Below are 144,179 nucleotides of genomic sequence, written 5' to 3' on the forward strand. Positions count from 1 at the left end.
TCTTGTCAAAGTAGGAAATAGCTTTCCCATTCCCACTTTGCTTTGATGGTCACAGGGGAACTTAATGCTTCATTTTGATGCCAAATGCTTTGGAACATAAAACATTAAAAGAGAGAACGGGATGTAAATGTCTTGAAAATTGTATCCCATACTGATGTTATAGCCAATGTATTAACCATTACCTTTCGAATCTCTCTAATTATATATTGATACAGAAATGGAGCATCTCTACGCGTTCATCTGTATCTCGTTTGAGAAGTCTAATCACATTCCAGCCCCACTTCCTCTGATTTTTTCCCCCCCTTGCTGTCACTCTGATGCTATAATAGCTCTTTACTCTCTGGTAGCTCAACTGATATCTCTGAGCTTCGGCTCACACTGTCCAAGGCCAGTCCAGACTCTCAGAATTGTGACCTTATGATCCTTCGGGCCAAACTTAATGGGACACCAGAATCCCAACCCGCCCCAACCAGTCCACTGGATTAGTGCTACTCCTATCCCATCACATCCAGGCACATCACCAAGGGCCTTCAGACCGCAGAACTGCAAATATGAAGCGGCACCTCTGAGCTCAAGACCTGCCTGAGTTTACCCATAGCCCCAGGGTCATGTGGCTTTGCGAACCTGCTTTCATGGCCTGGGGAAACAGAAACAGCATCAGCGGAGAGGAACTGAGCAAGGCTGACTGACCCAGAAAGACCAGCATGCTCGGATACAGGATAGTTGGTCACAACTGCTTTCTTCAGTGGAAAGGCATAAAATAAAGAACATGTGAGAGGCATCTCTCCAATTAAGGGCCCAGTTTACAGTTGATGTAGGATTAGGAAGACCAAGGACAAAAAAGTGATGGAGAAAAGACAGAGGAAGTATGGAAAGGGTCTGCTTCTAAAATGTGACATTTTTATGTATGGTTAAATGAAGACTGTAACTTAGTTTCCTTGTAAAGGTTAACATGTTGGAACATTAAGATCATTTGAACTCACTTTGTAAATCATGATCTTCTGAAAATAGGAAAGGGCCAGATAATCCAATCCATCATTCCATCCTTCCTGTCTGATCGCCTGCATGGGCCAACTGGGCCCTATTTAACTCAGATCTTCAACAAGTCTCTGGAGCTATCTGATGTTTGGGAGTCCCTCTCTGTTAAAAAATGACATGAGAAGGGTGGCAAAGAGCTAAATAAACATTAAAAAAAATACTACACCGATCTGTCCGTCCTGAGCAGCTATTGTGTAGAATTTATTTGGCTTATCTGGCAAAGAACAACCCAGAGCAGGACAGGCAAGTGTCATACATGTGGAGGCACAAATCTGTTTACAAATCCAGGCAATGGGCAAGGCTTGGAGGATGGGGCACAGAAAAAGAATGGTTGTCCACAGATCAGGAACTTGGTAGAGACCAGGGAATGGGCAAGACGAGACAGGGAAATCCAGGGCACAGAAACAAGCATGTAAGTTGGAGAACAGGCAAGGTCATGGAAGAAAAGCTGGACCTCTACTAGCAGGAGCTTTTGATAAATAGAGCAGAGCACAGGTGCGAGGCACGAGGCTGATTGCAGCGGGAACAGGTGGGCATGGCGAGAAGCAGAAAGCAAACAAGCACTAATCATGAGCAGGGGCTGAGTGGCAACGGTGACACAGTACAACATCAAACTGGGTCAGTCTGATATTATGCATATCAAGGGGAGGAACAAATGGCCGTTCCCAATTTGAAAAAAGAAAAGAAAAGCAGGAAAGAAACTGGAACGGGTTAAATTAACAAAGATACTGGGGAAAAAAGGGGAAAGAAATGGGAGGAGTAGTGAAACAGTCTTTTTTAGGAAAGGCCAAAATCAGCATAACTAGAGTCAGTCAGGCTAGTGACGATGCCGGACCAAGCAGCATGGCTGCTGCAGGTTAGCAAGCACTCTCTACATGGCCCTATCATCCCATCCCAGAGCAGAAAAAGGAAGACATTTCAGGAGAGAATCTGTGTTTAAAGGGAAAAAAAACATTTTTAATTATAGATCCTGTTTACCTGTTGTGTTTCTACATTATTATCCAACTATTTTACCAACTGAAGACAATACAAGTAAGCTGAGAGCGCTCACTAACTGTAGTTTGTGTGTTTAGCGCCTTCCTTAAGTTGTTTTTTTACATTGTATTTGTGTTCTAACACTGTGAATAATTTATTGTTCATTATTGCCGCTGCTGTTATTAGTAGCTGAAGAGGCCAGTATCGGTTGAGGTTGTGAAGTTGATGCAGTTTGAGAAGATAATGCCAGTCAAAGGAGTGAGGAGGAGGAGACCGATGAGGAAGGACAAGAGAAAGAGGAGGAGAGGAAGCAGGAAAGTGGAGCCGGAACCACATAAAAAACATTTCCAGGGCTGGGTTGGCAGTAGGTGTTTGCATAGGCAAAAAATGAGCTGATTGATTAGTAAACTTTTATAAACTGAAAATCGTTTTAATTTAATTTCTATCATGAAATACATAAACACGTTGAAATACATAAACACGTAGGTTTAATTATTAAAAAGCGTTTTATACTGAAAATAAATAATTAATATTGAAATTATGGTTCCACTTTCATCAGTTGAGGGATCAGATAAAAGGCTTCTCCAACTCCAGCCCACCATTGATCATGACTAATGCATACTTTTTGGAATGTCCCAGAGATGTCGTGGTATTGGTGTGAAATGTGTTAATCGAACCCAGAACAAAAGCCAAAGTTCTGCAAAGACACTGGGAGAAACAATGAATTGAAGCAACACAGGAAGTTGACGCTTTGTCATAAATCAGTCTTCCAAATTACAATGATACAGATTATGCGGTCGAAGTATTTATAAATTGACTTTTGAACAACAAAGTCCTCAAGTTTGGTCTTCACAAAGATCTCAGTGCCACAGGAGTTTATGTCCACAGCTGAAAAGGTGTGTGTGACCCAGTTACACCAGTTGTATAGAGAGGATTATGCCAAAAAGTCTAGTTATTGCTTATAAAAGGAAACCAAAAATTTGGTCAAACAGTTTAAAGGTGCATAGCCATGTAATCTGAGTTTTTTAGTTTTTTTATACGTCAGTAGCTCACTCTGGTTGCATGCAAAGTTTTTATAAAAGATTATCACGTCCTGCTTGCACATTAGTTGTTGTTTTGGACTTTTATGTTTTCTTTTTGCTCAATTTGTTAGTAAATAAAGCCTTTTATGTTTATTTTATAATAACAATGGAAGTACATACTGTGCATGCATGGATAAAACAAGAAAGCGGATAACAGCTATTAGCATCTCCCAGCAAAACAATGAAGAATGGGCCAAGATCAAGTGAGGAAAAAAGTGCAAAAAATATGATTCCAACAGGGAAAAGACTTGAATGTCGCTGGGAATACAGTATGAATGTTGGTGTTCAGTGAAGCAGAAGCTAAAGCTGTTGATTGCTCAGATGTGACCGCAGAGTTCATTGATGTAAGTGTCCTGATATGAGGCTCTTAAAGTTGCTGCCGGTTTACTGCGAGGCATTGGAGAGGGTCAGGCTTGGTCTGGCATTATTTAATACTGTTTTAGTAATTAAGCAAACAGGCATTATGGTAGTTCTGTGATACTGCCGATAGATGGCGCCACGTCTGTTTATAGCTGCCCATCGCACCCGGTCCTGGGTTCTATTTATCCTCAAAACTACCATCAAAAACACTATCAGGATTTTATCATGAGCAAATGGTTTTCAGTCTTTTTGTAATAAGTATATAACGTGGCTATATACCCTCAAACAAAATTCTGTCAAATACTAAGGAAATGTATTCTATACAGATTTCAGACTTTGGAGAAAAAAATTCTCTCTAATTTTTCTTGCATTTAGCAACAAGAAATCTGATGACAAACAGTGAAAATGGGCTGAAGTTAAGCGGAAGAATAGATGCGTCTTTGTCCACAGAGAAAATCCTATGACTGTCGCTGTAGGCAGGTTTAGGTGAGTAGCCATTTCACTGGTACCATTTCCCGGCGTTTGAAAATCAACACAGATCTGAGTGAGAGTGGCTGCTTTTGTGTCACCTCATTATTATACCTCAGGGAAAAAGCAATTCACTGATTTATGATCAAAAGTTCCAAGGGAACTTGGGAAGGTAAAACACATATTACAAAAATTCTCAATTTAGATTGATTTTAAAGCAAACTGTAGGTAAGTCTAATAATCGGTCCACAGCGTCTCAGCTCAGAGTGCTGAGTGGAAAAGCGCTGAGAGAACATTGGCGATTTTATGTTTGCAACATTGTATTTACAATCCAGAGCATGGAGCTGATGGATAAATGCAGGGTCAGGGACTTACATAATAGACGATTCCACACTTTGTTTCCCTTTTATCAGCGCAGAGGATCGACGGCCATAGCTTTAATTTCTGAACCAGGATTCATTAAGAGCAATAGACAACTGAAGAGTAAAAGAAATTAAAATGAACTGATACAAATAATTAGAAGCTTGTAAATGTGCCACCTAAAACTGTACTCCCTGTTTTATTCCGAAAAGTGATTCTTCTGCTTGTACATTTAATCATGTATATGCACACCTGTGAGATACACACACACACACACTAAAAAACAGATCAGCACACATGTTATTTTGGACCATTCTTTTACCTTTCAGCAGATACAGGTTTTCTGTTTAGAGACCCGTCTCTCCATTCATCAGCTTTTCTATTATGTGGCTGTGTTTTCAATTAGTTACTCGCTGTTTACAGGTATTGTGCTCACAGAGGCCAGTGTGGCCTGGCCTCCAGGCTTTTGTAGCCGTCCACAAAAGATAATTAACCATCCACCTACATGCAGCCCGCAGAGGATGGACACACAGTATGGTTTTACTAAGACAAGGATACAAACATGCAGCCGGTGCTTTCATATGTTGCATTGGTCGATTTATTCCGCTTGTTTTTTAGTTGTTTTTTTTTTTGTTTTTTTTTTTTGTCCCTCAGGGGATTATTTGACCTGTGAAACTTTTCCCCTGGAATTTTCTATTTTGGGGTTCAGGATATTACAGAAGGCATTCAGCACAATGTCAAGAGTCTGATCAGGTGCACAACGCATAATTCCACTCTGAGGTATAGCATAATGACCCCAGGCTGCTGGTTTATAAATTGTCCTTGAGGAATTTTCCACACAGGCCAGACACCCATGTTGCAAAACATAAAAGGCTTTATTTCTGGCGACATTTGGTGAACTTGTTTATTCACTCTCAAGTGCCATCGGCTCAAGCTTTAGCTAATAATTAATTTCATTTTCTCCTCATGAATAAAAGACAAAGTAACAATGCCAATTCAGAGAAACCTACCAAAGGAATCTGGACATAGATTACTAATCTGCATCCAGTGGTAGATCAGAACAAGGAGGAGGGTTTGATTTAGACAAAAAGCTAATGGATGCAGGCAATGCTGACCACCAGGACGGATCAAGAGTAGAGGTCGGATGCTGTATCTGTTGGACTGTTCAGAATCTGTAGGTAGAATACATTTCAGGCTAGAATTTTAAGATGAGAAATACTTTTACTGTCCCACAGTAGGGAAATTTGGGTGCGACAGTGGCAAAGACACACAGACGGAGTTACAGGCTAGATTATATAGGAATAACAAGCTAATCTAAACCTAAATTCTAAAGGAGGAATGAATGAATTTATCAGAAAGGCAAAAAGACTAAATACTATGCCATTATTGACAAAACTCATGTGGCATTTCGTTTTTCAGTCGGAACTCAGAAATCCGGGTTTCCGATCGGAAAAAAATCAACTTTAACGGCTGAAGTTGGACTCTCCCCTCGGAAAGTTGCCGACATTTTTTAAAGCCGATTGTCGAAACCAACATGACAGCTCCTCGCATCAACAACAGTCAGCTGTGATGAAAACACGTTTATTTTACAAGACACGGAGTATAAGAGTACGCCTTAAATCAATGTTACATTTAGCGACTGCCACTCTGAAACAAACTAATTAGAAGTGGTGCTTGCATGTGGAAAGTACAGCTTCAAAGGACGTTTATAAGAGGTATACGACCAAAACAACATCTTACCTGGCCGTCGCCATATTGAAATCCTGACCTTTTGTATTATTGTTTTTATTTTTGACTACCAACTTCTTCAACTGTATTAACTTCAGTGTACCCCATTCCAAACTCCTGTTTTTTTTTTTATATTTCCGAGGCAAATGGAGTGCGACATTTTACGTTGGATTAATACTCAAAGGCACAAATGTCAAATTATGTGTGGTCAGTAATTTATTTAAACATTCCTGTCTTGGCAGAGGAAATATAACAATACGCACAGTGGGAATAAGTTTTAAAAACAAAAAGTGGGAGCAAAAGTTTGAATTCATTGTTTGTTTGTTTTCTGAAATTCTGGTATGACCACAGCACCAAATTTGCTACAGTGGCTGAAAAACGACAGAATCTACATTTTGGAATCGCTCCAACGAACTCATGATCTCAGTCCTACAGTCAGAGTTAGAAAAAGTTGTGTGAGCAAAGCCCACTAATCTGAATCAGTCACACCAGCTCTGTCAGGAGGAATCAGCCCGAATTCCTGCAAAGTATTGTGAGGAGCTTGTGGACGGGTACCAAAAACATTTGATCCAAATCATACTGTTTAAAAGGGAGCTCTAGCAAACACTGAGGAAATATATAGAAAAGTCTCTATTTATGCAAAAGTTAAAGGAAGAATCTCTAAAAATTGGTTGCGATTCTGACAGACTTTCTGCCCGAGACCCCCTTGCAAATAAGAGCTAGATCTCAGTGGGGTTTTCACCTGGTTACAATAAAGGAAATGAAAATGAAATTTAGCAAGTAGAGATAATTTCAGTAATCCTAACTGATCTAAAAGAGGAAAGATTTAGTCTGATTTGGTGTCAGTGATTCCCTGCAAAAAAAAAAAAAAAAAAAAAAAAAAGCAATCTGTGTGCACACTATTTAAACTTCTGGTTCCAATTGTGGTTGTGTTCTCTTTGTAAAACTGATATGTCTATGATGTTGTCAGCATTGTGCGTGAACGATGAATATGCAGGCAGCGGGAGGCAGTTGGATAAAATTGGGTGCCGTATGAGAAGGGCTGTTTATCCTTTGTTGGACCAAAAAAATGTGGACCCTGAACATGAAAGGTGGTTTAGTTTGCTTACAAAATAAACTGGCTCTAAGCTGTGACTCCTTGCTGCCATTTAGACGCCTCTCTTTGTTCAAGCAGCCTCAGCGTCAGCTTGTCAGATCTTTGTGTTACTGTCAAAGTAAACTGCAATGTGATGAACTGATCAGGGAAAAAAAATATGAGCCTTTCTTGTTTTTTTTTTTTATTTATCCATCAGGTGGAAGGACTCAGGTGGACACTTTAGCAGCTAAGGAGATAACACAGCAGGCAGATTTACATGCCACAACTGATGCTGACCACATCAAAGAGGACCTGGTCATTAATAGGCAAGGGGAAACACTGGATTACCCTCACGCGCAGCTACAGCGGCACACGTTTTGTGCAGCGGGACGGGCACCATGAGCACACAAGCTGAGAGAGAGGAACTACTTTTTATACCCATAACAACCAGGAGCTGTCGTTGCCTCTCACAATTAATTAGGCAACTTATTGAGCTCAAGATGCAATATGCATGTTAATTTAATGGGCTATGTCTGGTTTCAGAGAGAAGGGGCAAGTGCTTTGATGTTGACAAAACTTGGCAGAAAATCACTGGCGGCGAACAATTACAGAATTAATGAAGATCAGAAGAACAATTGGAAAAGGCTATTCCTGCAAACGCATGCATGCTAATATCTGGAAACGCATGCATGTTGAATGCGACGTCGGCCAATCACGAGCCAGCGAGCGCATTCAGGCTGAACATCAATGCTCTCCTACCGGTCATGAGAGCATCGAGTGTGTTGGTGGGCTTACCTTTCTTTGTTAATGAGTGCTGTTTATTTTGGAACAGGTTCATGCTCACTGAGTATATAATACAGAATCACACACCAATCATATAACAGGCAAAGATGTTGGTATTTAGATAACACCTTGTGTTTTACGAGTTATAGTACTTCATAGTACTTATAGATTTAATCACCACACCAATCTGGACAGCCTTTCTTCTGCGGCATGTGGGTAGTTCTGTGCTGGGCCTGTTCAGAGTGTTCCCCCACCTCCTGACCAATGGCCGCTGGAGTCAGGCAGCGGCCCCCCCCAGCAACCCTGCAAGGATCAGCAGGTGCAGACAGCGGATGGATGGAAGTACTTTTTGATCTGTATGCACACATTGATACAAAGATCAACAGGCAACAAGGGGTTGAGTGTCCTGCCCAAGGGCACATCGCTATGTGACGAGGCAAGCCGGAAATGAACTCACTATCTCCTGATTCATAGAAAACCACTTCCCTCCTTGCTTTTGCAGCCCCTCCCAAAAAAAGGTTTTTATTTTCAAGCTTCCCTGTTCATTTACCTCCCTCCTTTCCCCCCATCAACTCTAACCGGTTTCCCAGTTTCTGCTGAAGAAAAGCTTCCTCGCTTCCCTGTACACCTCTGTAGCTCCTCCAGACTCACCATGGCCTCTTGGTGGCCTCTCTGATTAATGCTCTTCTTCATTTTGGTGGGTTTGCAGTTATGCCTTGTTCTCTTTTGCGACAAAAGATGGAGTCGTACCCCTTGACACAAACATGTTGATGCTGTTTTTTTCTTATCGTTGTTCTCTAACACACCTCTCAGGTCTTCACCGAGCAGCCGTACTAAAAAGTAAGAGAGAAATCCCACATAGACAACATTCACCCTCACAAAGGGGACTGAATACTCAACACTTTTCAACTTTTTGGTTTTAAACTGGTTTTGCCTACGATGCACCATTGTTTATCCATATAACATTTATCCATGTCTTTGTGCAGGTCTATCACATAGATCCTTACAACATGCATTAAAGTTTGTGGTTGTAAAGTGACAAAAAGTAAAAGCAGCTTAAGCGCTGCGTCCCTTTCAAGGGGGCTTGAGCTCTTAAGCAACAAAAGTATCTACCAAATATACAATATCATTCCACTGTCATGATTTAGGTTTTTTGTTTGTTTGTTTTGGAATTTTCCAGACACCTCTCAGCCACAGAAACCCTTCATTTAGCTCAGTCATCAGCCCAGACCACTTCCACCTGCTGCCACTAATCAGTACTTACTCTGCTCACCTGTTCCCCAGCCTTGTGTGCTCCACCTGCATCTGCTCAAGTCTGGTTCTGTCAGCAACTCCTGGTCTGTCTCTGCATTGAACATTTCCAATAAACCCTTTTTAACGTAACTCTGTGTTCGGCTGAATGTCGGGTTCACCAGCAGCATTCGTTACACCCACATTTTCAATTTCAAGAAAAAATTCCAAAATTCAATCTAAACATGTAAACCCTCTCCACTGCTTGTTGTGTGGACACCAAACTGGCTACAGATGTAACCAAGATGCTGTTACAATTTATTGTGTTTATTTCCTTCTTTACAGCAAAAGTAAGATGTTTTGTATTTTCTTTTAGGAGAAATTTATTTTTTGGGCATTTAAATCTCATTTACTCAGGCCCAGAAAAATGTACTGTCAAATATTCACATCCACATCATCCTCCAGGACCTCTACGTTAGTTGATAACAAGATTAGCAGTTTAGCCATTGAACAAGTTGTGTAATGCCTCATAAAGTATGAGTATGCATTTTTTGGAAAATAGACCCTTTTTGAGCAACACACTCTAATTGAGGTATAGTTTCCAAAAAAAAAAAAAAAAGTCTGAACATTACCCAAAAATGATCTACTTGGACATATTGGTGAATTAACAGGATGGTTTATAATGCTTATTTCACCTAACCTCCATTCACATGCATATTCATATAAAACATAATTTTTTTTTTAGAGCACAGTGGTGGAACATTTTTATTTATATATTTACCATTTTCCATTTTGAGGCTGACTGCATGTTGGAGCGATTTAGGTCACATGCAAATATCCTGCCTGTCGCATTTTTCCCATGTGGGGATCCATCTGGAGCATGCAGCAGGATGGTAGGCACTAGCCCGTCTACCATGTACACGGACTCAAAAGGCGGCAAAGACATGCTCAGCAGCTGAAGGCGTTGTTACGGCGAGACGCTTTCGACAAAAGGTTTCACGTTCATGTAGTTTTATTATTAAATAGGTTTCAACGTGCGTCCTTGTACTAAAGACCTGAAAGGCTGGGTCTACCACCTGTTGAATTTGATGTGACTCTACTAACAAACAATACAAAAAATACAAGAAAGTGTCCCATTTCAGTTTGATTTAGTTCCTTTTTTTTCCCTCCACCGTGATGAGAGCTGCAGGGACTGATGTCGGCACGCCGTGCGCTGCGAGAAAAATTAATTAAACACGACTCTGGGTCGTGATCGCACATGTCAGGTTGGATTCCAGCGGCAGAGTCTCGGCGCTGGGTGCAGGGCCACCTCTAATTATGGAAAAGTTGTCAAGGCGTCGGCGCTCCTGCTTGATATCCGCGCGTGGTACCCGCCTGAGAAACAACAGGCTGTCGGAAACCTGCGCCCACCGAAGCCTTTCAGGCTCAAACCTGCGCGACGTGAAGGCCCCGCGCTCCGTCTGCGAGACAGGGAACGTCTCCCTGAATTATCCCCGGGATAATTCACGGGGAAGGCTGAACAGTCGGAAGCTGCTGAGCAGAGGTGGTTTCCTGATAGCGGGTCCTCATTCAGTCTACCACCAGCCAGGCTGAGCCCCGGAAGTTTGCTGAGGGAATAAGGTCATGCCATCCAGCATCTACCCTATACTGAAACTAGGGCATTACATAAAGTCGTTGAATGTGCAGCACATACTGTGTAAAATTAGCCTTCTTGCTCCTGGAGGGGTTATTCCTTCATGCTCGTCAGGTTTTACAGGGGGATCAGAAAAAGCATGTTTAAGCTTATTATGAGCTGAACGGAGCCAGACAGGATGAGACTGAAAGTGCTGAGGGGAAGCCTTCAGTAAAATCACTCAAGGACTAACAGTAGGAACAAAAATAGATTATGTAAAGGAACAGGCAGTTGTTGGGATGGAGATCTGTAATGTGCAGGGTTGTTGTTTTTTTCCCCCCCCCAAACATCCGTGCCTCATTTTGTCACTTCATAACTACAAACGTCTGTCTAGCTTAGACACCAACGTGTTTACATGTTCGTCTTTACGTAATTCAGCAGAAGTCAGATAAGATGGAGAGAATCAGTAAAAAAATCTGTTTTTCATGTCTTGCCACGTATTTGCTGTTACATTTCGGCCCGTGCTTTGACTGGTCCACTCTAACGCTTGAATCTTGTTTGACATAAACTACTCCGTTGTAGCTTCGGCCGTATGTTTAATTTGGTCATGTTGGAATTTGAACGTCTGGCCGAGCTTCAAGTAGTCAGCGGCCTTTTAGAGGTTTTAGCCCAGGAACGTGTTGAATTTAGCTCCACCCATCTCCTCCTCAGTTCTGACCAGCTTCCAGCTCCCTGCTGAGGAAGGCAACCCCACAGCATGACACTGCCACCGCCAAGATACATAGTGGGGATTTTCCCATGACTGCTCTGTGAGGTATTTAAAGTTGGGAATGTTGGTTCATAACCTAGCCTTGCTTGTAATGTCACCATCAGTCTCTTCGTGATTGCTAGAAAATATCTGAGGCCTTCACAGAACAGCTAGATGAGACTAAATTACACATGAGGGAACTTTACTCACCAACTGGCTGTGTTGGATATTATTTAATGTTACCAGGGTAAAGGACACTTTTCAGTCTTGTATTTGTACAGGGCAGTTGTGTAATTCTCCTTCCCCTTTACAATTATACACAACTGTTTGTTGACTAATAGAATTCCAGTGAAAATATGATTTTTGCAATTGTAACATGACAAAATACGAAAAAGTTCAAAAGGTGTGGATACTTTTGCGAGACCCTGTACATATTAGGTCTGAAAGGAAAACTCGTCACATTGTTTCTCCTTTATACTCCCCTGCTGAACGGGTTTGTGTTAAAAAAGGTTTTGCTCTTTGTAGAGCAGAGGGCAGAAAAGTTGGTGAATAGAGCTTTTTTCTGAAACGTGGAGGCAAGGGGAACACTAGTTTATTTTTTTCTTGAGTTTTTGTCCTGCGATCCTTTAGTCAGTGAATACTGTTTTTTTTTTTAAAGAGCACTGGAAAGTTGCTTGCTGGCTGTGTTTCTTTTATGTTTACTGGTTGCACGCATCGAGCAAAATGTTTCAACGTTTTGGGCAGCAAACGTAAGCTTTCATCTATGCGGCTCTTTGTAGCAAAGAGAGCGCCGCACAGGTACTCAGAGAATCCTTGACTGTTGTCCGGCGGACAACTGGGAAAGCCTCACAATAACAACATCTGATGGTAGGTGGCTGAAACAAAGGACCTTCAAATAGTTTACTCTTTTGAATTCACTTATCAAGGCAGTGGTTGAGGTTGTGCCTCACGTTTTATGGGCTTGGACTCAATGTTACACCTTACAGGCTTGGGCTGGACCCCCCCTTTTTGCCTTAAATATCCAGGGCACAGATCCATTAAGGTGTCAGAAACATTTCTCAGAGATTTTGGTCGGCATTGGCATGATGGCATGATGCATTGATGCAGATTTGTTGGCTGGACATCCGTGATATGAACCTCCTTTGTCACCAAATCCCAAAGTTGCTCTATTGTTTTGCCGTCTGGTGCCTGGAGGACGGAGACGGTCAATAACAACGAATAGGAAGGCTGCGGTGTTTAAGAATAGCTCAGTTGGTACTGAGGGAATGAGGAAAATATTTCCCACACCATCACACCAGCCTGATCCACTGATATGAGGAAGAATAATCCATCCCTTCTTGTTGTTTAAACCGTATACCATCTGGGTGGCACAGCTGAAATTGACTCATTGGACAAGGCGACATTTGTCCAATAAGTTATTGTGTTGTGATTTTGGTAACCTGCGTAAAATGTAGCCTTAGTTTTTTGTTCTTAGCTTACAGGAATAGCATGCAGTGGGGCCATCTGCTGCTGTAGCCCATCTGCTTCCTGGTTTGGCGTGCCATGCGTGCAGCAATGGCATCCTGCATACCTCTAATCACTTTTTGAAGGACTGTTGTCTTTCCATCATCTCAACATCAACAAGGTACTTTTTCTCCACACAACCTTTTTGCATTTTTGGTCCAGCCTCAGTCAACCCCACGGAGGCTTGTGAGTGAAAATCCCGTAGATCTGCAGCCTTTGGTATTTGTGTTAACATGCAATTAAACCGATGTGCCTGACAAAGTACCCTGTGAATGTAACTGTTAGTGCTGGATAATAAATATTAGCAAAGAGTTTCCATTAGGTACGCCATGCATCTCTGCAAGATGCCAGCTAATTATTAAGAAAGGACATGTGTGTTTTACGTGGGTGAAGAGCAGAAATTAGTTACATTTTTCTATACTGCCATGTGTAACATTTAGGGAACCGTTACCTTCTACATAATCCAACAAGTCTTTGTGAGTCTAGAACTCTGAGTTCATGCAGTCACAAGTAAACCTGATTTGAACACACCATGTACTGTAATTATTGCATCGTCATAAAGCACTTATGTGGTGCTGATATCAGCTGCAGCAAAGGAAGTGAGGGAAGCTGACAGCAGCTGGCCTGATCTTTGCTCAAATAGCGTGTTAGGGCGCCCTCTGCTGGTCATCTCTAATGGTTCAGCGTGCACGTTCACTCAGCAACTTAAAATTACCAGGGTTTAATGACTCCTATACCATCATTAAAGTAAAAGGCTAAGCTTGATCAATAAGAACAAAGGAGGCGAACCGGAGGTGCTGTTAGGAATAAAAGTTATCCAGTTTTTAATCGCTTGGTGGAGCGGGAAATGTCAAGTGGAAGAGGACAGCGGGGATGGCTAGACAGAGTCACACAGGCAAATATCCCCTGAGGGGTTGTGGAGGGGCGGGTTACTGATTAGCACAAATCAAAATGTCCAAGTAAGGTGCCATTTAGTGTAACAGCAAACAAGGTCAATGGGGGTGTAAGGTTACAGATGCCAGTCACGCAGACTGACTGTGACCTCCAAGGTGCCAAAGGCCTGCAGGGAAGGGCCAAAATGTGCCCAGCAGATTGCTTAAAGTTAGTTTAAGCAGCATATGATCAGTGACGTGGTAGTTTTTTCAACATTATCCTCATAAAGAAAACTAGACAGGAATAAATAATAACAAAAACTCACTCTGAATGATTACAATTATGACAAACTAATCAAGCAAGATTAAAAGGAAGGACAGGAAATCTAATCTGGTTTAATTGCAGAGGTATGGAAAGGTGGAAGGAGTTGGAAATATGAGACGTTATCTTCCTTAGGGATATAGGAAGTAAATATCTGCAATATTTAGCTGCAATATTTAGCAGCAACATGGTACATGCACAGTCAGAATATTTCAGACATACATTTATACTTTTGTTCATTTCGGTGTGTGAAATGTTAAATGCTAATTTGAAATTTCAGATAGTTGCACCACTGGCCCCAATTTTAAATGTTTTATTTTAAAGATGAATGTGGAATTTTGATAAATTTACACCCTGTTTAGGATGCATGGTCTTTGAAACAGAAGAAAGGCAATGCAGAAGAATAAATAAAGATGGAAGAGTCCCTAATATAAAGCAAATTTCTATAACTTCATATTTTAGTAAGCTGAATTTATACGAGTTTCATCTAGTCAAAGTAGTAGGATTTTATCTTAAAAAAGGCTAAAACTAAGAGGAATACCAAAGACTAAACAATGAGTTAAGCAAAATAAAATGTAATGTCAAAGCTATGGAGGAGGAAATCAAACATATCTTGGTATATTTCACTCTATCTTTTCATCGTTGACATTCTGTTCAATTCAGCAGTGTGTTTAAAAAAACACCACTGAGAGAAATGGCCCAATCCTAAACTAGCAATAAATTAATAGTCAGTTTGACAACAGTACAAAAAATGTCACGGCAAAGTAAAAGTAATGAAGAAAATGGGTAAATGTATTGTATTGTATGATGGCATTGTGTAAAAAAGGAAAATTGAACTAAATGGTGATAGATGTGAGTGAAGTGACAATAAGAATTTCGGATATGCCTAAACTAAATCAGCCACTTGAAGTAGCAGTAAATGTCACCAAAGTTTAGCTAAAATTATAAGTCAAGGCAGAGTCACTTGGTGCAAACCAGCTAAATTAAAATTAATAATTTATTTCTAATGTTACACTCACAAAACTAGACATCATATTGTAACCAACAAAACTGCTGTAAAAATTTGCATCCATTTTAATTGGCTAGTTTTTAATCAGTATTAAGAGCATAAATTATCAGACAAATTGCCTAATAAACTGACATTTAAATCCTTTCTCTGACAACCACATCTAAGATGCCGTTCACTGGCAATTGCCCACCTCATGGTTAGGATAAGCTTGATGGCTAGTTTGACTTTAGCATTAGCGCTGTTGCTAAACTAGCTAAAGCTGGATACAAACTTCAGTTCCAACACATAAACGGTCTTAAACAAAATTGTCATATGATAATTTTTAACTCTTATAAAGGTTGATATATTCATCTTTTAAATAAAAAAAAGGCTAATATTCAATGTCATATGCAATTATTTCTATGGCATAATAAAGCTATCAACCAGTCAAGTAAGTGCTTCAACTGTTAGTTGAATAGCCTAGCTCTGATTGCTAGCACTAAGCAAATAGTAAAATAGCTAAATGTTACAGATTTTCAAAAATATAAGCAAAAAAAAAGTAGTAAAATGTGACAATATCTAAGATTTCCATATAAATGGATGAATAAGTTTAAAGTTGGTGACCGTATGTCTGACACATATTGCCAGAGGATCCAAACAGTCCTGGACCCTGCACACTTAAACTGGCCCCTGGATGGTGCTGACATTGAGACAAATCGATCATGAGGACAGAACGGGGCTTGCCTAAGGCTGATTGGGGGATTTAGCGGCTGAGTGAATGAAAGGAGTTGGTAGAAACAAACGCCTCTCTGAGAGCATTGCCTCGGGTGGGACGCTAAGCACTGGATGCTGGCTGGTCTGTTTGCTCACTGGATGCATTGGCTTCAGACAGGCTTGGGCAGTGGGCCAACCAAGGTCTCTGGTAGCCTACAGACTGTTTGACTAGTTATTGATTGATTAAAAAATGTCTCCTCCCCCCACAGCTTAATCCACGCAGCACCATATATGACTGGATCACGACAGTTCAGTTTACCTGCTGCTTCCATGTCTCCTTCATACAAGCCCAATTGTGTGTGTTTTGTGTACTGTTGGTGTTATTAACTTTATTACATCAAGCCTGAGAAGAGATTACCACTTTCTGAAAAATGACTAAACACACAGTTCAATCAGTCTAAATAGTCAATTATGAATGGATACCTTCCTTTTATGTTACAATGACTTTAACTAGCCTCTGGATGGCGCCATAACATCATCCCATGTTTGAGAACAACAGGCAAAAAGGGACTTTTTGCATGATTTTTTTTTAACAAGAATTGGACATCTAATGCTTGATTCCTTTTTTAGCCTCTACAATTACAGAAGCATTAAACCAGACAGAAAATATTTAATCAAAAGCTTTTTCTTTATTTGGCAAAGTGTCTTTGGATTTTAGCTGACACAATCATAAGATAACTGCCTATTACAGAACAATCAAAGGTAAACCACAAAGGACCCTCCTCATTTACTCTACCATAAAACAACTGCTGCAGTGTTTCGTGACGCAAACCAATAACGCCCGACCTGGCATCAGTTATTTTAAAGTGCAGTAATGTAAATCAAAGGGAAAGTCCTAGACACATCTCCTCAATCCCAACTCTTTGACTTTGGATAACATTGCATGTCAGTAGTAATATTCCCTTTTAAGGGCATTTTTTTTCTTTTAATGTGCAGAACATCAAAGTTTACATGACTGCACAGCCGTACAGTCCTCTGGCCACTGGTATGAGTCAACAGTGAAGTCATCATAGTCAGTGCTGTAGGAGATGGAGCGGACGTGTGCTTCTTTGTCGGCTGGCTCTGGACGGAGCGTGGCCATTTTGTGCTCGTAGGCATAATCCATGATCTGTAAATGCCGGATTTTGGATATTAGAGATCTGGCTGTAGCGGCGGGGTCAATGCAGACACGACAGGTTGGTTCTAATTACGTGCTGAGGATCTCACCTTAGCGGCCAGTTTAAGGGAAACCTCCCTGATGGAGCTGAGAGGAGGATAGAGTCTTCCCTCTTCAAGATCCTTCTCGGTCACCAGGTTAGCAAGAGCCTGTGAGCAAATATGTTCGCATAGAGAAGCAAATCAAGTAACTCAGAGGGATTTCTTTCACCTTCGATTATCCTGGATCTACTTAAGCATTTTGTGTAATTGCAGGATTTTGAGCAACGAGCAGGTAAGTGATATGACCCGTCTCATCATAGCCTAGCTTTAAATCCTTAGTTCAAGTTTTCATCATTAGCTCAGTTTGAAATAAAAAGTAAAACATAAAAGGTTGCGTATTTTACACCCATTCATGCGTCACCTCCGCCGCTGTGAGGAAGATATCCTCGGTAATATGTCGCAAGGCACAAGCAGTGACGGCCAGGCCTACTCCGGGGAAGATGTAGGCATTGTTGCCCTGACCGGGATAGAGCTTCCTCCCATCAGGCAACGTGACGGCGTCGAACGGACTGCCGCTGGCGAAGATGGCACGCCCCTGCAGCATAAAGGGTGTGGAATAAGATGCAGGTTAACCTCGCAGTGTCGTCATAGACATGCATAAAACAAATATCGATCCACTAAGGAATAAGCTGTGGGTACTTGAGCTTTTTATATATTTTTTGCTGGATAGCAGTGACTCGCTGTACTCTATCCTAAAAATCTAAACGTGCTACACTAAACTTTAACTGGCTGCACTCATCACAACACTTCAGTGTGAAAGTTGTCTCTCACAGTTGGTTATTTATGCTATTGACAGTAACAGTAGGGTGTTTTAAATGAAGTCAGGGGAAGGATTTAGGAAGCTAAATCCTTCCTATAATAGCAGGGCCATGTTTTCTAGAGACACAGCACAGTGTTGGCACCTATGCTCCTACTTTAAATGTTTAACGACCGCTCCTTACAGAAAAGCTAGAATATTATTTCAATTCTTATCTTTTAGTTCCTAAACAGAAATCAGTACTTGGCAAAATAAGTATCCACCGGTGAAGGTTTTACATATTTTGTGGATCGATATATCATTTTGGAAATTTGCAGCATCATCTGTATTGATATGTCTGTAATGCAGCTGTGCAGCACTGAGGACCTCGGTGAACGTGTAGCACTGCTCAGCAGTGCATTCAGCCTTGCTGGTTGGGTTGCTGAGGGCAAAGATGATTGGTCGCTTATTGAAGGAAGCCATGTCCCTGATGATCTTCTCAGAGAAAGCTCCGGCAACAGCTGCCACACCTGAGACACGACAACATTTAAGTTCGGTCAGATCGAGTATACTGAGCCGTGTGTCTGGAAGGTAAAAACTGTTTACCAATGATAGCTGTGGGTTTCAGTTCCCGGACTACATCCTCCAGGTGTTTCATCTGAGGATGCTCATGGGCGAACCTCTCCTTCTCATGGGTCAGGTGGTCTCGACCCTTAGGGAAGCAGAGTGATGGGGGTCAAGATTAAAAATATTTTAAAACCTGATGAAAACATTAATCATAGGAAAAACATGGTTGTGTGTAGTTTATCTACCCGCCATGCACTCAAGGCTGTCCTGAAAATTAATAGTCACAGTCCCACTGTGTTGGTTTAAAATGCACAATGTACCCAAAAGAAATCCCTGAAAACCTTTACCATCCTGGAAGACAACGTGTGTTCAAAGTGACCTTAATAGTTCCCATGGTGCCATCATGATGTATTCTTTACTCTATCAAGTACTTTTAATTATTGAACCCCTCCTGAGGAAAGTAGAAAGCACTCTAACGCTGACCCAGGACTGAGAATGGATAGACTATTTTATGATTCCTTGTGGGATTTTCTTACTAATGGTAAACAGGAGACTCAAAACGCGTTTTTTAAATCTACAGTTACTTCCTACACAGGCTGTGCTTCAGCTACTGCTGTGAGGGAATACATTGAACCGTGCAACTTAAGGGGAGGTTCGTATGCTCTGAAATGTGAAGGTAAGCGATTCTGCAGTGCAATGTAGACTGGGGGCCAAAAGGCTCCTAACAATTCATTAATGTGGTAGCATTTGGGCTAGAAACATGATTTCTACCTGCCTCTCTATTCACTTTTCTTCACATGACTGTCTGTGTGTGTCTGTGTATGTGACACCTTGACGATGAGTCCCTTTGAATCAACCATCCAGATTTTTTTCAAACTGTCTTCTTTAGTAAGTCCCTCCTTCTCCATGGCCATGGTGATCAGCTCAGCAATGCCCATCGCTGCCTGGGAGCAACAGAGAAGAGGGCGAGAGAAAAGCAGAAGGGAAGCTTTATTTTTACCCTAAAAGATAAAAATAAACCAGAAAACCGTCTAGTTTTCCGGTTTCATGAGGTCTCATGTCTCTGCTTAACTGTTGGAGCACTTGTTTGATGTTATAGATTAACAAAATTTCAAATAAGATATCAGTCGTGGTGTTTCACTTTTCAAGATTAACTAGAAAGAGCGCTGCGCTTACTTACCTCTCCAGCCCCTTGAAACACAATGGTGTGGTTGCTCATTTTGCTTTTGGTGATGCGGAGGGCGGCGAGCAGTCCTGCTACTGCCACTGCTGCCGTGCCTGAATACAGAGAGCTACATCAATGAAGACGTTTCTGACACTGGACACAGGTTATAACGCCGATATGGACTGTGCAACATTAAAGAACAAGCTTTAAATGGTGAACTGCAGTCACTTTTATTCTGTATACCATACATGTCTACTGTTAAAAAAAGATTTGTTTAACAGTGAATGCTCGGCTGTTCATTAAGTATAATAATAACATCAAGAAAAATGTAATTTTCCACACTTGGATATGTTATCGCGCCACTTTAAGCCGGACTGTTCTGCAGTGTCTCAGGCTTTCCATTCAGAGCCGACTGGACTGTTTGCCATAATCTGGATGGGCTCTTCATCTGTGGGTTTAGGGTTTACAGATTGTGATTGTCAATCCCTGAGTGGAAATATTGTTTTCCTCTCGACTAATCCACTCTTGTGACTCACAGGAACTTGTGGGTGTAAGTTTTACACAGTCTGCACAGCTTTGGTCTCTTATGTACCGATGTTGATCATTTCTGCTATCAAACAAAACTCCCACTTAACTTGCAAACCTCCCAAAGGGCCATTATCCATTTAGAAGACCAGTTACGCCCAGACGTTAACTTCCTGTCTTGAAACGGGGGCTTTTATTTTTCTGTTCTTTCCTATAATGCGACCATGTAGTTTGGGAAATGCATCAGTTCTGCCTACGGTAAAACACCCCCACGGTAAAACGCCCCACTGTGTTTCACAGTTAGGAGGAGGTTCTGGGGTTCACAAGCCTGAATCTCTTTTCTTCCTTGTGGTGATGATGAACGTGTAAATTTTTTTGTTTCAGCAAAGCACAGGATATATATGTCAACATAATGTAAGATCTTTGTCTTTATGCTTTTCCAAACTGTGGTCTGCTTTTTTATGTTGTTTTTGGAGCACTGGATTCCTCCTCTCTGACTGGCATTTTGGCTCATATTGGCATATAAATTGTTTTACTGTGTATAATCCCACCTTCTGATTTGCCATGTTTACACCAGTGTGAAATTGTCTGAAGAGCTGAACGTAGCAATCTCAGGGATCCTGGAATGGAACCAAGACTTGTGGAGGTGCACAATTCTCTTTCTAATATTTTAGCAATTTTTATTTTATTTCCCCATGGTGCCACACAAGAAAGCAGTAATGTTGGCGGTGTCCCTCAAACCCATCCATATGTGGGTCTTTGATTATCTTAGATGTAGCGAACAGGCTTACAAAGCCATGACATCATCATCATCATCATATGTTTTTTTCCCAAAATGATGAAAGGCATATTAACCTTGTTGTATACAAACTTTTCATTGTGAAGAAAGTGTCATTATTCTGGGATTTACTGATTAGTTATTATTTGGGTAATCTTGACTGACCCAAAACAAGAAGAGTCTAGTCTAATTTCATGTAGGAAAAAATTTGCCTTTTTTAAACTGCTTGTAAAATGTAATGGTGGGATTAAGAAAGCAACATTATCTTAGATGGACAGCATGTGTTATATATTTTTAACTGAACCATCATTCTCTAAAACGTACACCACACTACAGCCTCATGTATTGTATGTAAAGTCATATAACCTTTCATTGCCATCTGGAACCCAGATTTATGACAAATACCAGGAAATGTTGGTCCTTTAGTCTCTTTGGTTGTCTCATCCTCTTTAACGACATTTTCTGCCAGGTTAACGGTTCAGATGTCTCTGAAACTTCACCCTGCGTTGTGATGATGATCCACAACTCTGTGGATAATCTATTACTGCTGGGGCATGGGAATGACATTTCCGTTACCTTGGATGTCGTCGTTGAATGTGCAGTATTTGTTGCGGTACTTGTTCAGCAGACGGAAAGCGTTGGTGTTTGCAAAGTCCTCAAACTGAATCAGACAGTCCATTCCATACCTGCAAGCAGACGACAGGCATTTAAAAGGACCAAACCAGTACCGAGTAAGCACGCAGTGAGAGAAGACGTCTGCTTTCACAACTTATAAGTCAGTCCAGAGGGTGGTGCTCTCACTCAACACAGCACAGCATCATGAGCAAAGAGAGGAGAGGTTGACCTTTAACCTTTAATCTTTCATTGAACCTAGCTTTTTGGAAATGCAGAACGGCAACTCAGATTTGTCATTTGAAAAAATGGGCACCAGCCCCCCCACCCCCCAGCAATGTGACAACAGCCCTAAAGGAGTTTCAACGAGGGAGGTCAAACACCCAATAAAAAGCAGGGTAACCAACATCTAATTTTAAAGGGAAAGAGCCAAAGCAGTAAAGCAGCAGCGCTGGGATTTACAAGTTGCTGCAAAGACCACCTATCACACCTAGCCGACTCACCAACAAGGAAGCGGGTGCCTGTCCGCTTTTCCAAACCATCTCACAGCAAAAAGAAGCCCAGCATTACAAGTCTGTAACTTAGATTTAGAAGCAAGCAGAAGCATCCCCGGTTTCCAAGCCTTTCAACAGATTGCTGAGGAATTTACTGGATGTTGACACAAGCAGCTTCCGGATCGGTGACAAAGACGTTTTTCAGCTGCTAAAACGAAAAACAAAATCCTTCTGTTTCAGCCTTTGCTGAAATATTAAATATACAATATCATTTTCTAAATGCAGATAGCCAGCTCTGTGAACACCGACAGTATTACAGCCTTTGTACAGATGCTTTACCGTCTGATAACAGCAGACATCTATGTCTTTATCAGTAGCAGCAACAGCCTGTGACTTCTACAACAGAAACACTGCCACTTAATCCCCATCCATCCGTCATCTAGAGCCACTTAAATGTGCAGGGTCATGGGGGGGGGGGGGGGGGGGGTGGAGGTCTGGTCTCTATATCCATCAGTCATTGGGTGAGACTGCCATTTATTATTCAAAAGTAATTCTACAAACAAATAGAGGGATGTATAGAGACAGGATGATCCCATCAGATGAGACAAAGAACTGCTTTTAACAACAGCAGAAACGGTAGCTACTGTTCAGGTGATACACCGACGCAAAGTTGTGCATTATTGTGAAGGGGAAGGAAAAGGTTTTGTGTTTCTTATTTCCTATAAAAATCTGAAAGGGGGCATGCATTTGTATTTGTATTTAGCCCCCTTTACTCTGATACCCCTGAATAAAGTCCAGAGAAACCAACTGTCTTCTGAAGCCAACCAATTATTAAATAGAGCCCAGCTTGTTTGAAGTTTTAACAGGGTTAGACTATGAAATGCCAACCAAAGCTTTGAACATCGCACAGAGTACTGTTCAAGCCATCATGTGAAAATGGAAAGAGGACTACGCAACTGCAGACCCACAAAGACAGCCATCCACCTAAACAGACAGACCAGGCAAGGAAGCAGCCAAAAGGCACACTACTAACTCTGGAGAAGCTGCAAGGATCCATAGCTCAGGTGGGACTACTGTTACTTTTTATTTGCCTTTATGGGAGAATTGCAAAAAGACGCAATGTATGGGAGACAGCAAACATGAGGAAGAAGGTTCTCTATTCAGATGAGACAAGCAGTGTGTTGTTTTAGCTACATGTAAAATGCTACACAGTCATATTTAATAAATTAGAATATTACTGAAAAGTTCCTTTATTTCATTAGCCCAGTTCTCTAAGTTAAACATATTACATCGAATAATGACACATATATTGATGTTTTCCAGCCTTTCTTTCACCAAATAATTATGATTTTCTGCTCACTACTAATGCAAACATAACGTCTAAGATTAGAATATTACATTTGACAAATTGGAAAAAAATGAATACAGAAATATGAGCTTAAAGCTACCGAAGTTTGGTGCTTTCAAAAGCTGTTTTAAATCTGAAAAATGAGCCTCATTTAAACACACATTCTAATTTCTTAAACATGGAAAACATACGACTACGTGGCAGACAACGTCACCCTGAACACGCTGTCCCCACAGTGAAACATGGTTTTGGCTGGATTGGGCTGCGGGGATGCTTTTGTTAAGAAAAAGAAAAAGGCAGATGGAGGCTGGAAGAGGTTTAAGGGCTGTGAAATCTGCACACAATCAAATGATGGTCACCAAAAGTAAACGGAGCAAGGTTGTCTGAAACCTGAACATTTAAAACAACACAGCTCTCGCTTCAGTGACAGAGTGATGGAGGAAACTGGGGATAGGCTGTAGAAACGGTGGCATCCAGCCCCCAGACTCTCGCTGCTCACTGAATAACAGTAAGAGGTGCAGTGAGGACCCTCTTGTCACTTTCTGTTTCCATGTATTCGTTTCTACTTCATTAAACAGGATTTGACCTTTGAGTTTTTAAAATATTTTGCCACTTCTCCTTCATAAAAGCACACATTAATCATCAGAAGGAAAGCATTGGTGCTGAACAGCTCAGCAAAGCTGCTCCGAAGTTGTTACAGTGACAGCAAAGCTGCTTATGCGTGCAAGTAGGAAGGAAGTGAAGCAAAAAGAAAAAAGACAATTTCAGATGCAATAAAACTTTATGATGAGAGAATGCCATCTCTGGGTCAGGCCGGTGTTTATCTTGTGACTCACAGCATGACACGGATGGCCTGATAAAGACGCTGACAGCAGGGCGAACATCCTGCCAACGCCGAAATAGTGCTGAAAAGAGAAATGTGTTTTCTATCAGCAAGCGAGCAGACGCGCAGCGATGAGAGATGGCAACAAAGACGAGGAATTATGAGGCCAAAATGGGAGCTTTAAACATTTCATTGTGTTTTGGCTCCAGGAGACGGAGTCAGGCGACAAGCGGGGATGGATGGAGCCTTGCCCCATCGCCGAGCGGAGCAGCGGCCGCTGTAGCAGTTGGCGACACGAGAGGTCATCCTAGTTCACGGCCTGGCTCGAGATTATTATACAAAGTCTAAAAACGTGGACGTAGCTGTCTGCAGGATGAAAACTGTTCATTGCTGCTCCTCTCGTCACATGGTGAAAACTCTGTTCACTTGAAAAGATTAAACTATATTCTTTTTCGCTTCATCAGCTCCAAACCGATATTTTGGCAGACACAAAATGAACTCATATTTCTAACCTTTCAGTGTCCACAAACTGCAGGGTGACTATCTGTGATTGTGGTGCTAAACAAAGGAACATCTCCTCTCTCCTCTCTGCTCTTTGTTCTGAAGCATCAAGGATAAAGACGCAACTTTTAAACCGTGTGTGTGTGTGTGGGCTTCGCTGAGAACAAAGCTTCTGTTCAGGGTTTGCCGTCTTTATTTTGTGTCTGCTACCTTTCACTGAAAGACCCTGGGACATCAAAACGTCACAATGCGTCCCCCGGCCAACGAAATGAAAGAATATGACAAAGAGGCAAGACACTATTTGCTTTTGTGTCTTCGCTGAGGCATTAAGGGCAGGAACCTAAGCAGGCCAGGGCACACCCAGAGGATTTAAAAGTTTCAGTATTATTCCTGACCATGTTCTAAAAAAAAACAAACCAATCCCGGAGCAGCGGTGGAGGAGGGAGCAGAGATGGTCCCTGGTTACACGCAGCAGCAACTGCACGGAAAGAATAACGAGGAATTGTGAGCAAGAAGCGTCTATCTGCACCGTATTGTGTTTAAAAAAGAAATCGACTCAATATGCATTTTTTCCAGCTCTGCCCGGAAAACACTCCTCTGAATGAATCAGACCAAATGAGAGAGAAAAATAAGCTGTTTTAGGGAGATGAAGGTTGTTTTTTGATTTCCAGCTCATAAAAATAGTTGAAGTTGTCCATTTAGAAATGTTTTAGGTAGCAAATAACAAACTCACAGTTTGTGCCTGCCTCTTTTTAAAGGAAACACTGTTTTGGAACAAAGGTTGGCCTAGCTGGCTGTATAATGAACCGTCAACAACAGGCTGACAACTGGGACAGAAATAACAGCTAATTAACCAGCTAATGCCATTTCTCAGGCTCATGATTTAACTTTAGCAGGAGCAGGATGGGTGGAAACATTGTAATTCTGCAAGAGAACATGCAGGAGAGCTACTTCTGAATGCATTCACTGCAGATTTTTCAATAGTTTTTGAGTCTGTTGCCATTGTGGAGATAGGCACCAGCACCCATCGTGACCCCACAAGGGATAAACGTGTTAGAAAATGGATGGATGGATGTTGCCATTGTGTCTTTCTGCTTAACAAATCCCAATATCTCCTAAACTATTTAGTTGTGTGCAGTGCTAGAGATGCACTTGGGAATTCCTAGAGATCTCCAGCTCATTCAAAGGTGTTCCCTAGCCTAGTGAGTTCAAGGTCTGCCTCTGGGTCTCCTTCCAGTGGGGCATCCCTGAAAAACATCCATCAGGGGCCCGATGCACCACGTCTCTAAAGCTGAGCCCAGCCATGCTATGAAGGAAGCAAGTTTCAGCCATTTAGAGGTCCGGCCTCTAAACACCACACAGAGGAAATAATAAGGAGCAGCTCTAGCAGTCAGAAATTCACCGTCAGAACAACATAGGACCGGAGCCTTCTCTGGAGCCACGCGTGGACCAGACAAAAAAATGCAAAAGGTTGCATGCAATATCACTAAAACTACCACAGCAACATCATTTTCATTAATCATGTTATCAGCAGGCATCATATAGTCTTTTGTTAGTTTTCCGTTTAAAAAAAGCAATTGAGACATATATTTTTGCATTGTTTTGTCAAATGTTTCATTTAAGAGAGGTAAATGACTACATGTGACATTTAAAGTGAAAAAATGAAATAAAATGTGAAAAGAAAGTTTTTTTTTTATTCTCATCGAATCAAAACCACTTGAATCACTACAAAGAGCTGAGAAAGCTCCTTGTAGTGTTGCCGTGGGTTTCTGGCAGCAATAACCAGGCGTCTTTGGGTTGGATACAGTCTGTCATAGGGCAACCAGGCTGGGAAACAAACCCAGGACCCTTGGTGCAAGGCAGCAGTGTTGCCAGTGGCAATACCCTGCAGCTTTAACGCTACAAAGCTTTGCGGAACTTGACAACATTTGATAGAAAGTAGTTTCTAAAACTCTTCGTGGTCCTCTATAATCAAAACAACTAAAAGAAAAATAATTGTGACAGCGTTTAGATGGGAAATGTTTAATTATTTCCTCACAATATTTAGGTCAATTATAACAGCAAAGGTTTGAAACAATTACAGCAACAGGACTTTTTTTATTGCCCTATTGGTTTGCATATTTGTAGTCTGTCAAAGCAATCTGAGCCAAAACAACACAAGTTTGCCTTTTGCTGTCAACTTATACCTCACTGTGATTTATGATTCACCACAATAATATTTTTACAGAGCCAAAGGAAGAATCCATGCAGGAGTTGTGAAAGCTCAGATTCAGATTGCTGCAGTTCTTTGATGATTTCTTTTAGGCGACTGAGCAACTCATCAAGAGCTACTAGATATACATGCTGTTGCTTGATATAAAGATAAGAGATATGAAAAAGCTAATATTCCTCATTTCCGTGTGCTTATTTAGTCTATAGCACTGAAGACTTAACAAGTGACTCTTTCAAGAAACCCAATCTGGTGTTATTAAAGCTGAAATGTGCTGCTAAGGGGATGTGGGGGGGTGCGTGTTTCCTTCCAGTGCGGAGACTAGCAACTGACTCAGAGGTACGAACCAATTCATTTAGCCAGAGCGCCCGCATGAGGACCAGAGAGCCTGGGAGGACCAAAACAAAGGTCACAGACAAGGGCGCTCTGTCCAAACACAGCTGTTGAATATGTGTGTATGTGTGAGCGTTTGTGTACAGACACCGACACACTCACAGGCTGTGTGTTACCTCTGTCCCTAGGGGACTTTGTGGTGGGGGCCTTAATAAATCCCCAGCCCACTCCTGTTCTCCAGAGAGTCAGCATCTCTCAGCACACATTATTTCTCAAATCCCTGAGCCGTCATTAAAAAAAGAAAAGACACATTCTGCATTCTTTCTCCTCTCCTCCCTTCTGTTGCTCCGTCCATCAGCCTGTCTGCCTGGGCCTAACTTTTTTTTCAGGGCAAAGAGTTTTAAAATAGCTGATAACATTCCTGTCGTCGTTGCATGCCAACCGACTTTTTATGGGAAATGTCCCGAATCTCCAACCCATCCAAAATGTATTAAGCTATTTGTTTGGTTCTTTAAGACCTCGGGTCTCTGGATAAACTATAGCAACATAAAAACCGTTCAAAGTAGACAGAAAAACATAGAACCAAAGATTTACTACTAATTAGGAATAAATACACATTGTTAGGTGATCCGATTTGGGTACAAAAATGTGACTTAAGCAATTGCACTCATACTGGACATTTTCAAAGAATGGGCATTCAGTTGTTGATGATTCTGGGAGCTAGAAACAAAAACATTTACCCATGTGAGGTCTCATTTATAAAGCTTGCGTATGCACTAAACGGGGCACGAAACTTGCATACGGCACTTTCCACGCAAAAGGGAAATGTGCGGTTCTCACGGCAGCTCTGACCCGGCGTACGTTCAGTTTGGAGACGGCGACTAAGATAATAAAGTGGTGAATTGCAACCAAACTGCATCATGATTCCTCTCAGACGTTTAATTCCACTCCATATCAGACTTTAATCATAAGTCATCTTGATATTAAGCATTGAAAACTGCAGTGATATTCATTCTTGTGCTGGTGACACTTAAGTATACATATGGGACATTTCAAATAAATAAAAATAATGCCCATAAGCCATCTTAAATCTTAAATAAAAGTCTGCACAACATTTCATCAGGGTTTTCTGCCATCACATTCCTCTCTCCAATGATGATCCAGGGTGACGTGTTCCACAGATTAACAGATCATTGTCACAAGGTGTGCAGCAATCACTTTGATTGCTGTAAACAGTGAAATATACTGTGGATGCATTGGCACTGTTGGAAGACCGTGCACATGGGAGAATTGAGGAAACATGAAGACAGGCCAACATCCCGCTTCTGACTCTGAGCATTGCATTCTGCTATAACCTACAGGGACGGTGGCCAGAGCCATATGTCGGTGTATACACCTCCATCTGAGGTGCTGAAAGGCAGCTTTCCAAGCCCCAGAGCGCAAAGGAGGTGCGCTCACCGCTCACACCCAGGCAGCACTCAGCGCCCATCAGCTTACTAAAATGCTTTTTGCAGTTTTTCTGTTATTGTCTTTTAATCATGGGGAAAACCTCTCATCTGAATGTCGATCTGAACGCACAGCCACAGGGGAATTTCAACACGGAGCATGGTGTCGTTTACTTTTTACTTATTTTAACACTTTATTTACAACCATTAATGTGGGCATCACAATATGCTTTAATCTCTGATTTTCGCATGTAATCACCTTCTCTCTCAATTTCTCTCACAGTTTCTTTGCTTTTCTTCCGTGATTGGCACCTCAACCTTGATGAAAAAAACGATCAGCTGACCCATTTTTGACACACATCAACATTCATGAGGTGCTTTATGGTTGAATCTGGGCGTGTAGAGGGAAGAACCTGAGGCTGTACCAGATATGCAAACGGTCAGGTACAGCTGTGATCTATAAAGGAAAATGCGTGCTGGTGTGCATATGCATGGTTTTATAAATCTGAATATTTTTTGGCATACGGCATTTTCTCTCTCTTTGCGTCTGTAAACTTTTAGTATGGATTCCATCCAAAGTTTTAGAAATGAGACCCCTGGTCCCTATTTATTCATAGTTTCAATGACCATGCCCACAGAATCTGCAACTTCAGTGAAGAAAAGTTCAACTATAGTAAAAAATCAGCATCACAATATGCTAAAAGACACATGTAAAACACAAAACATAGTTTCTCTAACAAGTAATGACTCTTCGAATGTAGAATTTTTTTTTTATATAGTTTACTTGGCAAATGTAAGAATGAAAGTCAGATTTTTGGGTTGGATGAAGTCCTCTCTCCCACTGACAGCCTTCAGAGCAATCTCAGTTCAAAATGCTGCAGAGCACTGATTAAAACCCAACTGTCTAGTGCAACGCTGTGCAGAACCTGGCAGGTCGAGCCGTTTCTCAGTTGGGTCCAGCAGAGTTTCTCCAGCTGATCCCATCTCCCCCATCTGTACCCTATCGGAGCGCTTCACCACAGCCCGGTTTCAAACGCGTGCGCCTGATCACCCACTGAAATATCCAAAAACCCTAGTTTGTAGGGCACCAGCAATACCATGGCTTTGAAATGGTAGCTTCTTATAAATGTGTTTCGAAATTTTGGCATAGCTACACAATGACATGCATTACAAGACTAAATCAACTCAAAACATATGATTAGTCTGCATTTAAAAAAACAGTTTGATCCAGAAAACCCTTACATCCTGCACCCTATTAGGGAGGAGGCGTCTGGAATATGGCTGTCACCATTTTGCAGCATTTGATGTTCTCTGGAGATGGTGAATTAATCACACACAGTCCAGATTCATTTACAAACATTGTTTAAAGTAATAAAATGATTTCCAAATCCATCCTGCTATCATATTGTCAGAAAGTGAACATCAAGAAAATCTGTTTTTCAAGAGGTACCCAGGAAGAAGCACCAAGCACGGAAATGCCAAACACTTGGACTGGAGCATTAAAAAGATAAAACAAAAGTCTAATTGAGTTCACCTGTAAAGCTGACTGTCCATACGTTTTTGTGAGCAGTGGTCATTTGCAAAAGATTTAGAAATCAGCCCTTTGCAACTATTTATGCTGTGAGATTGTTCATGTAACCAGTTGGAATAAAGCAGTATTTAGAGTGTAATTCAAACAAACAATTTCAATTTCTCTATATCCTCATGCAGAGGGATTTTCCTTGAAAATTTCAAACACACCAACAGTGCATATATAAGGGATAGAAGAGTATCAAATCTTGACAAGAGAACCTTTCTTTGCTCAGAATACGTGCAGTAATGTTGCTGGGATTATTGTCAATACTCAGGATCTAAGTTGGACGGTCTCGAATCAAACACGAGACTGCGTCACTAATCAATCACCAAGAAAAAGGGATAGTTTTGACTTAAGGACTAAAACAATTTTTTTTTTTTTTAGACATCTGCGTATTGATGATGACTCATCGTGGAGTATTTTAGCCCATGTTTAGTTTCTTAGAAAACTAAACATGAATATTACTTTGGAGCTGTAATCATTCATTGAATCCCTGAGCCCATAATTATTCATTTTCCGCCAATCTGGCTCCGGTGGGGAGAAAAAAAAGGCATCTCTGTTCCCTGCATTTGGGAAGCTACCCGGTTATTAAAGTCATGGTTTCCTGTTGCCAGCTGGAGGGGACCCAGACCCAGACTTCCCTCTGTGGACTACAGTCTCTTTGGGTTGGGGATGAGGCTTAAACAGGCCAATGTGAGTGTTTGTGTGTATGGGAGTGTATGCATTGCTTCGTGGCACATGGGCACAGACATGACTGCACGCAAGGTAAGCAAGCGTATACAAAGCTTCTAATCAAAAACATGACTGCGGGAAACACGCAGGGTAACAATCAGACCAGGAGGCAATCTGTCTCGACTAATTTGAGCTCCTAAAGGAAAGTTACGGGTCAGATGGGAGTAAACCAAATAAGCAACTAGACTAAAAGGTGCAGTTTGTTAGCAAAGGCTTGGGCAGTCTAATTAAAGACGAAACCTTCCCCGATACAACAATGTTTGACACATTAACATGGCATCATAAACTTTTCTCATACCTTTCCTTTGAGTAGTATTTGATGAATACTTTTCCTGGGCCCAATTACCGGGATAAACAGAGAAAGCAACAAACTTAAGGTCTCCTTTCCGGCTGTACTCCAATGTTACCATCCTTAATTCACATCCCAAAACAAACAGTATGGTCGCGCTGACAACACACTTCATTAAAGAAGTTGTTGCTGACAGCGAAGACTCCAGGGTATCTATTTTCAGTACCAGTTAGGTGTTTCAACATGGGTCAGAGGAAGAACAGACGTGTATAAAGCTTGTTAAAAGACAAATACATCTACTTCAGGTAGAGAGAGACCAAGACTTTCAGCAGATAACAGGAAGGCTAGAGGGAGAACAGCAAAGTAGTGCTGTTTTAACCATTTGAGCATCAACATTTGTCTTTAACATAACATGCCGGCAGTCTTTTGGAGGTCACAGACTTAAGTAATAGGATCTATGTCCTAAAGGGGATACGCCGGGAAACTGCTTTTTAGTAATGCTAGCTGCTGCACCGACAAGGCTAATAACTAATATAAGATAGTAAAGCCAGTTTAAAACGTCAATGTTTTAATAATTTTGTCTTTTGTTTTGAAATACGACTAAATCTCTGAGGTCTGTACTCTTTTACATACTTCAACTCCAAATATATTAGAAATTATCAATGCTGTTGTTATATCCTCCTTACAGTTCTTAAAAGAGAAATTAAAAGGAGCTACAATCAACATCTGTGGGTGACAAATGGGAGATCTGAAATCTGCCACGAAATTCTGATCACCTCTACTACATTCATTCATGTAAATGTCTATGGATCAATGTTAATCAGGATCAATGAGGAAGAACTCTTCTACAAACATTACATTAACATCTGAGATGCAACAACAGAGTGATAAATAAAATCTCTTGGCCACCAAAATATCAAACTGCTTGAAAGGAGGTAAAACTGAATTAGTGTTGAGGTAAACTCCAGACCTCTGAACCCCGCAACATCTGAGTGTGCTAAACTGCTTAACATTTTTTCTTTTAAGGGCCCAGTGCGATTACTGTCCCAGAATGATAATAGCAGACAGAAGGAAGGAAATGGGCAAATGACGACTGGAAGGGTCAGCCTGATCATCGTACCTGTCTGAAACAGCTTTCATAAATTCCTCTATCAGGTCATCATAGGCCTGGCCTCGGACTCTCCTATGCTTCAACCCGATGTAGAGGGGGTCATTCAGCAGTGCCTGGAAATAAATAAATAAAAACATGAAGGAAGCGGTCAGTATAAGCAGACAATCCTTGTGACATTGATTGTTATAACATTGAAAGCTCCAAACGCTGAGAGGCCTTCTGCTACACCCCTTTCTGTGGGAGTAAAGAGAAGCACAGAAAATGCTCTGCAAATGCAGTTCACAGCAATCGGCTGCCTCAAAGACTCAGCAATTCCACGACTGACTGAGTGTATTCTTCCGGCTATAAAAGCTGAAAGAAAGAGCAGAAAAGCATCTCTGCACGAACCATGACTAGTACTTCTACACTTCTTGGACCTCTGTGATAATGTGAGCCATGTGTTATTGTGAGGTTCCTTCTGTGACACAATTCCTCACCAATCTGCGGACACTTCTCAGAACGAAGCAAATCCTTAGGTCGAACACTATGGTCATAACTCATAGGGAGCAGTTATTACTACTAAGCAGCACCAAAAAAGCTCTGTGATGTGTAACCACGCTTTAGCTGAAGGTTACAACATTTAGCTTGGGGAGAAGATAAACCGAGTGGGCGCGGCAAATGAGTGATTAACAAGATCGTTTGACCAGATCATCCCAAATTCATAAAGAGCGGAGGAACACTAAAGTGAACAAAAATTATGAGCCAGAGTTTATAAAGGGATGTATATCACTATGAACCACTTGTTCCCTCAAAGCAATTCTATGCAGCGCAGAAAGTAAAATCCAAGCTGAACTGTAAACAAAATAATAAACCAAGTTATGTTGTACCATTTTGCAATTCTTATGAGATGATGTTCCACAGTCCCACTCTGTGTGCCAGGTGTTGATCGGAGAGCGCCACTGATTGACGGATGGGGCAGACGCAGACGCCTTTCTAGTTGGGCAGGTGGTGGTGTGCGTCGTCTTTGTTACTCCTGCTGCATGTCAGCTGTTTGTGTGGCTGTGTTTTTGGGATCTGCTTATCTGAGATCGTAAGTGCTGTTTTTCAACCAATTTTTTTGTTTTTTGAGCGCTACACCTACTGTTTGTTTCTGGAGCGCTGGTGCTCTGCTGGTGTTATCCGCTGCAGATGGAGTCCTTTGCAGTGCAAGGTGTCTGCTGGTTTCTGACCGGCCTTCTTGTTCTACCTCCGTTTTTTAAAAGCAGCTCCACTTATACGTTTCTTATATTATGACCACATGCCTGAGGACTACAACAATATATATAAATGGCATGAACTTGTACAGAGCTTTATCAAGTCCGACGACCCCAAAGCACTTTACGCTGGTCAGTCATTCACCCATTCACTCACACATTCACAGCCTGGCGGTGGTGAGCTACATTGTAGCCACAGCTGCCCTGGAACAGACTGACAGAAGCAGGCTGCACAGTAACACATGCTTGTGCTAAATCTCACTGCACAAAACGTAAATAATTTAACTGCAATAAAATTTGAACTCTCAAAGATGTACATGTCTCTCAGTTCTTCAGGACCCCTACTCTGACATAAAACGTACAAGGCTGTACAGCTCATAAAAAAAATCCAGGATCTTTGTCTTTTTCATGCAATCAGGTTAAATCAGTTGTATATAAACTAAGTAATCTAAAAGAAATTATTGCTGTGGAACATTGCTGTGGACCATCCAGAAGAAAATGAAAAGTTGTCAAAGAAGCCTAGATGACCTTTCCATGCAAACATCCCCAGACCCTTTCCACATTCTTTCGAGCTACATTCACAAACTTATATTTTATTGTATCATAATGGTATGTGAATGTTATGTATAATTGCTTCTTAACAATACTGCTCCAGTTCAGCCAGATGGGATGCAATCCCATATGTGGCTTTCACTTGGATTTAGGTCTGGACTTTGACTGGGCTGCTCAAAATCAAGGTTATGTGTCAGATTAAACCATTCTATGGGGGTTCTGGCTGTATGTGTTGGGTAATTGACCTCTTAAAAAGAAAATCCCTGGCCCAGTCTCAGGTCTTCTCCATCTATCATGCTATCCATCAACTCTAACCAGCTTCCCTGTCCCTGCTCAATAAAAGCAGTCCAACAGAATGACGCCACCATCACTATTCATAACCTGGTAGACATCTGACCTCCATCAGTTTTCCCATTAGATCTGACCAGTATCCCCCTAGCATGATGCTGCCAACACCATGCTTCACCACGAGGTCGACATGTTTAGCGACATGTGCATTAGTTGATCTTTTAAACACACACACACAACATTTACGTGTCAGCCAACAATGCCCTTCTTTAATCTATTTGCTGGATCTTCTACATAGCTTTTGACAAAGTGTTAACTGGCTTTTTTATAGCTTTCTTTTAACAATGGCTTTCTTCTGGCTAGTCTTCTATAAAGCCCAGTGCCTATATTCACAAAGATTCTCAGAGTCCTCTCAGAGAGCTACTACCTTAGCCTAAAAAATCCTACCTTAGCTTAGGAGCGATTCAGATAGTTGTTAAGAGAAACTCTGAATGAAGAGAAGACAGAAATTCTTATCTTAGTGAGGAGGCGTGGTCGAACCTGTCGCTAGGTGACACTTTGTCTTTTAAGAGCTGTGATTGGTGGACAGTACAAGAAAAAACAAAATAAAAAACAAATACGGTCCTAATGATCAAAGGAGAGAAATTTGACTGGATTAAGAAATGTGTCCTGATGAAGAAAACTAGCAAAATTAATTAACTGTCACACAGCATCAAAATGTGAGTCACCTTATTTAGATCATCATGATAATTTTGATTTGCTTATTTTTATGTTCACTCACCAATCATTTTAAAACCGTATCTATTTGATATTAATGTGCTCTCACCTGTCAGCATTTTACTGGGATTGTCTGCTTGTATAAAGCATCATATTTGGCAAAATGACTGGTATTAAATGGAGAAAAAAAAGCTAAATAAATAAAAAATGAACTGCAACGCATATGACCAGTTATCGCTGGGAGCAGAAGGAGTGCTGAAAGTTAAATCGATCCCTGGATTACGGCGCAAATAGGCGGAGTTTGAATCGTATTGTGCAGATCAATGCGCCTTTTTCTCCGTACGTCTTGGTGCTTTTACGCACCAGCCTGGAAAGTGGAGCGCTGCGTACAGCGATCACAAGCAACGAGATCACATTACACAAGCAAACTTTAGTTTAGTAGCTGACCATTTAAGCTACTGACATTATCATGCAATACAGAAAATGCTTTCTCACCTCTTCTATATGTATTGTTTGTAAATTCTCCACTTTTTATTCATGACTATCCAACATTTCTCTTATTTATCTCTCTGTTTCCACCATCTTTCCTGCTTAAGACACTCTCAGGCTCACTAGAAGTCCTCCTCACTACTACTAACATTTTTCCACTTTAGGAGCTCTCTTAAAGGCCAAGATGCTTTGTGAATAACCTTGATTTTACCGAGGTAAAATTCTAAGACAAATCTTAGAATTCTGGAAATTCATAGATTTTTCCTAAAATGACGTCAGTAGGAGCTACTTTTAGTCTTAGGGATCTTTGTGAATACGGGCACAGGTCTTTGGATCACACACATAATAGACAACAGATGGTCCCACCTGAAATGTGGATCTCCCTTCAGCTCTTTCTGAATAGCGAAGGGTCAGAGGTTGCTTCACTGATCAATGATCTATTTACCCGGCCTGTTACTTTAGGTGAGGGCCGATCTCTTGATAGGTTTGCTGCTGTGCCATTCTTTCTCCATTTTTGGATGATTGACCTAAGTCCAAAGCTCAGGATCCCTCTGAGGCCATCACAGAGCAGCTACATTTGTACTGAAATTAAATATTGAATGATCTGGCAACTTCTGAAACAAGTTTGGTTCCAGTGGATTTTATTTAGGGGCAACAGAGTAAATGGGAAGGAATATAAATGCATGGCACAGTTTTCAGAAAACCCACACATTGTTTTGCTTCAACTACATATTTATGGACCAGTTTGTGTCAGTGTTACGCTCCTTACAGGCATTTCTAGACACAGCTCATCTTTTATCTCATCTTGGAGAAGTTACACCTGTGCTACACAAAAGAAAGTTTCTCAACACGCATAATATTCATTTAAGAAGTTAAAGTATGCCACGTTCTGTAAACAGCTTCCAAGATTTAGCTCGCATGAACATTTTGTCCCAAAGGTCAGCGAGCTGCTGCGCTACTGTATTATCCCTCACTGGCATGGACAGTTTTTACTTCTAGAGATGTCAAATTAAAGGGTGCCAGGGAGATGGGCATGGCTTCGGAAAGACAAAAAGCAACCTTTCCATGGCATGGTCTACAGTCAGCGCATCCAAGAACAGCTCAAAGAGCTTATTCTGGACATTTATTTAAAGATGACAACTCACTTCCTGGCAAGCCCTTAACAGATAGTTATAGGGAGGATTTGGCTCAGTTCATTGGTAACCAAAACAAGGAAAACCCTTTTTCTGGTATCTCACAAGAAAAGTGGTTCCATGTCATTGTGAGATTTTAATGCAAAATTTAAAACACAAAGATGCAGGAGAATGAAAAATAAAACTCCATGAAAGGCAGCGGGTTCTATGGGTTCATTTGGAAATGGTGACCAAACCCGTTTAATGGGTGAAAGAGAAGAAGCCCTGAGTGGTTTTAAAGCGGTCTGCTCTCATTGACTCTGATGAGCTGTTGACGTGAGTTGTCTCTCTGTCCTAGATTATCTTCTGTTAATTGACTGAGCTATCCTTTCCATTCTACAGGCCTCTCTTTCTCTTGGAGGCGATTACACCTCTCATGAGAGGCAAAGCCATCTTTGCTCAATAACTATTCTCAAAATGTCAGATTTAGGGATAGTGATAGGAATCATTAATATTAATATTAACTCCTTTCTTTCTTTGTGTTGCTAGACAAAGCTGCAGTAGTGAATGGGTCTTTGTTAAACATGGAGCTGCAGCCTTTATTAACTAAAATCTAACCCCAGGAAGGAGTTACAAGAAGGCCGGAGATCCATAACAGCCTAGAACTGTAGCTGTACTGACCCATCAGTGGCACACACAGACAGCACATTGTCAAGGATGGCATCGAGCCACTGTTTGCATTCACCTTGGTCCTAAAAACTTTAGATGCATTTCTGCCAGCTTCTATCTTAATTTCTATCTGAAATCATTAGCTAGGCACAAGGACGGTGGATGTTTTTCATTAACGTACTAAACGACTAAAGAAATATGAAATGTGAGCTTAAAATTTCATCTTAATTAGTGCTGACATGTTGACTTTGTCACTTTGGTCATAGCCAGCTCTCTGATTGTGACAAGAAACAAGTTATTTTTCATTTCAAATGTATTAAAATGTAGAGTGAAACAAAACTAGATTTCTCATCCAGATGATGACGTTTTTTTAGTCAGACAGAGGAGATCAAACAGCTCCTAGGAGAGAAGACGTGTCTGTCCCATGTCTGGATGCAAACCAGCAGGAGGAATTTCCAAAGAAATTAGTGTACGGTGAAGTACACGCCAGAAGCACGGCAGATGCTCCAAAGTGCATCTCGTGAATTAAAAATCGACTTAGTTTTTCTGTTGACTCTTTGCTGGTGTTCTTTCCCCTGTTTACCCATGGAAGCAGTAGGAAGATGTTATGTAGCAGCTGGTTGTCAGCTTTTGTAATTTTTCTCTGTGTATTTTGTTTGCGTCTCTGTCCTCTCTCTTTTTCTTTTACTCTGTCCCTCTTCCCCTCCCCCATATCATGTAATACCTTGATAGCAATAAATTGGATCATCAATGGTTGGGTGCCAAGGGAGGAATAAAGCCTCACTTGGTAAAGCAAATAGGTTTGGCATAACTACAATAGCCAGAGGAACATTCTGCTTTCCATGAAGCTGGGCATGACAAACAATTGGCATCTTTGTGCACTGAGACAGTAAAGATACTGCAGCTCAGCTGTGGATATAACCATCAACTCTTTCGAAAACATTACACCTGAAAAGGATCACTAGGCGCAGCACGTTGGAATGTCGGCTGCCTAACCAACGCTCCTTGTGTTGGTTTTTCTCAAATGCAACCAGTGCACATTGCCCTTAATTCCTTGGACAGCAATGCCTGTCTACCAGCATGCATTCTGTCAAAATGGTAAACAGCCACTGCACTAATGGACGATTAAGTAGATCCCCACTACTGCCATGATTACAGTAGGCTTCAGTTCAACAATGCACTAAAGATCCATCATTTTCAGGTTGTGCTCCAACCCCATTGCTTTGTTGCCTAAATGAAAGGAGGTTTGCTGCTAGCTTGCTAGTCTTTACACCAGGGTTTAGAGATGTTGCTGTGGAGTCAGTCTATTATACAAACCCAACAGTCCATCACTCGCAGGTCTGCATGGTACGTCGATGCTTACAGCTGTAATTAGTCTCTTTCGTAATCCAGGGAATGACGATAAACTTGGAACCTTTGTGGTGTAGTTGTTTCATTGGTGTTCAGCTTGAACCCTCGATAACGGCTCTCCTGCCCTACCTCGGCCTAAAAGCATGCCACACTCCGTGCAACCCTGGTCAGCTTGACCACCTCCTTAGCAGGTAGCTTCTAAGGAGGTGATAAAAAAGTTTTTTTTATCTTCCATGCATTATCAAAGGTTATGCTAATCTCCATTAATAGGCAGAAAACCCCTGTGCCATAGTGCCTAGAACCAATATATAAACGTACTACGCTCTGAAGCGAGAGAGGCTGCTGCGAACTTCTGGGCCACTATTCTCCAACTATTCATGTACATGCTGACCAGCTGCTGACTTTACAAAATCCTCCAAAAGAAAAAAAACAAGACAAAAAGAAAATAAGTCCTAAAGCCTTAAATTATTGGTCTGAAGATTAAAAAATAAATAAAAAAAATCAATGTTGAGGGATCTTTCTGTTTAAGTTTTTGGACGTAGTCCTGTCTCTCTATTTATCCCTACACCAACTCAAGGGCAAATATAATCCTGTAATAACAGTCATTTTAATAATTAGCCAAAGCTACCACTACCTCATATCCTCCCTCCCGCTTTTCTCCCATTATGCCTCCAGAGTTGAGGGTGCAGAGTGGAGCGGGTTACCAAGAGGCCGCAGCCTAGCCTGCCTTCTACATGGGTCCAGAAGAGCGGCACACATACACTCTCACAAAGCTGCTCCATTTATCCAATTACATCCTATTTAGCTTGTCATCTCTTCAGAATGGCAGAAATAAAGAAATGTCTACCAGGGCTTGGCTGAATACAGTAAAATATCAGTTCTAAGTGTTTATAAGCCACAGACCAGAAATATGTGTGTCTGTGTGTATGTGCGCATGGTACCTTGCAAAAGTTTTCATACCTCTTGTACCTTTTCCAATTTAGCTACATTACAACCAGAAAAAGAAACAGCATTTTATGTGAGAGGCAAACACAAGGCAGTGCATAAAAAATGTGAAGGAAAAGTGAGCTGTACTGAGGTGTTCAGGCTCTCCGCATAAATGGTAAATAGTAAATGGCTTGTACTTGTATAGCGCTTTAACTAGTCCGACGACCCCAAAGCGCTTTCCACTACACTCAATCATTCATCCATTCACACCCTGACGGTGGTGAGCTATGTTAGCAGTCACAGCTGCCCTGGAGCAGACTGACAGAAACAAGGCTGGGTGAGGTGAGGTGTCTTGCCCAAGGACGCAACAACTGAGAAAAACCTTGTAGAACCACCCTTTGCTGTAATTACATATGCAATTCTAAAGACTTATGTCTCGGCCAGCTTTACACATGTTGAGGCTGACAGTTTAGACCGGAAAGTGAAACAGTTTGAGATACAGTCTCAAATCTTTTGCAGCCTCTAACACAGGGGTCACCAACTTTTTAAGATCCCTGAACTTGGTCCTGAACCAAGGCAAGAGCTATATGTTCACGCACTGAACGAAATAAAATACAAAAACTAATTCCTTCCAACTCTGATGGTATAAGAGTTAACAGATAAGCTCATGAACACGCTTCATTTAGATAACTACGCCTAGTAGTGGTGCCACTCCAGATTTCCACCTTTACTCAGTGCTTGAGTTTGGTGGCATATATACATTTGTCTTTGACTAACATAAAAAAAAAATTCATCCTGTGTTTTTGACTTCTTTTGTGGGGCCTCGGTCATTTTAGCGGCCTGCTGCCTTGCAAAGCAGTGTCATGTGATTGATGTGAGTGACAGGGTGTAGGTGCACTCTACCACGCTTTTCAATTGGTGGCTATGGCTCTGGGAGGGGAGGGCACACAAGCTGTAAACAGATGGTGCATTCAATGTTCCAGTCATTTTTAGGATCTATGGGTAAAGTCTCTGATGAAGCCAATAGGACCACATCATTCGTGTGATCTACAGCTCTCACTAGAGCGGTTCGCAGCTGAGTGTGAAGCGGCCGGGATGAAAATCAGTGCCTCCAAATCTGAGATCATGGTCTTGAACCAGAAAAGGGTAGAGTGTACTGCCCTTAGTGGAGGAGTTCAAGTATCTTTGGGTCTTGTTCACGAATGAGGGGAAGATGGAGCGGGAGATCGACAGGCGGATTGGTGCGGCGTCTGCTGTGAAGCGGGCGCTGTACCGATCCGTTGTGGTCAAGAGAGAGCTGAGCCAAAAGGCGAAGCTCTCGATTTACCGGTCGATCTACTTTCCTACCCTCATCTATGGTCACGAGCTTTGGGTCGTGACCGAAAGAACGAGATCCCGGATACAAGCGGCCGAATTGAGTTTTCTCCGTAGTGTGTCTGGGCTCTCCCTTACAGATAGGGTGAGGAGCTCAGTTATCCGGGGATGACTCAGAGTAGAGCCGCTGCTCCTCCACGTCGAGAGGAGCCAGTTGAGGTGGCTCGGGCATCTGGTCAGGATGCCTCCTGGACGCCTCCCTGGTGATGTGTTCCAGGCACGTCCCACCGGGATGAGACCAAGGGGAAGACCCAGGACACGCTGGAGGGACTATGTCTCTCGGCTGGCCTGGAAACGCCTTGGGGTTCCTCCTGAGGAGCTGGCCCAAGTGGCTGGGGAGAGGGACGTCTGGGCCTCCCTACTGAAGCTGCTACCCCCACGACCCGACCCCGGATAAGAGGAAGAAGACGGACGGACGGACGGGTAAAGTCTCAAAGATCTACTGGTCAATCGTGATCGACTGGTTGATGACCCCTGCTCTTGCAGGTGATCTTACAGGAATGCTCAGTGATTAGGTCCATTCATCTTCCCATCAACTCTGACAAGCTTCCTTGTCACTCCTGAAGGTTGGCATCTCCCCCCCAATAGTTTTCCCATCAACTCTGACCAGCATCATGCTGTCAGCTTCATGTTTCGTGAGGATCGTGTGTTCAGGGTGATATGCAGGGGTGGTTTTAATCTGCATGGGGTGGTTTGAATGTATTCCAAGGTGTGAGGTTTTAATCCAAGTTTGGATAGACATTAGGTTTTGCCACTGGAATCTTTGCATAATGATCATCTCCAAACTTCTGATCTATAATGAGCATCCTCATCATTTAAAGAGGCGCGTATCTTTTATCCAGGTAGATGTTAAGAAGTCAATCTAAGTAGAACAAAGGCAAAGACTAAAAACTCACACAGACTGGTGACCTGATACAGCAAACGCGTGCTTCCATCTTCTATCCTAGCTGGGACACACATTATATAAACAATTTGCTGTGAATGACATAAATAATCCCTAAAGAAAAGCTGAATTTTTGCAATAAATACAAGTGTTTTCATTCTTAGAATATTTGTTTTGTTTTGTTTAAAAAAACAGATAGAGGTTTACATCATCATAGGTTAAAGCTGTACTGTATCTATGGGACAAAGAACGTAAGATAAAAGAAAACGAAACAAGGGGAGTGTTAGAAAAAAAAGGCCCATAAAGAACGAGGTCAAAAGGTGCAGTGGAGTTATTGGAAATGCTGTAATCCTATAAAGACTAAAAGCTGAAGTGGAGGATTTGGCAGAACCTTAAACAATTTTACTCTCAATTGGCTTTTAATGGCATTAAAATGACTGACTAATGTATCTTGTGAGTTTTTTTGGGGAGTATATTGGTATTTAAAAAAAAACATATTTTTTTCCAGCAAGCCAAAGGACAACCATGAAATGGTTATTGGGTAAATTGTCTCAGATTGGGACCTTGTGATTCCAAACAACACCTTTGACTTCATGGCGTGTTTTCGGTTAGGTTTTCCTCATTTGTCTTTCTGTTAGATACCGTGGTATGTTTAGGTTTGTAAAGCCTCCTAACCACTGCTTTATCTCTGGCCCTTAATCCACTGAGACGTCTGCTTGGAAGGAAAGCAGATTCAATGCATCATCTGAAAGTCCTCTTGGAAAATGGACAATGACTGAAAATTAGAGCTCAGCTGAGTTGGAAAAAAAGCACCTGAGGCTGATCCAGCTTTGGTCTCGCTGCTTTGTATATATGAAAGCTTGACAGTGATTTCTTAGGCTGCTCGAGCTTACAAATGTATCTCACCTCCTACCCAGAGTTTGGCTCATCACCCAAAGAGGGCGGCATTAAAAAATTACAATATTCACAGACACAACTACAGCTCTTTTGGCTGATTTTTGCACAGACTGGCAAAGAAGAAAGGTACTTTCCTCACTGGCATGTGCAGAGCCGCTTACCTCACTAAAGCACGGGGTGTTCCCTCGTCCTGTTTGTAAAGTCTGAAATGTGTCAGCTTCTCTTGGCCGACCACTGAAGCAAGTTCTGCATGGTTAGGCTGGAATAAAAACTTTTCACCAGGCCACTACAGATACAGATAAACTCGATATTTAGCTGCGGCTGCTCCTAAACACATCCTGCATTTAATAATATTGTGTATTTTTCAGACTTTGTTATATATGCGTAATTTTTTTTGTCCCTTTGATATTTTTGCTGTTTGCTGTGTTGTTCTTTATCTCTCTGCAGGTGTAGAAGCAGAATCCTAGATTGCTTTATCTTTCTGTCTCTCTATTCTTATATCCTTCTCTCCATTTTAACCTTTAGCCCCACCTCTCTCCCTTTTTTCTTCTTCTTTCCTCCGATTTCTTTTCCGTCTATGTGTCCATTGCTTTTGAAATAATCCCAAAATAATGTCTAACATAGTATTTCATATACATTTATATATCAAGCGGAGCATCATAGTAAAAGCAGTGAAGCTCCACATGTGAAAGTAAATCTGCTGGGCTTCCCCTTGCCATGAAGAAAACAATTCTGCCAGACAGAACAAATCAATAACAAAAAAAAATAAAAATAAATATTTATAGTGCTGTAAAAGATACACACCCCATCAAATAGATTTTAATACCAGAGAAATATAACCTGAAATTCAGATTTTATTTATTAAGGGAAAACGTGTCTAAAAAAATTTCTGTTATTTTTTATTTTTTATTTGCTCAGAATTTTCTACACCAGGTTTCATTTTCCCCACAGTCATGAGTTGTCTGTTGTTGGTCTATTACAAAACAGATCAAATAAAATACAACAGTTGGTTGGTTGGAATATAAGTTAGAAGTGCGTGAATAGTTTTGCAGGGCTGTGTAAGTCTATAAACTGTCAGTTATTGTGAGAAATCAGGACTTACCTCGTTGTCTGTGCCAACATCCAGCGTGACTGGCAGGCACTGCTGGGGAGGCATTCCTCCACAGGCTGTGTAGAGGGCCAGCTTGCCAACTGGGATGCCCATGCCGTGGCAACCCAGATCTCCCAGGCCCAGGATCCTCTCGCCGTCCGTCACACAAACAGCCTGTCAATCACAACCACTGTGAGTACAGAACACACTGAAAACCTGACCTATTCTTTTTATCAAAAAATCAAAGTTTACACGTTTGATAGAATAATACAGGAAAACACTCTAATGTACATATTTTTCCTATTTTTTTTTAAGAAATCACATTTTATTTAGACAACAAACTTAATAGTGGCCCTGATGTGCCTAAACTAAACCCTTTTTCCATTGTGTCAGTTCTGTTACCAATAAAAATGCGCGTTTCCTCCGCGAGAGCCAGGGACCCTTCAGGCTCTCGACTCACCGAACTTAACGAACAAAACTTTCCTTCACTGGATTAAAAATATCGGTTATGTAACACCTGACATTTGGAGAAGAACTGAACAAAAAGTATTGCTATAGGCTTAGGGCTTTCAGGGCCTTTTTGTCCAACAATCTCACACGTTCTGAGTGTGTTTGATTAGTTTTCCAAGCTGTGTTTTATGTCTTTATTTTTTTTTCTCTTCTCACCTCTTGCTAATATGTTCCAGTAGCTGATCTGGCTTATCAGAGAGTGGCAACCTTGGCTCCTTGGTGAAAAGTCGAAAGTAGGACATACTAAGGTTACGAGAAGACCACCTTGAGAAAAGCCAGCAGCATATCAGAGCTCTGGCGCAGTAAATGTCTTGCTGTTGACAGCTGGGAACAGGTGGCTGCGGCCGCAGGTAGGACTGACATGCGAGGAATGCCTGGTGGTGTCATCATACTGCCGAGACGCTGACTCGTTCATGTTTATGAAGTGCAAAAAAGGGGAAGGGACTGTTCAGCTTTACTCGGGGTAGAATAATTCAATCTGGGTATAACCGGATTTTCAGAGCTGTCTCAATTTAAGGTTGCCTTCTGTTCATCGTAGCATGTAGATCAAATATTACACATTACTTCAGAAACAGTGACCTAGCCCTTTATTTTAGTGCACAATAGAATAATCAAATGCTAACTTTTGTATCATAAGCAAAGTGAGGTACTGCCATATTTAGTGTAAGGCATTTACACTAATTCGCTGGTATCATAAAATGTTGGAAATAAGACTTATTTTCCCATGTCTTTGTTTCATCATTGGGGGTTATGGCTAAAAACTGATTTGACTTGGTTGCATTATTTTTTAACAGTGCACATCGCCATATATTAAATTGGGCAGCTGCCATTGAACAGGTCTGATCAAGGATTTTAGCAAATCAGGTTGCAAAATCTGATCAATGAATGAAGAAAAGTTAAAATGTTCCACTTTTATTAGTCTGTAAGCACATTCAAAAACAACATGTTCTGGGATGCACTCTGGATTATTTTTAGTAGTAAAGCATGTTGGGTAGAAAAAAAAAATAACTATCGCCTCAAAAAGATTATAAAATAGCTTATTAATAATTTACCTTGATGTCTTTTTCCGGCCAGTTTCGGAGGATTGAAGCGACGTGGCCACGGTCGTGAACAGTAATGAAAAGTCCCCTGGAAATGTACACAAAAACGCACAAACTTCAGCTGCCTTTCAGAGAAAGCCGTTTAGTTCTTTCTCACATTCTTAGTTTTGTGTTATAATAAAAAGAGCAAAAATATCCCATTAATATCAGAGCAAACACAAAAGCAACACACCCACACTTTAGACTTTTGAATGAAAAACAGCTTTAACCCCAGAGACTGATGTTAAGCTCGTGTTTTTTTCTCAGCTTTTCTTTCTTTGACCAGAACTTGATTGAATTCTATTGGCACCTCAGCGGGACTTAAATGTTGATCCTGGAGCTCAGGGCCCCTAAGAACTGCGCTTAGGAGCCAAGATGCTTCCAAATATTAATTTAGATTAGTATCACAACCTTTAAAAGAATCCTCCCTCTTCATTACTCTGCTCACTAGCATCAATGTCCTTTGATCCAAGGCAACGCCAAGAAAAACAGTTCTTCTCCAACGACTAGGAAAGAAACGGCAGCATTTTGCACATCTAATGCTTGCATTGCATTATATAACAGAGCAAAAGTACTGAAGTTTCAGATAATCTAATCGTAAAGTACATCTGAGCGTTAGGTCACTACTGCTTTGTCAAGCACAAGCATCATAAAACAAAACTGAACCTAGAAAGAAGATACGACGGGATAAGAAACAAGACATAAAAGTGTCACACAAAAACGCTGCTCAGAGCCAATGAGCAGAGGTTTCCACGTTAAAAGAAACACCCTCATGGAAAGGTTTCACATTGAACTAAAACCTGTGAACAAAAAGAACAGCTTTAAAATCTGAATAAAACTGGGAAGTTTCAGGCTTTGAAACTTGAAATGTTTCAGAAGGATTCGACTTCAGATGTTTAAAGTTTGTTAGTAAGCAGCATGGCTGAGGTATCAGCGGCATAATCATGTGACTGCAGCTAAACTTTGGGGTCACAGCATGTAAAGAACAACCAGGGCCTGCAGGCCTGGTATGTTTGCGTTGAAAGGGAAACCGTAATTCTTCTCTAATTGATTTTGCAGGGCAAACACACGCAGGCCATTTGGGAACTTTCTATAGGGACTATATACCTTTCTGAAGACTTCAGGTTAAAAACACTTTTAATTCAGTCTTCGTCTCTAAGACATTACAATAAAACTTAGAACCTCCTATGACTAATTGCTACTGTTGTCATTTACATTTTATTAACTAAAAAAAATTATAATTCTTTGGTCTAGTGATCTGTTTTTTTGTTACTGTTTAGGTTTTTTATTTTTATTTTGTTAGGTGTGCAAATGAAGCATTTAATACAAACTAACAACTGTTTCTTAAAAAGAAATACTGACAAGTGCTGCCCAGCATAAAGATTTGTTTTTGTTCCCATGTTAGCAATGTTCTGTCAAATTAAATTTCTACATGGAAAATGTAACTATCAGCATTAACAGTGTAACAGTAACTAAAAATCACGGTTTGGTACGTCCTTTGGTTTTAAAGTAACAAACATGCTATTTTACATAAATAGGGAGACGAAGGAAAGAAAAATAGAGGTTTAGTGAGCTGACTGGTTTAAATTAAGCATCCACTGCAAAGTTCACAGGAGGGTCACTAGGCCACAGAAATCTGGAATCTTGCTTTCTTTACATTTTGAACTTCGTCTCCACATCTTATATTTCTTCACAGCTGTCCAGAAAAATGTGTCTAGGTAGTGCTGATCATTTAAGGTGGCTTAAAACAGTATTGTTGACAATATTGCAGAAAAATGTTGGCACTGAACCACAAAAAATGTATATTGTGAAAAAAAAACTGACTAAATTGATGGATCAAAGCAGACAGGCAGACTGACAGTAATGCCTAATCCATGCCATCTCAAAAGTCACCAAAAACATTTTGGGTTGACCTTGCAGTTATTTGCTCCTCCCTCTTTTCTTGAATTCTGCCACTCTGTATGTTTAGGGCTGCTGTCAGCCTCCAGACCTTTGACCCAGGAAGAGCCCCCCGAACTGAAGGAAGAGTGGATTCAGACCAATAATAATCTACAGACACCTCATGAAGTCAGGAGTCATGCTGTTTTAAAATCATTAGCACTTTCTGTTAGGATAGCAATGCTTCTGAATATGGACTAGGTTGAAATGAAACATTATTTTCATTATATACAATCCTAAATCTTTTTAGTGTAAATATTCAGTGTTCAATGCATCATCCATTGATGTACGACTGAGCTGCTGATTGATTCAGTTACCCCTGTCTGTGTCTGCCACTGTCTGACTTATGCGGACTAAAACGGTAACCGTAAACAGCAGGCGTCTGATTATCTTGATGTGAAGAAAGCTCTTTTCATAAGATTGTAGTGAGAAAACGGTGAGCGTAAAAAAACAAAAAAAAAACAATCCGATGACCTTAAAGCAGCCTCCCATCTCTGACCTCTACCCACACAAAACACCACCAGCCTCCATTCTTCACGCCAACTTCATAACCTTAATCCTCAGTGTGCTGGGTGTCATCAAAGCCGCATAAGGTTGGACTGACAAAATGAGCACAAATCACTGTCAAGAGCGTGAAAGTAGTGGGAAAGGTCACAGTCATGCAATATAAGGTTTCTCTAACTAATTAGGCTCCAAATCCGTCATGACAGACATTGTTTCAGGGGTCGCAAGTCTCCTGAAAGAGACTAGACGACTTAGTTAGTTTTCAAAATGTATTTCAAAAAGGACAGCTGGTGTTGGTACTCCATGTGAAACCTTGAGGAGCTGGTCAAAGTCAGGTTTCAAGCCTCTAATCACAAACACTTTCTGATTTGATGCCTTGCACCTTATTGGCCTATAAAAGCGCTTTGCTGATTAGATTGTACATTGTTTAATCATTTTATTTTTTCAGAAACCTGAATTCAGCATGTAAAAATGTTTATGAACTACTGTCAATAATGAAATAAATGATAGAGCATTTATTGCATCATAGATATGAATATGTAGTAAGCCTTTGTCAATGTCAGATTTCAGGATAAATCAAACAGGAAGTACTTTTATTTTGACAAAATGGCAGTGTTTTTTTTAATACCACAATTAACACTTAAATCTCTACGTTTAAACATTCACGGGCTTTTCGTGTACTTACTGAGTCAGCAGACTCGCAAAAATAATTAAGAAACCCTTTTCTGAGTTAGCCTTTAAAACTTCTGATATCAAGTCTAAACAGCAAATGTGTCCCATGGTGGGCTATAAAATAAAAACATTGTGTTTTTATCCAGGCGCGATTTAGAGTGTAAATGTAAAGTATTTGAATGAACAAAAATAAAGTTTGTTTCTTTAGAAAAAAAAAAGCCAAATGTGTGTTTGTTAGTAAGTGATACCATCTTAACAGCAAGAGAAAAAGATCCCAGGGGTAAGGAAAGTTTATTTTCTCCTGAAATTACCTCATTTTTTAGTTTAGCTGGAGTGAAAGCTGTGTGGTCAGAATCATGAACCTACAGCTAGGCTGAACTGATTGTTTGTTATAAGCATTAAATAGACCACGGCCTTTAAACCTCGCTGGCTGATAAATCCAACACACCCGTTCACAGGCTAATGTGCAAACTCTTGTCAGAGCTACAGACTGCGGCCTACACATGGCTGACATTTACTCCTGTCAGATGAGATGATAGATTTTTCACCCGAGTCCCAGACCACTAGTCTGATTTAAGTCTCAAGTCTTTAAAAGGTGAGTCTAAGTCTGAAGTCTTTGTTTTTGCCAGTTAAATGTGAAACAAGACCAAGTCTCAAGCTCAAATCACCATCTTTGTTTCACTGTGTTCTAGATTATTAATCATAAGGAGTGAGTAAGAGAAGCACATGACTGCAAAGTCATTGTAACATGAGGCGAGGTAATTCCATTGAAAATGTTTCCCTGTCCAACAGTCACCAGCAATAATACCCCTTGTCTCACTAAAACCCTCCTCTGAGGCCAAAGCAGATACATGTCTGTCTTGAACATCTCCTTTAGAGAAAATAAAATAAACACATCTAGGTTCTTTTTAATGCCAGTCGGCTTTTTATGTCTGTGACATTGGCTTTTGGATTTACAGAACGTTCCTTGGTTTGGGCGAATCAAAAAAAACCCGGATCAAAGATTTATTTTGGGCAGATTATGCTTTACTATGACATACATTCCTGGATCAACAAACACAATGCTATATGGTCCCCTAGCATTTCCATTCTCATGCTCCTTAAACATGTTTAGACATAGCTCTCCTGGCTTCCTCTGGTACTGTACTAGCCATCATGTTTGAAGTGGATGGTGAAGTCAAGCAAACCCAACTAGATCAAACCGACCCTCTTGAGTTTCACCAAGCCTTTAGAGACTTCCAGTCAAACCATAATGCTCAGACAACAGGATACAGTGGCTTGTTCGCTTGGATCCATTTGTACCATCCTTCTGATGTTTAACACCAAACATGGTCAAAAGTAGAGAGATGCTAAGAACGCTCTTTTTAATTGTTTGTCTCTAAGCCAAATCAGTAAATAAACAATTTGCAAATTTCTTTTACAACTACTTTCTGGCCTCACATGTACCTGGTTGCACATTGCTCTGGATATTGCCATTGAACTACTTTCTTTTATAAATAATACCCAAATTTTTACCCTGAACGACATGGTTTTTTTTTAAAGTTTGTTCTGTTTTTTTACTCTGTGGAGCTTCAGCTCTGGATATAGCTGAAATCCTCTCCAACGAGTGCTCCACTCTAATGGGATTCTCTCTAGAAAATGTACTAATTTTCACAACTGATAATCCAATAGACTTGGTTCAATTGGGGACCAAATAGCTTATTTTCAGTTGGTGTGATTTGTTTTCATGCTGCATTTTCTCAAACGAACCAGACCTTATGACCAACCTGTTCATCCCCCTGTCTGTGGTGGCGCTGTGGTGACGCTGCACCAAGACATACAGAAGAAAAGAGGTCGGTCAGCAACACAACTTCCTTTCCTTTGATGAAATTTTAAACAAAATGGAATGGCTACAGATTTTAGCCGTGTTATTGCAATGATGTCTTTTGGCAAATGTGCCAGACAAGCACATTTCAAAAGTGGGCTCAACATGAGTGAAGGACAAACCAGAGGACAACAGAGATTGTTCTGTATGAGGTGGCAGAGCGCGAGCAGGAGCGCATAATTATGTTCTTTGAACTGATGTCATGCTTATACAGATGTTAAGCGAGGTATTACAATTTAGTATTATTGCTCAATTACAATTGTTTTTACCCTGATTTTCCTGCACTATAGTCCACTCCCCCCTTTTAGAACATCCTACCGGTCCGCTTGGCATTTCCATGTGTATTCGCTCCAGAGTTCAGTTCAACCGAGCTCATATCTAGGTTTTGAGGCGGACTCGTATTCGCTTTTTTGGTCCGCATCATATTTTGGTTGCGCATTTACAGCACGCCAAAATAAACAAACTTTCTGAGCAAATGAATCAGCAGATTAAAGAGGGCTGGTGTGAATGCACCCTTAGAGATTCAGGGTTTATAAACGTTCACTTTTCTTGTGTTAAAATCTGTCGCTATGATTCTGTCAGTGATTCATATTTTAAACCTGTACTGTCTGGATTTTTATGGGACCCAGAAAAGTAAAATAAACTGACTGATTATTGTATGGATTGTGAATAAATCTTACACAGAAACACGGCTATTATAGAGAGACCCTAATAAAGAGTCTCTATGTTCACATAGGTTGTGTGCTGTGTACTGGCTTTCCATTACAGCGTGGTGTCAAGTACAGTACAAGACCCGTGGTAGAGAAAAGCTGATACCTATCCAAAATGTGCTACGCTTCTGACAGTAGGAAAAACAATTTTATTCAGCAGGGGGAACCTCCTTGCGGAGATCTCTGGCTTTTGAGAAGTAGTTCAAACAGGATCATCCCTCCAAAATGAACACACGGGATCCTGCTTCCAGACCAGCTGTTGGGATATTTGAGGTGTTATTCTATTAAGACACAAAAGTTCAACAGACTATTCGAAGAACGCAGTTTTCATTAACAAGATTATAATTTTGAATTCAATTACAGAGAATTATTTTACTTGGTTAGAGTTTAAATGTTCCTTTTTAAACAAAAGGCTTAATAAGCAAAATATCAAATGCTAGATTTGCCATTGAAATGTTTCAGCCAAAGTTTAATAACAGAAGTAAAGTGAGATTGCAATTTCTAACTGTTAAAATATAATTGGAGATAATATCTAAAGATTATTGCTCCAGAAGGTGTTCCATATATCATTTATTATTGACACTTTAACACAAGTACACAATGTTTTTAAGCCAAACACATGTTCATTTTATTACACAGTTTAAGGATATATGTTAAATGGTAGATGACTCTACAGCTTTTGTCCTTGCAAAATGAAAATCTCCATTGTTCCAGTCTGTGCTGAATGTTTTTTGCTGGCAATCTGTGCAAACATCAAAGTCATGATAATTTCTACCAATAAGGAATGACCTCTATTGTGTTTGCCAGAAAACATTCACTAGGTATTTAGTCATCAACCTTGCCTGGAAGCTGAATATGGCATTTGTTTTCACAAACACACGAGAATCCATCTTGCCCCACTCCCGCCTCAACCGTTCAAGACAAACTTAAAACCAATCGGCCAATCATATTGCAGTATTATGATTTAAGGCAGGACATACAGCTGTAACGAAAGCAAGAGCTGCCAAACCCACAGCCATTCCAAAAAAATAAGGGCACCTTGCCCAGTGCAACTTGTTGTGGTTTCTCATGGTACCTGGTGCTTTTCATTTGAAACCTTGATTGGCTGAAACCAACCTTAGGTAGGCGGGCACTAGGTGTCACTTTGCCCAATCAGCTCAGAAACTTCTGCTGGATGTCCTGCTTTACCCGGATGATTTAGATGGAAGCAGGCCCAGATTGATAATGTGCAGAACATTATACATTATCAATCTGTTTTACCAGGTTATTAAATCATCACAATTCATGGGGTCATCAGACTCAGTATGGAAATGAAGCTCATCCCATGGGGAAACAAAGTAATCTTAAATAAACCAACAAAATACATATGAATTATAGCCAGTTAAAATGTTTTTATAAATGGTAATTATTCTCAAGGTTGGGTACAGATTATTGCTGCACATTCATTACAGCTAAATTAGCCATCTACGTCAACAAATCTTAAGTTGTTCAATGAAGGTCTTTATCGATCAAACTCTTTTAACAGAGCTTCACATCAGAAGTCCTCAACTATCCTTCTAAGCTGATGGGAATATTGTTCCTTTGGTAGTTATTAGTTCATCAAGCTGTTTAAGAGATTTCAACTTCTCTATGGCCACAATTTGAACAAAACACCTAAACCCTGGTTGTGATATGCGAATAAAAAAGAAAAATGTTGGTTACATTTACGGGATTGGATTTTAAATTTATTGTTTTCTCCTCATCCTATTAATGCGCCAGTGTGCTCTGGTGCAGGTCATTTAAGTGTAAGAGATCCAAGCAGAATGCTTGAAGTGCACACACAGTCAAAGTACCATCATGGAGATGGATTTCTATGGCTGGATGTGGGATATAACCACACGTTGTAGTAAAAGGAATGACAGCCCAATATTTATGCAATAAGACTGCTGGTCTCCGCTTTCATACTTCCTTTGCTACAATTTAATATTGTGATATGTGTTCAGTTGACAGTGGAATGAGGAGAAGGCATTTATACTGATGTACGTCACAACCACCAATTTCAATTAACTTTACTGAGCTGTTATGTGATAAACCAATGTAAAGCAGCACATAAATGTGAAGTGGAAGGTAAAAGATCATTGCTTTTCCACAGTTTTACAAAGAGGACGCTGAAGAGTGATATGCATTTGTGTTCACCCTACCTTACTCTAAAGATCAGTGAATCATCAAGACCAAGGAATACAGCACACAGGTCTCAGCATAAAAGCAGGGTGAGGTTACCCTAACCCAGGACATCGGAAATATAAATAATTGTGATTATATTGCTGAACATAATGATGACAATATCGATTACGATCAACCTACATCTTCCTGGGTTTTTTCTGTAGTTTGCATCACAATGTCCCCAGTACTTTTTGTGAGGTTTAGTGCCAAAGCCACTAAACAAACATCAAGTATGGGGAACAAGGGCAGTAAAAATCTACCTATTGCAACAATATCCTGGTTGTTATATGTAAATGAAAAAAAGAGACTGGGGTAGAGGGTGCAGCCAGAGCCACAACGGAAAGGTTTCAAAATTGCTTTCATTGTCACAATTGTGTTCTACGCTATGCTGGCCTGTCACATAAATCATAAAAATTACACTGAAAGCGTGAAAAGGTTCAAGAGGTATTAATACTTCTGCAAGGCAAGACATGTTGCACATAATGTGGCCATATATTTCCACATAAAAACAGCCAAGTAACTCTTATTTTCAATAAGGGGCCTTCAACAGAGGACAATTGAATTAAGTCAGCTTTGCAAAAATAAACTAAAGCAAATGACAGAACCAATTCAGCAGCTGTGAACAAAAACTCAGCAGGAACATGAGTCTGGCCACGCCAGCCAATAATCACATTCCTGCTGCAGCTTCAACTGACGCAAACTCATATTAAACCTAACATTAAAAAGGAAACTGAACTGGCAACAGAGCTCCGGAAAGAGACAAAAGCTCCATTTAAAAACACATGTGGTCTTTACCAAAACCCTGAAACAGTCTGAAGATGCAGACAGTTGGGGAATAGTCTTGCATCAGCTCAACACAATTACTGCCTGTGGCCTATAATCCAACACTCAATCTCTGTCTAAGCACACATAATCCCACCTATTATTGTTCAATCAGGAAAGAAAAACTGAATGAAAAAAAGTTTAAGGGATGTGCTAGGCGTGGGCTTTTTGCTGGGAGTTTATCAACACATGAAGAAAGTTTTTGTCATTTCCAAACTAACCATCACTGGCAGAAGATGTCCAGACATAATCACTTTCCTTCTGCTTTACACCCTCCTTTCTTATATGGCTTCCTCAAGTGGCAGCACTCTCCTCTTCTTTGCCCTCTAAGAGGATTGAACAGGAATTAATTTGATGATTAGGTTTCAACATGTTGCTTGGATATCCTCGTCTTAACACCAGCGAGAGTCACTTCCAGTCATTGGCCTCAGAAAACCATAACCCAGCCCCCACCTCATTCCACTGCAGCCTACTGAAGACATACACGCACAAAAAAACTAAACTTTCCTTATGCAGCTTTTCCAAGCTTTGGGAAGTGGGTAATTGTAGAGAATTCAAGAGGAATGAGAACATTCTCATTCTTTCGCAACCTGCAGGTGGCGAAAGAGACAAGAGGAGGAAGTGAGACAATAGGCTTTTATAATCTGTCTTCCATAGTGGCAGTTAGTTGAAAAAGAGAGACACTCCCACAGCTGTCCAGTTTCACTGAGTGAACTAAAGGCGAGAACCTGCAGGAAAAGGTCTGCTCCTGTCCAAATATCCTGCAAAAGGAATAAGAGGGACGGACCTGATGAACCCAGCTGGTTCTTAGATGAGATTCAGACTACCGCAACCAGCTTTTCCACTCATCTCCCTTCTCACTCACATGCATGCAGATATTTGAGGCACGCCAGTGGCCTTTGGTGTGGGATGCAGTGTGACATTCAGAGGAAACCGGTCATTCCTAAGGTGAAAACTGAGCAAAAACTGCTTGAATGCTGCTCTGTGTTTGCAGCAGTGGTGTAACACTGCCTCTTGGGAGCTTTTGCATCAGCCAAATCCAAATAACTAGAGCTTTAAAAGAAAACCCTGAGTGACGGTGATGATGGTGGACAAGCTAAAGCTGTTGTAGAACACTGAGCACTGAATAAAGGACAATGATATATGGCCCATGACATTATGCAGTGACAGTCAGACAAATATATGGATTTCCTTTTTATAGATTGTCTGAGGGGGCAGCATGGTAGCTGCTAACGTCCACTATGAAGCAGATGGAAAAGTGCTATTAGGGTATCACGTTTTTCACCGTCTACAACTAAGCAGATAACTCATGTGCTATATGACACGAAGTGAGAAGGTAAATGAAAAGCCAAAATATAACTTACAATAGACTATAGGTAGATGTTAATGGCCCCATATGTTTATATGATCAAATGCATTAAAGTGAGTTACAAGATGGACCTATAAATTTACACTGGTGTTGAACACTGAACACTGAACAATGTGGATCATTCAAGCCATTTAAAAACCGGAACCAGACTGAAGGGAAAGGTTTACATGGTCCTTAGGATATGAACTAACAAGCCCTTTCATGATCAGTTTCACACAGGAAGATTATTGGTAGCACACCTCCTCCTACCTCCATTTCCTGTGTAAATACTCATTGGCTTTTCTGTAAACAATCATCAAATGTGACCTGCTAATGTCAGCAGTTTAAAGGTTTGGAAAATAGTATTCCACAAGTTACTCTGGCAGATTTGAGTTTGGAGACGTATTAAGACAGTGTACAGTCAGTTTTGTCTTGACCCTTCTTTGACAATCCTTTATCTTCAGCCTCTTTGACCAATATAGATTATTAATGAAAGAAGGCACAATGAGCGTTCTTTAGGTAAGATATAGAATCTTTCTAAACTTTTTAGCAACGCCTCACTTTAAAAATGCTAAACGATCCCTTTAAGACTGCTTCATCGTCACAGACATGTAGGATATGTGGACAACACACCTCTTTTGTGATTGAGCACAGGTCAAAACCGCCTAAAAACAATAATTTTTTTGTTTTGTTCTCCAAGTTGCAATCCCGACATCACCACCGACGGGTTTTTCATGTGTTTAACAAAGAAACAGTAATTCTGGATGGTGCAGGGCGCGCCTCAAATCACAACAAATGTTCAGGTTTCCTGGGGGGACGTCAGGTCTCACACATTAAAAATACTTCAAAGGGAGTCAAAGTGAGGTCATCCAGGGTCAAAAAGGTCATCCTTTTACGCATTCAGACATTGTGCAGTATGTATGCCTCTAGTTCAATGGAATACAAACCATCACACATGGAAATATCCTGTTTATTTCTGCAACTCTTGCATGGAAGCTGTATTGAGTTATACCTTGTGGTAAAAAGACAACACATTTTCAGCCACAGCTATGATAACACTAAATTGATCTGACAAACTGTGTTTTTTTTACTTTCCTCACACACACAAAAGGGAAACTGACTGCTGCTAAATCTCATGTTTCCTGGCAAGATGTTTAATGAAAGAACAGATATAAAAGCAGTGATTAATGAACACTATGTTGACTTTGCTCTTATCAGTATTAAGGAGTGTCTCGTTTCAACTTGAGGCTGACCCAGTTTCAAACTGCACTGCTCCATCAAAAACCCTAACCCTAAAAAAAAAAAAAAAAACATTTGAAAAAAGATCCAAAGGAAAATATTAGTTTTGAAGGGTGAAAAAAATAGGCTTTTTACCTTTATCAGAACGCTCGAAAATAGAACAATCCTGACAAGAGTCCACAAAAAATACGAATATGACTGAAAACCATAAGTGACTTAACCTCTTTATATTATCGCCGCAACAATCTTGTTTCTTTTATCCCTATTTTTTCTTGCCTTTTTTAAAATGACACTGTTTTCAGTCACTGTTGAGCCTCAGCCAACTTTCATAAAATGACCTTGTTTCACTTGCACATTAAGTAAACCCCCATTAAGTAAATAACCCTCATAATCTTTCAAAGAATCTGATATTGTACAATTCATACAGAGATCTCAATGTGAATGAGATTTCCTGAGAAGGGCAACTTAATCATGAATTCACCAACCTAAATGGTGGCAATCACAGACAGCGCAGAGAGCAGTGAACATTTAGTACAAGATGGTTAGGCGATGATTAAAATTACTGTTGTTGCAGTGATACCAATGCATACATTTACTTAATCTGTTCTCACGCAGTAGCAGACTGCACATTTGACAACCTACAACAAAATAAAAACATAACGTGAAACAGAGGCACACGATACATTATACGCATACTTCATATTTGGGACAGAACTTGATGTTTTACATAATGTTCTTCATTTCTTCTGTCTTGACCAAAAAGCCCTGTTAGATAGGCCAACATCATATATGGAAAAGAAAGAAAGAAATAGTGTTGATGCAGCTCTGGGTGTCATTAATAGAGATGCACTGATCTGATACCCGGATCAGAAATCTCTGATATTGACTAATTAGCTGGGTCGGATATGGAATGAATGACGCCTTCCAATCCAGTCATTTCTTTTTTTTTTTTTTTTAGAATAAATATCATTAACAGCAATAAAGTTACAGCAATCTAGTCACTTCAGCTGTATGTTTGCAACGCCGGTTGCGTCATCATCCAGAGCATGCACAGGAGCTGGTGATGAGCAAACAGAGAGCAGCATGGAGCAAGTGCCGGACCGAGCCAAAGTCTGCTGTTTGGAAACATTTCAACCTTCATACACCAACAAGTCTCTGCAACATCTGCAACACGAAAGTTGCGAGGGGTGGCTATAAAGTTGGTAAACTCAACCCTACAAACTTAAATAAGCACCTCCAAAGGCATCATGCTAAAGAACACGCAGATCTTTTTTTTTTGTAAACAATATTTATGTCAAGCCTAATGCCTTCAAGCACACAGCAAGGTATGCGGTTCATTCATTCAACAGTAGTACCGAATCAGTATTGAGCAATGGCCGATACGCTCAGCCCAGGTATCGGTATCGGATTGGATCACCAGCCTTGAACAAGCACTGGATGGGCTTTAAGCAGAAGAGCTGGAAATGATTTCAGTCAGGTTGGGAAATTAAACCGATACAAACAGTTATGTATGCAAATCAATTCAGTTCAGAATTCATTATATGCAAACTTTCTTTTGCCTTTAAGAAGAAAAAACAGGAATGACATTTTTTTTAGCTTGCCTCAGCATATTGTACCACACCTTTCTTCACATTTCTTAGTTTATTTTTGAAATAACAAAGATTTGGTGTTAACAAATAATGAACTTCAAAATGTATCAGCTAATTCTCAATGCCTGCCCTTAGATGGGCTTTTATATAAAATAGTATTATGACAGGTTTTTAATGTACATACAAAACACAATAAAAATCATAATCATTAGGATCTACAAATGAAAAAGCAAATTAAAAAAAAAAAACTGTACCATTAACTTAAATAAAAATAGCTGGCAATCATTCATGACGGCAAGGCATTGAACCAGTAATTCTAAGAGAGGTTAAAAGGCCACTGAACACAAGACGAGCCTTCCTATCTAAGCATTTTTATTTTAAAACTCAACTAGAAAATTGAAAAAGAATTTAACTTTTTTAGGCACTAGTGGTCTTTATTTGATGGCAAGCTGACAGGAAATGAGGTTTAGAGTGAGGGGGAAGACATATGGCAAAGGTTTATGTCCTGGGACTTTAACAGTCCTCTGAACATGGGTCGCGTGCTGTACCTCTGTGACACTAACATGCCTGATTTTAAATTTCTAGAGTTAATCATATTCAGTTCCTTAACACAGTGATTTGATCTAATCCTCCTATGCAGGATTTTAATTGTCTGATTAAATCACCCTCAGTGGCTTGATTTTTCTAGATTCTACTTGTGACCCAGTAGTTATACACCAATTAAAATGAGGGAAAGAAACACATGCTATGCATTACAATATTGAAGCACGACGTAAACAGCCTCTAAATAATCTTAAGGTCTGCAAGTAGGCTTTCACAACTTTGCTTAACATCAATACATTTTTTAATAGATGACACTGAGATATGTGACTGCTATGACATGTTTGATAATTTTCATATTGATCCTTAGAATAAATCTTTACTATTAATAAAAGATCAGACTGCAATTCCCTCACCAGCCACATATAAAAATCTGTCATCAGCGGACAAAAAAAAACAAACACACTGAATCCTTTATATATAAACTGAAAAGAAGTGGACCATCACCTGAGCCTTGGGCTACACCGGTATTCATTTATCGATGAGATGATATTGCTACCTATGGCGATGCATTTGGTTTTAAACAACTCTAAATGCGTCTTAGAAAAAAATATTTTTGATAATCGGACAATAAGAATGTCATGGCTTAAAGTATCAAATATGTTTTGTTAAAACCAGAAAAACTACTCAAACTACTTTTCCCAATCAAAGGATATCCATACTGGAATCTGACACCCCGACATATATCCAGCTCATTTCCAAATTACCTCAATAATATTTTGAGGTGGAGATCTGACGTGACTCTCATGACATAGAAAAGAAATGCATACACGTTTTATTTGTCATTACATGTCACAAAGGAATTGGAATTGAGCAGCTCAGGGGTTTAAAACAACTGCACTAAGGCTGGCTGTGCTCCTAAACTAGCTGTGAAGGAGCCACATGCAAACCCCTCTCTCTCACCCCCCCACACACACACCAGCCTTGACAAGTGTAAAAGAAGACATGAAATAGGTGTGTTTCAATTTGTAGTGCCAATTTAAAGAGGCCCTGCAGCAATAACAACTGCAGACAGATAACACTGTTAAAATATACAGGGTGCATTAGTAAGAGCTGGATGTGGCCAACATTCCAGACGGCCCTTTATTTTACTCCAACATTTCTCTCTTTTAAGTTTAGATCATTTTTCTCAGGGCCGAACACATGTTGTATTTGCCAGATTCATTTAGCTTACATTACTGTCACTCTTAACTTTGTCCTCTTGTCCCAGAGCTCTGCGAGTTCCCGTTAAACTCATCAGAGGAGATCTGACTTGGTGCCCAACCTGTGTGACATTTGCTGGATACATTTTGAGCTTAATGTCGCTAAGACACCGCAAGCTTGGCGCTCAAGCTACAAACCAGACTATGTGTGACTCACCCAGAATATCAGATAAGCTTTAATGGATATTTAGCAACTCTTATTTTCCAGTGTGGGCTGATGAAATATTACCACTGCTAACCAAAATTTGGCGTAGCAGCCCAACAAGCCTCGCTCTGTAATTTTGCCCTCTGTGGAGATGCGAAGTCCTGCGATTCTGTAATAGAGAGGCAGCAGTAATGTTCAACTGGCATGCCGTTAATAGGAGAAGGGGAAATATTTTGTAGCAAAGAGTAGAAATGCACATTTTATGTCATCTCTTGGTGTTCTATAATCACCCTACAGACTTCACAGAAGACTGAGCTGGCTATGAGAAAGCACTGTTTAGATTCTTCACGATTATATTAAGTTTCCCTTCACTGTTTTCCTCCAAAGTGTGATTCTCATAAATGCCACACGCTTGTCATCATAACAACAGCACTCAGCACAGCAGCACACTGGACTGCCTGAATGTACTTTAATCACAAAATGAAAAACAGCTGTTTTGTGAAGACCTAAGAGGTTTGTTAGAAATCATCGCCGTAAAAGCATCATCATGAAAAACTTGGGAAGTAGCACACAGGTCAGGGGTAAAGCTGTGGAGTAGTTTAAAGCAGGGTTGGATAAAACCCTGTTCTGTTTGGAAAGTCACAGTCAACATGTGGATAGGTGTGCTGGTCAGATAAGACCTACAATTAACTTTTTATCCAACATGCAAAACACTATGCGTGGCACAAAGATGAAACAAGACCCTGAACATGCTATGAATGGTGGTGGTGGCAGCATCATGCTGTGGGGATACTTTTCTCTTGCAGGGACTGGTAAGAGTTGATGGACAGATGGCTGGAAATGAAGCTGTTGGAGGCTGCAGAAACCTAACACTCGCACTCTGGTAAAAAGCTTTCCATCCGGTTCAACTTGAGCCATTTTCTGAAGAGGAACTAGGGGAAAAATAGACCAGGTTGTCTTTAGATTGGAAAATCTGGGTGAGGCATAACCCCATAACGTTTCTAACCCTTCTCTGTAAACTATTTGACTCTTCCAGTTATAAGCAAACATTAATAGGTTTAAAACAAAAGCCAGATCTCACGGTACAGAGTAATGGTGCCTCGTTTTTCTTTAACTGCACATTTGTAACACTGTAATGTGACGAAGATATACATTTTTTTGAAGACCTAGCATACCCATCTTGGCATGCCTTGCAGTTATATACCATTTTGTTTTGCTTTGTCACATATAATCCCAATAGTAATTTGCTCTAATTGTAATAACTGCTAACACCCTTGTACCCTCAGTTTAAAATGAACTACTAGTGCCGTGTCTTGTCATTAAAATTGTCATCTAATGCTAATGGGCAGGCAAATGTAAAAAAGAATTACAATGTTTAGGTTGTTAAACAATTTTAAATGGGATAATTATTTAGATCGAAACTTATACCATCACAGATTTTCTTCATTTCCACTTTGTTTTAGCTTTGTTGGTCACAGCTTCACGTGATGATATAAATATAAATCTTATTCTAGAAATTAAGAGATCCATTTTTAGACCAGCAGACTGTAGCTTCAGTGGCTAGCACTGTGACTTTTTTGCTTAAATGTTGCTAGGTCATGTGGAGTTTGCGTGTTCCCCGCATGCATGAGTTTTGATCACTAATCTTCTCTTACAAACCTCTGAGGCCTTCACAGAACAGCTGTATTTACACAGAAACTAAATTACACACAGGTGGACTCTATTTATGAACTAGGTGGCTTCTATATATTTTTGTAAAACTATAATCCTTCCCTTTTTTTTGTGAAACATGGAAAGGTTCAAAGGGCGTGAACAGTCAACTTTTCAACGTGCATTTTGATGCCTTGTGATTCTTGAGCAAATGTTGGAGTTTATATAACGTTTTTTTAAAGACACTGCCCAGATGTAAACGTTTAACGTGTCTGCCTTCTTCTTTCACAAAAACTGGACATCAGTGAGTTGATGGACCCTGGCTAGATCAAGATCAACACGACAAAAAACTTGTCTGAGGTGTGGCAGAAAAACCTAGACAGATACTGCCAGGAAGGCTTTTAGGCTGACAGGCACAAGCTTTACCAGAATCTGAAATGAAGACTCCTGCAATAGTTTTATGTGTGTTTCCAATGGAATCAATGGGGAAGAAAAAGTCAATTTTCACCAAAGAAGCAAAATCAAACCACCTGGCAGTCCTGGCAAAATCCAACACACACATGGAAACATGTGGCAAAATGAATTTGCAATGGCCCATAAAACTGCAGGTCACACAGAATGCAGCCAGATAGGCCTAACTGGGATGACAGCTCATAAAAGCATATATTTAGCTTGATTGCTTTCCATGTTTACATAGTAAACTGCAGCACTGCAGTGGATTTCAGCTGAGCATTAAATGCTACATCATTTATTGTGCTTGGGGAAAAAGGGGACATGGCTATTCTGTGCTCAGAAATGTTGTTACTGTCTCTGGCTGAGGAACTTAAATGGTCATAAGCCATATATTTTAACATAAGTCATCAAAGTGCATATTGGAATAACTTCCAAATGTCTGATGAGGTCAAAGCAATCGCAAACCAGAACTCTACATTCTACATCTTCTTTCCATCACTGACACAGATATAGCATATGCTGTTTACTAGTCAAATAGATCAGTATTGGTAAGTCATACAATCAGCCATAATAAACACATTAATCTAATATTAATACATTTTAGCTGACATTTTTTGCATCTTCTGTCTGCTAAATAACCTGAATGAAACAGCTTTTTACCCCTTGCAGTGTTTTACTGTGTGGTCTTGCAGAGTTTAAGATCACATCCTAAAAAAACTCTAATCTGTAAAGTTGGAACACTTCATCTAGCATGAGTCCTTTCAGAGGTGGCCAAGTCGCCTTCAGTTGATACCTTTCATTAGAGGCTTAAAACTTCCTGCAGCTCACCCTCTGATTTAATCAAAGAACACCCCTTAAGACTTCCCATAGCTGTTTTCAATACAGTCTTCGTCACACTAATAACTTAAACATCACTTTATTTGCTTTGGGTTTTCAGCATCACTCTGGTCTCTGAAAGCCTTCATATTTTATCCATATTACACAATTTACGGCCACAAACACAGAAGGCTTTGAACAGGATTTTAAATGATGTAACAACACAAAAAGGAAACAAATGTCAGCATTAAAAAAAAAAAAAAAACTATAGGATACCCATAGAGAGGGCTTCGGCACCTTTTGGTGAAATTACAACTGCAAATGTTTTGAGGTACCGCATGCCTCTGTGTTGCACATCTAAAATTAGAGAAAATTTAATTTTTGACCGGTCTTCATGAAAAAAAAAACTCAAGCTCTGTAGTTCTGGACTTTGACTGGGCCAATGGATCACAGGAATGTGCTGTGATCTAAAACATTCTGCTGTAGCTCTGGGCGTACGTTTAGGGTTGTCCTGCTGGAAGTCGCCCCTGATTGCAGTCTCTCCAGAGATGCCCTGTATTTATCAAAATGCACTGAATTCATATAGCACTTTTATATTTACCACTCAAAGCACATTCATACACCAACACACAGACTACTTGGTACTTGGGGTTAGGGTTTTAACTTCAAAATGTAGAGGATGACTCAAACCCACAACATTCAGAAGATGTCTACTCTTCCAACTGAGCCACAGTCGCTCTTCCCATCATCTCTGACTTATCTTTTTCAGGATAAGCATCTCCACAGCACAGTGCTGCTATCATGGGGATGATGTGTTCAGAATAGGACTGTCATAAATAATTTTAGTAATCGATTAGTCTACCGATTATTCTGACGATTAATCGAGTGATCAGATACATTTTTTTTACATTGCGCAGATTTTTCATATAATTACTTAAGCTTATGAGTAATAGAAATAAAGGAAAAATGCTAATTAACAAATAATGCCATTCATTTTTGAATAAGAAGGATAAATCGGCAGCTAAAAAGTTCTTGGATCAAAAGGTTAAAAGCTCAGCCCTCTCTGGTTGACTTAACATAAATACAGTGCTAGATATACCTTTGTAGTGAAAATGGTCACAAACAAAAAATACATAAAGTTTCACTTGCATATTGCATTCTGGATTTTGTTTTTTAGATTAAAAAGATAAAGAATTCTATTCATATCAAAAAGAACCCTTCTAGTGTACTTAAGGGCTAAGTTAAACTCTTATTCAGAAGTCAGTCCCAACAGGAAGCGAATGAAGTTGTATTAAAGCCACTCTCCGTAGGTTTGGCTTTCTCATTCACCAATGTTAGCGTTAGGGTTAGCGCTTAGCACTAGAATTACCAGGAAGAGATAAACCCAATAAATTAAATTAGGTTTAGGAATTAAATCCACTGAATTTAGGTTTAGGTTTCCTAACCTTTTTCTCAGTCTCTGCATATTATATGAAGAAAAAATGTCCAAAACTTCTGTATGAACTTCTGGCGTTGATGGTTGAAATGGCGGCACCCTGTGACTACAGTAGGGTGCCTCTCCTCCAAACAAGCAATACATGTTCAGGCCTTTTGAAACTGCACTTTCATGAACTTTATAATTTCTTGTGCAAATTGAACCCAGGAGACACCAAGACCTATTTATCCTATTAATTTCTCTGAGCCTTGCACTGTCTGACCTTGGGGAGGATTTGCTTAGATTTCCAGGTTGAACGGCAACTGACTCGATTGAAGGTGATTTTTTTCTCACTTTAGAAATCTGGACTTCAAAAACCCTTTTACTCATTTCCAGATTGACTGCTAAAAGTGTCTGCTTCTCTGAAGTAATTCTTGATATGTTTCTTTCCTGACATCTGTACACTTCAGGGTGGCCAACAGTGAAGTTTGTCAAGTTGGTCACACTTGCTGAGGATCGTTTAATCAAATGGATTTAACAAGCAGTTCCTGCCAGCCACTTTCCTCTTAAAACCTCTTGGAAGCAGTCTGAACAGTTTTTTTTTTTAGATCCATGGTAGGTTTCTTTTCCCATTTCTCTATATGCTTGGCAAAATAAAAGGATAGCACTTCTCCCCGTCCTCTGAGTTTCTGAAAATCTGCCTGAGTTTTATTTTCCAGCTTCTGACAGACAGCTGGAGCAGTCAACAGACTCTTCAAACTGAGACAGGGAATCCACTAATGGTATGCCGACGTCCATAAATCTCCATCAGCATGATGGATAGGTTTGTGTCACTTCAACCGAGAAGCCCTTGAACGGGCCGGCTCGCTTTGAGAAGAGTATTATTAGCTAATTTAGACAGTCTATATGTAGCAATGTCATGTAAACGCGACCTCGCAAATGACCCATGCAAACCTGAGCGCCTTCACGGTAAACTCGGGATCATTTTTCAAAAACAAAACATAACCATTTATCACTGGTGAAACGTTTAGCCGTCAAACGACATACAGAAGCTATTTATGGTGAAAACAGACTCAAGCTGTGATGAAAACACATTAACCTGTCCTCTTGAAGGCCAGGGTGGTTAATGGGAAAACAAATAAAATTAAAAAAGGAGAATGTCCGATAATCTTCATGTGACGTGAATGCGTTTCTTTCTCCGACACCGCCTTCCTCCCTCCGAACCATCTGAAGATCAGAGAATCAGCAGTGTTTTGCCACTTAATGGCGCTTGACCCTTGGCCTCCTGCCCGCTGCCTGTTGCTGGAGTGTTTGGTCTCAGAGCAGCAGATTAACTGGTAAAGTCAGACAGGACAAGGGAAGACTGGTGCTTCCACACAGAACCTCTTTATACCTGAGAGGCTGTGATTAGAGGGCTAATCTGCTACTACGGTGGTCCGGACACACACACACACACACACACACAATCCACTAAGAGGATTTTTGCAGAGATGCTTGTGAGTAAAAAAAGTCAAGTAGAAACTGCATCGTGTCTTTTGTTAATATTTCACTTTTTAAAGTTGTGTATGTAAAAGTTGCCATGCTTGCATCAGCCAGTGTCAGCTTTAGCAGCTGTGTTAACCTCATGTTAGTTTTGGTGACTTTTAGAGGGATCGGACTATTAATAAATGAATATTTCCCTTTATAGTCCCTCAGAGGGGCAATTTGCCTCTGCATCTAACCCATCCCTTAGAGAGCAGTAGGTAGTTTATAGCACTTGGTGATAAAATCTGGGGCTGAGGGTCTGGCTCAGGGACCCATGGTGGCAGCCTGCGCTCCAGCTACTAGGCACCCACTCCCATTTATAGTATCTGTGGCCCGGAATGATGATAACTAATGTAAACTGTGTAAAAAGGTTAACACAAAAAGACACATTAAAATGATCAACATTGTTTCACACACTTTGTGAAAGTACCCATATTATGAATAAACTATGCATCAATCAGGATTTTGTCTAATTTAACTTTAAAGGAGCAATAAGTGAAATTTGACCACTAGGTGGGTCGTTGAGCACTGTAGATTTAAACAAGATGTCTGACACGCCACAAATCTTCTTGCTATGACTAGTTCATTATTTTTAGAAGGTACATATAGGCAATATCACACAGTCTGCTTGAAAGCATTGTTTCTGATATTAGTCCCAAGATCAAGACTAGCAAATTTCTCCGTGCATCTCTAGAAGAGATTGGTCTGAGTAGTTCAAGATTTAACCAAAGGATTATAAGACAAAGACACTCTTATCAGTTTAGAGTTATAAGTGAATTGTGTTTTGCTAATTAGAGGGGGTGTGACGAACAATGTTTGTTGGTTCCTCTGATTTAAGTCAACATTTGAGAAGAAGTTACCATATACTGTCTAAGTGCTTTTACCAAGGATATTTGCAGAGAAAGCTGCGATTGTAGGCGGAATTTTTATTATGATAGCAACAGTGGAGCTAAAACACACAGTGAGTCATGCTGGACGAAAGATTTGATTAATTTAAGTTGACAACTGTGTTTTCCCAATAAGGGGGAGTGCGGTACCTATAACTTCCACTCATGGTATGATCTATGATTATCTGTGCTTAGAATGGAAAGGGAGATATTTTTCACCTGATATGTCATCCTTGAGACTGTTTCTTTTCCTCAGACCTATTTCTTTTTCTCCAGTTTACTTTTGCCTGGGAGTGGCCCTTGCCTTCAAAGTTGGGGAGGCTATAAAAACACTGTATGTGCCGTGATTACAGATTAAAATCTGCTGTATGACTGAATTCCGTTTCATAGAAATAACAAACAGATATAGTTGGTGTTTATGTATAAACCGTTAAAACAAATATATTTCTATATATCAGTGCATGCATTAAACTTTACTTGTGTCCAGTGATTCTAAGCATTTGTGATAAAGACAGCACCAGTAATACCCTCAACAAAGGCAAAAAATAAAACGTTCAAGTTAAGAAAAATGCTGTTTTTTTATCCATTGTTCTGTTTTGTTATCCATAAATGGGAATTCATGTGTAATTCCTACATTAAGGTTCTTATACGTTGTTCATGTCAAGACTCCCTAGTTTAGAAGGCCCCGATTTCCAGTTGGAAGGTGTTTTTGGCAAGCCTTTAGGGATAAAATACAAAACTTCAACTGAATTCATGGCAGATTTATGCATCTTTATGCAACAATATCCAACAGGGTTCAGGGGAGAATCAAGTTCAGTTTTATTAATTTGGCATCTGCTTATCAAATAAGTAATGAGTGCTGAAATACTTGACTTCCATAGATCTTAGCATAACTCATCTGTAATAAACTTACCTCCTTTAACGCTTTTTTGGTTTTGAAGGAAAATACAGCAGTTAAAAATAGGAATAGGGATTTTCTGACCTATTTTTTTCAATGTCCAATCCGATCTTGTTGGACTTATAGTAGACTGATGAAACATAGCTTAGGAAGCTGACTAATACCACCATCAGCTAGTGTAACTTTAGTTTAGCAACACAAATTAGAGCTGTCTGGAAAAACAGCGAAAAACTTAACGGTCATTCGTAATACTAACATTCGCTATGTTTGTGATTTTTCTGAAAGATAAAAACATTTTCACTTTGAGTTGTTTTAAATTGCTAAAAGTAGCCTAAAAAGTGTGTCGACCGATGATCTGAAAGCGCTGAGACTCCCTGAGATGTGACAACAGATATTACTAGTAAGGAAGCTATAACTGATAATTACACAACAGACTTACCTTAAATGATCTGCAATTTCGCAGTCATGTGATAGGTAGCGAAATTTATGGCAAACATTTTGACTTAAATAAGTATAAAGATACAGGTGAGTTGAAGAAGGCTGCATTCCTTCTGAATGAAGTTCTGGTCTTGCATAGTTCAGTCTGACAATACATCAAGCAGAGGTGGAAGGCAGCCATCCTCAACAAGCCTGCATCTACTTATTTAAAACAAAATATCTGCAACAAAATATGCTGAATGTCAGGTTTTTTTGTTGTTTTTTTTAAAGTGGGACCAACAGTTTTCAGCGTATAACCCACACAATGGCAGTAGAAGAGATTTGTGATCCAGACTATTGGCTTAGCACGTAAGCTTTATATGTAATTCAGTTAAACAGGAGGTAGGAAAATCAAAAGAAAATCGGCAACTACTATATAACCTGGGTAGCTACTAAAGCCATGCCCATGTCAGCGATGTAAATGAGAATCCGTTCTTAATTCTTTTACTTGGCTAAATCAAGGTTGAATACATGTAAAACTATCAGTTTCTCATTGTTATCTAGTTGGATATATGCTTTTATTTACTTTTAAGATTAATAACGTTTGTGTTATTGACTTTTGAATAGCTCCGGAAAATATTAACATCCCACTCTTGTGGACTTGCGACCTCTAGTAGAGCGCCCATCTGACATTTAGGATCAGGTCAACCTGTGAACGTCACAAAAGAGAAACGACCGGACTGAAATCTGTTGGGGATGATTTATCCCAGGTGGATCCTACTAAGTGAGCCACCCCCCCAAAAAAAACTAGGGTCTGCCAGAGTCCACAGCTTCCAATAGAAGCTGTGGACTCTGGCAGAAGTACCTTCACACATACATAACTGCTGAGACAAAGTGTAAAAAATGACCCTTTCAGCCAACTGAGTGTGAGAAGAAGGAAAGCAGCCTGAAAATAGTTTCCAGTAAATCCTGCAGGGATGGAGAAACGGGGAGCTGTTGGGTAACTAAGTTATGTGCATGGGAGAATTTGATTTGCCAAACATCTAACGGAAAGCATTTCTAATAAAAAATGTTTGGGCATCATCGGAAAAACAATGATTCCACAGCTAATGAGAAGCCCCAAAGTAGATGGCATGAACGGAATCATCACCAAATAAAGCAACACAATCACTCTGCTGCAGAGTAGATGCATGGTTGGAGAACATCCTCAAGCATCTACAGCTACATGGAACCTCACTACATTCCTAACACATGCCAGGTTTCAAAAGGTTTTAAAGATTTCTCCTTTTAGTAAATACGTTTTCTGGAGTCCAGGAATAGCTTTGTAAAGTTAGTAGGAATTTAGTTGTCATCCTTTTTACTCCTCTAAAACAGCGTTAATTGAGCTGTAAGTGAGCGCAAGAGGCTTCAAAAGGACAATTAACTGGGGTGGTCTTTCTCCTTTGAGTCTTATTAGAGTACAAACACTTGAAGCCACATGAATTTGGTTAAAGGCAGGGAGCAGATCCAAGTAAAACACACTGTGGCCCTGAATGCAGCACCAGGAATGGGGAAACTATCGGCTTTTGGTAGCTGCAGAGGGGGTTGATGGGGTTTCTGTCAGGGAACGACATGGACCAGATGAAGCTGTGTGAGGGAAACACAATTCTGTGTGTGTGTGTGTGTGTGTGTGTGTGTGTGTGTGTGTGTGTGTGTGTGTGTGTGTGTGTGTGTGTGTGTGTGTGTGTGTGTGTGTGTGTAGGAATGCAACACAGAGCAAAAGTGTTTGAAAGTGTGAGAGGAGAAATTTGAATGTATATTACCAACTTTGACCATGATTAGACTTTCCAAATGAGAGGATGGCTCCTTGATTTCACTCCGATATTGTTCTCATGTCCCTCAGAACTTTACCCTGTTCCCGCCAACTGCAAACCTCACAACAAATGGCCATCCATCTATCTAACAGGCACGGCAACACTCTGAGAGGAGCTGCAGAGATACACATCTGTTAGGTATGCTCTCCTGAAAACGGGCCTTTATGTATATTTATGTATAAGAGTGTCAAGAAGCAAGCCATTGTTGAGAGAAAGTGTGCCGTTTTTCACAAGTCATGTAGGAGGAACAGCTCTGGTCAGATCAGACCAAAGCTGAACTTTTTGGCCTGGACTCAAAACTCTCTGAGGCAGAAAGCTTACAATGGTCGTCGACATGACATCATCATCCCAGTGGTAAACATGGTGGTGGCAGCATCATGCTGGTGGAAGGCTTCTTCACCAGGACCATGGGAGCTGATCAGAGTTGTTGGGAGGATTGATGGAGGAAATCCCAGTTTCTGGGGGACTGGTGGCTGGCACCATAACAGACTAGCCTAGGCTTTTATAGTAAAGTCCATTTCTCAAGACAGATGGTCCTGTTCAGAAAGAAAACAATGAGACCGACCGGGCTGGTGGTCATCGTTTTTGTGGATGGGTGTATTTGCATACAGCCAGAAACTTTTGAAGGACAGGAGTGAAACCTTTAGGTTAACCTCAAAATGATGGAAGACAGTGATGACATTCAGTGCTTCAGGAGGACCAGAATGGACCGGGACGCAGGCGGTACCAGCACTTCTGGGAGTTTTTTTTCGTACTGGGAGTTTTTTCTAGCATGCAACACGTAGTGGGACTCCTACCTGCATCGCAGCCGACCTCTCCATAGTTTACAGTTTATAGCCTATTTGTTAATTTTAAAAAAGTTCTCATAAGAAACCCATTGCCTTGGTGCATGACACTTGCCTTACATACAAGTGGCTATAGGCACTTCACATAAATGGAAAAGTGGAGGAAAATGATCATGGCTGTGATGTTTACCTGGCTCCAAGAGGGCTGAAAGAGGACCTGAACTGGAGCTGAATGATAACTCTGAACAGTCCTTCACTACACAAGAAAACGGAGGTCAGACTCAGCTGGCATTAGTGCATCCAACAGGGAACCTGCTGCTGCACGAATGCCTCAGGAGGATCAGGGGCGGTGCTAGCCATTTGGGGGCCCTGAGCACAAATGCTGTGTGTTGTGCCCCCCCATGTGGAAATGAACAATAATACAGTATTTGTCAGTGTTTTTCTCTTTATTTTCAAAATATCTTTTTAATTTTAATATTTTGAAAACAGCTACAATAAGGTAGAGGAGAAATTAAAATCATGAAAAAAATGTATTAATGGTCATTATACTTCTGCACAAGATAACTGTTTTACTGATCATGGAGAAAAATGAACAATGACAGTAGATTTTAAGTGGCATTGAAATCAGGAAACAAATAATGTACAATGAATAAAATACAACAATTGGGAGTATAGTACAGAGTATTTGGTTCACAAGAATTACTTTATCATTAATTTTGTGCTAACTCAAAAATGCAGAATTATTGAGTTTAAGCTTGATCGGTCTTTGTAATTTGGATTTTGAATCAGAGAAATGCAGTCTGGTCTGATTGTAAAAAAAAAAAGTTAAATAGCCCTTCAGTTTAGCACTTTGACTCCAACCCGGACGTCAACTTTAGCTTTTTTAGCAGCTGATGATTAGCCAGCCACACTTTCTCACTGTTTACATCCAACTATTTTGCCACTCTCTTTTATCTACCCAGAATGCTATCTTACAAACAATTTAAAAGTTGTGGAGCCTTTATCAAGGGTTTGGTAACCGAGTGTTGTCAGCCAGTCTAATGATCAGTTTTCATTAGCCAACTCTGTCAAAACAAGAATCCCTTCTTACCTCAAAACAAGAGACTGAAAAAGATATACAACAGGGGGAATAGTAATATTTTTCAGTTATTTCTCCAAAGACACGCTGACCGCAACTGGATAGCAGTATGCAAGACATGCCTCACTCTGATGAGACATAAAGTGGCATTTTAATATCATGAGATTCTTGTTCCACAAGATCTCGTTACGCTCTTACAGGAAATGTGTGATAATTACAAAAGCATGACCTGCTGAGAGGGTAGATCAGACACCAAGACAAACAAACAGACCAGGAAACATGAAACTGAACCATAGCACTATGAGAAAACATAATACCACAACAGCAAACCCAGGCATATCCTGATAGACCGCCAAAGAGTTGACGCGTAAAAATACAGTTTTGAATGTCTTACCTTGGTCTTCTAAAGGTGAGGCCATACTGCTGGCAGGCCAGACCCACAGTGGGAGTGTAAATGATGGGCATAAACCTCTCCACGTCTGACGTTATAAGTCGGTAGAAGAGCTTCTCGTTGCGGTCCATGAGCCCCATCAGGAACACATATCTGCAAGAGTCAGAAGATGATGATCTGTCAAACCCCCACACTCTCAGGATCTTATTGATGACATCTGCTAAACTAAAGTACTAAAGACATCCATATGGGTGCAATCAATACTGTACAGCAACACACTGAGTGAAAGCCCTGAACCCTCTAAATTCTGATTTCTGATGACCGATTATTTGCAAAGGCATTTTTGCTTTGGTTCCAAATGACTGAAAAAACACACAAGATGAAAGTCGGCTTGCAGAGAGTCGACACAAGCTCTTTGTTCTAAAGAGTGAGCATGGAAATACAGGCATGTATATGACCCACATTAAGCACTGTATGCCAGAAAGGGCTCGAGCCCCTAATCACAGAGGTTTCCATTAAACTCCGAGCACAAGGTGCCTGTTGTTGAGAAGATAAAACGCCTGAAGGCTTTGTCTGTTTTAGGTTAGGCTCCACCAGCTGCACAGAACCCACACACAATGAGGTGACGGTTGCTGTCTGGAAATCTATTTTTGTTATACATTGAGGAAAAAAAACAAATGAAGGGAATAAAAAATTTGCATTAGAATTAACATATGCTGATGCCAACGACCAAGAAGTTTCAAATCACCGTTACTATCAGCTCCATGCCTGTCAACTGAACAAACAAACAGCAAAGCAAACTGCTGAAGGTCGGAGGTAATGTGCCACAAATGATTTGGTGTAAAACATGCTGAGAAAACAACCCGCTACACATTTCCTCTTGGATTAAGTGCTCAGCAGAAAAATAAAGCATTGCAGAACTGAAGAAAAAAAGCACTCGCATACATTTTTTGTAACATTTTTGTTTATTACAGCACATTACTTCTACTGTCAGAAACATAGTGATGACTGTTTAGAGATTCATAAAACGGTGTTTACATGAACAACAATGTAATTATTTTAGGACAATGGAAGTTCACGTTGGTCTTGGGCTCAATCAGACTCAGCCTCCAATGACAACTAGTCTAGATTTATACTAATTAGAGAGATGCAGCAGTTTACTTACATGGCGCCAATTTACAACATGTCATCTCAAGCCACTTTACAAAGTAAATTCAATCAAATCATACTGACAGATCGGCCAAAGGTTTTCCATCCTAGGAAACCCAGGAGATTGCATCGAGTCCTTAACTTGCAGAATCCACTCCTCCTGAAAGAGCGTAGAGCCACAGTGGACGTTTGCCCACATTGTGTCGTTGACTTTACAGCAATCCTTCCTACCGAGCACGCATGTGGCGACAGTGGAGAGGAAAACTCCCCCTTTAACAGGAAGAAACCATCAGCAGAACCAAATTGAATGGCCATCTGCTACGACCGACCGGGGGTTTGAGAAGACAGAGCAGAGACAGAAAAAGAACAATAGTAGCTCCTGAAGCGGTTTCATCGGAGAGACTCACAGCCAAGGGGAGAAACTAAGAGCCAGCATTCAGGTCAGCAGCAATCCAGCCAAAATCCACCTCCAGGGCAGCGTTTTAGATAAACAAAACTATTAACCCTTTCTATTCCTCTAACAGAACCTCACTTTAAAAAGGTATCTGAACTATTCCTTTCAAATCAGTCCCCCAAAATGGCGACCACATCCCACAACGTATTGCAAACATGCCCTTTCGAGCCCCGTAGTACTGTCCAACCTCTGTTGTGAACGTCTTGCTAATGTAGCTGAATGCATTAAATGCAGAAAAACGCACAGATTTCCTTATAACAATGTCAATTGTAGATAGTTTTGTTTTAACTGAGAGCAACAATTAGCAAATCCTGCATGTTTTTTTTTTCTTTAATTGCAACTAGAACTGTGTTAGGCTGGGGGTGACGTCATTCCAAAACAAAATTTCCAGCTTCCAGGGTGGCTGGAATGCAGCTGAAATCACCACATCAAGTTCTGACACATCGCAGCAGAGCGATATTGCTAAATAGTGTGCTGGGGAATGTTAAAATGTTGTGAATGCTAATCATGCCTTGGAAACAGGAAAATGCACAGCACACCCCGCTGCCTTATAAAACAGTAGGATAAGGACATGTTGGCCTTTTTTTTTTCTTTTTTACAGTTGCTTATTTTTGCACTGATTATATTCATATGGCTTTATCATAGTTTGGAATCCACCGCTCCTGATAATGGTGTGGTCGCTCCATCAAACAAACTCATAGATATTTCGTGGCAAGATATTTAGATGTTTGGTACATAGATATTTGATCACTATGCAACAAAATGGGAGATGGCTGATGAAAATAGAATAGCCCTTAACTTTGAAAAGTCATCAAAATAAATGACAGCATCTAGCAGTCAGCGCCAAAGAAGGATTGAGAGTTTGAAAGCATACTGTCTGTCAACAGAGCGAGCTCCAGGCAAAAAGCCAGAAACTAGAACACTCCTAAACCCCTGAGACAGCGACACTGATACCGATAAAGCCTGGGAACCACTGTTTTTAGATGTTGATTGCATATCTTTGCTATGCTTTGAAATGAGAAAATTATTATTCTTTTCTAGATTTATACAGAGCCCAATCTCCCTGGGGAAAAAAAACGCAGCATAATACCATTTTGGACGAGTGGCTTATACCACTGATGATGGAGGGTTGGGTTCTGGAAAGGCACATGTTCTGATTACTTCAGTTGCTCAAAGAGCCCAAACCGAAAGATTAGCATTTTGGAACATCTATTGCGCAACTCCTACAGCTACAAGTGGTTATGAAGCATGCAAGTTGGATTGGAAGCTATTATTTCATCACTGAGGACTTTGTAAAAACATAGGGGGAAAAAAAAGGGAGTAAATGGAGGAACAGTGGAAAGGAGATCAGGGAGCATGAAGGGAAATTGAAGGTATGATAAGACAAATGATCTCAGAGGGCTGATAGCTAATCTGCCTTCAGTGTTTGGAAACGCTCCACATGAAGGATCGGGTTGCACAAACAGACGATCAGGTGAGGCTTAACTCTTACCACAGGATAACGTGAAATCTCCTTAAACACCCCCTGACTTCCTGGCTGGTATGTGTGCATGCCTCTCACCTGTCCAGGTCGTCTCTTTTCATGTCGTAGTTCTTGAGGACCCTGAGCAGCTGGACGTCCTGGCTGACGAAACAAGGAGGCACCAGGCCGTGGATTCCCAGCTGGAGACGCTCCTCCAAGGAGAAGGCCATTCCCTATAAGGACAAATCCCCATCATCCACCGTTACTGACAACACTACAACATGCAGGGATGTGTGAAGGTCATCCACACACCATGGTCTGTGGTTGGAACAAAAGAGGACACGCAACGGTTGGCTATCATCTGTTCTGGTGGTGGCGTTCACCCAGATAAAAAAACGCCATGCAAAAATACAACTACTCCATTGGACTTTTTATTGTCACATTACACAATGCCTCAACGTGTTTTACTTAGATTGTATGCGATAGGGCTAAACAAAGTAGTGCATTACTGTGAAGGGGAAGGTAATCGGTACATGGTTTTCAATGCTGTTTACAAATAGAAATCTGCAAAGTGTGGCGTGTGTTCAGCCCCCTGTCGTAGAACCACCTTTTTGCTGCATTTGCAGCTGCAAGTCTTTTAGCGGTGTGTCTTTGCCAGCTTTGTGCATCTTTTTACACAGTCAACTTTCCAGTATAGCTCCAGCTCCGTCAGATTGGATGAGGAACAGGTCCAGTCTTGCTAGACACCATGATTGACCTGCATGTAGCTCCATCTATCTGCCCATCAGTTCTGAACAGCTTCCTTGCCGCTCCTGAAGAAGAGCGTCTACAGAGAACGCTGCTACCACCATGCTTTTCAGTGGGGATGAAGCGCTCAGAGTAACAAGAAATGCTGGTTTTCCTCAATACACCGAATATTTTGCAAGTTGGCCCAATAATTCAACATGGATCTCATCTTACAAGAGCACTTTCTTTGCTACATGGCTTCAGGTAAACTTCAAACAGGGGTGCACAGTGGTTAGCGTGCACGAGTCCCATGTACGGAGGCCTTGGTCTTCAAACATGACATCTTAGGTATTTTATTAACAAAAAAAATGGCTTTCTTCTTTCCAATCTTGTATTTGAGTCAGATTTGGGGCGTGTATGACCAATAGTTGTCCTGTGAACAGATTATTCCACCTGAGCTAATTATCTCTGCAGCTCATCCATGGGCCTCTTTTGCATGCTTTTCTGATCAACAGCTGGAAGGTTCAGCCAGGTTTTCTGAATCTAACTGGTATACTGAAAGAGGCTGGAAATATTGGGATGCCCTGCATTTCTTTAATTCCTGAAAGAAATAAAAAGTCACACATCATTTCCATCTATTCAAAATGACTACTGGCCATATTTAGTAGTGTACGAACACGTTTGTGTATGTCAGTTCAAAAGCGGATGAGAAAAATCCCCATGTTGGTTGTTCAGAGGGAACGTGAGGAAGAAAAAGAAGAAGGTTACATTTTATCAAAGCAAGAGTTAAATTTACTTAGCAGGCAGGGTGAGAACGAACCGGCTAAACAGTCTTACAACACGGGATGTTTATTCTCCTGTATATACTTGAGGCATATACTTGAGTAAGATGAACAGCCTGAGTCAGATTAATTCAGCAGTTACAGGAAGGCAGGTTAAATAGTGGTTCAGCAGATGTATTGTGTTCCATGAAAATGATGTGTTGCTTCAGTGTTTGACATGTAAGTGCATACAGTTTAAGTTTTCTACAGTTTGGCGTGCCTCTGATTATCCCTAAGAGATTTACTTCCTTGATGCTATCAGTCTAGATTCTGCAAAAATCTGCACGCTAACAACGTAAAAACAAAGTGTCGGATAATTCGTTTTCTTTCCCTCTACGATGAATCCAAATACGATGGATCCTTCGAAAAGGCTTAAAGTCTAAGAGTTAGAAACTGGAGCCTCGGGGCACATTTTAGGGCTTTCCTGAGAGGCTTGCTGGATTTGGCTTCTGAGATAATAAGGTAAATGACAAACATAAGGTATTGCTGTGCATGAGCTCCTTCCATTTTCAAAAACCAATATTTAAAAAGAAAAAAAGCAACAGAAAATCAGAGTAGGTTACAGACAGGGATCAGGTCAATGATGGCCACAAATGTGCAGAAGTCTATCAAAATAAACAATGAAGACCTTATTAGTAATATAAAAGTGGCACTAAATTCTGTTTTCTAATCAGTGTTGCCTAAATAAGGTCAATATATCAGGTATTGCTGTATATTAATGCACAAAGCGCTGACAAGGCAACATGTGACAGGAAATTATAAATATAGTGTTGCAAAAGATTTTTGTTCGTTCACAGACTTTATGTTTTTTTGTTTTTTCTCATATTTATACATTTCAGATCCTCTAATCACTAGTCTTTAAATTATGATTTCATTTAAAAAGAGGAAAATAACTTTTCAAACCAACCTGGCCAACACAAAAGAGTAATCTCCATCATCCTCCCCCCCCATGTCAAATTGTTAATTCCTAAAGCTGAGTTTATTTTCGCTAACCACTACCAGTTCTGATTACTGGCTGTAGGATCAAGAAATCACTTCAGTCGAACCGGTCTGACAACATGAAGCAGGCTAAAAGATTTTAAAGGGCAGCACATAATGCCCTAAAGACATTCAAGAACAGCTGTGAAAGAAAAGCAATGGCGCCTATCAGTCTGGAAACTGTTAAAAAGCCATTTATAAGGCTTCAGAGAACCACTGTGCGAGCCTTAATTCATAAATGGAGAAAACACAAAGACAACTAAAATTACTCACTGTTGACTCATCCTGTAGGTCACTGGGGAACCTTTAGAGCTCTATAGACGTCATATGCCTCTGTTAAAATTAGAATTAAAGACTCAACAGTAAAAAAAAAAAAAAATAGAGAGAGAGTGAGCAAAAATGGCCTCAATGGGAGACTTCAAAGGTCTAAACCACTGCATGCAAAAAAAGAAAACAGAGGCACTGCTCACATTTAGTGAGCATTATGGTTTTTTTTGGTGAAAAAATGTTATGTTTACTGATGAAACAACTGTGAAGGTTGTGTCCTGTTATATCTGCCATTAAAAAAACAAACATATTTCAAACATAGGACATCACAAGAAAAATCAAACATGGCGGTATGATGCTCCTGAGTGAGAATGTCCAACAATCAGTTTGTGACTTTAGGCTCAATTGCCCTCGCAGCAGGTCAATGATCTAAAGCACACAAGGAAGTCGACGTCTGAATGACACAAAAAAGCTAAATTAAGGTTTTGGAGCAGCCCAGTCAAAGTTTGAACTTTCATCCGATTGAGAATCTGTGCTATGACATTAAATAGGCTGTTTGTGCTCCAAAACCCTCGAGTTTGACTGAATGTAAACAATTCTGCAAAGACGAGTGAGCCAAAATTCCTCCACAGCCAAGGTCTTAGACTATGTGCCAATTATCCCAAGGGGACTAATAACTAGTTGTGCCAGTCTTGGTTACTCATGTTGGTTCGGAAAGCTTTTTTTCTTTGATAGATCAAATCGTTAACTGGAAACTGTTATTGTGGATTTACTCAGGCTTATCTTTGTCTTACTTTTAAGTACGCTCGAGGATTTGACTTATAGGTGTGACAGAAAGAAAATCAAAAACAAAAGAAGTCTTTCTAAAAGCAAACACTTTTCCAAAGCACTCCAGGAGAAAATTGAAACGAGGGGGAAGAGCGACAGATTCTAAATCACAAACCTTTTGATCCCTCCCTTTAAAAACAGGAGCGCTTTAGTGAGTGATAAAAACACATGTTGAGCAGAACATGGGAAAACGTGGTCTGGAAAGCTGTGGTATGCGCTGTTTGATTACCGCCGTGATAAGGAATTCTGATATATAAACACAATCAGCGGAGCCATGCACTTGTCTGCTTTACTGGACTCCTGACAACCCTAACCGCGTGATATTATACTTATCGCTGATATTTCTTTGACTTACAGTAGAGCTGTCCACAATGATTTCAACCCATTTCTTCCAATACTGGCTACTTTTGAATATTTTGAAGCAGTAAAGCTTAAAGAGTAGAGATCTTTTTTCTTACGCACAAAGCAATCAGTTTAAAAGAATAGCTTGCAATAATTATCCACAGTTTAAACCGTGAACTAAGGAATGCTCCAGAAAAAGAAAACGCTCAGCTCCTTTGCTGTTAAAACATTCCAACGTGATGAGGGACGTAGCTGTCTCCCATCTTCTCTGGCCCCGCCGGCTTATTTACGCTTGAAGCAGCCCTGTTGCAGCCTTGTGCTCCAAGGACCCATTGCTTGCTTACAGTCTGGTGTGATCTCCGCCTTCAGAGTCACAGATTCATAAACAAAGCGCACGCACAAGACCCGGACTAACGTCCTCTGACCCCCAACAGCTTTTTATCTCGATGAAAACACTTCAGGAACTTCCACACCTACTGGTTCGTAACTGTAACTTGAGACCTTTGAATGTTATTTCAAAGGAAACCTGTACTGCTCGCATTTAAAAGTTAGTAAAACCTTCTACAGAGGAAAGTAACCCTCAGAAGGGAGATAACTGATGTGTTAAAGGGTACAAGTTTTGGGGATGGGCTTCTGGCATTTAGAGTTTTCTGTTTAAGACATTTGTCAGATTCCTTGACTACCCTTCCCTTTTTAATCATAAAAAAGAATACATTAATTATAATTTGGTAGCACATTTGCCCTGCAGCAACAAGGACCTGGGTTAAAATACTGGCTTTGGGTCTTCCTGCATGGAGTTTGCATCTTCTCTCTCTGCATGTGTTGGTTCTCTCGGGTTTCCCCCAAAACATGACTGCAAGGGTAACTAGTCTCTCTAAATTGTCCTTGGGTATGAGTGTGTGCATGGTTGTCTGTCACGGGTTTGTTCTTTTTTCTTTTCTGCGTTGACTAGTGATGGACTGGTGTCTAAGTGGGTACAGATAATGGATAGAAAACAATAATTTGATTTTTTTGTACTTAAAAGCACATTTTTGAGTGTTTGAAGGCAATGGCAACACAGAAGCATAATTTGGTCACTTTTTGTGAAAATAATTTTGATCAGTGCAGCAAACAATGATTTGCCATAGTATTTATTATCATTTTGACATGTTACAACAACAAACCTTTTTTACAAACTAAAAGATCTGAAATTTGAAACTTTAGGGTTTGTCTTTACCAGTTTAGCAAATGTTGCTCCATTAATTTGTGAAACAGCTCAAGCTCAGTCGGACTGGATGGAGAGCATCTGTGAAAAGCAACTTTCAAGTACGCCCGAGATTCTAAACCGGATTTAGGTCTCGACTTTGACTAGGCCATATGAAAACATGAACATATTTTGGTGTAAACCATTCTATAGTAGCTCCAACTGCAGGCGAACCTCCACCCCAGTCTCAAGTCTTTTGCTCCCTCTCCTTTCTTCCAGAACTGTTTTGTATTTGACTTCATCCGTATTCCCCATCAACTCTGACCAAAAGCCCTTTCCCTGCTAAAGAAAATAGCATCCCCACAGCATGATATTGCCACTACCGTGTTTCACGAATAAGAAGCAAGAATCTTTATTGTCATTATGGGTTACCATAATGACAGTTCTGATGAGAGACACCTGCTCAGAATGCACACAGATTACACATAACACGCAGACACAGCGAGACAGACTTTTTCCCAAACCTTTATTTTTTTCTGAAATCCGCTGATGGCACTGACATACAAAACTTCCTGAGAAGCTTAATGTTTACAGCCTTTCAAAGCTGCTGGCACCTTTGCCATGTCTGGTTATGTTAAAACATTTCTGATTAAACGTTATGCCTAAGAGAAGTAGAAAAGCAATTATTGTCAAATAAGTAAAAAAAAAAGAAAGAAAGAAAAAGAAACCTGGCAAATTCTGTTGCAGCCAGCAAATATTTCTTCCTCTCAAATCTTATTAGGCTGTAAGAAAAAAAAACATCTACAAAGTTGTTTATTAAAGATTTTATCTAAATGATTCATGAAAGTAAAAGGGAGATGCAAAGACACAATAACAAGCAATTTCCCTTTGGCAGCACATCTGAAATAATTGGATTATGTGCTTTTTTACTGTCTGCAGGACATACTAGCAGGAATAATTGTATGCAATTACAAAAACCAACACTGTGTAAATGTCAGTTCACATACCCAGTCTTAGTTATTTAGCTGACAGTACTGGATCTATAACTGACAAAAAAAAAAAAAAACACCAGTTGTTTGAGAAAATGAAGTACACGTCTAGATCTGTGTGTTACATGAGGCGCGATGCAGTCTGTACTTAAGGGACCTCAAATAGACAGAGGCAGCTCTGAATTACAACCTTCTTCCATTATCAAAAAACATTTCCTATTTCCCAGCGAGCCAGCTGTTCACATCAGGCTGGAGTGGATGGAACGGCAGCTGGTTCGCCACTGCTCTGCTCTGCTCGCTGCAGCAGCTGGCCAGGAGAAAAGGGCCTTAAAATACACAAGGCAAACCGAGTTTACCATGGTCATCTAAAAGAGAGCGGCCTTTCATTAGCTGAGATATATTCAAATCCACCCTTCCAGTCGGCTTTGTAGGTTTATAACACGATGTAGAGCTGCTTATGGACACGGGAACAAAAAAAGAAACACACAAATCTGGAACTTTTCAAATGCAGGATTATACTTTGTCCAAGCAGACATGAACTTCCTTCAAGAAGTAGAAGAATAAAAATACTCTCCCTCATCACGACGGATTTGCACACAAGCACAACTGCAATAAGTGGACACTGTTCTATATACATCTCTATTTCTCTGACTTTTTACTGTTCTCCAGCCATTCGGACGTGGGATTTTAACATGGTGGACATGTCGCCACGCGCAGGCGGGTTAATAAGGTCGCAGAAATGGAATTTAGTCATCGGTTCAAGAAAACCAAATGACTCAAACTGAAAAACCCCAAATTTGTAAGCATGAGTGCAGTCTGAAGCTGTGTTTTGGTGAGAAAAAAAGAAAAGGATCATCCCAGAGAGACTTTAATGTTTATGGAAAAATGAAATAGTTCAACTGCAGTTCCAGTTCGGTTTAAAGAGTCTGGTTTCTTTCAAACTGCTAGAAACCTTCCTCTAATGCTTCTCTTGACTACAGAGGATTAAAATTAGAACAAAATCGCATTTAAAATGACTATATTAATCAAACAGATTCTATTTAAATTTGTTGTTTAATAGGTTTCAACAAGGTATCTTGGGGCATCCTTAAGCATCGTCTTTAACGTCGACATCTTAGAAGTCTGTTATTGAATTGGGGACTTAATGCCGCACAGCTTACAGCAATGTTTTACATTAGAAACATTTAGAAGTCATTTCAGCTGACAACACTGACGGAGGGTGTGACAGAGTATAAACATTTGGGCATGTGGGTTGATGAAAATGTGATTTTAAAACTCACTGATTTGATTTTTTTTTTATATAAAATTAAAAACAGAAATTTGATTTTCTTTTTAGGAAAAAAAATATTTTTTTCCCTACCTTTCACACGCAAAACACTCCTAACAGCAGTTTTTCTCTCTTTCTGGGCTATGGTGATGTTATTTATGTTGATTACACAGCGGGATACTCCACCCTCACACCCCCTGATGCCATTTATCATTCCGCTTTAAGATTCATTACTGACGACAGCTATGGGACACATCCCCTGTACACATCATCAAATAAAAAATAAGTTTTCGCTGCTGTGTGTGTAAGCAGAGGTCAGCGCTTTTTTAAATGTACTTTACAAAACCTACCTCTAATCAGATCCGCTCTCCTGGAGCATTAGTATTTGACTTGTTCACAATCAGGGCAAGGTTTGCCCCTGATGTCACACCTCACATCTGAAATACGCTGCCATACATGCCTTAAACTGAAATCTTTGATTCTACTGTCTCAGTTTACTTCTGCTATCCTGATTGACATAAAGTGTCTTTGTTCTGTATTTTTTTTTTTTCATCTCTATGGTTGTTTTGGATGTACCTCGGCACAATTAAAAATCAGAAGTTCTCCCTAAACGGGCCAAGAAATGAAATTTCGATTTCGGCTGACCCGCACTCTTCTTCTACATGTTTTAATTGTCCCCGGCATGGCTTTGAACTTTCTTTCACCGATAGATTTCTTCTTACCCACTCTTTTAGTTAAGGCCAGATTTGTGGAGTGAGCAACTGTTGGCTGTCCTGATGACAGATTCTCCCACTTAAGCTGCGGATTTCTGCAGCTCCTCCAGCGATGCCATGAGCCTCTACCATGGGTACGTTTAGGTGGACGGCCATGTTTCAGTGGGTTTGCAGTTTTGCTACACTCCTTCCATTCAGCAGATGATGGACTGATCTGTGCTCTATGAGAGACACAAATTTTAGGTTATGATTTTACAACCTAAACCTGCTTCTAACGGCTGCATTTATTATTACATTTCATTTTGGGTATTCCAGTAAAGTGGTCCGAAAAAAAAGTGTATGCTACCTTTTTGTGAATCATATTATTCTATAAGAAGTGATGGTGAATAAATATGGTAGCAATGGACTGAATGACACAGACCTTCAGAGAGAAAGACCATGAAAGTAAACGTTACCTTATTAAGAAAATTACTAACGCACCTGATAGTTTTCCACACTGAGAGGAAACCACCCAAAGTGTCTGGCCAAAATGACATTATTCTGTCAAATTAAAGTCAGAGCGTTTGGGAATTCACACAAGAAAATGTTGGGCTATTTGATTAAGGATAAAAACGGGGAACACATGACCAGGCACCGTTTGGGCCTGGGTGTGGACTCTTGTACAGTACGTTCGGGTTAAATATTTGCCGAAGAAAGGCCTTATAGTTTGCATGTGAAAAGAAATATTTGAAAGATAAACAGACCTATCAAGAATCTAAAAAAAAAAAAAAAAAAAAAAATGCTGAATTATACTTTGTCCAAGCGGACATGAACTTCCTTCAAGAATTCAGTCAGTCTGGTATGTTGTTCCATGAGAAAAAGCAAGACGGACGTTCCCAAGTACAAGGCAGAGGAATGGTCCTGCAAATTAGATGAGGGGAAATGTTTACTTTCCCATTGAAAAGATGAGACGGTCTGACAATTAGCATATTTACAGGCAGGGATCCAGCCCACAAAAGTTAATTGCCTCTCAGTTAGGCACTGTGTACGGCTTGAGTAGCTTCTGAATTCTGCTAAATATCCGTACAAATGGAAAATGCTAACCTAAATCAGGCGTCAGACCAAAACTATGAGGAATAATACAAAACGCCATTTCATTTTCATTTGATTTATTGTTTGCGTTTTGTTAAACAAAACCAAAGTTTGGTGACAAACACATTTACTGCACCACATGTCCAGTGCCACACTTCAGGAAAATGTACACACACACACACTGGTGTGTACACATAAACATCCCTGAGTTTGTTTGTCTGAACGCGGGTCTCCAACTGCATACCAGCCTGCTCTCTCTCTCCCACTGGGAGTTCCACACTGTGCTGGGTGGAAGAAACCCTAGAAAGCTTCCACATGGCCCCGACCACATCTAAAGTGGCCGCACCCTGTGCCAACACTTGCGATGCCCGCAGCTCCACGTCCCAGAAGCCGAAGTCACAACTAAACCTGTAATCCACCCACTGGGCAGTGCCAGCCCTTAACCTCGAGCTGCTGCCATGCCCACCCCAAGACCGTTTGGCGGGGAGAGGAAACAGCCAACTAGTTTCCCAGATGGCTAAATGAGACAGATGAAAGTGCAGGCTCTCTCAAACTGATAAAGGGGCTTTCTGTCCTTCCCAGGGAGTTCAAAGCGTGGGTTTTCACTTAACTTTTCAGTGCAAAGGTTTTGAAACTCAAACATTCTGCTGCCCTAGCCTTTTAATTTCCCCCCGTACCACAACCACACACTGCCCCGTCCTAACAGCGAGCTTGTAAGTAGGCTGACAGTAGGACCACTCCCTACTTTACAGAAATTCCTTAATGCCACCAGAGGAGAGAGCCTCTTATCGCTGTAAAAACACAGCTCTGAAATCTTCTCCCACACTGCGCTCCCATGATATCGCATATCATTTTTCACTTTCTGTGAGAAAAGTGTGGAATGAGTCTGATGGAATTCAGAAAATTATGCAGTGACGAATTACGCACACGAGACGTGAAATTCAGAAGTCTTGCACTGAAATGAGAGGTTGCTTTTAGCAGACATGTAGTTTAACTTTTATTCGAAAGATGAAAATAGACATCTAAAGACTAGCTGTTTATGTGTTGGGGTCGAGGGCATGACTGACCCAAAAGCTTCAAAGCTTTAACCTTCATCACGGTAAGTGTTTACAGCACCTTGTAGCATTCTCCATCATGTATTTTCTAGTGTGATCTTATGTAATAGATCAATGCAAAAATGTACATGTTTATGAAGTGCTATGAAAAGATGGACTACAGACTTTATATTACAAACAGATAGCCAACAAATTTGGCATGCATTTGTAATCAGACCCCTTTATCATGAACCACCCCCCCCCCCCCCCCAAAAAAAAAATACTGCGCAACCAATTGCCTTCAGTAGCCACATCATTAGTAAACAGGGGACTCCTGTATAAAGCCTGGTTTATGCTTGACATGTCCATGAGGTCCACACAGCCGTATTATGTAATTTTGGCTTCCACATCCCTACACGCGGCCTAAAGTTTCCGCTCCGTACAGCTAGGAAAGTTTCTAACTACTTGGATAGTCCAGTTTGGAAAAACATGGAGGACGACCAAGAGCTCCTTCTGGTGGAGGTTCTTAAATATAGATACCTTTATAATTGGGCCCATAAAGATCACCGTGATCAACAAACTGTTAACAATTCCTGGACAGAAATTGCCATCACCCTTTGAAGAAAGGAAGAGGCTTTAAAATGTTGGAAACAACAGTGTTTTCTACCATTATGTGTAGTGGGGTGTAGTACGCTTAGCGTAGGAGCACAACACTGCCCTCTAGAGCCTAGGAAAAATAGTGCTACTTCTGAGGAAAAAAAACGCACAGAGCATAAATGCTGCAGATGTTGTGTCCGCACATCTCATTTCCGCATGGAACATATGTGGATCAAGCATAAACTGACCTTAAGTCTAGCTACCCTGTGAAGGCATCAGAGACGTGTTAAAGGACACCCCACCATCCCCTTAGCGGCGGCCACATTAGGATGTGGGGAATCTTTTCTTTCAGTGGGGCCAGGGAAGTTGATGGGACTTGATGGGAAGATGAAGCAAGAGCCACAGTGGAATGGTTTACATCAAAGCATACTGATGAAATGGCCTAGTTAAAGCCCAGACTTAAATCCAAATGAGAATCTGTGCCAGGACTTGATAAGTGACGTTTAAGAATGCAGTCCAGGGCGCGCTGGTGGCATAGCGGGTAGCGTGACCATGTTTGGAGGTCCTTAGTCCTCGACGCAGTTGACCCGGGTTTGAATCTGACCTGTGGTCCTTTGCCGCATGTCTCTCCCCTTCTTCCACCCCCTTCCTGTCAGTCTACTGTGAATAAAAGTGATCCGCCAGAGCCGCAAAAATCTAAAAAAAAAAAAGAGAGAATGCGGTCCATACAATCTGGCTGAGTTTGAACTATTTTACCAGGAAGAATTTGCCAATGTTTTAGTCTTTTGATGTGTAAAGCTGGTAGAGACACTGGACAAAAGACTTATAGCTGCAAGCAAAAGGCGGTTCAACAGAGAATTGACTCAGGGGGCATGAACACAAATATACAGCCCACCGTTTAGATTTTTACTTATAAAAGAAAACTGAAAACCACATATACTATTCCCTCCAGTTCACAATTATGTGTTATCCTGCATTAATCAGTGCCATAAATTCTCAGTTAAATACATTATAACAAGTGCATGTAATGACAAAGTGTAAAAAATACTGTAGGACACTGTCATTAAGACAACAACAGAAAGGAGTAAATTTCTTGTACAAATGACTCCAAACAGTGACTCTTCTGGACGACTCTTGCTGATTTTCTGTGATCCACACCTAAATTCCCCTTACTAGAGTAACCCTTCTTTATTTCTTGTCAGCATGACCATGTTTTAATTCTCTCTGGTTTGGATTTGTTGCATTTATGTGGCAACCACTCCACCCTTTAACAAATCTGTTGCGTGTTAAAATCTGCCCTAGATTTGCTCCAGACTGTGCACATTTTTCGTGGGACGAGCAGGGACACATCACACGGGACAGTAGAGCAGAGAGCTCTCTTCCCTGAGCAGTTTTGGTTTTCTCTCCTTGCAACGAAATCAAGGCTTGTGGTTTCACTATGAGACTAAATATCTGTGGTCCGTACAGTCAATTTTGTCAATCCGCTGACAAAATAAAAAAAAGTAAGCTCAGGCCAAGATGCTTGAACTCTTGCAAATTTCAGAGAAACACCAGCATGATGTAGTTCTGTGCAAAGCTACGACTAATTTAGCTTTTGAGTTTGCCAGATAAGACAAGAGCCACAAGAGACATGTGGTTTCTCATTCTCCAAAACCGAAGAATTATCCGTTTGCTCCTGGAGAAGCCACCCGACTGAAAGTGAGACTAATGTGACCAGAGGGCCATTCCCCATTGGTTCTCACTCTCAGCTGCAGTTTCAGAACAGACATTGAGACAAAAGCCTTCATGCAGTGGACAGGGAGAGAGGGCTAAAGTGCTTGGCACTGAGATGTGACCGGGCAGAACTTTGTGTGTGGCCAGACAGCACTCCTCTGTTTCGAGAAAAAGCACTGGCACTTCAAAAGAGGGAGGACTTAGATTCTACACAATATGACTTGTTGTACAACATGTTGCACTTGAACCAGAAGTCTATGGCGATGGTTATCTGAACACAGCATTTCAACTGAAGCCAGATAAACACACCACAAGTAGGTCTAAAATTACCACGTTTACATCTTGTCCAGTACTAAAGTTCCTCACAGGACACAGTATATCGGACACAGGATGTTCTGGATGGGCTAACACGTCTTTGAACTCCACAGGGATCTATAAGACAGTCAGTTGTGTGCAGTTTAGTACTGCCCACCACTCAATAAATCCTGATGCATGATCTGTGAAGCTCAACATGATGCAGGTAAACGGTTGCCTTATTGACATCTGGGTGGGGTTGCTTCCTCAGTCTCTGCTTGTATGGTGTCTGTGATACTGTGTGAGGAGACAATCTGCAGGTGCTCATCTGGCAGTGACCCTTGTCCACCTTGTAGTGAATGACGTGTTTGGCTGCTGTGGATCTGTCTCCTTACACCAAGTGGACCTCCTTCCGGTTTTGATGGGAGTTATTCTTCCCATTTCTTTGCCTAATGAAAGGGTGTATTTCTCCTTTTTGTCTTCCCTTGTCATGCTTTTGTGTTTAGAACTGTTGTGGTCCTTTTCTTTGCCCAAATTTCATATGAGCCATCATGCCAAGTATTGTATATAGTTAACAAGACTACATCCAATGCCATAAGGTAACCTGACACACCATACTGCCTATCCAAGCTCCCAGGACAGTGCATATTACAAAGAAGGAAGACTGACAAATTACTAAACTAAATCAGCTAAATTTAGCAACAAAGCTTTTAGGCTGTATACGTTTGGGACTGGAAAACGAGGCTTGACATCATGATAAGATTAAATGTCTAATGGAGCGAATATTTGCAAACAAACTAAAGAAACCAGATGGAAACACAGCCTAAATAGCAAAACATAGAACAAATTCACTTATCTTGAGCCTTTTCCTGGACTATTAGGGGCTTTTCCACTTTATCTCCCTAATGTAATGTGAGATTTACTTGACTGTGCTAGAGTGAGTGAATAAATAGCGATATTTAGTATTTTCCTGTGCTATCAATGCTTGCACAGAGAGTAGCAGGAAATGTTTGTTCTGGCAGTCACAAAGAAGCACTCCTTGAAGGATTTCCAGTCCAAAATGCTGTATTTAAAAAAAGGCTGAAAAGGGCAGAACAAAGCCTTAACACAGAATTTAGAAGGACTGTGAGGAAAAAGTCAAAAAGTGTTTGTGTTCAACCATTCTCTTGATACACCTTCATTTCTTCTGGTGACGTCAACGTTCCTCAAAAACCAGAAGCCCCTCTGCAGCTGACCAAACAGGGAACAGCAGACTCCTGAGGTTCTTCTCATAAACACCAACATCAGCATTATTCATTCTACCCCACCATTATTGCCACGTGTTCTCTCCAGTCTACGCTGTTTTTTTTTTTTTTCAGATTGTTACAGCCGGTCCTGCAGCCTAGTCTTACTGTAGCACCTCGGTTAATCATATTAGTCCCGACAACCAGTTAGACAGAACGTTAATTAAATCCAAAAGAAAAGATACAAACATGTAGACAGGGATCTGGGCTTGGCTTGAAAGCAGAGAGGTTCCTGGCCTTGAGGGTTCAGACATGTCCGTGCAAACCTCCCTGCTCCTTACCCTGAACACGATACGAGCCCCAGACGTGCAAAGCAAGTCCGTTTGGAAACCGCAGCACATGCGGGAGACGGGTAAATACTTAGAGTCAACAGAAACTGAATTAGAAGCTTGCTATCACAGGAAACCTCCTGATGAGTTCACTGGCTTGGCCGTCGGTGACCCGCACTAGGATAGACTCTGGCTAACAGCTGGGGGAAAGACTGAGTCATAGGCCTCTGTGCTTCTATCACTGCCTGTGTGTGTGTTTCTATAAACACACTCACACACACACCACAAATATGATGATGATTATGTCGAGATCAACACAATCCTTATAACAGCAAGCAGCCATGTGCTTATTCATGCAGACAGCATACACACAGGTACACTCTGATGTTTCACTAACACACACACACACACACACACACACACACACAAAGCGGACATAAAGCTGCCCTAAACCCCCAAATCAGGGGAAAAAAATCTGAAATAGTGAGTGTTTTTAATCCTGCATCAGTAGAAGAGCTGCACACCAGGATACTCTCATTGTCCAGCAGCATACCGTGCCCACCTCTTGTTTTATTAATACCGGCATGTGCGTCTAGACACTGTAAAAACAGCTGCTGCGGGTAAAGGGGGGAATATTCCAGTGGAATGACAGATTTATCCTGCAGTTATAGCGACCGGGATTAGAGGATAGGATCGGATCCAAAAAAGATGCCGCGATGGAGAAGGGCAGCAAGCATGAAAGGAGAGAAAGAGAAGAAAGGGCAAAGCAGGTATGAGTCGATCTAAAATGGATATGTTGTATTTGTGTGGCGACCAGTTCTAAACGCTTAGTCAGCAACGCTAATAGGTCCAGCTAGGCGTGTTCAAACAGCTGTCAAACAACTACAGTGAATATTTCCTACGCAGCCAAAATCCTATACAACATTTACACAGACAATGAGCTTCTTCTTCCCAACTCAGTGTTTCTGCTGGGACAACCTGAATTATTACATTTCCACACAAGGTTGTTATTTTACATGTTTAATGGCCAGTTCCAGCCTCTACGTGGCAACAGCACTCCAAATGTGCATGCTAAGCAAAACACAAACTAGTGAGATTGACTGCATTCAAAAGCTAGCATCCAGATTGGGCAATGACGCAGTAATTGCAAGAATATGTATTCCTCTGTTCTCCAGCTGTAGTTGTCACAAAGCTAAATTACTTTAAAATATTGATGCTTTCAAAGGACTACAGGGTATGAGTTCTTTAACAAAATCACAACTTTTTTTTTAAGAGCAACAGCTGACAAAATCACTCCCTCTGTTATTAATTTTGACAATATTTGTCAAATGCCGTAGAGAAAGGCTAGAAGTCCGCAGTTTAATTTGTCTGCCTGACCTACGAACCCACTTGGAGAATCCTTGTCTGCAGCAGGCTCAGCATAGAGTTTTTTGATTGTAAGGGTACAAGCCTTCAACTTACATTGTTACATGAAAAGTGAAAAGGAAGGCGATTTTCTCACATTTTAAGCAAGGGAAAAGGATATAACTATCAAGAACCGATTCCCACAGAGCTATAGATAAGAGTGTGCACAGTGGGTTTAAACAGAGCCTCACACAAAAAAAAAAACAACAAAACATGAGAGTCACTCATATATATATGCGGCTTTTTTATGTATCAAGAAGCTAAAGTTTGAATAGAAACATGACAGTATGGGTGTTTTCCTCTCATTATGGCGCTCCCTAATGAAACCAGAGTGTGTTGTTCTCTTTTCAGGTTAATTTAGTAAAAAGCAGAATCTTCAGGTTCCAAGTTCCTCTAACATCTAACACTCATTATATGGTCGTTTTGCATGCATTCATGCGCAACAGTGACTTAAGTGAAATCCAGCGGTAATTTAGTCGATAATGAAACTTTAAAGAAAGGTTATTTGCTGCTGTAGTAAATAAAGCTGCATACACTCCAAAAGTGAGTTGCATTAATGTCCACAATCCTTAAACTAAATAGGGTAGACTACACAAATTGAACCAATACCAGCCAGCCAGAAGAATGATCTAATTTAGACGCAAATTAGTTTCCCCAGTGATGGTTAGGCACATTCACTGATTTGCAGGTAGCTCGTAAATATGGTTCAGCCGGGTAAATTCTAATTGGACCACACAGCAGTCGAAGCCCCTGTTGGTCAGTCTAAACCGAAGCTGTGGAAGCAGTCTGCATGCCTAGGTGCTTACTTTTATGCCCCTGTGGTCATGAAAGTTATTTGGAACACCAGGAATCAATGATTTGAAGATCACCCAACTATTTTGGTAATCTACTGCATATTCAGAGACACGTGAAAACAAACAGCCAAGTTATGTCATTACTGTGGAAATCCAACCTTTTCATACTGTTGATGGTTATACTACTGCGTTTTGACTTAAATTAGGCAAATCACAAGGAAATGTCACCAGTTTCAAAAAAAGGTGCACACAATTTCTTGATTGGTTCTCGTTCTTCATTACCTCAACCACAAATGCTGACAAATGTGGATCCTTCCAAATACGTGGTGCCGAGACACCACCAGTTTTTTTAATACCAAAGTCAGTGCTTTCTGTGGTAGAAAAAGAGCGCTAAGCAAGCACTAGTCCAGTTTGCCACTGGAACCCATTTGATCGAGAAACCCACACAGAGATTAAAGGTATGAGCTGAAAACAGGTGTTCACGCCTCAGTGGCAAGACTCCAGAGGTTTCCTTTGCAGAATGAGGGCAGCTGACCAACACAGTTTGGTAACATGTAGCACGTTCTCATGCGCTCTCGTCTATTTTACATTAGAATGAGTGGTTGAGTGTGTGTCAAAAGAAGGGAAAGAGGGAAAAAAAGGGAAGAGAGTTAAAATGAATGCATTCTTTCACGCTAGTGTGTGTAAGTGAGCGTTCATGCTCCCCCTCTGTTTGAACTACTACACATAACGGCCATGAATTCATATGGTGGAGAGAGCTGGGCTGGTTCTATTCCAACACAAATAATGACCCTCATACTGAAGCTAATGACCCGTCCCCTTTAACTTGCTCCAGCATCCCAAGAAAGACTGGTCCTCTTCATTCAAAGCTACCCTCCCTTACCATCCATCTTCAGTTTTAGAAAGGACACATCAAAGAGTGCCCAACATAGCCGTTGCACTGAATGGTGGGATAAATCTACCATGGGAGGTCTAAAGCTCAGGATCAATGTCTGTCATTCAAACCGTCCAATTGAAAGGAAGCTGTTCCTCCGTTCCAAAAAGGCTAATTGAGCAGGTTTCATGGTAGACTTGAACCAGCTACATGTTGGCCCCACACGTTTTGAGGAAGCTTCACTGAACACCCCGTCTCAAAAACAACCCCAGCAGACATCCTACACTATAGAAATTCCTCAGACACCGTCAACCAAGTGGAAACAGCCGCAGTATCAGAAAGCTATTCGTCCTGAAACAAGGACATCCTGCGGTGTTTGCATAGCAGCTCCCACGTACCCTCACAGATACGGGATCTAACGTGCGTCTCAACACCATGTCACACATGGTTTCTAGCAGGACTTTAAATTTGTATGTAAAAAGCATATATTTGTTGTATTTGAAGGATAAGGCCTTAGGTCATTGGTTATTTTGTTAAAAAGACATGTTAATTAAGACCATTTTAACCTTCCATTTGATGGGAACAAAAATGATGCTTGAAAAAAAAAATTACCACATTTTGTATGAATTTGATACTTCCTCAGCTATTTGGCCTTGGTGTATGACTGTAGCTTTGTCCATGGTAGTAAGTAATAAAGGGGACACTTGATTCTAGATAATAAAAAGATTAACATCGATTTCTACCCCCTCAATGCAACAGACTGATACGACTGTTAGAGGAGACTTGTGAAAGCAAAATGTTTATAGTCTTACACACTCTTAATAGCCGCCCTGTCAATGAAATGTCAGCACCGTGTTTTGATAGTACTAAGTGAAGTGGAACAGTAGATAAAGACCTTCATAAACAAGGTCCTGATAGAGCAGCTGGAATGTTTTATACAATAATAATCCCAATGAGAAGATGAACCACGCTATGCAAAAGTAACTTTTTTTTTCTGATTTCATCACCTCATAAACAAAGTGTTTTATTGAGATTTTATGTGACTCCAAGTCAAAGTAGTTTGTTCTCAACATTCTTTACCCAGAAGACTAAAAAGTGAGGCATGCTTTTTAAATTCAGCCCCCTTTGCCCTTTGAAGTACCCTAGTAAGTAAATACTCCCGTGTGTAATTTAATCTCTATAAATACAGAACAGGACAGAGGTTAAGCTGCAGAGAAATTTAAAGCAGTTAGGTTATAAAACAATATCTCAAGCTTTAAACATCTCACTGATCTCACATACCAGAGCAGCAACTCCTTTAATGCCAACAAAGCCCCACGCTTATCAGTCCGTCCTACTCCATCTCTCATGGAAAGGACACCTTAATACTAGAGATGTGATATTAAAATTGTTGGTATTAAAATCGTTGGTATATATTCTTATAATGATAAAAGCAATGATAAGAGTATCTACAACTTCTTTGTAGTGTTTTTGGGTGACTATATGACTGTGACTGTAGGTGCCTGCAGTCAAAGCCCTAAAAATACAAAGGCTTGAAAAAAAAAAATACAAATTCCGTAACTGGCTTCTCCAGGACCCTAGTTAAATAAAGAAGTGTTTTAGCACTTAAATGTATTATAACTGCATTTGACCACATTAATGAATTCATCAATATGTATTGTTGCTCTCATGGAAGACATCCTCCTCGGGTTGGGGAGGATGTCCTGCCCCTAGTGGAGGAGTTCAAGTATCTTGGGGTCTTGTTCACGAATGAGGGGAAGATGGAGCGGGAGATCGACAGGCGGATTGGTGCAGCGTCTGCTGTGAAGCGGGCGCTGTACCGATCCGTTGTGGTGAAGAGAGAGCTGAGCCAAAAGGCGAAGCTCTCAATTTACCGGTCGATCTACGTTCCTACCCTCATCTATGGTCACAAGCTTTGGGTCGTGACCGAAAGAACGAGATCCCGGATACAAGCGGCTGAAATGAGTTTTCTCTGTAGTGTGTCTGGGCTCTCCCTTAGAGATAGGGTGAGGAGCTCAGTCATCCGGGGAGGACTCAGAGTAGAGCCGCTGCTCCTCCACGTCGAGAGGAGCCAGTTGAGGTGGCTCGGGCATCTGGTCAGGATGCCTCCTGGACGCCTCCTGGTGAGGTTGGGCAGTCCACGGAATCCCCAGTGAGACCCAGGACAACGGGAGGGAATGTTACCGTGGCATGGTAACGCCTGGGATCCTCCTGAGAGCTGGCCTAAGTGGATGGGGAAGGACGTCTGGGCTCCCTACTGAAGCGCCACCCCCGCGACCGCCCCCGGTAGCGGAAACAACGGACCACGACTACACGGAACAGATGGGCTCTCATGGAACCAACAGTGGAGATAATGGTAAATGTCCAATCTGACAAAACAGCTTCACACACATCAAAGATTGGAATTTACCGTTTTTATGATAAATCAACGTCATGATAAGACTTCCACAATAAAGATGAACATTGGTCAGGAACTGACCAATGGAAAGCAAACAGGCTATTACAATTAGCTTTAGGTTTAATTTGCACTTAGCTCTTGGCATAGCTTCATATACAGATTTAAATATTTTTTTTTGTTTAGCTGATCTTTAATAAGCTCAACTGATCCCATGGCACGAAAACTTTAAAGGCTGCACCCGTATGTCATTTCTATGACCACTTAAGCTGCAGGGGGATTGACTTGTTACAGGTTAAATCATTTCCTGACATTTCTTTAGCAGAATGACAAGCCAGACCCCATTGATTTAACCCAGCCTTAACCAATAAACAAATCTCCTGTCAATGTACCATTGCTAAATGCTTATTATCTCTTCAGTAAACTGTGTTACACTCATTGACCAGCTCGCCACACAATAAACAGCTCCCTCTCACTAGTCTCGACTCGTCCTGCTGAGACCATCATGAGAAGTAAAAGAATCTTTGCTGCTTGCTGGTGGAAAAACAAAAACTCTGAAATGTGAGGGATGAGCTGCCTCACCCCTCAGTAAAATCTGTGATTTGTGATCATTTAAAAGACAAGGGGGAGCAATTGATCCGACACACAGTTAGAACATGCAGCCCTGACAGAGACACAGTTGCTGGAGGGAAAGTTTTAGAGAATGTGCAGGGCTTGGCCAAGCCCAGTTAGGTTTGACATAGGCTTTGATAACATTTCAGTGAATGCAAATGGAAACAGATGGAAGTTAGACTGACAGTCTCAACAAACAGGAGATAAGAGGAGACAGAGAGCTCATGGCAGCAACACAGTGATTATTCTGTTCTCCAGGTGAAGCCCTTCTACTCTTCCTGAAGGAAAACAACAAGTACAGAAACTTTCTATCTTATTGTACTATGAGAGTAACTTTAAAAGGTCTCTGCCTCACAGGTTTCACTCTCGTCTCATTGATAAGAACTTCTCATCTCACCTTTCTCCTTTATGTGACCCTCACAGCAGGCGTTGTTAAATGTTTGCTACAGTACGGTTAGGATTTGTGGCCCTTCCCTATTCTTTATATTCGCTGTTTGTATATCATCCATAAAAGACTTGGGAAAAGCTGCCGGAATGTGTGGGCCACACAAGGCTGTTAATCATTCTTATTGCATAGAATAGGAAATGTTTGTCTAGTTTACAAGTGCACAATAATTCAAAGCTAAGCCCACAAGCTCAGCAAATGTTCACCTTCGAGAATTGCTTTAGCAGATATGTTACAACAGTGACACTTCATTTTTTCAGATGGTCATTTACATAGGAGCTAGTTGAGGTATGAATCTTAAAAAATGATTCATACTTATTGAACTTTATCACATTTTGCCACTTTGCAATCATAAATTTCTCGTGATAGGCGAACACGGCTCATGTTTCGAGTGGAATGAAAATGGCACATGGCTTCTAAAATGTTTTACAAGTAGAAATCTGAGCAATTTTGCATGCATTGATATACAACTTTTTTTTACTCTTGATACCCCTAAATAAAATCCTGACCAAGTAATTGGTGTTGGAAGTCACCTAATTAGTCAAAAACCGCTTTGTTCAATATAAGAAGTACAGCTGCATTCTGCGAAGTACTCAGATGAGTACATTAGTGAACCAACACTCCCTCAGTGTCACAGTGATGTGTTTAGGTACCAAAACATGGTACCGTGTGATTTTATGTAAATTGGTACCCGGTAATACCGTCAGGATTCGGTTGGTGCCTATAAAAGTACCAAATTCGGGAAAACATCCCTAGGAAGAAATGCCATTAAGATTTCAGTCTCTAGATGTGCAAAGCTGGTAGATAAACGTTTGTTGTTCAAAAAAAATATTGACTCAGAGGGGATGAATTGAAATAAATAGCAAACATTTCACGTTTTTATTTGTAAAACTTTCTCAGAATCATTCTTTGGGATGGTCCACCACATAAAGTCACAATAAAAGGCAATAAGGCTTTAAAAAAAGTGAAAAGGCTCAAGGGGAATGAATACCTTTGAAAGGGTATGATAATGAACACAATGCCCTTTTGTGTGCCTTTCTATCCTCTCAGTTCTGGATATGTTTGTTTTCAGTGTGAGGCCACAGCACAGCAACTTTCCCTGTTGTGTCCAAACCTGCAGAAACGGTCAGATGCCCCCCACCCATCTGTTTTCTGCTAAAATGGCAGGTATAATGCAATTCAAGAGGATTGCCGTCATAATAAAGCCATTTAAATACATCCCTTTCTGTCAGGAGGAAGAGAAACAGCAAACATCAGCTTCCGGCCTTCTCTTCTCAGGACCTTGCAGCCTGACTCAGCTTTTTGTAATGAATACTACTGACAAATCCGTTGTCTAAGGCCTGCATGTACACTCTCATTTCTTAAATTCTGAGGACCAAATGTGACTGTTGCTTTTTATAATGCTTTGTTAATACAAATGCCAGCCTTAATGATTCAAAAACTACTCCCATATTAATTTAAAATATACAAACTTTGGCTTACATACACAACTTTACAACAGCCAAGTTGTTTTTCTTCTTTGTTGCGGGAGTTTGTTGTAATCCTTAATAACGCTAATATCTCACAGAATTTAATTCTACAGCGGTTTTAGCCTGAGTCTGTACTTTTTTAACGGCTGATAATCCATGTCATGAAGACCATTTAATCAATCCGCATATTTACATTTCTTGAGTGCAATACCAGTCATAATTTCCTCATATTAGGTATAGAGATATAATCTACTGTACAGCATTGACTAAAACTATCATTAACTGAATCAACTTAATCAATGTATTTCATCTGATGTAGGCCTTGTTTAAATCATTTTCTTAAAACTTCAATCACAAAATTAAACATGAAGTAATAAAAGACACAAAGATCAGGAAAATAGAGTTTTCTGTGTCAATTCATCTCACTTCACCAGCTTGAAGTGTCTTTTCTAAAAAGGCTGGCTGACTGGGCCCCCATTCACTTCTCACTCCGAGAGTCATGACCTCCACCTTAGCAACGCTGACTTCTAAAGAAGACCACTGGACCTTCCTAACGACCTCGTCTCTGGGAAATATGCCGACGCAGGGCTCCCTAAATCAAGAGGTGTCAAGTTGTGAATGCACAGACACGCTTGTTGGTCAAACAGCCTTGAAAACCAAACTGCTGTTGACTTAGGGAGGGCAGCCTTAAAGTGGGTGGAGGAGGCACAGATCCCTTGAGGCAGCCCTTTTCATCCCGTGCAGTTGGGGTCCCTTAGGAGCCTGAGTGCTGCTGGGAAAGGGTCCAAGGCAATCAGTGATCTCTGAAGCTCAAGATCCAAATGTGCAGCTTTGCCCAGTGGTGCTTCAGCTTTTAGATGCCTTCTTGTCACCACCAAAGGAGAAAAAAAACCCCGCCCTGGAGAAAAGAAAAAAAGCTTTCACATTAATAACTATATGAACGTCAACGCAGCATCCCACGCATTTCTTACTTACCATCCAAATGTGCTAACAGTCTTATTTTGTTAATTTGAAACTCCCACCTAGGCCAAATGTAACGGGAGAAAACCATGATCAATTTTCTCTACACAGACTGTATTGCAGCAATAATTATGGCATCACTTTCCTTTGACATCCTTTCCAATTTATATGCACTGCAAAACAGCAATGCAGCAAGGCAGAATAGAGGACACATTAGGACGTAAACACAAGTCAGTTCTCACACTTTATCACCTGTACTAGAAACGGGTCTTAGATGTCTAACAGACACAATGCCAGACACAGCTGCTGAATGTACCCCATAATACTTGCATGCACTATAAAAAGGAATGTTGGAAGGTATTAAATGAGAGCCATTGTTCAATACAAATTGCACCTAAACATGGCATTCACCTGCTCTGCAAGAACAAGGACATTTGTTTATCTACTTGTTGTAGCAAGAGCAAAGCCAACATTTGATCCAGATATTTCATTTTTTACAAGAAAGTCAGGTGCAGAACTCCTGGTTAGACATTGGCCTTCTCACTCCTAGCGTTTTGAACTTATTATTTGCATCTTGCATGTCTTTATATGACTAACAAGACGTGTATAATTTGTTGCAGTTATGGTCACGATATGGATCAATAAAGTCTGAAGAGTCTCTTATATTTTCATAGGGGTTTTCAAGGTGTTTTGCAGTGTTTATTTTGGAAGAAAATTTAGGCGAGGCTCAAACGTTTTGATTGTTTCTTTGTTTAATCACCTATAAATCAGACACGGTGACATTTGCAATAGTGGTTCCACCTTGAAAAATATTCTTTAATGCCTTTGTGTCATACAAAAACTAACATTTACATTTTCACTTTATGACTTTGGAGCTGTACTTGATCTAAATCATATATATAATTTCAGGCAAAAATTGCTCTTGAAACCCTCTAGGCTTAAGGGGTTAAACACTGAGGACAGACCCAATATATTCAATGAAGTTGTTCCTGAGTCCAAGCAGACCTAGCAGAGGTATCTGCTGTGATAGACGTGATCCTCTACCTTCTAAAAAACGTGTTTCAGGTGTACTGATGAGTCTGAGATTGTAGGTTTTACATGGATATTAAGGAGAATTATTCTGGAAAGAGAATTTTGAAATCTCAGCGACACATCTGTTGATTGTGTGGATGTTTTGCACTGCCCTTTGATTGGTAAAATCTAAAATTTACCAAACTTTGCTGGTTGAGCCTAAAATTTAGGAACTTATTAATTTATTACTACTTTATTAAATGGATTAATGGATTAATTATAATAAAATGTGTACAAAGATGTTTCAATTTACTTAACTCAGTTGAGTAAAATTATTTGGGATTTACCTAACATTTTAATGTTTTGCATTTTTTACTTTTAAACTTGCACAATTTCTAATAAAGATTTATTAAATGACAAAAAATCCCCTACTGCAAATAGCAGACAAAAGCTGTATTGAGGTGAGATGCTTGAGATGAGCTTGATGGGCAGGTGATGAGACTCAGTCCCCCCCGGACAGAAGTCTGGGACACTCTAATGGCTTCTCCCTTGTATTCACATGAATGAGGATCACTCTCACAAAAGAAAACTCACAAAACAACTGAAAAGTGACTGGAGGAGGTAGGTCTTTTGGCTGCTGAATACACCTGGGTTTAGAGTGTGTTTGATCGCAGTCAGCTGAGTTGACAGTCTGATCAAATTACAGTCTGCTGGCACAGAAGACCCTGTTAAAATAACATGCAGTACAGCTGGTTAACAAGTATGCATGTACTTGTTTGTGGAGCTGAGTGTGTGTGTGTGTGTGTGTGTGTACTTGTTTTTCCATCATTATGCAGACCAACACTTGACAGTAGACCAATGTTGTGTGGACAATCGGCATTGTGAGGACATTTTCCAACATCCACACAATGGAAATTGGGCTAATGCTTAGGTTTAGGACTACGTTGTGAACTGAGTTTAGCTTAGGGTTAGGTATGTACGTGTGTGTGTGTCTCGATAACAGTCCAATTAAAATCGGGTGAGCATATTAAAGCTAAAAGAAGCAGGGTCAATATTCGAATGTCAGTCATTCCTTCAACTAAGCTAAAAGTTGTGACAGCTATGTCTTTGTTCAGGGCTCACGGAAAGCATCTGTAACTAGGAGGTGGATCACAGAGCTCTATCAATGTGTGCATCACAGAAGAGTGTTTGTGTGTCGGATTTGTGCCAGGTGTGGCCAGGTGTTTCAGGTTGAGTGCACACATTGCGGGTGACCAGACATTCCTACGATAGACTGGAGTGGATCGCCCAGACAGATATAAAGCTGCACACACACACACACACACACACACACACACACACACACACACACACACACACACACACACACACACACACACACACACACACACACACACAAACTTCATGTACATAGCCTTTCTATGGCCTAACCCTGACCCCAGCCTTAACCCTAACGTTTACTGGTTTATACCAAAGGCTCCAAACGTTCTTTAAGAATCAGAGAAGTTTTCTATATTTACTAACCTGCCTGAAAAACAACTGAACACCAGTTGTGTTAAATTTTATCTTCACAATTTTTCAGGTTTTCTGGCATTGTACCTTTAATAAAACGGAAAATAAAACAGAGCTACGTTAAAGGGGCTGCCCCAGGGTTAAGAAGCTCCATTGCAATGTTCCATTTACTTTGAAAGTTGAAACTCAGATCAAGGAATGACCTTTCACCCAACATTACTGAATTACAGGTGTAAATTGTTGTACTCATGGGCCAGGAGTTTCTGCCTGAAATGAGCTATCTCTGTGAGATAGCTCATCAATGACTCCATCCAGCTTTTTTTATTGAAAGGCTATAGTTTATTCCAAATGTCTGGCTTTAACACAAGAAGGCGAAGAGTACAAATAGTAGTAACTAGAATCCAGGTTGTTCTTATCGTCAAGTATCTGAACCATTAAGTGTTGAGCTGTTTATGGATTCATATGACAGAAGTACCCCCTGTCAACACTGAAATAATTAATTACGTCTGTCAAGTTGTAATATGATTAAAAATTAAATCTTAAATTCGCTGTTTCTCATCACTTGGGGGGGGGGGGGGGGGGGGGGTCCCACACAGAGGATGTAACATGTCAGCACAGTAGATCAAGTAAGCCAAAGCGTGGATAAGGGCAACACATCCAGTAAAACTACCAATTGACATGGGAACTTTGGCTTGCAGCATAGATAAGACGTCACTGTCACGGATTTTCCAACAAGTGTCAGCACAAAACATTTATAAGTCGTGGCTGTGCAGATAAACTTCCCACTTTTGTGCAGGCACAGAGGTTTCAAGGAATCCAAGGTTCAGATAGCGATTCCTGAGATCACACAGTTCTTGAAATGTATCAGAAGCAGTGACGTGCGGTCAGGGGAGGCAGGTGAGGCAGTGCCTCACCAGCCATCATGGAAAGAAAGAAAATATATAATCATAAAGTAATTTAAATTGTTATATTCATCCGGTGGTTTGTACTAAAAAATATTTATTTTTCATGTAGCTTCACCAATTTCGATTTTTATTTGTTCAAAATCGCTGAATTTTCTTATTTTCCCATTCAAATGCTTGGAAGCGATGCCGGTGAGGCAGCAGCGAGCTCTGCCTCACCTTGGATTGCGCAACCCCTGGCTCTGCGCTGGCTGCTAAGCGGAGAGAGCATGTTGCTGTACGGCGTCAATAAAATGGTTTAAACTAATTTAATATGTGAACTTACTACCAATAATTTAGGTTATGTATATAATGTACAGTGCTTTTTGTCACCAACTGTGTTTGTGCAACGTGTTTCGTGTAATGAGCGATTATAAACGGCAGAGAACAGGTTCGAGGTGAGGCAGGCAGTTCTCTTGCCTCATGGCAGGGGGCGCTCAAGATCCCAGACGTTCGTCTTGTTCACTCCTCAACTGCCGAGTAAGTGACAGCGAGCTAGGCTAAACGATTCGGGAAGCAAGTCAAGTGCAGCGATAGATTATAATAGAGATAGTGATTTTTTTTCCTCTCTTGCATTCATCCCTCAAAAACGGTGAGGGATGAATGCAAATCTCCTGGACAGCTTCTCAACTTTTTGGCCGAGAAGGATCTTGTAACTGTTCCTGAGGCGACAAAGTTGCTCCAGCTCGTGCTCACGGTGCCAGCTACTACAGCGTGAGTGGAGCGGTCATTCTCAGCCCTGAAGAAACTGAAAACATACAGCAGGAACAGGACGGATCAAGGAAGGCTTTCTTCCCTGGCAGTGATCTCCATTGAGACAGAGAGACTTTTAAAACTGAAGGAAGATAAGGAGGACTTCTATCGCAAAGGTACGGATGTTTTTGTGCAGAAGGAGCGACGCATGGACTTCATTTATAAGTAAAGGTAAGACAGTAATAACATTTATTTTGTTTTGTTTTTTAAGGAAATGTGTGTTTTGTGAGCTACAGTTTGTATGTGTAAGGATGCAGAAGTGAAACATAACCTGTAAACTGCTGTCAATCTATGCATCTATTTGCAAATCTGATTCTGATGACGTCAGTGCCTCACCAGCTATGAACCTCACCGCACGTCACTGATCAGAAGTATGAACTTTAAAGAAGGTCTCATTTTTACCACTTAAGTGCTAAATGTGAAAGGCTTTCAGTAAAAGGAAATTTGAATTTAAGAGAACAAAGAAACTCTTTCCTCAGAGAAAAAGTGAGTGAAAGCAGTGGCTAAAGCAGTGTACTTCTAAAATGAGACTTGCTGTATATTTTGCTGAACAGACCATCACCATCTGCCATCAGATCTTTGCTGCCTAATCAACTATGCACTGTTCAGGACATGCCAAAAAGCAGTATTCTGAATCAAAAATCAATATATACTTCAATCTTCTGCTCTTTCGGTCATCACATTAAGGAACTTTTCAGGTATGAAAAAGTGTGTCTTTAATAGGACGTTTCTTACTCATAATGTGATAAACTGTACTTTGAAAGAGCAGGTTTCCTAGCAACCACCAATCAATTTACAGCCACTATGGGGATGTGTTACACAACCCATATGCCAATTTGTCCCCACAATGTAGGCGTTATGCTAAAAGCTCTCAAGATGCAACACACCATGCCCGATCTAAAGAAACTCAACAACAGATGGGAAACGAAGCCATTGATGTCTTGTCTGGAAAGGATCACAACTTGCTGGCTCCTCGGTGCTAGATAGCAGAAAGAATTTTGTCCTCAACCAGAAAATGACCAGGGCGAATATTTGACTGCGTAAAATGCCATTACGCTAAAATGTGCTGGCAAGTCCATGACCTCCAGCGAAGAGTGCTTGGGCTTTGCAGCCAGACGTTGATCCAAAGCACACCAGCAAGTCCACCTCTAAATGGTTAAAAAAAAAAAGAACAAGGTTTTGGAACAGCCTAGTTAAAGTCTGAACTTAACAGATTTAAGGAGAGTCCATTGGATCTCAATTAAATTTGTTAATGCTCAAAAACCCTTGTTTGTGGCCATGTTGAAACACTTCAGCGAAAAACAGTGAGCTAAAAGTTCCCCACAGAACCATAAAACAATTATTACCGCCATCTATTGCAAAAAATAGTGACAACTAGTCTGCCGTTTTAGGGGTAATCGCTTCTTCACAGGAGGGCAGAGTAGTTTGGGTAGTTTTTCCTTGACACATAATATCAAGAACTGGCAAAATAAGGGCAGGAAAGGGGGCTACGAATTAGCAAACTGGTAGTTCACACAGAGCCTCAGAGTCCCAATGCTCAACAAAAACAACCTGGTGCTGCCATTCACCTTCTCCTCATCTTTTACCATCAGTTATATTTGTCAAGCTACCCAACAGCAGAGGACCAGTAAATGGGCATCTGTTTGGCCCAGACACACCCAACACCTTAGTTCGGTGCTTAATGTGATACAGCATCTTTAATTAGATGCTAAGAGTGTTTCTTTTTTAAATGTTGTTGTTGTTTTTCAAAGCAGCACCAGGATCAGAGAGCCGCACTGAGAGCCGAGATGCACACAGATGCCTCATTAAGGTGATCAGGCATAGAGACAGAGGACTTCTGTGGTGCGAGGCCAGCGCTCTGTTCACCACCACAGAGGTTCCTTTCTGCACCTCATAACCTACTTCATCTCTTTATTGCACACAAAACACACCTATAATATCCGGTTACACCTTGACGGAGGGAGGAGGGAGAACGGTGCGGCTGTGTGAGTCCATACATCCGCGTGGCGAGGCGTACGCTCACGTGCCGAGAGATTAGAGGGAAACGCGGTCCCGTGGATGTGAGGACAGGCTGCTTTCAGCGCTGCATCCCTCGGCATCAATTAACAGGTTGTGCTGTGACTGGCTCCTGTTAGAGGCGAAGTGGACCAGCTAAGAGAGGTAAACACACCTGATCCCAGGGGCTTGCAGAAATCTGGACGAGGGTAACAATGTTGCACTGCCTGAGCCACAAGGACCTGCCTGTGCCTGGCTCCTCACACGCTTTAGCGGGTCATTTCCTACCTTCTCCTTCAATTTCCTGGCCTCTGGTTCACGTAGAAGCACTGACAGTGAACAGTCCACCTGACTGCATAAGCAACTATTTTTATGCCGGTACTTTCACCTGCGTATGTTTGGCCCACTGATGGCAGCACGCCGGTTCATCAGCTACATCCACCGGCTACAGTTTGTAATCTTGTGTCTGTTTCAACACACATACGGGACATTTGTTTTTGTTCCACTTCTTCTTTTTCTTAAGACCATCCAGAGCAAACTGTGAGCCAAGTAGAAATAGGCCCTTTTTTTTCTCCGAACTGAAGTCTTGCACTAACAAAATTGCCTTATAAAACCACACTTTCTTCCAAAGCAACGTGTGAACACAGCAGTTAGCTTATTTAGTAAGGCCAGCTTTGAAGTGAGATGAAAAACCACCTTGTAAAGAACAAAAGACTGTGGCTCATAACATTTACTCTTCACCGCTCAAAAAGCAGAGCGCTGAAAGGGAAAAGAGAAGTAAAAAAAAAATATGAGCAAAACTTAATTAAACCTGAAATCTTCAGTCGTTTCAGGATAAGAGCAATACATCAGGAAAAAGTCAAAAGTTCAGTTTAGGTTAAGTTAATGAAATACTTCAAATAAAGCATAGATAATGCACAGTGCATTAGAAAAGTTACATAAACTCATCATGGGCATGAACATCATTTCAGTTTGGGGCTTTTCAAGACCAATATTTTCAGGGATGCAACATTAATTATTTTTAAAAACTAGAATTCAATTTGGAGTTTGCTGTATTTTTTGTCTAATCCACTAAGATTTTTTTATTTTTAAACATACAGAAAACACAGAAAGTACAGGTGGGTTTTTTTTAGCCATTGTCAAGGTCAAGGCAGAATATCCGACCACTCCTCCCCAAAAGAAGTGGAGCTCATTTAAACTGGTTGCTTTTAAATTTTCAGTGGAGCTGCTTAGCATTAGCCTGCAGTGAGCATTTCAAGACCAGTTAGTGGAGGTAGTCCTCCTTGATTATTTCACATCATTACCACCAACAATATTTGTCTCATCTGACTGCAGTATTTTTGCACTTAATTTGCTTTGCCAGTGTGTACTGCTAAGTTTAAGTAGCACTTGAAGTCACTAATTTACAAACAGGTGGTGCAGTTTCTAGCACGATTCCCTTGCAACCCTAGTGGAGGCCTTTCTGCATGCAGTTATGTGCTCCCTATGAATGGCCTCTAGTTACTCTGGCTTCTTCTCACAGTCCAAAAATATGCCTGTTAGCTTAACTGGTATTTGTAAAATATCATACCATATACCATATCTTTACTTATAAAGCACTTAAAAACAGCCAACAACTGAAGTGCTGTACTTGCTACAAACTAAAGCACATCCATTATAAAACTAAAACTAAAAATAATGCATAAAAACATTTGAAAGATACAATAAAACCAATTTAAAACAAAAACTAAGTCTTGCTAGTGGTAAAAGCCGAAGAATAGTGGTAGAGTTTAAAGTGGGTTTTAAAGGCAGGCAGTGAAAGAGTCTGTCTATCACTGCCTACCTGCCTACCTACTGCCTACCAAACGGGGGCAGGTTATTCCATAATTGAGGACCAACAATAGAAATGGCCCCATCCCCTCTGAGCTTCCTCTTAGACCTCTGTACCTCCAGGAGATGAAGCTCCGCAGACCTGAGGGGCCGAGAGGGCGAGTAGGGATGAAGAAGCTCAGAGAGGTACGGCTGGACGAGGTCATTCAAACACTTAAAAACGAAAATAAGAATTTTAAAGTGAACTCTAAAATACACTGGGAGCCAATGGAGTGAGGCCAGAATACCGGTAATACGTTTTTGGAGTACCTGTTAAAAGACGTGCAGCAGCATTTTGAACCAGCTGCAGACGAGAGAGCAAAGACTGATTCACTCCAACGTAGAGCCCATTACATTAGGCACTGAGTGTGTGTGAGTGGATGTTTGTCCTCTGTGTCACCTCTCCAGGGTGTACTCTGGACCAATTTTTGCTGGAGACAGGCATACCACCCCTTTGGATGGATGGATGGATGGATGGATGGATGGATGGATGGATGGATGGATCTGGTCAATTCATTTAAATGATAATCCATTTCAAACTCAACCAACTGCAATAAAAAAGTTGTCAGCTATTTAGCCAAAGTGTCATGAACTTGCTTTTCCCAGCAAAACGTTTGTAGTTTCTCTGCAACTTCCTAAGTGACATTTATCCAGGGCTGCATCGGAAAAGGTCTGACTAGTGAGGACTCTCTAGCCAAAATGGAAGTACAACAGCATTTCCTATGATAAGTGATGTCTGAATAGTGCAATCAGTTTGGAAGGATGTAAGAAAAGAAGCCTGTATGCTTCTTATCATAGTTCCTTTAACATTGGGAGCTCACGAGATCCCTCATTAGCGTTAAGGAGCCATAAGCAATCCCACAATCCTTTACATGACATGACATAAGCACAGCCCACCTCATGGAAACATAAACATTGGGAGAAAATACAGCATCCACTTTGTAGATATTTTTCGGAAGGCTACAGGACCGGATATGACTAGAATAATCTATGTGTGGTTCTGTCGCTTAATGGCGCATCAATCAAAGGCTGTCTGAAATTGGCTCAGCAGTCCGAAGCTCATTTTCTACCCACGATAGAGTTCTTACCGTTGACCTCATGAAAGGTGAAGGAACAGGAGCTATTGGCTATAATTAGAACATTTCGGACACAGCCCAAATATTCTTTGGGGACGGGGGTATGTACATTTGAACCTACATGTTTCACTGCTGCCTCCTGAGGTTGTTTGATGTATAATCATTCTATCCTCAAAGAAGAACTATCCGAATCTGCAAAAATTATATTTGTGCCAACAGTGAATGTAGATAAACCCATCACTGCCATTGTAACTACGCCTTAAAGTCAAACAAAACCCTGGAAATGCTCTTTTTTCATTCATTATATAATGGCAAACTTAATTATTATCATTAGTAATGTATCAAATGTGCACCTATATAGAGCAAACACTTATTTTTTAGCCTGTGTTTTTCACGGATGATGCCATCTTGTCATCCAAATAACGTGCTGTCACTCAAATCACGCGAGAATATTCGCAATTGTGATGTACCAACTGCACCAGATCCAGGAATGGGGTAGAGTTTAATGCCTGAGCACGACCCGATATTTGGGTCGGACTCTAGCCAGTGATCATCATTGGCCAGGAAATTTTTGATCTTCTCCAGTTTCCAGCAGTGTCAAAGCCTCCACCACACAGCATTATGCAAGAGTGTATTTGACTGTTTACAGCAATTAGAGTAATTACCTCACACCTTCTCACAATTTATCTGTTCATCTGCCACGTCACCCTGGCAATCATTGGGGACAGGAATGTGACACAAGCAAACCCCGATGAAATGTTGTGTGGACTTTGGGAGTGGAGTGAAACCAAACGTCTGAGAGGAATCATCATGCAGTTTGGCTGCAATTCACCACTTCACCATCTGAGTCGCCGATTTCCCCCGTCTCCAAAATGAGCGTACGCCTGGTCAGAGCTGCCACCAGGACCGCACATTTTCCCGTAAAGTTTTTTTCTTTAATAAATGACAACTTTAGTGTGAAAAGCAACTTACACAATTTCAGGCCTTAATTTGTGTGTAGGCAAGCTTTATAAATATGACTCTAGATCATTCAGCCTAAGAGCATTTTGCCTTTATCTTACTGACATTTTTTTTTCCTGATCTTGAAAAATTATCTAGAACTGTTTGATTTTGAGAAAATAATTCCATCTGTTCAGTGCAACAAGATTTAGATGGTGATATCAGGATCTTTTTTTTTTTTTAGGATAGAAATGAAAGTATCCGATAATTCAAAAGATTCTGTTCTGACAGAATCTATAGAAAGAATCAAAGTCAAGATCGTAGATCAAAATCCCATTTACAGGGAAACAAAAACGAGATTAAACACAGAGAAGCTGGGATTTCCAAAACGACAAACAAAAGATTGTGAAGGGAACTCAAATTGAACAAAAACAGGAAATTATAACGCATGGAGATTCAGTAAAACATGTCATGTGACTCCATCCCACACGGTCTTCAAATCTAATTTGAAAGCGAAAGAAACTTTTTTGGGGGATTGTTCTTTTAAGGAAGTGTTAAAAATTACAATGAGTCAGCGAAAAACTTGTACTTGTGGCTACAAAGAGGATGTTGCTACAGCTCATCTTGCTGCCTGCGGACATTCCTGATGAGAAACACAACAACCAATGCAGTAAAGACACTTTTTAAACTGATATTTTGTTCATCTTTCAAAGAATATTTGGCTGCTTGAAATGGGGTTAAATGTGTGGGGAGTGTTGGCCTAGTGGTTAGAGCAGCGTGCTTGCACTCAGAGAAGGATGCAAGTACCCGGTTCAATCCCCAGTGCCTGCACTCTGGGTCCCTGAGCAAGACCCTAAACCCCAGATTGCTCCCCAGGCGCCCCACATGGCAGCCCACTGCTCCTCAAGGGTGATGGGTTAAAAGCAGAGAATAAATTTCGTTGTAATGTATGTTTCAATGTATGTTTCAATGACAATAAAGATGATATTACTATTAGTTCTGAACTCAAAAGATTCTTATGCATATAAAAGTCACAAAATCTTTTTTCTTCTTCTATGCTTTAAAATGACCCCTCTGTGTTGTTCCAGACAAATTAGCTTTTCTGCGTATAGTGTTAGATGTTGCATCAGTGCACTTGCACATTTCACTGAACTGTATAGTGCTACACAGTAAAACAAACACACAGGGCCTACAGGCAGCATTTGGTGCAGTCATTAGGAGTCATCAGCAAACAGACCTCTGTACAGCCACCAGCTCACCCCACAGATAATGGCCTGTTGGAACTCCGCTATCGGACTTAACAACTGCCTGCCTGATAGATAACACAGCAGTAAACTGACTGTAATCTTTATCTGTTTTAAACACCTTTCTATGTAAAATGCACAATGAACATCCAGCTCAAAATGCTTCTTGGGTCAATTACAAACTTCAGTGTGTTTTATTGGCAACACAATGTGTTGCTTAATTGCGAGGTGGCACCCACACAGTCCATTGTTCTTTAGACAAAAAGTCTTAAAAGTCTGGTTTACGTTTTGTTTTCAGCCCCCTTTACTCTGGTACCCCTAAATAATACCCAACTGCACCATGGGTAAATCTCAATAGAAGTACAGCTGCTCTGTGAAAGCCCCTAAGGTTTGTTCAGGAACATTAGTATGGCATACAGCATGAAAGACCACGCGACAGCTCACTCTATAAAGATTGGTATCATGGCAAACCAACCAAAAAGATGTGGTAAAAAAAAAAAAAAAAATGAGTTTTTAGTTTGACACAAGCCATTTTAAGAGCTCGGCAAACAAGTGTAAAGGGTGCTCTACACAGATAAGACTAAAAGTGATCTATACGAAAAATGCTGTTTGGTGCAAAAAACCTACACTGCAGATCACCCTGATTTCAAGATCCCCACAATGACCTAGAATGCTGGCAGCATCATGCTGTGGGGATGCTTTTTGTCTGCAACGGGGACCTGGGCAGATTTGATAGAAATGTGGATGGAGCTAAATACATGGCCATCCTGAATATATACATGCACAATACACTTTTCACATTTCAATTTGTAACATACTTTCAAAAACCATGGATGATTTCCCTTCCACCTCACAACGGCGTACTATGGTGAAGTGTGCTGTTGTGATGTGTATACATTGGAAAAAGGTTCAATGGGTGTGAACGCTTTTGGGAGGTACACAAAGTGTGTGTTTTTAATACTCCAGCCAATGGCAACTAGCCAAATAAACCAAAATAAATCAAGTAAAGCACCGACTGTATGTGTTGCCTTCTTTCTCAGTAACGGAACAACTGTGTAAACTGTAAAAAGACTGCATTCTCAAAATAAGCTTGACGGCTACTTTGTGGACCAAGTCAGAATTAAGGATGCTGTTTTATAACGGTCAGTCAGCACCATGGACAGTAGCCCCTGTGGCCACAGTCTGACCTCTGGGGCCCCTGTCCATCATCAAGGCAAGAGAAAACACTGGAAAGCTCACAGGCAGTCAGACACTCACAGTTTCTCATACAAATGGTGGATGAGAATTAGCCTACGTGGCTAAATTACACCCATTTACATAAGCCACCGTACATTGTCCTTCTTAAACAAGTAAAGAAATAAAAAGAATGAGCTAATAAACATTGATGTAAAGCATGGGAGTGAATGTGCCAGCAGCTTTAACCCTGCCACAGCAGATGTCCCAACACCAAAAGGCTTCTTTTTATCAGCAGTGACACGTCACACCTTGTCTTATTTCTAAGGAAGTTACTCAACATTATTTACTGCCTGGTTAGGTAATTTAGATTTTCTTTATCTTCCTTTTATTCATTCTGAGAGGGAATATAATAAAAATGAACTTTAATCTTTAAGTATAGCTATTCAAAATGATAATATGCAAATGCATGATCATGCTTCAGTGTTCCTTCAAGTGACCTTAGGTTGCATTATTAGCTACCTCTCTGTTATTGTGTCTCAGGCATGAAGGGAGCAGTTTGCGGCCGCAGCGTTTGGTCTCTTTAAATCCTAAATATAACTCAGTCTAAAGCTGATACCCAAACGTCCTGGCTAATGTGACGTTCGCTGGCGGCCCCGGGGCTCTGTCAGGTGTCATGTACACAAAAACAAACCATCTGAACGTGACCAATAACTGCTTGAAAGTCGCTATTAAGACTTTGCTTGGTAGCTGTTGCCTACAGGATAGAATGATGACGTCAGACAGCATATAGGAGACACCGAAAGGGCAGAAAGGCAGTTCATTATTTAACGAATAAGTCACAACACGTTGCTGTTCTGAAACTAGCCGTTACTGGGCTAAAAAAACAACAACAAACAAAAAAAGAAGGTTTTCTAGCTTTCACAAAATAAATATATCCCAGAATAACACGGTTTTCCATTTCTTTCATCGTGAGCTTAGAATAACCGTTGGCGTTTTCGTTCCAAGTGCTAAGATCTCCTACCGCCCCTGAACGCCGCAGCTTGTACTTGCCGCCGCTTGTTGACAGAAACAAGAGGCGAACTCAAACAAACCCACCCCCACCAACACCCACCTTGTTGAGGTTGGGGTTTCTGGTGACATCGTAGCCCTTCTTCTTGGTGGAGACCAACGTCTTCCCGCTGCCTCCGGCTCTGTGCATCTCCGTGTCCACCGACTCCCGCCTGACCAGCCCGTGCGCCATGTCGCTGCCTCTTTAAATAGAGCCGCTCTGCTTGAACCGTTGGGAACTCAACAAGTGGAAGCTCAGGTCCAACCGCGTAGCTCTGGCAGCACGTCCGCCCCGGGGGGTTTAAGAAGAGCCGGAGACTCCTTATCAGCAGAGCTGTTTCACTGTAAAGGTCAGGGCACGAGCAAAGTGCCTGCCTATCTGTGTGTGTGGGGTGACCAAGCAGGAGCCTGTCCTCAGAACTAAATAGTTACAGAGCTGAACAAACAGTTTATTTGTATCATTCCAACCTATTGGAGGATTAACACGATAACAAAAATGAAATAAAATATACAGAACAGCAACGAACAAGTTGTTGAAACTAAATTAAAGGTGCAGTGTTTTCAATATTGCATTACAGGCAGGGGCGTTGGGGATAGGTTAGGATAATTCCAAGGGCCCCTGACTGACAGGGTACCCAAAAAGAACATTTTATACATTTATATATCAGGTTTTGGGATGATTTAAATTTTTGGCATAGGGCCCATAATTCCTGGCGGCACCCATGATTACAGGTATTTGCCAAGTGAGATCACACAGTGCTCACACCTAGCTATGAAAGGCAAACCTTGGTTGGTGCTCTATTGCAAAGCGGAAGGAAAACGATAAATTATTTTAAAAGGAGCACATCGTCGAGCCACCTTTCTCTCCAGCTGCAAGTTTTGTTTTTCAGGGTATGTCTCTGTTCTTGTCCTTTCTTTGCAAAATTGCGAAAGTGCTTTTTGAAATCAGATTTTTTTATATAAAATTTATTGAAATTTAGGTCTGGACGTTGGGTTGGTCACTTTAATGCATTCATTTAGATAATTATTTTACAGTCCTGGCTGGAATTTTAGTGTTTTTCTGCTGCTTGAACCCCGCACTAGTCTCAGATCTTTTGTGACTTTGAGCAAGTATCCATGCAAGATCATCTTTTATTTGTCTCTGTTTATTTCCCTATTAACTCTAAACAATGTCTCTGTCCCTGCTGAAGCAAAGTCTCCCCACACCATGATGCTGCCACAACCATGTTTCAGTGAGGGATGCATTGTAGTGTTGCTTTTTCCCTACACAGTGTTTTGCATGGCAGAATGCCCACTGCTCGATTCCGTTCCCACCTATTCCACATAACTTTCTTCCACATGTGTACTCTGTCCTCTACATGCCTTCTGGCAAACTGCAAACTGGACTTCTATTTGCTTTCTTCTTCTCCGCAATGGCCAGATTTGTGAAGTTCTTGCCTGATAGTCATCCTTTGAAGTGATTCTCAAATCAGTTGCGCTTGTCCAGGGTTACAGTTGGCCTCTTGGTTGCTCCTCTGATCATTGCTCTTCTTGCATTAGGTGGATGACCATGGCTCGGTAGGGTAACAGTTGTACCATACTCTTTCCGAACTTCAGCTTCTCTATGGCTGTGTCATGCCGTTTGTGAATGAGACCCTGGTGCAGAAAATAACTACGGACAACAGAAATCGGTTTAAATGATTTATTGAGATCACAAGATATATGAATGTTTCTTCCAGACTTGGGGGGCAATCCTGCACACAACCCTGAAGATACAACACTCTGACCTGTCTGCTATGTTGCTTGGTCTTCATGGTGCGTTGTGTTCAAGTGTTTTCAGAGGCCTTCAGTGAGCAGTTGGATTTACTATGTGATTAAATTACACACAGGTGGACTATTCGGGTTACTTTTGAAATAATTTCTTGTGCTGGATTTTATTGAGGTGCATCATGGTAAAGGGGTCTGAATACATGTGCACATTATACGTTTCAGATTTTCTTTTGATACGTAAGGTACAATTAAGTTACTGCTTTGTGCTTGGACAAAATGTGACAAAGTTCAAGGAGTGTGAATCCTTTTGCAAGACCATGTAAAGCTCCCAAATTCCTAATGAGTCACTGCTTTTGTTGCTAACATGGTGTCTAAGGTTGCAACACTAAATTATATCTGTGGCAGGACTAAAGCCAAGGCCAGGCTGCAGCCTCCACACAGTTACAGTAGGACAGTGTTGCAACACGATGCAGCAGTGAACTCTGACAGGAGCCTGGCAATCCAGGATGAATAGAAATGTTATTCAACCGTCAGTCCACAGGTGTCGGGTTGATGAGGTGACTGCTGCAAACATCCTAACGCTTGGAGCTGACCGACTATATAAACCTGCTTGCTTTGCCTACGATTGCAGAGTCTCATGTGGAAACACCAGATGATATGTTGAGTTTTTGCTGTGCAACTTATCCAGTATTTTATAAAATAATTGCATGGCCTGCAAAAACTGCTGTGACTGTCAGTGTGCATAACGTAAAGAGAGCTTGAACTCTGGACGTTGTACAGGTGAAACCAAGGGTTGTTCAGGGTGTGAATGGTCACAATGATAAAGCTATGATGGGTATGCCTGCAGGGTAGAGGGTTGAAACACTTAAAAGGAGTATGAAGAATTGCTGAAAAACTCCAGATTTCTCCTCTTCATCTCTCTCTAACTGTGCTTTTTTTTTCCAGGTTATTTTTTTTATTTTCCTGATGTGAATCAGAAAAGCTTAGCTCTGTATTAACACAGTAGAGCTTATGTGTAGGGTGACTTCTAGAATACAATTCCTCTTTGGTGCTTGATAGATTAGATTAGATCTTTATTGTCACATGAACAACGAAAGTAAAAGTGCCATCAGTCAGTGCTAGCGAAAAACTGAAGAATGAAATAAAGAAATCAATATAATATCTAAAAACATTTACACACAACATAAGTAATAACTTAAAACAAATAACTGATTATTAACTAATGAATAAAGATAAGCTACACATGCACATTCCTTCACACAATCTCTCGTGTCAATTTATGGGTTGTATTGAGTGCATTAAGTTTTGTTATAGCTGTAGGATAAAACAGTCTCTGAATCGATTAGTTCTTGTTCTTATTACTCTCACCATCTAGGGTCCATCCAGGGTGAGAAGTGTTTTTTATGATATTTTGTGCTTTTTTTTTTAAAGACAGATGTCGTGTAAGTCCTCCAGTGAGAGGAGAGGGCAGCCGATAATCTTTTGGGCTGTATTCACAACCCTTTGGAGAGTTTTCCTTTGAGCCACAGTGCTGCTGGTAAACCATACACAGATACAGTATGTTAGCATGCTCTCTATGGAGCAGTTGTAGAGGTAAAGAAGAAGTATCTGCTTAATATTGTTCTTCCTGAGAACCCACAGGAAGTAGAGTCTTTGCTGGGCGTTGATGGAAAAGGTTTTGTTACACTACATGGCAGAACATAAGACGGGGAGGTCTTAAGGTTTTGTGCAGTCAGGTAAAGTCTCATCACCTGTTCTCTGGGAGTTTGGAAAAGAAAAAAAAATTAGACACAAGCATGAATTTGATGGCTTTCAGAGGAGAAAGTGATGCAGTTTGGTATGATATCAGCAAATATATCTTCCCTTACATTCATATTTTAAACTGTAAATGAAACTGTTAGTATGTGGAACAGTTCAGCACTGGCTTTTACAAACATATGGAAAAATAAACCAAAGATGCCAATGCTGCAATTGTACAAAAATGTTTTGCCAATGCTACATTTTACTGAGTAGAATGCATAAGAAGTTTGGATGGCGATTATTTCCCCATTCTCTGCCAAGCCTTGTGTGCAAAAAGTTTGACAAAATTTGAAACTGCAAAGGAAATACTAATGTTCTCGATTTCAGTACATAGGGTGATTTAGTTAGTTCTGAGATATCTTTGTACTCAGCGGACAAGAATGAAAACAAGCAGGGATTAATTGTCTTGCCCTCAGGCAGCCGTGTATTAAAAACAAACACTGTGCTGCAGAGGAGTCATTGCTTGGGAACAGGAATGCTTCTGGAGACCACTGTCTCTGAACATATTTTAGTGACGCATGCAAATATTAAAATATACAGAAAAATTAATAAACAAGGAGGATTTGCAATGCTGCTGCACCCCTTGAGACCAAGCTCTTTGTGAAGATATTTCATTTGTTCTCCACTGTGGTTGATATGGGGTCACATGTTTTTCTTTTCCTTTGGCAGCGGGCTAACTGACAGACCACTTTTTCATCAAATCAAAGCCCTTCTTCTGCCAAAGGGATAAACCTGAATGGCCTCTGTGAGACCAATCATGTTTCTCTGGACTCTTTCAGCTTAGCAAAACAGGCCCTTTCTGGTGGGAAAATAGTGTTCACACGTGTACTTTCTAAGCAGACGTACACCATAAAATTGTAATTACAAGTTTCATTAGTCCTTTGTGAGCATGGTGTTAGCTCTGATTGTTGAACACACCTTTACATAAATGGTGTATATTTATCTATTCAAAGATTTTATGTATGACAACATAATAAAGAAATGAATTTCAATCTGGGATCACTCTGTTTCTTATCTTATCATGTATTTTGGCATATCAAAAAGCATGTTACATGGGTTCGGATGGCTGAAAATGAAGCATGTTTGTGCAGCATTGAGACCTGGCACCTAAGTGTATGTGTCCCATTTTGACATGGTGTGTTGTGGTGAAGGGTGTATAGCATCAGAACCGGATTTGCCACTTTTGCAATGACACCTTGATTTAAGTTTTTCCAATATATCAGGAACAAATGAGCATCTAGAGATGAACATTCAGTGTTCAACGAATGCCTCCAATTAATTGAATCGTTATTAGCTGAGTAAGCTGCCATGTACAAGACAGTCTTACCTTGCTCTTCAGGGGTATCGTGTGAAAAAATCTCCCAAATCCACTCTGGTTATCCCTTTCTACTGAGTCCTTCCTGTTCTTCTCATAAGGATGAATGCGGTTCGCTTGATGCGACTCGCAGCCGTGTTCAAAGTCTATGGTGAGAGCAGCGGAGCTACAATAAACAGCTAACCGCTAATCTAGCCGCTAAGCTAACCGTATACATAAACACTACCTTCAATTCAATTCAATTTTATTTATATAGCGCCAATTCATGAAACATGTCATCTCAAGGCACTTTACAAAGTTAAATGCAATCATATTATACACATAGCTCTCAACTCTCACGCATTGACCGTGTGACACACGCATTTCATCAATTGCACACGGTCACACGCATTACTTAGAAAATCTCAATCTTACAAGGAAAATCTCACTCTTGAAACGCACGCGTCCGGACGCTTCACGTCATGGCGGAACCAATTTGCGGTACAATGGTTTCCGCACGTCCAGTAGTAGCGGTAACACAGCTGCAAGGACCGGCGCCGCGCAAACAAGGTTCCCTCATCCAAAGTGAAACACTTCTACGGTCCGTGTTGTGTGCGAATTAAATGGTAAGTCGCCATGTGTTATTAAAGTCCGTGTAAAATAGTGACCGTCTTGAATCGACCAACAGCCCCCCCCCCCCCGTTGGACCGTCTTCAATCGACCAACAGCACACCCCCCCCGTTGGACCGTCCTCAATCGACCAACAGCACCCCCCCCCCCCCCCCCCCCCCCGTCAACAGTCTCACTCTCAACAATCGTCAAAAGTTGAGAGGTATGTTATACAGATTGGGTCAGATTATACAGATTGGTCAAAAATGTTCCTATATAAGAAAACCAGTTGATTGCAGCAAAGTCCCGACAAGCAGCATTCACTCCTGGGGAAGCGTAGAGCCATAGGGAGAGTCGTCTGCATTGTCCATGGCTTTGCTGCAATCCCTCATACTGAGCAAGCATGAAGCGACAGTGGGAAGAAAAACCACCCATTAACGGGAAAAAAAAAACCTCCGGCAGAACCGGGCTCAGTATGAACGGTCATCTGCCCCGACCGACTGGGGGTTACAGAAGACAGAGCAGAGACACAACAAGAGAGACAAAAAAGCACAGAAGCACACATTGATCCAATAATCTGTTCTACATTAGATGGTAATAGCCGGTGATCTGTCCTCCCTGGATGATTTCACAGTCAACAGAACGTCAGACAAGCTGTACCTACTATGAAGAAAAAAGAGAGAGAACAAAAAGTTAAAAGCTGAAATGACAACAGTCATTTCAATGTAATGCAATGCAAACTGGAGAACAGTAGAACTCAGCAGAGTGAGAAAAATAGGCCCTGATGTCCTCCAGCAGCCCAAGCCCATAGCAGCAAAACTACAAAGGCAGCTCAGAGTGAGCCATTCTAGTTACAAGCTTTGTCAAAAAGGAAAGTTTTAAGATTAGTCTTAAAAGTAGATAGGGTGTCTGCCTCACGGATCAAAACTGGGAGTTGGTTCCACAGGAGAGGAGCCTGATAGCTAAAGGATCTGCCTCCCATTCTACTTTTAGAGACTCTAGGAACCACCAGCAGACCTGCAGTCTGAGAGCGAAGTGCTCTGTTAGGAACATACGGGGTAATCAGAGCTCTGTTATAAGATGGAGCTTGATTATTAAGGGCTTTATACGTTAGAAGAAGAATTTTAAATTCTATTCTTGATTTAACAGGAAGCCAATGAAGGGAAGCTAAAATTGGAGAAATATGATCCCGCTTGTTGATTTTCATCAGAACTCTTGCTGCAGCATTTTGGATCAGCTAAAGGCTTTGAACTGCATTTTGTGGACTTCCTGATAGTAAAGAATTACAATAGTAATGTAGATGTGCGCATGTGCAGCCAGCAAGCAGAAACTAGGAAGGAACGTTGCTGTTACATGTGCGCGTCATAATGATTTGCATGTGTGACAATAAATAAATTGCAATAAATTGCAGGCAATAAATTGCTCGTATTGCAATAAAGCAATACCTGAGGTATTGTTTTATTGCATAAAGCAATACCTCAGGATCTTGAAGGACAGGGGGGGGTATATAATGTCTATGGGTGAGAGCAGGAGCAAAACTCTGACAAATCCCTGCCCTTTGGATCGATCGACAGAGATTGGATAGTTCTTACTGGCCTGCAGCTTCCACAGAGAACGATTTTTCAACCTCCTTTTTGTAAATACATAATGTATTTACTACTTTCAAGAAGGACGATTTTACCCTGTATAACAAAAAGTGTTTCTGAACAGGATTACCAACTATATCTTTAATCAGAAAGTAGGTTGAAGCTGGTCTGAGAATTTTGCATGCTAATATGGGTTTGAATCTTTATCAGTACAGATATTTACTGTTGCACATACACAGATGCCATGCCAGTAGTTCCTTTGTGCTGTACATGTGTGGTGTCTCAGAGGTGTGACATTAAAACAATCCATGTCAGCCTGGTTTAGCTTCAGATCAGACTGCATATGCTATGGTATGACATACATAGGAAGGCAATGATAGAGCGTCCCTAAGGCAGCTCATCTTTCCAGGCCATTGGAAAGCAAGGCAGATCCTCAGTAATAAAACCATATATTATGCTGTCATTCAATATATAATTGAAATGAATTCAAATTGTGGAAGCAATGTGCATTGGCTGACCTGAAGCAAGGGTGTGCACATCAACAATGGCAGACATTTTGGCAGTGTGTTACTCTGCAGCAGCCGAGGAAGGAACACATCTGCAATGATTTTAGAAGAACAATTACTGTTGTCGGTCAGTCTTGGATAAGGTTATGAGTCCACTTTCAAACTATTCAAAGTCCATTGTTCTACAGCGGGGAAAATACCCAGGAATGGAAAACATTCAAAACAGTTTTCAATCTTTCCAAGAGCAGGAGTCTCAGTAGGTCTCCCAGTCCAAATGCTAAAGAGCTCAGATTCCACAGACTGCAGTTAGCATATTTCATATAAAAATCCTCAAAGCAAAATTGGAAAATGAGTGAAATTGTATTGGATTATTGTGTGGTTGTTTTTGGCAGGATAAATCTTTTTTTGTTAATATGACATGGCACTAGGGAAAATGGCCCTCACACAGATATCTGGTTATAACACTACAGTTACCAATATAAACAAACACAGCATTTCAGCATGATCACCTCATACCAACGGTCAAGGTGGTAATTTTTTATTTTGGACCAGAGCAGGTGGTCTCATTGGATCGATGATGAATTGCTCTTCATTGCAAAGTAAACTGCAGGTAAATGTGAGGCCATCTGTCTGACCGCTGACGCTCAGCTGGGTCACGCAAGAATGAACTCAGACACGGCAGTCATTTTGCAACAGAGTGGCTAAAAAAAGAAAGCAATCAATGTGTAGCTGCTAAGTCCAGATCTCTGTGTGACTGAAATGGTTTTAGAGAATCTTCATAAAGCTACAAAGATATTCATATTTTGTCATGTTGCTGAACTATACGGCTCAGCAACAAGTGCACAATTTCTTAGTGGAATGAAAACTATGCATGCTTTTCTTTTTACAAATTATAAAAAAAAACCTGCACATGTGAACCAACCCTGTAAATCTGATACCCCTAAATAAATCAAGCAAATTACATCCCTTCAGTTGTAACCTAATTAGTAGAATCTGTGTAATTTAAATGTTGCATTAATCCAGTTATTCTCTGAAGGTTAATTAAGAGCGGATTGGTGAACGATTAGTATCAAGAAGATCAAGGAACACTATAGACTAGGTCAAAGAGAAATTTGTGAAGTGGCAGAAATTATGCTTAAGTTAAAAAATAATATCCCAGACTTTGAACTTCTCACTGTTGTGCAATTATACACTGTTTAAAGTTATTTAATGTTTAATAAATAACTCTCTGTCTGTTAAGTATTGTCGGGAGGATATCAGCTCTAAAGCTGATATCAGGACAATATTTCAAAGGGATGATACAAGCACTGGCGGTCTTTTAACAGCAAACTCTGCACCAGCTACCCAGTGGAACATGGTGGGGACTGCGTCATGGTTCTTGTCTTCAACAGGGGGGACAGAGAAACTGGTCAGTGTTTATGGGGAAATGGATGAAGCTAAACACAGGGCAATCATGGAATAAAACAAGCTAGAGACTGCAAAACAACCTGGGTGGAGGTTTACGTTCTACCAGGAAAACAATCTTCAACATGCTGCCAGAGCAACGGTGGCCTGCTAAAAGCCCACACGTAAATTCTATTGAGAATCTGTGGGAAGACAAGAAACTTTGTGTTCACAGACACTCTCCCTCTAAACTGACTGAATTTGAGCTGTTTTTAATGGAAGTGTGGCCAATCTCTGGATGTGCAAAGTGAAGAAGAGCGGGATGAAATTTTAGAGACTGATGGTCTCATACAGAAAACAGTTAGTCCGAGGTCTTGCTGCTGACAGTTCATAAGATGTTTTACTTGAACATATTATCTTACATAGTTATTTGATATATCACACAGTCTTGTTCTGAGCTTGGTCCACATTTGCCTATGTTTTAGTACTTGTTAACGTAGACACGAGACAGAATTAGCCGCTGACAGAGTAGGAAACCATCACTGCTGTAACTCTGCCACACTGAGAAGCATTTTTTAGAGTCTAGTTCTCATACTGTAATTCACAAATACAAAAACCAAATATAATCAGATATAAACAACATTATTGTCTGGTTAGAAAATTAAATGTAAGCCAAGAAAAATCCTAAAAAAAGAGAAATTGGCACAGGCTGCTCCTGCTGGAGCTTAGTGTTTGATACAGATCAGCGAGGCCAGCCAAGGTGTTTCCATATACAACTGCATCCTTCTCAGTCAGCTTGTTTATCACACTTTCTTACTGTGTTTGACTAAGTAATCTGAACGATTAACATCTGCAATCTGTTTCTGGAAGTTATTTCTGGGGTTCAGTCAAGACACCAGCCCAGCTTGCAGTAGGATGGCATGAGAAATGCACCAGAGTTTATGAAGCACCTTAAGCCCATCAACCAGAGTTCGTCATGCCAGTACAAAATGAAATTTAATTTTTTCCTAATCTATCAGAGAAGAGTTAGGCTCTAAAAATGTGATCATTATTATCAATAAACTTCAACGTTTCCAATTTTTTTTAGATTTAGTTTAAAACCGTGTTCAGGACACACTGATTTTACCACAAGAAGAAGTTCTGATAGATCCACGTTTTATCCATCTTTGGCATTTTCTCTCAAGGCATAGGTGGAAATCACAGGTGGAATGTAGCAGGTGAAGGGGGAAGAGGGGGCATCCCAGATGCTCAAATTATGCATTTTTCCTTTGACCCTAACCCCATTTGTTGGTACAATAGTATGGTCAAGACAAATTTAGATGTAGAAGGCTATGTATTGACTGTAAAGAAAAGATGCCGGGTTCATAGTTATTTAGAAATCTTGACTTCAGGTTCCCTCGTTTCACTAGCAGATCAGTAATTTGTGATATGGTGACATGGGGCGGGTTGGAAATAAACCCTCTTCGTTCAAGATAAAGTCTGTGACCAACAAAGCTTCCTTTCCCGGAAACGTCTCATCCCAGGGTTGGTCACAACCCCAATACACTACAACCTGCAAACAGACAAAGCAGAGACATCTGAAATGCAGAGGAGCTGTGTCTATAAAGCACAAATAACTGACTTCCAGGAAGCTGCTACTTAAAACAAAAGACATGTTACCCATTTTATTTACTTCCAACTGTCAATAGAATGAAACACATCAGCATTTGGAGTCAGACAGCATTTTGTTCATCTCATTAAGACTGTTTCACAAGGCAAATGTTAAAATAGTCAGCCAATTTTCAAAGACCGAGAGACACCATGTCACATTAAAGAATCATGGATAAAACCGGTTTGCTCGTCCAGTGTGTGTTGTCCGATCAGACGGCAAATAATGAACAATGGCGATAGTTTGTGGACTTTTTAACTCACACCTTGCTGTCTGATTGGCTACACGTCACATTTAACAGGCTGGGTGCTCGTTTGTCATCGGGGAAAGCCACACATGCTAAGATATCGGGGCAAGACGATCCACCATGTTGAATATCCCCGATTTGACATCAAAGTGATCCCGACATTCTACTGAGCGGACCAGATCAATCTTAACACACCACATATGATAGGAATATCTCTTTAGATTATTTTACGAGCCATCCCGATAGTTGCCACCTGTCAGAAGAGGAAGATCAGGGCAAAATTAGGCTAATTATCCTGCAGTGTGACCAGCCTTTACTTCGGTTAAATCTTGTGACAGACTGCTGTGTAATGCAATGGAAATTGAAACTATCTAAACTAGGTTGACCAAATGTCCACTCTTCCTGTTCTTTCTGGGGATTCCAGGACCAAAATTCATAGATTTCTGAAAATACCAATTTTCCTCATTTTCACAGGACCAACATGAATGCACTTAAATAGACTTGATTGCTGTGCACTATACGACAGCCTGTCTTTTGTGTGACATAATCCCGGAGCTGTTGCTTTGGGGATGGTTCTTCTCCACTCACAGTTGGAACAGCGACTTTTGTTTGCAAGATGTCAAAGATCAAGTGTAGCTTTGCAAAAAAAATACAAAAGATATGCACTGAGTGCAGCTGGCATATGTGTTTCTGTGTATGACAAAGGTGCCAAATGTGGCATAGATCTCATATGACACAGAACGATGTAGAAAGGCAGTACAAGCTGACTGAGTTTGTTGTTACACCAGGAAACGGGTTAGGGGGCAGCAGAAGTGGGACACATTTTAAGAAGACCAAAAGGATAACAAGTTACTCAGAATTACTAAAGACTCCTATATAGGAGAAACTACACAACAGCTACATAAAAGTATGGCGCAGCACCGGAGGGCCAGCAGCTTGGTGTGACGTGGCAGCTTTGTTTTGCCACACCTCTGCTGCCTGCACTTCCCCAGCCAGCCTGATTGAACACACCTGCTCTCAATCATCTCCTCCTGTGTGTATTTAATCAGTCTGTTCCCCTCCTTCCATGCCAGTTCGTCTTTGTTTCTTCCAGCAAGCGTTCCAGACCTTTTTTCCCAAGCTTTTCAGCCTTTAGTGACTCTTGGACCTATTTTGTGCTTCGACTCTTCCTCAGCCCAGTGTTTTTTGGATACCTCTGCCCTCTTGACTGATACTCTGTATACTGAACTTTGGACTGCCATTAAACCACAGAATTTTGGAAACTGTCTAAGTTGTCATTTGAGTCCTGCCTGCCTAATTTCTTGTCAGACTTGGGGCAAGATTCAGCAGTCCACTTGCACCTCAAGAACAAAGATCACTATTTTGATGACAATGATGTCCAGAATTTGGACAGGGAGAACAGATGGTTTGAAAGAAGGGGGGAAAAAAGCCATCTTGGTCAAAAGAGAAAAGCCATCACTAAACAGAGGGGGAGGGTTGAGCTTCCAGCTCTCCAGTGTTTACACCTTGGTCCTCCAACACGTTCCAGAGAGATTACATCAGCAGTCTCGTCATCATTCAGGTGACCAAGTACTCCACTCACACCAAGCAATAGCTTCTAACAACCAGGACAGTGGTGGGTGGGTCATTGACTTGCATCTGACTTAGAATGAGCCCAGGAGGATGGGCCTCCATGTTCTTCAAAACAGCAGCACACCAACTACAGGTTGCTCCAGTGCAAGCTACCAGAATTGACAAAGACTCCTGGAAAGGTGTCGAGAATTTAGAATATTTTAAGCAAATAAGTAGTGATTTAAAAAAATATATATAAAGAACACTGTGTTAAAACTCTTCAACCAAGTCTCAGGCAGCCTTCATAACGATCTGAATAAAATCCTGTTAGGTATATATCAGCTTCCATTTAAACAATGTGTGCTGCTTCTCACCCCATGTGACCTTTATTAGCCGACTACGAAGGTAAAAATGGCAGAAAAAAGAAACATTTTCATCTGATAATTTTTCAGTGCTCTCCCTGTGTAAGCTTAGGCAATGGTAAGAATTTCATGCTATTGTGTGTCATAACACTGCACTGATCTTTGAGAATCAAAGATGTCCATGGTGGTCACTTAGAGGAACTAACAAACATGAGCCATTTTTCCCTTTATGTCAAGAATATTTCATTTAAATCAGGACGATTGCGGTGGGGTGTTACGTATGTTCAGATTGATTATAATTAAGGTCTTTCCATATTGGTTCAGCCCTTTGTTAAGTTTCTTAGTTTTTTTTTCTTTGATCCTGTTCCCTGTGCATCTGGGTGAAGGATTTTATGTTTTTATTAGTTAGGATTTGGTTAACTAGATCCTTTGTGTGTTTTGTCTAGTTCCCTCTGTGTTTATTTCTGTCTACTTGCCACTTTCCCTCAGTTTCTTGCTTCTACATCTCTGTGAGTTCCTTATCTAATTAAATCACTTCATCATCACATTTCCTGTCTGCATTTGGGTCACTCTTTTTAACAAAATGCGGCACTATGGATGTGTACCAATTCAGTGGCTCCATCATTCAAAATCACAATCATGACATTGTGACGTGTGATGAAACATTTCTGAATGTCTATACAATTGACAAAATTACACTACTTGGTTAAATGTTCGATTCTATCTTCAGTAAAAATGAAGGCTTTGAGTTAATGACAGCCAGGTCTTGATCTAAGAGTTGGATAACTGCTGCGATTCTCCCACACAGGCTAAAAAAACATTACTTGTATTGTAGTTACACATTTTAACGACCCCTTCTAGTATACATATCATCCATCCATCCATCCATTTTCTAAACCGCTTTATCCCTCATGGGGTCGCGGGGGGTGCTGGTGCCTATCTCCAACGTTCACTGGGCGAGAGGCAGGGTTCACCCTGGACAGGTCGCCAGTCTGTCGCAGGGCAACACAGAGAGACAAACAGGACAAACAACCATTCACACCTAAGGACAATTTGGAGAAGCCAATTAACCTAACAGTCATGTTTTTGGACTGTGGGAGGAAGCCGGAGTACCCGGAGAGAACCCACGCATGCACAGGGAGAACATGCAAACTCCATGCAGAAAGACCCAGGGGTGTACTCGAACCCAGGACCTTCTTGCTGCAAGGCAACAGCGCTACCCACTGCGCCACTGTGCCGCCGTATACATATCAGCATAAAGCCAAAATAAAAGTTGAGTAAGTAAACAGTGTGACAGCTAATACAGTTTCATGCTGTCCACCTGATTTGCTCCAGCTCTTAGTGCTTTACAACACCTGTTAAACCAGATGTTTTAGAGATCTAACCACCTGTTGGGCTATCTTAATAACAGTATCTCCAGGATGGAACTTCCTCTATATACATTTCACGTTCATACCATCTGCATCAATAACCGGCTGTTCCCACTTTTCTCCCCTGTATGTGTTTTGCCTTTTGTTTATCCCTTTGGGGATTTTTTGGCCAGGAAGAGGAGGAGGCAGCAGACAAACAGAAGCTTTACTAAGAAAGCAATTGCACACAAACGCATGGCTTTCTCCCTTACCTCCATTTATTTTGTTGCACACCGACAGCAGCAACTGGCCACACTTCCTGTGCAGTAGCTGATGGTAAAGGACTCCAAACATGGTGATTAAAGGTAATTACTGCCAGCCTCTATGGAGTTAGGAAACCATAGCTTGTGGCTGCATCGGGACCTGTCAGTATAAACTGTGGAAGGGTTGTTCAAATCACTGACTCGTTAGATTAAATAGGAGCTGTGTCTTTTTACAGAAGGTAAGACTTGCAACTGGTTGCAGCTAATAATGTGTAGCTTGCATGCTTAAAAAAAGGATTTTGCATCCCAAAGTGGAAGGAATCTAATGTCAAGATTTATTTTGGTGAAATTATTTACAAGATATGTCTAAAGTATAAGGATCCACATTTTAAGGCATCTTAGTTACATTTGCTTCCAATTATAGATATCAAAATGTAGCTGTTACAACTTTAAATACAAAATCAAAAACAAGGACATAGGATCAGCACTTTGACATGTGCAAAATCCACCTTTTTAGCCCTTAAAACCATTGTGTTGTGTACTTGGAGTCTGTAGGAATGCAGAAAATTTGAATATACTCTCTCCAGGAGCTGCATATATATCTTTATGTTCTTTTCAGTGGATAACTCAATTATTTAGGACCAGAACAGTGGACATGGACTGGGCATGCTTTGCTGTAGTGGTACCTGGTCAGCTCAGCATCACAGAAAATTCAAAGATTTCTGCTGGATTTCTACTGTCAGAGAGAGCTCAAGGAAAATGTAATACAAGTTTTACCATAATATGTAAAGCTGAAACAGAAATGGTCCTTGCGACCTTACAGTGACCCAAAACATACCATTAAATCCACTATGAGATTTTAGAAATGGGAAATCTATGTGTCTTGGGTTGGAATAAGATGCAGGAATCCCCTAAAACACATCGACAGTTGAAAGTGAGGAGTGGGGCAAACCTTCCTCATATTGATGTCAGAAATTGTCTGAAGTAATTTTAACCATCGGGGGTAAGATTAGTAATTAGGGGCTAGAATTCTGTTCACACAGGATATCAGCATTATCTAGGGACCCCATGTAATAAATAAATTGCCCCCCTATGTCTGCTTTTTATGTGGCACATTCGCACAGGATGACCACAGCCTGAGATCTTGCTGAAATTCACCAATATCTCCTGGATAAGACGTTGATTCAGTGGTTAAAACATCTGGCGTACATGTGGGTGGCTAGAAAGCTTTTTGTGGGAGTGCTGGCCTAGTGCTCAAAGCATTGCACTTGTTTCCTGGAGGTTCTTGGTTCGACTGCCACTCTGGGTCCCTAAGCAAGACCCTCAGCCCCATTGTTATCCGGGCGCCACTCAGTGTAGGCAGACCACTGCTCCCAAAGGGATGGCTTAAACGGAGAGACAAAATTTTCCCTCTGTGGGACTATAAAGGAAAATCTTTCTTTCTAACGTACTGCGCATTATGTATAATTTACCTTCTGGTTGGTTACATACTTTAACAATCTACCCAAAAAAGTATAATTTTTAAAGTATATGGTGAGAGCAGCGGAGCTACGATGAACGGCTAACACCGAAGCTAAAAGCTAAGCTAACAAAACAACCACCACCTTATACCAACTGTGTAGTAGAGGAAAGCTGCCTGTGCAAATTCTCAGTTATTCGGGTCATTGCAACACGAAACAGGCTTAACTCAGCTCCGAAAGAACTTTTCAGAAAATCCAGTTGCCTACAATTTAAGCCTGTTTGCTGTCTAGAAGAGTTGAATATTTGGGTTGGTTTTGTTTCAACAGGACTTGGTCACTGACTTCCTTGGGAACTCATCTGAATAGCAAATGTTTAAAGAGGCAAACATGAGTCCAACTGTCAGCTAGAATCAAAAAACGTATTTTAAGAAACCGGAGTACCTGGAGAGAACCCACACAGGCACAGAGAGAACATGCAAACTCCATGCTCAAAGACCCCTGGTCAAATCTGGGATTGAAACCCAGGTTCCTCTCAGTCATCATCAAGAAATATCAAAACTCTTTTATCATAATAAGCACCTACCTCTCCTCTTCAGTGCTGTCCTGGAACCTGCTCCCAAACCTGGAAGAAATCCTTACCTTTTCTTTTGTGTCAATGAACCGTTTAAACCTTTCTCAAGTGTCCATAGTGTTTGTCTGCCCAGTGGTCTCACCAACAAACAGCATGAACAAACCTTGAAAAGAATTTAATGATGCATTAACTCTTCATGAACTCTCCACAGTATAAACGCACAAATGATTGACCAATGGCAGTCGGCCTGCTGCAGCAGAGGAGGAAATGGGTGGATGTTTTTGCTTGGCTCCTGAGGGACACTCCAAGCCTGCAGCCATACTTCCAAACATACACGACTGCTCTCACCCCTTTAAGATCTCTGCTTCTCCTTTGAGTCCACACATGACCTCCTCCCCACCACCAAAATCAATGGGCCCTTTCACTGATTGCCCCTCATAATGACCCCCTGTTAAAGTCCGCAGTCTTTCAGGGAGGTGGAAGAAGAAAGAACCTCATTCTGCAACTTATCTGTTTTGCATTTTGGATAAAAAAAAATAACAATACAACATACTGCTGGACCTTTAAAAATTCTTTATTCTTCATGGATGTAATGTGTGCTTATTAGTCATATAGTCCATAGGCCATGTTTCCATCCAATTCTCATTCCAATTTTGAGCGACCTTTTAAAATGGCGCAAAAAAGAAAATGTGAATCAGACGTGTTTCTACCTACTGGTTTGTAGCGAATTAAGCAGGTGATGCAAAGCATAACATGGTCACACGTTGGCGTTACGCTGTAATAAATAGGAAGCAGAGGACGTAAACTAGCATGGCCCACAGAGCAGTAACGGAGCGAGGTTTTAATGCATGCGTTGCTATTTTTGTTTCACGGCTGAGACTAAGAAATGCTCGAGTCTCTTTGTCGGTCCACTTGTACCTGTTGTTGCTTCGAGCATTGTGGGAACATTCAGGAAGACACCGGCAGCAGAAACAGCTGATCAGTCCAGTGAGGTAAATATCCGCAACGTCAGAACTCATTCTGTAAATGTGTTTCCACCTTTAGAAAAAGTCAAAAACCACCTCAAGCGCGTATAAAAACTTTTTTTTTTTGTGCAAAATTTCAAATTAATTTGAATTTTGCCATTTCCATCAACCTTTTTTACCCCAATACTTTAAAATGTGCATTAAAAAAGGTCGATGGAAACATGGCTACACTTAGTTTAAGGTTGGGCCTAAAAGAATTTGATTTAGGGTCTCTGTTCCTTTTAAGAACATCAGCACCACTAACCATGGTAAAAATATTTGTTGTATTTGTGAACAAACTAAGCTCAAACACAAATAAAATATTAAAGTTGAAACATCAAATAATTAAGATTATTCTTTGCAGTTTTACAAGTTTAACTTGCCAGTTTCTTTTAAACTTAAATTTGAATTTTTAAATAATTTAAAATCTTTTAATTGAGACGATCGGAGTGGGGGATCAAACCAGCAACCAGCCAATTGCAGGCCATAAGTTTTAGTAAAAATTAAATGGAATTCTGAAGAGAAAATGTGTGTCTGAAATGTTGTCTCCTTTTTGGCTTCTTAAAGTCTTTCAAACATTTATTTTTATAGCTACTGTTCTCACAGCTAACAAGGCCTTATCCACAATGCCAAAGACACCAAAAACAGCATTTTTTCCTCTACACCCACCTATGTATGTTGGGAAATGAAAACACCTTTATCCAGATCTCCTTGAGAAACAGGAGTCTTCCAGAGATAAATATCCCATCTTTTTTCTTGTTTGTCTCGGTGTGTCTAAACAGCTTCGCCTTAAGTGGGAACAATCTGCAGATCTGTTTCTCCAGCTCAATAACAGGAATGAATTGTAGGTTCTGCTTTTCTTCTCACTGCCAAATGCTCCCCGCTGGTGTGATGAAACCCCAACTGTATAATCTGCAAAATATATGTTTTGTGTGGAAGTCCCTGCACAGCGCAGGAAACAGATTTCCCATCAGCCGACACTAAGTGCAAACGTTTGTTTGAAGCTCGACTCTGAATGGTCTGACCACATTTTCACGGTGATGAGAGACGGGGCTGCTGTTTCTCTTTGCCTTGCTTTATGTTTTCAATCCCAGATTCTTCAACTGGCCTCTAGGTTTTTAAAAGTTATGAGGATGAACAAGAGAATAAGATAATTCTTAGTAAAAAATAAATAAATAATGAAATAAATCTATAGCGATTTAAATTCCCTTTTTGCTCCTGAGTAGTAAATGCTGAAATGTTGGCTTGTTTGTATTGAAGGTATATAAGACGGCCTTTGTATGTAACAGAGAGGTCAGTCAAGGAGCACTCCTATATTTAGGTCGCTGTTTAAAGAAGAAAGAAGACTCTGATCCTAAATGTCAATTCCTGCGTGTGATTTGAGGCTGCCGCGCTAACCATCACTGTACAGGAGCAAAAATTATAACCCCATCAATCACTGCTGGAAACCTCAAGTGTTCAAATAGTATTCCCAGCTCTCCAACAGGCAACAGGCTCCCTGTTTGTTCATTGCAGAGGGAAAGCGAGAGCAGGATTAAGGAGCCTACAGACCTGTTGACCTGATGTCTGATTTTGCAGCGTGTGAGGTGAAAACATATTTTATTGTTTTTTTTTATTGCAGGAAGAGGTTGAAGGCAGTCAGTGCAAACATGGAGCCACACAAAAAGATACATAGTGAATTGAAAATGCATCCTGGACGTTTGTCCACATTTAGTCAATTTACAACCACAACCTTCGGTGCATTTTGTTGAGTTTTTGTTTCGGAGACCAGCAAAGTAGGGAATAATTCTAACATTTAAATACAAGTATGCATTATTTTCTAAATTCTATGCGGGGAAAAAGGGGGTTTAAGGGTATGTCCCCAGCAGCTTTTCCATTTTTGCCCCAAATAGCTCAACCTCCCATGTTACACTCAGAGCATACACTGTGTGCAGTGCTTGTTTTCCATCAAATTGAGTTTTCTATGTAGATATATTCCTTCCATTTTGAAATTATGGATTAAAAAGTTGGCCTCTCTAATTTCTCCTTAGGTGTGGGTGTGTGCGTGAATGGTTGTTTGTCCTTTTCGTCTCTGTGTTGCCCTGCAACAGACTGGCAACCTGTCCAGGGTGTACCCCGCCTCTCGCCCATTGAATGCTAGAGATAGGCACCAGCACCCCAACAAGGGACAAGCGTGATGGAAAATGGATGGATGGATTGATTAAAATGTTATTTTAAAGGTGCTTGAAGCTTGGGATATTGTTTTGTAAACTAACCCTGCTTTAATCATCTTCACAACCTTCTCCCTGACCTGTCTCATGTGTTCCTTGGTCTTTGTGATGCTGTTTGTTCACTACTGTTCTCTAACAAACCTCGGAGGCCTTCACAGAAAAGCTGGGTTTATACAGATATTCATACTGAGATGTTCAGATTTTGACCAGTGATGTCAAAACTTTGACCTCAGGGGTCAGTTTCCTTCATGTTAGATGTTTCCCTGGTTCAAGAGACCCGAATCTAATGAATAGGTCTTTAGCAGGGTCCTGCAGAACCTAGTAACTTGCTGAAGATCTAATTCAGCCCTTGAGAACTGGAGTTGGTTGCCCTTGGTCTGTCAAATAAAAGTCTCATTGAATACATTTGTGATTATGGATGCAATGTGATAAAAGAGGGTACGTTTATATCAATCGTTTTGCACATGTGTTTGAAAGGACAGGACCAGATTAACCTAAACATCTATTTATCTGAAATGTTTTCAACAAAAAGAAATTATTCAGGGGAAAATGGAAAGAGCAGGGTCAGAATGTACAGAGGGGTCCACCGTCATCGCCACAGTCTTTAGCTGGTTTAGCTCAAGTATGTTCTGGGCACACATCCTGGCTGTATGCAGGCGCATCATCGCCCCTGATCAGCCAGATGACAGTGGTGTCATCTGCAAACAGGATGAAGCGTAGGCTCAGGTTGACAGCGTCCTCTGCCGATCTGTTTGCCCACTAAGCAAACTGCAGGAGGTCCAGCCAGGAGCCTGTGATTCAGCACCAGGCGCTCAAAGGATATCTTCACCACAGACGTCAGAACAATAGATGTTCTGGCGTCTATTGTTCTGACGACTATGGTCATTTAATCCTGTGACGGTGTTTCTTGGGGATAGGGATGATGGTAGAGCGTTTTAAGCAGGTGGGAACTTCACACAGTTCTAGAGATTTGTTGATTATGGGACAGTTGGTCAACGCATATTTTTAAGCAGAGGGGGAAAACATCATCAGGACCTGCTGCTTTCTTCTGACTCAGATGCTTGAAGATCCTGTTGAAGTCTGACGATCGAACCTGGAAAAAGAAGAGGCTCAAATCCTCAGCTAGGTGGGGGGGTTGACACTGCATGTGGAGGAGGGTTTCAGCCTTTTGTAATAGATTTCAGGCTTCTCCATGCGGAAGAAGTGTGGAGAAAATTCGGACTTGTAAACCCCTTGCCATGTATGTCGTTGAATGAGCAACTCTGTTCTGTGGTGATTTCCCAAAGCCTCTCAACCAGAAAAGAAGCCTGGAAGGCATGCAAGTCAAATTCAGTAATGACATCAGTGTCGAACAATTCATAAGCAAGATCTGACTCATAATCTTCTTCATGTTAGGAAACAACAGTCCCAAATCGAAGAGGCCGTTTAACAGGCCGTTCAATTCTTGCTCAAGAACATAAAAATATCAACTTTTTTTTGCAGCTCTAGTGGCTCACTTTTATTCACAGTAGACTGACAGGAAGGGGGTGGAAGAGACATGTGGCAAAGGACCACGGGTCAGATTTGAACCTGGGTGAACCGCATCAAGGTCTCCAAACATGGGTCACGCTACCTGCTACGCCACGAGCACGCCCATCAACTTCTTTTTTAAAGCTTTTGGTCAATCTTTGCCATCAAATCAGTCCGATGGTCAGTCTTAAAAATTGTTTCGTTAGTTTTGTTGCAATTAATTACCTCATCAAACCTAAATCAATACTCCAAAAATTAATCCTCCGGTGGCATCATACATCATGTTGCAGCAAAATATTTGAGCTGCAAGTTAGAGCACTGCATAGATTATAGGATCATTTGGCAGCAATGAAACACATGGAAGCACTTTATTGAGAGTAGCAAGGCAGACTGGAAACACCAGGTTTTACCAACAAAGGTCTTCAGTGGTCTTTCCACAGCAAGTTGTTATATAAAAGCCATTTGAGGTCCCAATGTCCCTCAGAACACCCAGTATTTCATTAAATAGACAGAATTATAAATATCCCAATGCTGACAGTTAACCCAATACAGAACAGAGCAGTCGCTCCAGTCACACCAGGAGGAAGACGTCAGAAGACAAAATCCCATCATTTGAAAGTAAAAAACAGAGAGGTTGTCCCGGTGATTAGGAGTTCCCACCAGATGCACTGCCTGTGTACTGGTGAACCACGATACGGTTTAAAATAAAAAAGAACATAACTGCTTTAACAATTTTTCCGTGTATGCAATCAAGCTAGTTAGGTTTTTAAAAAGAAATCATTATCACAGCTTGCTTCAGCTTTGTCCCCCTGAGCAGCAATAAACAGGACCCAGGCCGAAGATGGCTGCAAACGTAAAGCTGTCAGAGTAAGTCCACCGCAGTGTTTACCGATCCCAGCTGATCGGCTCAACTCTTGTGCCTCTCGTGATGTCCTCAAGTCAAATACAAACATTAACTTGAATATTTCATGTTTTGTTACGTGAGTTGCCATATTTTCAATAGTTCTGCAATTTTTATTGCAGAACTATTGAATATATTTTTTACTTTTATTTTTGGTGTTTCTGAAAAAGCTCATCCTCCGCTGCTTTACAACTTTAGATTAGATTAGCTTGTTTTTGAACTAGTATAAACTCTCTGTAACTCTCTGTGTCTTTGCCACTGTAAAGCCCACATTTCTCCATTGTGGGACAATGAAGGAATTTCTCATCTTAACATAGTGGAGTAGCAGTGGCATACCTTCCAGTGCCCTTTTTAAAATCTTTGTTTTATGAAGTCCTGCAGAAGCAACCCAATCTCCTTAGCCAGCTGTGTTTTTGTCATCGGTGTACATTTGTTGGCGAAAGGAAAACACACCACTGCAGAGCACCTTTACAGAAACGGAGCGGGCGCTCTGACATGTCTTCACAAGTCCATCTTTTCAGCAGGACTGTGGCTGCCTGTTCACTTGCCACATTAGATTGAAAAGCGCCCATGTGACCTCAGTCCGCCTTTCATCACGTACAGCCCTGTCTCTGAACGCTAGCACGGTATGCCAATTTACCCAAATATTTACTGTACAAAAAAAAAAAAAAAAAAAAAGGTGACAAACTGAACGTAGTGCTGAGCGGGACCATTAACTGACTGTCTTGCTGCTGTTTATACAGTATCTGGCCTATGTTTACTATGTGGACCGTGTTAACACCGCTGTGAGAAGGAGAGCAGATCTGTCAGATCAATGGCCGCCTGTTTGGCACACATCAGCACTGAGAGATTCATTCAGCTGTCAAAATAAAGCCTCGGCGAGTTAAACTGTGGGTCAATGCAGACTGGGGAGGAGTGATGTGCATAGATATCTATGAAAAAGAGCGCTCCAAGCAGCTTTCCCAGAGGAAAATGGATCTGATTCTTTAAAATATGTCAGTCAGAACACTGAGCAGACCTCTTTGTTTGCTGTTTATCTCCTGCTATGATATTGGACCCAAACAACCAACGGGAGTCCCTAAACTTAGACTCTAAAAACTGCTAGGTCCAAATCATTATTTTGCTAATGCAGTCCTGGGCCAGATGTGGGCAGATCCAGCACCAAGTTGACTTAACAAACAGGGTTGGATTATGAATTTGACCTAGCATGTTGAGTGAAGGGTTAATATAAATAATTAGCTTAAAGTGACAAATGTTTCACTGAAGTCCATTTTCCCTCCACGTCAGTGCATACTTTCATCCAAACACACAACATATGCATGGAGACAGGCACTGACGCTGTCTCCCTGATTCCTCCTACCTATTTTGTTCTGTCCTCTTTGTTCTGTACAGTAATGTATGCTAAGCATTACGGTAATGAGTGAGAATCACATGTAGCTAGCAATAGCTTGCATAGCTAGCATGACTAGGCAGAAATCTTTTCACACAGTTTGGCTCTATAAAAGTAACTTTTCTACAAAACAAGTAATTATTTAAAAAAAAAAAAAAAAACGTTTTCAGATAAACTGTTATGGTAATGACAGATTACCATATTAGTGTGTTTGGTGTGACCCGGGGTGCACATAATTACAATCTGTAACAAATCTACTAGATGAACTTGACAGCTTATCTTACTTGATACGCATTGTGCAACTTCTCTTCCACACAATGCATAGTGATTTATTATATTATATTTGTTATTTATTTATTATAACACTGGTGTTTTATTGGGGCAAAATATCCCTGTTAGATAATGGGCTCGACACGCTCCAGACACATGTGTGTGGCGAAAGAAGTGGCAAAAAGAAAATCCAACCATTTTTTGTGTCTATATGTTTATTAAATAATGAAGATGTATTGTGATGATTTGGAGTAAAAGGTTAAAAATAATAGCCCGGGCACGTTACTGGGATGAACTTTTAGATTTAAATGATTATTTAAATTATGAAGTAAACCATAAATACAAAGACAACAATAGACCTAAAACCAAAACATACCATAGAAATAATAAACACGTATGTTTGTTTGGTAGCTTAGTCTGTCAAATCCACACAGACATGACAAAACGCTGTTTCCTGAGAATTACCCGGTAGCACCCTTTGCCTAATGTCTAGCTGTTACATCTAAATGCTGCTAAAAGCACCGCCTGATGTTCACTTCGCACCGCTGCACAGTCTATACTTTATACAGACCACCTAATGGCAACTTACAGTAAAGTGGCCAATTAAGGCAACCTGCAATCTTTGTAGATGGTGGAAGACTGCTGAAAATCTAGAAATATCTACAGGAAGACCATGCCAACCCAACACAGAAAGGTTCTGGTTGGGATTTGAAGTATGACTTTCTTGCTAATGCAACAGTACTAATAAGGGCTTGTGTGTGCGTGCATGTGTGATTAGCATTTATAGTCTCACATTGCAATAAATATGATCACATTAGGAAAAACAAAGACCAGTGAGACTTTTATTGATAGACAACTGAATTTGGACAACAAATATGTAAACTCTACATATCAACTCTAGAGTAATTTAACTATAGAGTCTTTGCTCTGAAGTGTTAATATAGAAAATTGTCTTCTTCTTACTACTTAGCAGCTATAAATGCTAGTGTTATTGTAGGTGAACAAACTGGTTCACTGGTGTGAGCTTATTCATTAGGTCTTGAGCTCTGGTCCTCAGGACCCACTGTCCTGCATGTTTTAGATGTGTCTCTGCTCCACCACACCTGAATGCAGAGGCCTGTTATTTAAGTCAGGTGTATGGAGGCAGGGAAACATCTAAAACATGCAGGACAGTGGTTCACGAGGACTAGGGGTAAAGACCCCTACATTAGGACAACCCATAGACGTTAACATTACTATACAGCATCATGTTATCCTCAGTGAAGTCAAAATGGTGGCCTGTCAAGATGACCATCTGTATTTTCTCTAATCCAACAAACTGGGTCACAATGTAAGGTTAAATCTACCCAACGTTTCGCAGATAAACTGATCAGCCTTTAGAACAGGAGTGACACAGTGTGTCCTGCAGCTTCTATATGTGCCCCTGGTCCAACACACCTGAGGTAAATAATCAGGTCATTAGTAGGACTAAGGAGACCTTGACTACTTACTGAAGAGCCATTTCAGCCATTTCAGCTGTGTTGGACCAGGCACACATCTAAAAGTAGCAGGACACCAGACCTTGAGGACTGGAGTTTGACGCCCCTGTTTTAGAGAGAACCTGTAATCAACAGGCCTCAGTCAGCTGAAGGAGAACCTCCAAGAGAGGATGTGATGTCTGGCACGTCTATATGCTCAGCAAAGCCACGGCTAGAAACGGCTAGATCCTAGAGTTTATGTTAAAGTGGGACTTCTTATTTGTACACAAGCTTTGCTATTTTAATGTTATTTTCTATCTGTTGAACTCACTGAGCCATTTGGAGGTCAAAATTAACGTACCATAAACAGTAGATATTGTCATTGAAAGTACTTTATACTGTTCTAACATACTGTATATATACATTAACTTCAGTAAGTCTTGCTTAATGTTGAAAAACAATGATTTGGAAAAGGGTTTCTTCTGCCTGAATTTGGTGTTTTGTAATAGTTATTGACATATTTTTTTCATTTGTGTCTTTAAATTACCAGAATTTGCACATAACCTTATATTTTTGTTCATCCGATTTCCTAATGTATTATTATAATCTTAAATCATCAATTATAATTAGTTACTCAGTACTACTTGCTGAATACTTTTTTACTCTTGAGTCATTTCTTGTCTGACTACTTTTTACTTTTACTTGAGTAAATTAATGTTGAAGTAGTGCTGCTGTTACTTGAGTACAGTTTTGGCTACTCTACCCACCTCTGCCTGTGATCCTCTGGCAGCAGCTTAAGTTAATTACCTCCACCTGCCTTTATATACTGGGCTCCCACAGTCACATGCTGCCAGACTATTGAAACAAACCCTCCTGTGAGAAGATGTCCAACGTTCTTCTGTACCAGACCTGCCAGCTCTCCGACCAGATTGTTGTCTTTTGAATTTCCAGTTTCTCGCCTTGCCCTCATCAGATACCTCATTTGGCTTCAAAGTGTTCTGGACTTCGACCTGGACTGTCTCATGACCTTTGCCAAGCCCTTGGAAACTGTCAGCTGTCACGCCACGGATCCTACCCAGAGCTGCCACAGCGCACCTGCCCAGATCGGTCCCTGGACATCTGCAACCAGAGTTGCATGGTGTTCCTGCCTGGAGCCGTCTGCGTCTGGTTCCAATGTAGGGTCCTCTGTTTTATAGCGCGCAACAACAAATATCCACTGCTAATTCATACTAATGAAGCACAGCAAAATTGCCTCATTCTGTGTTTACTCACTCATTTTCTGTGACTTTTGCTCACAAATATAACTAAAAACTTGTGTCACTGCGTGTCTAGGATTGTTATAAGACAGTGACTGCTGTCATGATGCAGGCTGGCCTTTGAGAGGCTCACTATGCATAGGCGAGCTTGATGCAATAAAGAGTGCATGGACTGAGTTTCCTTTATACAGTTTTCTGACAAGTTCTTGCCAGCATTAATTGGCAAAGGTTCCAAAATGTCAGGCAAGACATTGTGAGGTTTTTTTTTTCGTTTTTTTTAGCCAAATTCAATTTAAAATCATCTCAGGCCTCGGATCTTGGTCTTCTTTCTTTAAACACTTATTTTCCGTGACATAAATCATCAGCCTGCTCCTTCTCCCTATAAATCCTCCCAATGATGAACTGCTTTCAAGGAAAAGTCTGCCACAACTAAAAGAGACATTTGTGCTGCCACATTCTGTAATCTCTGTAAGGTTTCAGAGCTGCGTTGCATGTTTGCAAACGACTAGGCGCTGCATTTCTCCACGAGGGGATGGCCACAAGGGTTAACACTTGGAAAGTTTGCATTAGAAAATCGCTCAGCAAGGGAAAAAATACAGTTTGCATTTAGTCAGAAACACAAAGAAGCAGCAGTCTGAAAGCTGACCAATGGTAGATGGTGATCCAAGGTTAGTTTTGGTCCTGCTGCTATGCACTTTATAGAATGTGCTGTATAACATGCTGTATAACATGTTTGCTTATTTCTGGTCTTCGAAGCATGGTGGAGGTAGCACCATGCTGTGGTGATGCTTTGGTTCAGCAGGGACATGGAAGGTCGTCCAGGGCAATCCTAGACAAACACCTGTTAGAGGCTGCAAAGGATCTTAAACAGGAACAGAGGTTCACCACCCAGCTGGGCAACAGCAGTATCATATCAAAGCACATCCAACTTTATTTTTGTATTATGAAAACAGGAAAAAGGTCAAGGGATGTGAATATCTAAGAAAGGCACTTATATTTTTGACTCATGGAGCTGAGCTAATTTCTATTAAAATTCCAACATGGCTCCTGTATTAGGTCTCCCTAAAGCTTCAGATGAATCTGGAGGAGTCTGCTGAACTGGAACAGGTGGTGTTGGTGGTGTTTGTGTGTGTGTGTGTGTGTGTGTGTGTGGGGGGGGGGGGGGGGGGGGGGGGGGCATGCTGGTGTTCAGTCCATGGCCCACATTGCAGGTTCTGGCCGAGCAGAGCTACAGAATGAAACATTGTTCTGTGGAGACGCAACACACTCTTCTCGCTGCTGCTTCTCCCATGGCACAACCTAAATATACAGGGGTTTCCGTAAGTATTCTGTAGGGCTATTTTATGGTTTATTTGGACTTTGAGCATGACCGTGCAAAGGTTTGTGTTGTAAGAACTGGACTCAATGATCTATAGTAGGGTTGGCGTGTCAATGAACTTGATCACAACTACATTTGCAGTACTGTTATGGCAGAAAACCATGGGGTGTATTTAAGAAGCCAGTTGAACAGGTACAACAGATATGGAAAAGCATAAACAGTTCTCAGCCGTTCCCGAATTTCTCAGTGCCAACTCTGAAAGGAACTTTCTGTGTGTTTTCTTTGGCCAGAGGCTCAGTCCCCTAAAGTAAAGTTTCAGTATGCTTCATTAGCAACAAGGAGCATCAGGGACCACACCCAGGACATGAAACCTTAACATGCACACACATGTGAACATTACCCCTGTGGCTGTGCATGAGTACATCCATCATTAAAATGATGGTCAGGTGGGCCGACCACCCAAGCTTCCTGCGGCTCCGTCTCTGCCCCCCCTCCCTCAAACACACAGCGGAGCTAGCAGGTGTAATTTTAGCAGTGACGGACGGCAGAGATTACTCAGAGATGGGTGTCTGTTTCAAATGGTCTCCTCAGGGTCAAGCTCTACCCCTCTCCTGTTATTACACGCAGATATTTTCCATATCATTTCTTGCTTCACGGAGACTTCAGACTTATGCTCTGATGTTCTTCCTCTGTCAACCAAAGACTCGGTTGATTGATTTCTCATTGGTCTTGGCCTCTTACGTTAAAAATGCTCAGCGCAAAACAATAGTCAGGCCATATGGTTCACCTGCCGCATGCTCAATGTCAGCCAGAAGGAGTCAGTGGAGACAATTATGGTGAATCAGATGGTTGGCCGTAAATGATATACAAAAGAAACTGCTCTCAAAAGCTTCCACACCCCTTTAGCTTTTCACTCTCCCTCATGTTACAACTTTGATGTTTCATTGAGATTTTATGTGAAGGACCAACTCAGAGAAGTGCATAGTTGTGAAGGGAAAGAAAGATAAGACATATGTTTTAGTTTTGTTTCATATTAAAATGTTTTAAAGTGTGAAGTGTATTTCTATTCAGTCCCCTTTTCTCTGACAGCCCTAAATAAACTCTAATTGCCGTCAGAGGTTCCAGCAGCAGTAAACAGACCCCAATTAAGTGTAATTTACCTCAGTATAAACATAGCTGTTCTGCAAAGGTCTCAGATGTTTGTTGGACAACAAACTTTATCACGAAGACCAAGGAACACAGCACCTAGGTTGAAGAGAAGGTTCAGGAGATGTCTTAAGCAGAGCAAGGTTTTAAAACAACATCTCCAAGTTTAGGACTACTGATGAAACACTGCTCATTTACCATCTGAAAAAGGAGAGTTACAAAACTACCAAGATGTGGCCGTTCAACTGTATTGGCAGGCCAGGCAAGTATTATTCAGAGAAGTAACCAAGAGGCCTATTTTAACTCTGGAGAAACGTCAGAGATCCGTGGGTCGGGTGAGACAATCTGAGGACAAGACAAGTTGTGCCGTTAACAAATTTAGCCTTTATGGAAAAGGGCCAAGTAAAAAGCCGCAATAAGCCCTGCTTGCAGTTTGCAAGTGAAAGAAGATATTCTGGTCAGATGAGAGCAAAAGGAACTTTTTTGGCCAAATGTGGTGAAAAGCTCACAGTGCATCTCCACCGTAAAAAACATTAAGGTGGCAGCATCACTCCCTGGGGTCAATGCTGTGCATTGGCCGAGCCAGGGAAACAAGTCAGGTTTAACTGCAGAATCCCTGAAAGTACAGGCTGAAGGTAATTGTGCAAGAAAACCTTTTACACTTGAGACTTGGATGACGATTTACCTTCCAGCAGAACAATGACTCTAAACATACAGCCAGAGCTGCCATTAAATGGTTCAAGGTTCACATGTAAATCAAACAGAGAATCGAGGGTAAAACCTGATATTAACAGATGGACCCCATCCAGTCTGACTGAGCTTCAGCTTTTGGCAGAGAAGAATTTTAGTCTGTAGATCAGGGATCACCAACCTGAATAAAATAACATTTCACATGTACACTCACTGGAGGGTGGTGCGAGTTTTAGAACGAGCTTGAGGGCACCACATGTGGTCTATGGGGCTAACTGGTGCCCACGGGCATCATGTTGGTGACCCCTGCTCTAGATGTCCAAAATTGTATTTGTAGTTCTACAAAACTATAGACTACAGGGAGCTAAAAAAATTTCCATTGGCTTCGCTGTTGTACACAAGTTTTGGTTGGTCAGTCGTTTTAAAGAAAAATAATTAGTGCAAATTGACATCTTCTCTTTTTTCATGCCAACCCAACCTCCGGTGTGCCAAAAAACAAACCAATCCGGCTAACATCCCAGCAGTGTTTCTGAAGTTCAACATGTTTACGTTAGTGATGGCGGGACAGAAATAGTTTGACTTACCTTACTTTCAAACATGCTGGCATGCAGCATTTATAATGGTTGCTACAGACACTCCTTGAGCCCCATGCCACTGTTTGCTGCGGTTCTCTGACAGACTTTCTTTTTTTTTTTTTGAGACCTCCTTCAACATCTTACTTACTCTGCATGGTGGTACGATAAATATGAATGTTTGTGGCTAAAAGACATGGGCTACTGTGTCACATCATATCTGCCACATACTACAGGGTACTGAAAGCTATGGATTACTAAGTTCCCACATTCTGATTATAGAGTAGATTTAGTTTAAAGGAAGTCTTAGATTCGGAGCAGAGATGATTTTGCTCAACAGTTATGTCTTAAGACGGATATACTGCAATTAAAGTTTTCATTTTTCAAACTCTCAGCATGAAATAATGCTTCTGCAATAAAATATTTAAGTCACCAACACTGGTAGAGAAGTGGTTTTGGATTTGGAAAGTTGCGTATTCGATTCCATTTTCCTCCTGTCATGTGGTGATGTGCTGCTGGGCAGTGTCGGTGATTAATGCGTGCGCGTTGATGAGTGTCCTTTGGGTGGACCTGGCTCTTCTGTGAAGCACTTCGAAGGGCCTTCAGCAGAGGTGAGACTAAACTTGGCCAACTCAGATTGTTGCAGAGGAGCTATTCTTTCTTCATGGTCCACTGAGAGCCGCTGTCAGGAATGATTTAACCTCCTGTCTGAGCTGCAGCCTGCAGCAGGACCTGCACACTGCCTGAACAGAACCCTTTCACCCTCAGTGCACTCCTTTGGTTAGGTCCAAAAGCCTTTGCCCCACCCAACAGAGAACAACTTTTGTCACGGGGCGGAGGGAAAAAAAAAAGTTTCTTTTATATTTTCTTTTCTCCTCCACCTCCTCCTCCTCCTCCTCTCTCTCTCAGCCCTCCCTCCTCAGCATCAAGTGCAGCCTGAGCGGAGCGTCCTGGCTGCGACTTTTCCCTCAGACTCTCCGAAGGAGCAATGAGGAGCAGGCAGCTGTGGCTCTACTGATGATAGCACGTCTGGGGGATGCAGTGAAAGCCGTTCGTTTGCCACCGGGATCATATTTGTGTACATCCAAGGACAAGAAACAATCCACTGCGGACCTGGCATAATCCATCAATCGGATGCGAGCAGGTAGGAACACCTTTGGTCTCCTGCTCACTACGGCTCCAGATAGAAAAATGCACTGAAGCGTCTCAAAAAAAATCTTTGAATTTACTGCTATGTTTTGTATTATTTTTTTTTCATTAAAATGGGAATTTGTGGGATATTGTATAGCATGAAAAGTGGACGCTGTTCCAGAATTTCCATTTTCATAATTTTTTCATCCTCTGGTGCGTTAATGGAGATTGTAAGGGATAAATGTCAGAATAACTGGCAGCTACACATGAATGATGCAAAAGGATCAACAGACGTCTGAAGGATAGTTTGCAAAATATTATATTGGTTATTATTGACATTATAAACTATACATTAATCAGACAACCAGCAATACCATGATTCACAAAGACTTAGATAGACAAATCAGAAAATATTTGCTATATATTTATTTATCTTTTAGTCTGTCATATATTTTATTTTCCTATATTTATTTTTCTCCTAATGTC

General features: G+C 40.9%; 2 protein-coding genes across 2 annotated transcripts in view; one reads left to right on the forward strand and one right to left on the reverse strand.

Annotated features, from left to right (window-relative positions):
- Positions 1 to 16,525: 16,525 nt before the first annotated feature.
- Positions 16,526 to 112,781, reverse strand: me1 (malic enzyme 1, NADP(+)-dependent, cytosolic). Its single transcript, XM_012872954.3, has 14 exons — positions 112,526 to 112,781; positions 75,691 to 75,824; positions 72,530 to 72,679; positions 45,499 to 45,574; positions 43,949 to 44,110; positions 32,366 to 32,469; positions 21,463 to 21,572; positions 19,599 to 19,696; positions 19,249 to 19,362; positions 18,458 to 18,563; positions 18,239 to 18,381; positions 17,477 to 17,650; positions 17,125 to 17,223; positions 16,526 to 17,026 (listed from the first exon to the last, which is right to left on the reverse strand). The coding sequence occupies exons 1-14, from the start codon at positions 112,652 to 112,654 to the stop codon at positions 16,859 to 16,861; spliced, it is 1,767 nt and encodes a 588-aa protein (XP_012728408.2). The 5' UTR covers positions 112,655 to 112,781; the 3' UTR covers positions 16,526 to 16,858.
- A 30,686-nt stretch (positions 112,782 to 143,467) lies between these two features.
- Positions 143,468 to 144,179, forward strand: part of prss35 (serine protease 35) — a 5,662-nt gene continuing 4,950 nt past the window's right edge. Inside the window, exon 1 of the mRNA XM_012872992.3 lies at positions 143,468 to 143,706. The gene's annotated coding sequence lies outside the window, so the exon portion shown is untranslated. The remainder of the gene's footprint in view (positions 143,707 to 144,179) is intronic.

The sequence above is a fragment of the Fundulus heteroclitus genome, chromosome 3 (genome assembly GCF_011125445.2).
Source record: "Fundulus heteroclitus isolate FHET01 chromosome 3, MU-UCD_Fhet_4.1, whole genome shotgun sequence".
NCBI lineage: Eukaryota > Metazoa > Chordata > Actinopteri > Cyprinodontiformes > Fundulidae > Fundulus > Fundulus heteroclitus.

Bases quoted from the DNA above. Each gene is read 5' to 3' on its own strand.
- me1 (XM_012872954.3), bottom strand. From the start codon at position 112,654: ATGGCGCACGGGCTGGTCAGGCGGGAGTCGGTGGACACGGAGATGCAC. The intron at 72,680-75,690 runs GTGAGAGGCATG...TGACTCTTGCAG, and splicing joins AAAAGAGACGACCTGGACAG to ATATGTGTTCCTGATGGGGC. The intron at 18,382-18,457 runs GTAAACAGTTTT...GTCGTGTCTCAG, and splicing joins GAAACCCACAGCTATCATTG to GTGTGGCAGCTGTTGCCGGA.